This window comes from Onychostoma macrolepis, chromosome 23, assembly GCF_012432095.1.
Source record: "Onychostoma macrolepis isolate SWU-2019 chromosome 23, ASM1243209v1, whole genome shotgun sequence".
In the NCBI taxonomy this organism is placed as follows: Eukaryota; Metazoa; Chordata; class Actinopteri; order Cypriniformes; family Cyprinidae; genus Onychostoma; species Onychostoma macrolepis.
Window position 1 is genome coordinate 234,933 of NC_081177.1, and position 122,568 is coordinate 357,500.

A 122,568-nucleotide genomic window follows, 5' to 3' on the forward strand; every position below is an offset into this window, starting at 1 on the left:
GAAGAGTGCGACTTCCGGCCGCGGGCACGGCAAACATGCGCACGCGCACGAACCGAGGAATAAGCTCTTTTAGTTTTAATTTCTGTTAATACGTGATTAAGAAATTAAAGAAAAATTCCAGGTAAACTGTGAGCGTTGCTGCTGTGTGTACAAGCAACCTCTCAAAGCGATTAGCCTATATCTGAAAATAAATAACATTTCACATACTATCAGTGTTTCCTTGTGAAATTACTTTGACAAAGAGCTGCTTTTAAACTCTTATGGCTATTTTATTGATTTAGTTTGACTTGAATGTGCTCATATATTCAAGTCAAGTCACTTTTATTTGAAGCCTATAGCGCTTTACAATACAGAAAAACAACAGTGATGTAAATTTAAGGAAATACGAGACAAATTCTGCTGTAAAGCATCTGATTCAGTTTAGATTCAGTTCAATAACGGTGTAACTGTGTCTCTAGTTCTGAAAGCTTCTGACAGAGAAGGTTTTAAACTAGAGACACGCATCCAGACTTTAGTTGAGGACAGTAAGAATGTGAGGGCTGTAGATACTGCTTTGGATGCGACTAGCTCAGGGAGTCCTGTACATTGTTTGGTTTCGGTTGAGCCCGTGCAGCAGGGCAGCTGGGTGACTGTGAGGCGGCTAGTCGCGGGTCAAAACACCACTCTTCCGATCCGATCAGAACATCAAACAGGTTCTCCCCACTCAGTGAAGCACCCACTGAGAAACCTGATGAAAGTGCTCTAGTTATTGGCGATTCTATTATGCGGGCGTGAAAATAGAGACACCAGCCACCATAGTCCATTGTTTACCAGGAGCCAGAGCGCCTGACATCTTGGCAAATTTAAAAGTGCTGACTAATGCTAAACGTAAATTCAGTAAGATTGTTATCCACGTCGGCGCTAATGATGTTCGACCGCCAGTCGGAGATCACCAAAATAATGTTAAAGAGGTGTGTGAACTTGCAAGTACGATGTCAGACACTGTAATATGCTCTGGTCCGCTCCCTGCTTACCGGGGTGATGAGATTCATAGCAGACTGTCGTCACTTAATGGCTGGATGTCTAAGTGGTGCCCGCAAAATAACATAGGCTTTATAGACAATTGGACGAGTTTTTGGGGCAGACCTGACCTGTTGAAAAGAGATGGTGTTCATCCCTCCTGGGGTGGTGCCGCTCTTCTCTCTAGAAATATGGCACATAGTCTTAGAGTTTGTACTTGACTAACTGGAGCCCAGGTCAGGAAGCAGACAGACTGGCTAAACCGATCGTCTGCTAGCCGCCTCACGCCACAGAAGTCAGTTAACTCTCAGCACATAGAGACTAGATGTGCTTTGTCTGACAGAAACCTGGCTAAAACAAGATGATTATATTACTTTAAACGAGTCTACACTCCAAGATTACTGTTACAAACATGAACCGCGTCCAAAAGGTAAAGGGGGAGGTGTTGCTGCAATTTATAGAAATATTTTCAGTATCTCTCAGAGGTCGGGTTTCAAGTATAATTCGTTCGAAGTAATGGTGCTTCATATAACGTTATCCAGAGAAACAAGTGTTAATGATAAATCCCCTGTGATGTTTGTACTGGCTACTGTATACAGGCCACCAGGGCACCATACAGACTTTATTAAAGAATTTTCTGATCTTCTATCGGAGTTAGTGCTGACTGCAGATAAAGTCCTAATCGTTGGTGATTTTAATATCCATGTTGATAATGAAAGAGATTCGTTGGGATCAGCATTTATAGACATTCTAAACTCTATTGGTGTTAAACAACACGTGTCAGGACCTACTCATTGTCGAAATCATACTCTAGATTTAATACTGTCACATGGAATTGATGATTAAATCATTACTAGTGCGTTACCGTGATCTTCACTTTAGAATACCGATCCAAATAATTAGTAGATTCTTCAGAAGGATGTAGTAACACTGGAGTCATTACTATCCAAAACCTTACATATATCTCAAAAGCTCACAATGACGTCAGTCAATATTAGGAAGTTATGATGATTTTCAGTTTAGAATACTGATCCAAGTAATTAGTAGTTCATTTAGAAGGATTTGGTAATACTTGAGTCATTACTAGTGGTTTACCATGATCTTCATTTTAGAATTAATTATTCATTATGCATAATTCACATTAATTATGAACCTGTATAGAGTAGTTCTTAGGAGTTCTCAGGATATATGAAAAAAATAGTAGTTATTGGTTAGCTAATAGTGAACTACCAGTTTCAACTTAGCACTATTACTTAATAAATCGTTAATCAGAGTTTCTTGTTAGTTAATAGTAGTTACTACAATGTTAATAGTGCATTAGTCATTTGTTCCTGTGTAGTTATTCATTAACGATGGAACAGTATTCTAAAGTGTTACCAATTCCACTCATTCTCTACTGTAGGAGAGGAAGAATTGTATAAACTTGTTAAATCATCTAAATCTAAATCTAACCATCTAAGCCGGTTTAGCCAGGTAAGTTTCAGTTTAGCTTGTGCCAACTCTGGGTTTTAAGTACCATGAAAGTGGTTTGGCTTTTAGCAGTGTTCATCGCCATAGTAACTTACGCTACATGGCTAACCTGCTCCGGGGCAGGTTATGTTCTGGTTTAGAGATCTCAAACCAAAATTTGACCAATCAGCTTCAAGCATCTCTGACGCAATAAAGCCACTCCTCCAGTTTCTCTTACTCCAAATTAAAGGACGCTACATAGTAAAACATTTTTAAATATAAAATATCCTTAATCCATTACACAAGCCAGTTTAGTTTAATAGTAATTATTAAGCTCTTATTTAAAATCAGTGTAAACATATAGATAATATGCTATATAAATAAGTTGTAGAATCAATAGCTTTAAACATGACTACATATGAGCTTAGATTAAGTGTTTTTATACCTATAAATATTATCAACTCTATAAACTAACTTTACAACATTTACTTGCACTTATATGGTAAGATGTTATCTTTAAGTTTTCCTCTTTCATGGATAGATCGTTTCATGATCGCGTTGTGTAAATGTGTTTAAATTCTTCATATTGTGCAATCTTTTAATCTTTGCACTGACTCATAGTTTTATGTGATTGGCTGCTCGTTACTGATGTCACACTTTCATGTGCACGCGCTCCATTAACTCAGGATCAAGCCCGAGTTGACAGAGAAAGCTGATGATCCGCTTCATGGTACCAACAAAGCCGGATTGGACTGGTTTGGTTTTGTCAACTCAGAACTAATCCTGTAACCCTGAGTTTGTTCAGCCACCATCATGGTACAGGCCCCTGGACACCTAGATGAGCCCCTGAGACATAAATTTAAATTATAATAAACAAAGAAATATATATTATAAAAATAGACCGAGAAACAATAAATGCATTAAACTATACATTACAATTATAGCAAATGAATAAATCATATAAATGAAAAACTTCAAATAATGAATAAAACACAAATATAACAAATACATTAAATTATAAATTAAAATTCTCCATCGGGACAAGACCACGGGAATCAGATAAGCCCTTTACACAATCTGACACGGCTGCGGTTGGAAGTGAACTGTGGGTTTCATCTGGTCAGAGGAGAACTGACCCCCGACTGAGTCTGGTTTCTCCCAAGGTTTTTTTTCTCCATTCTGTCTCGGAGGGAGTTTTGGTTCCTTGCCGCTGTCGCCTCTGGCTTGCTCAGTTGGGGACACTTCATTTCTAGCGATTATCGCCGATTTGATTGCACAGATACTATTTAAACTAAACTGAGCTAGACAATGACATCTCTGAATTCAATAATGAAATGCCTTTAACTGAAAATTGAGTGTTTAATCTTGTCATTATACATTACTGACACTCTATCCTCCAATTTGATACTGTTAAGTGCTTTGACACAATCTGTATTGTAAAAGCGCTATATAAATAAAGGTGACTTGACAGTGCCTCCCATGGTGAGCCTCTTTATTCATGTCCTCAGGTGCTTGTGATATACAGACTGACATGAAGTTGCATGTTTACAGTGTACATACATAAAACATCTCATTATCTCACTTATGACTGTAAGAAGTCAGTTCATCAAACACATACACACACACACCAGCTCATGCTGAAGATCAACAGACATCCTCAACAGTCCTCCCGTTCTCTGAGTTCATGTGTGTGTGTGTGTGTGTGTGTGTGTGTGTTCATGTGTCTGTCTCCTCTTCAGTGATCTGTCTGATGTTCTGCAGTAGCTCAGAAAAAGGCGGTCGTCCGTGAGGTCTCTGAAAACAAGAAACACAGTGCTGTGATGACATCAGTAATGGACACTAGGCATCATGCATTTACTTTGTAAATGGTTGCAGAGAAAAACTGGGCATTGTACACTAAACTAAACACCAAACATGTTTGTTCTCCTCCAACTGGCTGAAATCAGAGTATGCAATACGAGGTATTTAGTATTGCGTGGTGGGAAAATACCTTCTCCTACAGAAAAGCCTTAAAAACTGCTAGATCTGATTACATTTCATCTCTTTTAGAAGAAAACAAACACAACCCCAGGTATTTATTCAATTCAGTGGCTAAATTAACAAAAAGTAAAAGCATCAGCAGGTGTTGACATTCCCCAACAGCACAGCAGTAATGACTTCATGAACTACTTTACTTCCAAGATCGATACTATTAGAGATACAATTGTAACCATGCAGCCATCAGCTACAGTATCGCATCAGACAGTGCACTATAGATTCCCAGAGGAACAATGCCACTCATTCTCACCTATAGGAGAGAAAGAAATGTATAAACTTGTTAAATCGTCTAAATAAACATGCACTGTATGTTAGACCTTATTCCATCTAAACTACTAAAATAGGTGCTTCCAGAAGTCATAAGGTGCGTCCCAAATTGCGTATTTATGCACTATTATATGACGTTATGTAGTATAAATAGTGCGAGTAGTGTGTTCACACTGAAAATTCCAAAAATAAAGTGCACTTTAAATACACAGATGGTGCACTTAAATAACCGAAAAAATGAAGTGTGGAATGTTGAACACTTCATGCACTCAACTGTCACAGCTTTAATTACGTCGCAAAGGGGGAGGGGCTATCAGACTCCGATTATTACAAAATAACCTTATATAATTCATACACTACATGGCTGAGTGCATAGTGTATAAGTGCATAGTGTATAAGTGCATAGTGTATAGTGTGTCATTTGGGATGCAGCTAAAGATCCTCTTCTGACTATTAAAACATTTGTCATTGTCATTAGGAAATGCCCCAAAAAACCTTTAAACTGTTATTAAGCCTCTTATTTAAAAAAAAACACAACTTGACCCCAAAGGTATAGTTAATTACAGACTGATCTCAAATCTCCCCTTTCTATCAAAGATACTAGAAAAGGATAAGTCAGCATGGATCAGGACACCTAGATGAGCCCCAGAGACAGATCTCCAGTGAAGACCTTGTCTCCTAGACGGCCATCGAGACTAGACCTCGGGAACCAGATGAATCCTCTGCACAATCTGACACGGCTGCGGTTGGAAGTGAACTGCGGGTTTCGTCTGGTCAGAGGAGAACTGACCCCGACTGAGCCTGGTTTCTCTCAAGGTTTTTTCTCCATTCTGTCTCGGAGGGAGTTTTGGTTCCTTGCCGCTGTCGCCTCTGGCTTGCTCAGTTGGGGACACTTAATTTCTAGCGATTATCGCTGATTTGATTGCACAGATACTATTTAAACTAAACTGAGCTAGACAATGACATCTCTGAATTTAGTGATGAACTGCCTTTAACTAAAAATCGAGTCTTTACTGTTGTCCTTTTGCATTATTACACACTATTTTCCTATTTAATACTGTAAAGCTGCTTTGACACACTCTGTATTGTTAGAAGCGCTATATAAATAAAGGTGACTTGACTTGAAGATCAGAGAAATCTGTCAACTCAAATCTGCAGACTGAGTGACTTCCAGAAACTACCATTGACTCGTCCAGACAGTAAATCATGGGTTATCTGTGTAGATGTGTGGTGTATGGATTGTGAAGTGTGTGTGTCTCACCTCATGCCAGCAGCGGTACATGATGTTGTAGATGTGCGCAGACGCCCGGTGAGGCCTGTAGAGACGGCCGCCCTGCGTCACCTCTTCCACCACCTCCAGATTGGAGCGGTTCTCAAACGGTGTCTTTCCCTCCGAGAAAACCTCCCACATCAGCACACCTGTTCACACAAACACGCATGCATCAACACACACCCATAACACACAAGCCCTGACCTCTGACCTCTGACCTCCAGTCCTCACCAAATGACCAGACGTCTGACTTGTTGCTGAACTTGTTGAAGTGAAGAACTTCAGGTGGAGACCATTTGACAGGGAACCTGGAGCCCATGGAGCTGGTGTATTGATTGTCCAGAACGTACCTGCGGGAACAGACACCGTCAGCCCAACAGAACAAAACCATCGGCCTGCAGCTCATTCACGTCGCAGTGGAATGTTCAAGAAAACACTTCCAAACAAACCATGATGCTTTTGGATAAACAAAAACCCAACATCTTTGGAAGGAGGAATATCTGTCAATCTGAGGCGTTGCTATGGGTTGCGTGCGTTTTGCTTGACCGACTTGGAAAGCGAGGCTCATATGGTTCTTTCCGTGAATAGATCGACAGAAGGAGAAAAATAAACCAAACAATATTTTAAACTTTTTTCATCAATAATCAAAGTTAGTGTGTCGATTTAATAAAAAATCCATACAGAATATTACATAATTCATCAATGCCCATTTGTCATGTATAATACACCAACCAATCATGATCTGGCACATTTCATTGGACAATAATGTGAGGTGGAGTAATCATTTTCTGTTCTTATTCATAAATCGGTTGAAAATTACATGGGACAGATACACATATTTGTGGATCTGCGGTAAATCAAATTACGACGCTGAGAAAATGGATGCTAAATGACTACAAAAGCACGGCACAAAACCGTGCGGCTCCAAAAGTCGCAATAATGTTAATCAGCATTCAATTCACTTACGTTTATGTATGATGCACCGTTTACTATTTCATGAAACTATCATAGTTAATGAAGCCGAAGTGCCACCTACAGGCCTGTTGTGTGAAGTGCAGGCTGGTGAAATGGTGACATGAAAGGATTTTATTATATTACCATTTTTGATAATTATGCAGCATTATGAACGTGTCTTATTCTCATCAAGCCTGCATTTATTTGATCAAAAATACAGATTTAGTTTTTTTTTAATATTGTAAAATATTATTACAATTTAAAAGAATGTTTATCTATTTTAATACAGGTGCATCTCAATAAATTAGAATGTCGTGGAAAAGTTCATTTATTTCAGTAATTCAACTAAATTAAATAATTCATTAAATAAATTCAGTGCACACAGACTGAAGTAGTTTAAGTCTTAAATCTCAACAAATTAGAATACTTCATAAGACCAATAAAATAAAATACATTTTTAGTGAATTGTTGGCCTTCTGGAAAGTATGTTCATTTACTGTATATGTACTCAATACTTGGTAGGGGCTCCTTTTGCTTTAATTACTGCCTCAATGCGGCGTGGCATGGAGGTGATCAGTCTGTGGCACTGCTGAGGTGGTCTGGAAGCCCAGGGGCCTGTTCCATAAAACAAGTTTACCAAATAAGCCAGGCTTATTTCAGTAATTCTGACTTATTTTCACTTGATTTGGTTTCTGAAAGCAAATTTACCATAGCTCAAGCTCAGTCACTGTGGCAACTAACCTGGTCAGGAGCAGGCTAACTGTCCGGCTAAGCTGAGCTCCTCTAACACTGACCAATAGGAACGCATCGATATTACCACTGACTCTCTCACATACAATTAGTTGACTTTATTATTAGTCCAAAAATAAAAGTATACAGAAAATACACCTTAAATAATTAAATAAATAAAAAATAGGCTACAACCAACTGTATTTAATGTATTGTGCCCAAAATAGTCTAATGACATTTTATCATAGTTGCTACTGGGCGTTTAGTTGATCAGCAGTAGCCATGCAGCCTTTCTCTCTGAATTTATGACAGCTGCACCTTTTATGGTTATTAGAACATTAAAACATTGCAATCTAACATGGCTCTTTAAAGCATTAAAAACACTAAATCAGAAGTTAAAATCACTGAATTAAACATTTAAATAAATAATAGAAATCAGACTACATTTTAACTGATAAGAGGAACACACATTTAACTCATTTGAGCTAGTATGGCTGTATTAGCCATCTTATACTTGATTTACAGTTACTGCTATCATAAAAAAAAATACACTTATAAGTAGGATTAAAATTCTGTGTGTCACATTTAATGTCCAACAACAAATATTTGAGCAGAATGTATATTGTATTCTATTATTCTACTCTGCTCCGTCTGTGTAGCGCGCATGCGCGCAGAAGCGCTCGTTCACTCATGTAAGCCTCGTCCACTCCTGACAGCGAAATGGATATATTTGCATGACTTTCTAACATTTACAGATGAAAAATATACCGGTGACGTGTCAGTTATGCACTGAGGAAAACATAACGTCTCAAATGCATTAAACAACACAAATATTCGCTGTTTGCCATGCTGGATCGATTTGATCCATGATCGACATTAAGAGCTGCTTAAGAATAAGCTGCACATCAAATTATCCTGACTCACTGAACCTGGCTCGCATTAGTGAGATTGCGTGAACTTCAATTGTCGTTTATGAAACTGCTTTAGTCCCGATTGATTTGTTAGGCTATTTCAAGTCAGGTTTTGGACTTTAATCCCCGTTTTTCTTAGCGTCTTTTATGGAACAGGCCCCTGGTTTCTTTGACAGTGGCCTTCAGCTCATCTGCATTGTTGGGTCTGGTGTCTCTCATCTTCCTCTTGACAATACCTCATAGATTCTCTCTGGGGTTCAGGTCTGGTGAGTTTGCTGGCCAGTCAAGCACACCAACACCATGGTCATTTAACCAACTTTTGGTGCTTTTGGCAGTGTGGGCAGGTGCCAAATCCTGCTGGAAAATGAAATCAGCATCTTCAAAAAGCTGGTCAGCAGAAGCAAGCATGAAGTGCTCCAAAATTTCTTGGTAAACGGTTGCAGTGACTTTGGTTTTCAAAAAACACAATGGAGCAACACCAGCAGATGACATTGAACCCCAAATCATCACAGACTGTGGAAACTTAACACTGGACTTCAAGCAACTTGGGCTATGAGCTTCTCCACCCTTCCTCCAGACTCTAGGACCTTGGTTTCCAAATGAAATACAAAACTTGCTCTCATCTGAAAAGAGGACTTTGGACCACTGGGCAACAGTCCAGTTCTTCTTCTTAGCCCAGGTAAGACGCCTCTGATGTTGTCTGTGGTTCAGGAGTGGCTTAACAAGAGGAATACGACAACTGTAGCCAAATTCCTCGACACGTCTGTGTGTGGTGGCTCTTGATGCCTTGACCCCAGCCTCAGTCCATTCCTTGTGAAGTTCACCCAAATTCTTGAATGGATTTTGCTTGACAATCCTCATAAGGCTGCGGTTCTCTCGGTTGGTTGTGCATCTTTTTCTTCCACACTTTTTCCTTCCACTCAACTTTCTGTTAACATGCTTGGATACAGCACTCTGTGAACAGCCAGCTTCTTTGGCAATGAATGTTTGTGGCTTACCCTCCTTGTGAAGGGTGTCAATGATTGTCTTCTGGACAACTGTCAGATCAGCAGTCTTCCCCATGATTGTGTAGCCTAGTGAACCAAACTGAGAGACCATTCTGAAGGCTCAGGAAACCTTTGCAGGTGTTTTGAGTTGATTAGCTGATTGGCATGTCACTATATTCTAATTAGTTGAGAGTGAATTGGTGGGTTTTTGTTAAATGTGAGCCAAAATCATCACAATTAAAAGAACCGAAGACTTAAACTACTTCAGTCTGTGTGCACTGAATTTATTTAATACACGAGTTTCACAATTTGAGTTGAATTACTGAAATGAACTTTTCCACGACATTCTAATTTATTGAGATGCACCTGTATACTTTAAAATGTAATGTATTTCTGTGATGTGCAGCTGTATTTTCAGCATCATTACTCCAGTCTTCAGTGCATGATCCTTCAGAAATCACTCTAATATGCTGATTTATTATCAATGTTGAAACTATTGTGCTGCTTATTTTTATTTTATTTTATTTGGAACCCATTATACTTTTTTGGGGTTCATTGAAAAAATAAAAAGAACAGCATTTATTCAAAATAGAGATGTTTTCTAACAATATCAATCTTTACGATCACAGTTTCTATCAATTTAGCAAATCTTTGCTGAATGAAAACTAATTTCTTTAAAAAATAAAATAAAATACTGACCTCGTTTTTCAACGTATATTGTTACAAAAGTTATATTTTAAATAAATGCTGAGCTTTTGTAACTTTTTATTAAATCAAAGAATCCTGAAAAGTATCACAGGTTTCCAATATTGATAATAAATCAGAATCGCATAAAATGTATTTTAAAGTAAAAATTTGATCAAATAAATGCAAGTTTGATGGCCATATACATGACTTCTTGCAAAAATATAAAATATTAATGTATCCAAACTTTTGGCCTATATATACACATTTTTTTTTTTTTTCTTCTTTTTTTCCATTTCCCCTATTTTCCATTTGAGCCTCTGTCCCTGAGGAACTCTGCACGTCTCTGGTGTCACGGAGAGTCACGAAGAAACATTTGTTGAAAGAAGCAGAACTAGATCTGACTGCAGCTGCATCACAAACCGTAAGGAAATGATTTCATTATGCTTCCTCTGTAAATGACCATTTTATTTTGATCATGTTGTCAAAACACTCTCATGCTATAGCGAGGGTCCTTCATACTGTTTCCTCTGCAGCGACGTTAGCCAATCATAACAGCGGCTGATTACTGACAAGCCTTAAAGGACCCGCCCCTAAAAACAGCTCGATTTAAAGAGAGGTTCAGAATGAGGGTTGAAAATAATCATTTTCCCTCATATTTATTTGTTTTTAAAATATCCATGTCATGACCCCTTTTTTTCCCTAACATCCCTATTATATAATGAAAACGTGATTTCTGAATGTTCTCCGAATGTGCAAGGCTTCAAAATGTTTTAAAAACATTAAAACATGAACATTAAGGGAACATACAATTTTATCATTTATTGATGGTGTCATTATGGGAATGTTGCTTTTGAATGTTTTTTAAATGTTCTGAAACATTTAAAAAGCATTAGATGGGCGTCCAACTGATATGCTTAAAAATAAATGTTGCATGAATGTTCAAAGAATGTTTGTTCATAACTTTAAGAGAACCTTGACAGAACGTTCGGAGAACATTTCCTGTTAGCTGGACAGAGATCAGAAGAACTGAAGGGGTTAGAGTTAAGGTCAGGGTTAGTTAGGCGCTGGTCAGGAGACTGACCTGGTCATGCCAAAGTCGCACACCTTCACCACATTCCTCTCGTTCACCAGGCAGTTCCGCGCAGCCTACGGACACACACACACACACACACACACACACACACACACACACACACACAGTATCAGTCCCTGATATACTGCAGTCATCTGTGACTGCGTGTCATTTCTGGATTCATCTGACTGCTGAGATGTTGTCTGTAATCACAGATCTCTGTCGCTGTTGTACATCAGCACAATACACAGAGCAAAGCACAATAATCTGCTGCAGCGTCAACCAACCGGAAAAACAACATTTGTGCTTCTGCCGCTGTCTGACATGTGAATTGCGCGATCAGTTTGTATGTTGTTTTTTACCTCTGTCTTGAGAAAAACAACATACTCTTCATACTGATGCATGAGGACACTTGGGGACACTTCATTTCTAGCGATTATCGCCGATTTGATTGCACAGATACTATTTAAACTAAACTGAGCTAGACAATGACATCTCTGAATTCAATAATGAAATGCCTTTAACTGAAAATTGAGTGTTTAATCTTATCATTATACATTACTGACACTCTATCCTCCAATTTGATACTGTTAAGTGCTTTGACACAATCTGTATTGTTAAAAGCGCTATATAAATAAAGATGACTTGACTTGACATGAAGCAGCATTCTCTAATGTAGGAAGTGCTATAAAAATAAAGATGACTATCTGTTTATCTATAAATGTTTGTTTCACAGAGAGGCCTTAAAACCATCAAACCTCAAACTTTTAAAATATGGCCAGGCTTTGTCAAGACAAGATTAAAGTTTTCCTTTTTTTTTTAATTCAACTTGTATATTTTGTTTGATAGTTTTAATGTTGGTGTTAATGATTCTTCACAACAAGATTTTCTTCAACATCAGAGAAGAGCTGGGAAGAGCTCCAGATGTGTCTCAAACAGGTCCTGTGTGTGTTTGCGGTGTCTCACCAGGTCTCTGTGGATGAAGCTGCTCTGCTCCAGGTACTCCATGCCCTCGCAGACGTCCTGACACATGAAGAGCAGCTGCACGCGGCCCAGAGTTCTGCTGTGCTGCCGCAAGAAGTGCAGCAAGCAGCCGTTCTCCATGAACTCCGTCACGATGCAGATGGGACGCTGTGTGACACACACTCCGTACAGCTGGACCAGCTTCGGGTGACAGAGACGCCTGCACACACACACACACGGCAGTCTGAGTTCTATAAACTGAAGTTAAGTGAAATTCAGAGCAGCAGAATGAAGGTGTTCAGTGGCTCACACTCAGTGATGCCATAGAAAAAACATTTTTGGTTCCCAAAATAACCTTTCAGTTCATTTAAAAAATCTAAAGAACCTTTTCTGCATTTAATAGAGCCATTGATGCCAATAAAGAACCTTTATTTTTAAGAGTGCAGGTCACTGATGACAGTTTGACATTCAGTAATGAGCTGCCTTCACAGGTTTGTTCAGCTGCTACACACAAAATCTTTCCTTGTCACACAGTTTCTGAAAGCTGACACTCAAACAGCAGAAGCACTCACCAAATCTGCAAAACCAGACACTGATTCTTGGCCTTTGACTTAGTTTTCAATTTCATAAAACACTTTTTGCAAAACATGACACACCGCTGCAAACTTTGCCCATGCTGGCTTTTTGTGGGCACAGTGGACTAGGGTCAGCCCACACCAAACCTAAACCTACACAGGCCAGTGCAGGCTTGCCCAGACGAGGTCCACAGCTTTGGGCTCACCGCAGGCTCTCTGTGAGCGGCCCACACTAGCGGACTGTCCACTTTAATCCAGTGATGGCCTGTTCAGGCCCAGAGCAACTTTTGTACGTGTGGGCTCATGCAGGTTTGATGTAGGCAGCCCTGTAATGCAACCAGGAGAACACTAACATCGACTGACCATTCTTTAGCCACTCAATTGAACTGGAACGGCTCAAACCAAAAGAGATCTTTCCAGAACCTGTTGTTTCATACAGGCCAGGATCCTCAAATCTGGCTCATGAGATCCACTTTCCTGCAGAGTTTAGTGCTAACCTTAATCAAACACACCTGAGCATGACTTCAGGATCATTACAGAATCACAGCCGGGTGAGTTTGATCACGTTGTAACTAAACTCTGTAGGAAAGTGGGTCTCACGAGTCATATTTGAGGTGTAACAGACATGAGCCTGTTAATAATAATTTTGTGGGCAGTTTTCTTCCTTACCACTGGGTACTGCTAGAGTGTTTTAGGTTTCCTTAAGTAAAGCCATGTGTTTGAGGGAGTTAGTGATAAGCAGCAGTAGCCAGCTGAACGCATTGTGCTGTGGTTGGGAAATGTGTCATTTCAAGCCCGGTCTAAAGTAAGGAGTTGATGTTTTTTGCAGAGATGTTACTTGTATGTATGGCCTTTACATTGCTTTGTTTGTGTGTACTTACATTTTTGTCTGTATGTAGCTGTATTAACCTGAATTGAATGTTTTCTATTTTGCATTTAAATAAATTGATTTGAAATCCCTTTGACTGCTGTACATTTTTGACAATACAGACATCAGTTATGTGGTGACTGCATTCATTTCAGATGTATAAGAACTGTTTTCCCCAAAGACTTAAGTTATAGTAGCTGGAAAGTATTGATAGTGAAACAGATGTATTGTTGTAAATCAGGGGTGTTCAGCTCCAACCCTGATCAAACACAACTGAACCGACTAATTAGGATCTGAAGGAGCTCTTGATAATTACAGACAGGTGTGTTTGATCAGGGCTGGAGCTGAACTCTGCAGGAACGTAGATCTCCAGGACCAGGGATGCACAGCCCTGCTGTAGATGAATAGTGTGGGTCTAGTGAGGGCCAGCGTTTTGCCAATGAGCAAATTCTCAGGGGCCCTGCACTGGCAGCCCGCTGGGGGCCCTTAGACCAGCCCTAAGGCCTGTTTGCAGGGACAGTTCTCTCTGTAACACACACAAATCTAACAGGAATTCATATTATGGCAAAAGTGTTTGCAAATGTTTGCTTTTGAGATGTGTTTGTGATATTTTGAATGCAGTGCTTCATTTTGCAAGAGATGCGAGGCATTTTGCATTTTGTGTGCAATTCTTGGATTTGTGTGTAAAGTTTTGAAAAAAAGAGGCAAAGTTTTGAAAATGTGTGAAAGCAGCTGAAAAAAAACGATTAGAGATACGTTTTCATAACATTGAAAGAATACATTCTGAGATCAATATTGTTTGAATGTTCTTATGTTATTTGTACTTGATGAACATTATAAGAAACATTTTGTAACCTTTAAATAATATTTAACATTTAATATTACATTTTAAATGTTTTAATATTTTAATAGAATATTAAAAATAAACTTTCAAATAATGTTATTGAGTGAAAATAAAGTTAGTAGAATGTTCAAGAAACGTTTTTTATAACCTTTAACATTATAAGTAAACTGGAGATTTTAACATTCTTAGAATATTAAAAATAAATATTCAAATAACTATATTTTGGGTAAAAAAAATGCTTAAGAAATGTTTTGGTAACGTTTTAAGAATATTAAAACAAGTAACATATTTTGGGTTAAAAAAACAGTTGGTATAATGTTGTAAGAAACATTTTTTAAAGGTTTTGCAACCTTTAAATAATGCCATAATTAAGACGAGAAAACTGGATTTTTTAATGTTTTAGAAATATTTTGAAACAATGTTCCCACAATGTTTTTATAACCTAATTTTGTGACCCAGGAACAAAGCTAAAGCATAGATCTTTGCGGTCTCATGGGAATCACTGACGGAGAAGAGCGTGAGACTTCGTCTGATCTCTGTTTAACTTCACTGACAGATTACTGAGATCTCACTCGTATTTTCTCTCTCCTGTGACGTGTGTTTCCATCACACACACCTCCAGATTCTTCCAGAAGCGTCTGAGCGACTCGCAGAGCAGGTTGAATGAGAAACAGACGCTGAATGAAGGATTGATAAGAATCTAACGCTCACAGCTCAGGAAGTCACACACACACACACGGAGACATCTACCCACCCACCACACTTTCCAGCTTCTCAGCAACTTTCCACTTGGTGTGTGTGTGTGTGTTTGCATGTCTTACGTCATGATCTTGGCTTCCTCTATGAAATCATCTTCACTCATGGCTCCTTCATTGATGGTTTTAATGGCCACTTTATGTTGCGCTCTCCATTTTCCCAGCCGCACCACTCCAAACTGACCGCTGCCCAGCTCCTTCATGAAGGTCAGCTCTGACGGGTTGATATCCCATTTATCTGCACACAAACATCAGCATGCGATGTAGTCGTCAGCTCCGGGTTATTAATGGGCATTAATGAGTTTTCCTGTAGCTCAGAGAGTATCATCGGAAACACTAAAGGTCAAGGGTCCGATTCCCTGGGAGCGCGAAAACTGAAAACTGCCAAATGCATTCATGTAAATGTCATTAGGTTAGATCCGCCCACTTAGACAGGAAATAAGATGCAAAGAGTTATTTTTAGTCAATGGGATCAACTGAATTCAAAGCAAAGCTGCTTTTCTGACCTCACTGACAGATATTTGTTCTTGACTAATCAAGACTTCTAACCCTAATGAATCTGAACCCTATCTTTCTATTCATTTATTATTTATTTATCCATAGCACCAGTAAATACTCTCCCCTCCTCTGCACTCTGATACACGTACAGCTGTATTCGTTTAGTTTGATTAATCACAGTACAATTAAGATAATTGCTTTGTATTATAAGTTTTCCAAAATGTTAAGTTTTAAAAAGTAAACAAGGCAGTATCTAGTTAAATTTGCATATATTTCCAGAACAGAAATCTGAATATAGAGAGGAATAAAACTGTAAAGTTTGGTGTTTGTAAGAGAAAAAAACTCTTTAAAGATATGGATTGAGATTGAAATCTACAGACGCAAATAGATGAAGTGCAATAAAATAAACAATTAAATGTTTTCTTTCCACTAGTCTGAAAAAAGAGACATGATGTGGAAACAAAATAGTGCAAAATCTGAAAAATTGAGCAGTGCATGAAAACACACTTAGGGCCAGTTTTACTAAACAGGGCAAACTAATTCCAAAACAGCGCCGATGGCGTAGAAATTTCTGCAGGTGATTTACTAACAATGCGCAAATTAAAGAACACAGACGCAACATCTCATTTACATATCGCCCAACGAAATATACCAAGCGCAGTTGCAAATAAAGAATAAAAAAATGGTATTTGTGGTTTATGAGGACATGGGTATGACAGAGGTATTACAATTTGAAGGTGGTTTATGAGGACACTGCCTATGTGCCCGTAATTCAAAAGGCTTAAAAAACATACTGAATGGTGTTTTTTTGAAAATCTAAAAATGCCTGTAGTCTCCTGTAAGGGGTAGGTTTAGGTGTAGGGTTGGTGTAGGACAATAGCACATACAGTAAGTACAGTATAAAAACCATTACGCCTATGGAGAGTCCCCACTTTTCACAAAAACAAACGTGTGTGTGTGTGTGTGTGTGTGTGTGTGTCTGACCTGAGCTGAATCCTGCTGTGGCTGGAAGACATTTGCCCTTGGGGCCCATGGGATATCGCAGTCTGGAAACCATTCCTGATCAAACACAGACAGATCATCAGCAGCTCGTCGCAGCAAAAGCACAAAGCAGAAGTGAACAGAATTACCTGCTGCGTTGTGTCTGTGGTAGTTGATGAGTTCAGGAATAGAGCCGAACGCGTGATTCTCTGCCAAGAAGAACTGAGCCGTGTCTGTCTGCTTGATCTGGTAGTGCCTCACCTCCCCTTTACCTGAACTGATCAATAAATCAATCTATCAATCCATCAATCAGCAGATCAGGCGATCAGTCAGTGAACTGATGGAGAATCTTTACTTGTGTGTGAAAACAGAGACGGTGTAGCTGCTGGGCTGACTGGAGCTCCTGACCACAAACCCTCCGTCCTTCCCCTGAAACACACACGAGGAAGATGATACAGATGATGGTGATGATGATGATGGATCACTTAACTGATGATTGATGCAGGGGCTTCTTTACCTCTTGTCTGAGTAAATGTTCTGCTTCAGCTCTGTTGATGTTCTTGCAGTACCAGCTGATGAAGATCATCATCATCACAACACACACACACACACACACACACACACACACACACATTTGAACAATGTCAGTGACCAGTGAGATCTGAATGAACTGATGCAAATCTGGAGATTATTAAAGAGTGATTCTGGAGTGATTCTGATTGGTTAAAGAGTTCTGGAGTGACTCTAATAGGTTAAAGAGATCTGAAATGATTCTAATTGGTTAAAGAGATCTGGAGTGACTGATTGGTTAAAGAGATCTGGAGTGACTCTGATTGGTTAAAAAGATCTGGAGTGATTCTAATTGGAGTGACTCTGATTGGTTAAAGAGATCTGGAGTGATTCTAATTGGAGTGACTCTGATTGGTTAAAGAGATCTGGAGTGACTCTGATTGGTTAAAAAGATCTGGAGTGATTCTAATTGGAGTGACTCTGATTGGTTAAAGAGATCTGGAATTGGTTAAAGAGATCTGGAGTGACTCCGATTGGTTAAAAAGATCTGGAGTGATTCTAATTGGAGTGAATCTGATTGGTTAAAGAGATCTGGAGTGATTCTAATTGGAGTGAATCTGATTGGTTAAAGAGATCTGGAGTGATTCTAATTGGAGTGACTCTGATTGGTTAAAGAGATCTGGAGTGATTCTAATTGGAGTGAATCTGATTGGTTAAAGAGATCTGGAGTGATTCTAATTGGAGTGACTCTGATTGGTTAAAGAGATCTGGAGTGATTCTAATTGAAGTGACTCTGATTGGTTAAAGAGATCTGAAGTGATTCTAATTGGAGTGACTCTGATTGGTTAAAGAGATATGGAGTGACTCTGATTGGTTAAAGAGATCTGAAGTGATTCTAATTGGAGTGACTCTGATTGGTTAAAGAGATCTGAAGTGATTCTAATTGGAGTGACTCTGATTGGTTAAAGAGATATGGAGTGACTCTGATTGGTTAAAGAGATCTGAAGTGATTCTAATTGGAGTGACTCTGATTGGTTAAAGAGATCTGAAGTGATTCTAATTGGAGTGACTCTGATTGGTTAAAGAGATCTGGAGTGACTGGTTGGTTAAAGCGATCTGGAGTGATTCTAATTGGAGTGAATATGATTGGTTAAAGAGATCTGGAGTGATTCTAATTGGAGTGACTCTGATTGGTTAAAGAGATATGGAGTGACTCTGATTGGTTAAAGAGCTGTGGAGTGACTCTGATTGGATAAAGAGATCTGGAGTGACTCTGATTGGTTAAAGAGATCTGAATGGATTCTAATTAGAGTGACTCTGATTGGTTACAGAGATCTGGAGTGACTCTGATTGGATTAAGAGCTGTGGAGTGACTCTGATTGGTTAAAGAGATCTGAAGTGATTCCGATTGGAGTGACTCTGATTGGTTAAAGAGATCTGCAGTGATTCCGATTGGAGTGACTCTGATTGGTTAAAGAGATCTGCAGTGACTCTGATTGGATAAAGAGATCTGGAGTGATTCTAATTGGAGTGACTCTGGTTTGTTAAAGAGATCTGGAGTGACTCTGATTGGATAAAGAGATCTGGAGTGACTCTGATTGGTTAAAGAGATCTGAAGTGATTCCGATTGGAGTGACTCTGATTGGTTAAAGAGATCTGGAGTGATTCTAATTGGAGTGACTCTGATTGGTTAAAGAGATTTGAAGTGATTCTAACTGGAGTGACTCTGATTGGTAAAAGAGATCTGGAGTGACTCTGATTGGTTAAAGAGATCTGGAGTGATTCTAATTGGAGTGAATCTGATTGGTTAAAGAGATCTGGAGTGACTGATTGGTTAAAGAGCTGTGGAGTGACTCTTATTAGTTAAAGAGATCTGGAGTGATTCTGATTGGATGAAGAGATGTGGAGTGACTCTGATTGGTTAAAGAGATCTGGAGTGATTCTAATTGGAGTGACTCTGATTGGTTAAAGAGATCTGGAGTGACTCTGATTGGTTAAAGATATCTGGAGTGACTGATTGGTTAAAGAGCTGTGGAGTGACTCTTATTAGTTAAAGAGATCTGGAGTGATTCTGATTGGATGAAGAGATGTGGAGTGACTCTGATTGGTTAAAGAGATCTGGAGTAACTGATTGGTTTAAGAAATGTGGAAGTATTCTGATTGGTTGATACTCACTCATTGGCCTCTATAGTTCCAATTTCTGTAACATAGTTACTGGGAATGAAGCCCTTGTTCCTGAGAGAGAGAATCAGCAGAGATCAGCACATCTGAACTCAAGAAACACACACACACACACACACACACACACACACACACCCATGTTTGTCTTTGGCTCTCCACCAGAGCTGGTGTTGTTTGTGGAGGATGATGTACATCTCTCCATGACGAAGTGTCAGGTCCGAACTCTCTCTGGCCGTGAAGTCGTACATGGCCACCACCTTCATCACGCCAATATCATCATCCTCAGGAGGAGACGGAGGGAGCTTCTTCTGAGACAGCTGAGTCTGAGACACGAGGAGAGAACCATTACAGGAGCACAGAATGAACGAACGAATCACTGAACGAAGGAATGGATGACTGCATACCGTATAGACGGATCCTGGATATCTGTTGGGGTTCACATTCACACGAGTGCTGCTTCTGAGAGAGACAGAGATCACGGCGCGTCACTGTCTCACACACTACTCTTTGTTTATGAGTTTTGAGAAAGATGATGATTTAGGTGATGTCACCACCAGCAGCTCTTAATACAAAGGTTATGAGGAACATCATTCATGCTAATCGCCCCACAGATGTGACCTGACATCATTTTATTTCAGACAGGCAGGAAAATAAAGCGTGTGGAGCACATATGAAGGAACAGCAGTATGAATGTCAGCTGAACATCAGCTGTTCCCATTCTAATGGTGTTTTGACCTTTGACCTCTGGTTCCAGGTCTGTGGTAGAAACCTGTGCTTCATACCTGGTCTGTAGAGCACAGCAGCAGCAGCAGAAGATGGAGTGAATGGACTGATCTGGAGGAGAGAAACACAGACGATGAGCTGCGGAAACAAACACAGATGGAGGACGGCGGTCTGCTCACAAAACCACCAACGTTTCAAAGTCAAGTCATCTTTATTTATATATGGCTTTTAACAATACAGATTGTGTCAAAGCACTTAAATAGTATCTGTGCAACCAAATACTATTAATATATAATCGCTAGAAATTAAGTGTCCCCAACTGAGCAAGCCAGAGGTGACAGCGGCAAGGAACCAAAACTCCCTCCGAGACAGAATGGAGAAAAAAAAAAAGAAAAAACAGACCAGACAAACCACCAAAACACCTGCTTCAGAGGATCCTCTAAACCCTTGCTTATCTTTACTGCAGCTTTATTTTGTAGTTTAACATCATCACTTTCATGTAATTCATTACTTCAGGATTCAGAAGCATTAACAGAGCATTAGAGTAGGGTTCACCTTCAAACAACATTCACTCAGAAATTGCTAGCAAGTTTCACAAATAATCTGGCAAGTAGGCCTACACATTGAACTAAAAGTGAAATTTTGAAGTAGAAACATTCATCTGTGTCCCTGCAGCACAGAAGCAGTCATAAGCAGCAGCTATATTTGTAGCAATAGCCAACAATACATTGTATGGGTCAAAATTATACATTTCTCTTTTATGTCAAAAATCATTAGGATATTAAGTAAAGATCATGTTCCATGAAGATATTTTGTAAGTTTCCTACCGTAAATATATCAAAACTTCATTTTTGATTAGTAATATGCATTGCTAAGGACTTCATTTGGACAACTTTAAAGGCGATTTTCTCAATATTTAGATTTTTTTGCACCCTCAGATTCCAGATTTACAAATAGTTGTATCTCAGACAAATATTGTCGATGTACAAATCTCAATTTAAAAGAACTGACCCTTATGACTTATGGTTTTGTGGTCCAGAGTCACATATAGTATTTTCTTGTAAAATGCACTCCAATAATCTTTTAAAAAACCTTTTTATAGTGTATTCTTGTTTTATCAATCATGTAACAGCATCCAAAAATAACTCGACTTTACAGAAAAAGTGACTTTACAGTCAAAGCAGCAACGTCACAAATGTCACATAAAACAAGCAAATTCATCACAGAAACACAAGATCTTGTCAGTTCTGTGTGTAAGAGCAGAGCGTTTCTCAAGAACAAGGGCTTGAAGTGGCTTCAGCTGCAACACAATGACCAGCTGCACAAACCGCACGCTTCCTGTCAACAGAAAGGTGAAGAGCGACCGGTGAGAGATTCATCCGCGAACGCACGCATTTAAGTGTTTCATTTATTGCACTTCATCTATTTGCGTCTGTAGATTTCAATCTCAATCCATATCTTTAAAGAGTTTTTTTGTCTCACAAACACCAAACTTTACAGTTTTATTCCTCTCTATATTCTGAAGACTTGTTCATATTTCATTCACACTGATTTATACAACATTTCACTCCTAAAAACACGGTGAAAAGGTCTGCTTTCTATCTGTTGACAGTATTTATGGAGTGATAAAAAGAGAAATCTCAAATCTCCTCTGGAAAAACCTTTAACTCTAATATGACAACAGAATCAAACAAGAATTATGAACCTGGATTCAGATTTCTGTTCTGGAAATATATGCAAATTTAACTAGATAATGCCTCGTTTACTTTTTTAAACATAACAGTTTGGAAAATTTTTACCACAGGATTGCATCTCTCAAATTGTGCAAGCAATGGTTCTTACTTATTTAGAGTACTGTCCAGCGGTATGGTCGAGTGCATCAAGTAAAGACTTCGAAAAATTACAGTTAGTCCAGAATAGAGCTGCACGACTAATTTTGAACTGTAATAGATGGGTTAATATTATGAAAATACACAAAATTCTAGTTTGGCCTTTGGTGAAAGACAGGGTAATTGTTTCTGTGCTTTGTTTTATAAGAAACATTTCAGTATTGAGCGCTCCAAGTGTATTGTACTGTCAGCTTTTGTACAGTAGTGCTAGTCATAATTTTAACACCAGACATGCATCAAAAGGATATTTTTTGCTTCCTGTTTCAAAAACTAATGCAAAGCAACGGACTGTAATGTATAGAGGAATGAAAATATGGAATGAATTGCCATGAGACATTACATGTTTTTTACTAAGCAAAATGATGTTTAAAAAATCGTTAAAGAAATATTTAATGGTACAGTACTAAGTGAATTGTTGATTTTGATGTTATGAATGAAATTTGGGTTTGTATGTTTTATTGTATTGGTTTTTATTGTTATGGATTCATGTAATTTAGTTTTTTTTACTTGTTGGACCCCAGGAAGAATAGCTAATGGGGATCCAAATAAATAAATTTTAAAAATAAATAAATTTTAAAAAACGAAACGAATACAGCTGTACGAGTATCAAAAAATATAGTTTTTCCGTCTGCTGCTGTCAGAAATGTAGGCGTTACTCTTGATCCTGCACTTTAGTAAATTATCCAGAGCTGCATTTTTCCAGCTTCGTTGCGGAGCCCAACTTCGATCATATGCTGAATCATTACTGCATGCTTTTATTACATCACGCCTTGACTACTGTAATGCTCTTTTTGCATTACATTGCATCTCTCATTTACAATATATTCAAAATTCTGCTGCAAGAATATTAACCCATACTAAGCGATCTGCTCATATCACCCCTATCTTATTTAACTCCATCGGCTCCCTGTATCATCCCGCATTACTCACAAAATTCTTCTGCTTACTTTTAAATCACTCAATGGCCTTGCTCTCCTTATCTCTCTGATCTGTCTCCTTACGTTCCACCTCGATCACTTCAATCGTTAGGATGTGAAGCTCTTACTGTGCCTAGATGTGGTCCATCCTCAATGGGTGGCAGATCATTTTCCATCATCGCACCTGAACTATGGAGCTCTATACCTCTGGCACTGAGGTCAATAACCTCTCTCTCTGTATTTAAATCAGAACTCAAAACCTACTTGTTTACCCAAAACTATCAGTCATATCATGTTCTTTAGACACTCTTCTCGTCCTATACTACCAGCTGTAATTCTCTCTGAGTATTTTCATTCTGTTTTGTTTTTTTGTTGCATTTTCTATTCTTTGTTTGTCACTTATTGACATTACCTTTTTTTTTTTTCTATTGTTACTTATACTATGCCTGTATCTCTATTTTCTGTAATAATTGTACCATGATATGCGACTGTAATCATGTCTATCCCCGGACTGGGCAGCTGTCTACTGTCCACTTAACTGATCAATTGATTGTGAAAGGACTGTTACGATTATGTGAATCGACTGTCTATTGTGTTTCTGCTTTTTTACAGCGTCCTTGAGCTTGGGAAAGGAGCTATATAAATTAAACATATTATTATTATTATTATTATTATCAGAGTGCAAAGGAGGGGAGAGTATTTACTGGTGTTATGGATAAATAAATAATAAATAAATATATGAATAAAGCAAGACTTGGTTCAGATTCGTTAGGGTTAGAAGTCTTGATTAAAAAAAAGAACAAATATCTGTCAATGTGGTCAGAAAAAGCAGCTTTGCTTTGAATTCCAGAAATGTATGATAGTCAGTTCATACTTAATTACACAATGTATGATTTGCACATTTATTGCACATTTCAGAAAAAATGCAGTTCTGAGTATAATCAATGGGTGGTATATATAGCTGTATAGTCTCTCTGTTAGCTCATGTCTAGTCTGGAGCTGATAAGGAGAGAAGGTTCAGGTGAATCTGGGTCACACACCAACGCTTCATCACTCTCACTGCTCTCGGGAAATTTCACTTTCCATCATTCAACACAAAGAACTCAAAAATAACTGCAACGGGGACAAAACTAAAACCGACAAGCAATCGAGTGCTATAATAACCCTAATTAATAAATCAGTCAAACATGAACAGATCAATACATTGAGTTATAAATAATAGTTTCGCATTAGTCAAACACTATATCACAGGTAATAAAGTCAGCTTTAAATGATGACAGGATGAGCGTTTCAGGTGAACGAGCATCAATGTTTCCTAATTCAACATTATATTATATATAATGATGCCACACTGATGTGTGTTCATTAACAGAGCTGCTGGATGAATGGAGATGTGCTCATATATCAGTCCTCCTGATAAAGCAGTGCTATTGTCCCTGACACACACACACACACACACACACACACACACACACGTGTAAAGCTGCCATATGGATTAACATGGCATAAACACACAGGTGTTAAACTGAGAGTATCAGTTATTCTTATGCTCAATAATCTCATTATTATGATGTGAAATATTCTCATACTCACTGGAGTGAATCATTGTACTGCAGTCAATCTGTCAGTCTGTCCTGATACAGCAGACCGTGTGTGTGTGTGTGTGTGTGTGAACATGAGACAGGAGGAAAGGGTGACGTACTTCACACATACACACACACACACACTCTCACACATACACAGTCCTTCCGCTACAGGATGTCACATCATGAAGAAGAGTCAAGACAGTGATACACTCTCTCTCTCTCTCTCTGTCTCTCTCTCTGTCTCTCTCTCTCTCTGTCTCTCTCTCTCTGTGTCTCTCTCTCTCTCTGTCTCTCTCTCTCTCTCTCTCTCTCTCTGTCTCTCTCTGTCTCTCTCTCTCTCTCTCTCTCTCTCTCTGTCTCTCTCTCTCTCTCTCTCTCTCTCTGTCTCTCTCTCTCTGTCTCTCTCTCTGTCTCTCTCTCTGTGTCTCTCTCTCTCTGTCTCTCTCTCTCTCTGTCTCTCTCTCTCTCTGTCTCTCTCTCTCTCTCTCTCTGTCTCTCTCTCTCTCTCTGTCTCTCTCTCTCTCTCTCTCTCTCTCTCTCTCTCTCTCTCTCTCTCTCTCTCTCTCTCTCTCTCTGTCTCTCTCTCTCTCTCTTTCACATTTTGCACTGCCAAAGTACTAAGACAACAAAGAAAATGGTTTATAACATATAAACATTTACATTAGAACTTCTAAACATTTATTTATATAACTAATAAGCAGAGGCGGACAAAGTACACAACTTCCTTACTTGAGTGAAAGTACAGATACTGCTGGACAAATACTACTCCACTACAAGTGAAAGTTGTAAAGACAGATTTTTACTTAAGTAAAAGTACGGAAGTACATGTTTTTAAAAGTACTTAAGTATCAAAAGTAAAAAGTAAATGCATTGTTTTATTGTCGCATTGTTGTATACTCACAATACCTTATGCCACTAATGCAACCTACTGAATACACTGATAAGCTTGTATTATCTTTGGAATTAAGAGCTTTTATGTTACCAAACCTATAGAAACGGAACAACTGAATGAAGATAATCATCTTTATTTTTTTATTTAACACCAGGAGTGTTAACTACATTGAACTCATTTTAATACTTTTTTAAAAGTCACAAAGTTCTTTTTCAAAGAGATATTGAAGTCTATGATATGGTTCATTTTAGGCAAACAAAGCAAACATTGAAAAGAAAACAAACCTTTAGTCTCTTCAGAAAACTGGATCATACTCTCTCAGTAGGCCACGGGTGTGCAGGTTGTGCCAAATAACCATCTTTTTGAATTTTGCCATCAACTGATCAGTGTTCATAAAATACTCAGAAATCAGTGAACTTCACAACATGTGGCTAGGGCTGGGTATTGTTTGAATTTTATCCATTCAGATTCTGATTCTGCTTATTGATTTCAATTCTTATTGATTCCCAGTTTAGATTCCAAAGTTTTCATTTAACGTACTTTTTGATCATTTGTTTGCACAGAAAAATAAAAAAAGCATTTATGTGCAGTGTTTTGACAATAAAATAATGTTCAGATTCGTATACTTCCCTGACCAGTTTTTAGCAGCAATTTACCAGTAGGCCAGAGTTTATATATATATATATATATATATTAGAAAAGTGAGGGCAGCAATTTTTGACAGATATATTAGCCTACCATTTGTATTGCCATAGTTTAACTACAAAAATCAAACTATAGTTAATATAATGAAACTATGGTAAATTTGTGGTTACTGAAGTTTTACTACAAATAGCATATGGTTACTATAGTGAGATAATAGTAAATTTGTGGATACTGTGATTTTACTGCAAATACCATAGTTATGGTTACTATAGTAAAAACATGGTTAATTTTCCAAAGGGCTTTAAAGAGTTAACACATGCCTTTTAGAGCGCTTTTAGCTTGCAGTAGCGCGGACGTTTACATTAGTTTAGCTGGGAAGATCCCGAGGTTGCCAGATTTGCGTAAAACACATCAGCCAAATGTCCATTCAAAGCTAGGCGGAAAACTGCAGGTTAGAAATACTGTAAGACTTGGCAACACAAGAAGGTCCTGGCAGATCGCAGGCCGGATTTTCGCAGAAAAAAGGGTTCAGTGAATCTGAAAATGCAATCATTGTAAAAACTGCTACATATAATGACTTTCTACTTGGGGACCTTGATATAAATGTAGTTGAGTAAAAAGTACGATATTTGTCTTTCAAATGTAGTGAAGTTAAAGTCGCAAGTTTCCAGAAAAAATAATACTCAAGTAAAGTACAGATACTCAAAAAGTGTACTTAAGTACAATACTCAAGTAAATTTACTTCGTTACTGTCCACCTCTGCTAATATGTAATATATAACTAATATGGAAATGTCATCTACACACACAGATAGGTATGGGGGGGGGGGGGGATATAATACAGAAGTCATGTAGCAGCTACTGAACTTATATTTGTAACATTCTGAACGTGTGTGAGACTATTTTAGTGTGAGAGTGTGTTTTGCAGCAATAATTACACATTTGGCTTTTTCCGTCAAGAATGAAACAAAGTTTTTCAGTTGGGCTACAAATCTTAAATCCAGGAAATATATGATTCATTTGGAGTAAAAGTGGTCTCTAATGTTCTGGTATTTGGGCAGTCTGTGGGGAAGTGCAGCTCTGTTTCGATCTCTCTCACACACACACACACACACACACACACACACACTCTCTCTCTCACACACACACACACACACACACACACTCTCTCTCACACACACACACACACACACACACGCTCTCTCTCTCAATTCAATTAAATTCAATTCAGCTTTATTAGCATGACTGTGTAACACAATGTTGCCAAAGCATTAGATAAAGTAAGTCAGTTTAGAGTTAATCATGTTTAACATCTAACATTGTGAATGGTTAACACATATTTAGCAGCGAGTGCAGCTGTGTTATCATCTTCTCCGAGTAAGAAGGGCATGTTCTCAGTATCTCTAAGTTCAGTAAATGATGGAATCAATGCTTCAAATCTGGGGAGAAATGTTTCCCTCACATTGTGATATTTAGGACACATCAGCAGAAAGTGTTTCTCGTTCTCTATCTGCTGTAGATCACAGTGTCTACAGATCCTCTGCTCTCGCTCTGTCCATGTTTGTCTGTGTCTTCTCTCTCTGTTTCTAAATCATGGTGACTTCATCTGTATTTGGAGAGGATTTGTCTTTCTTTGAATGGTTTGATCAATAAATAATTGGCGAATGTAGTGGTTCTGTTTAGGGTTGAGTAGCATTGGAGTTTAAAGTGTATTTTTAGAGATTCATCATGAGTGTCTTTCAGAGTTTTGTCAGTTTCTTTAATAATGTCTTTGGGGTTGTAGCTGTAGTCGGTGAGGAGCTGGGTTTATGGACGAGCTGAAGAGCGGCGTGTTCAGAGGATGAGGTTCTGCTGAGGTTTCATTGGCGAGGAGGGCTTTATATCGGACTGAATCAGGGTCAGATCGATGGAGGTGATGCCAGAACTGAACACATCTCTTCTGGATCTCAATGTTCAGCGGTATAAGCCTAATTCAGCTCTGCAGGCATCACTGGACGGACCTCTCTGGACCCCTACAATGTTTTGATCATTTCTAGTTGTAGTTTTTCTATTGAAGTTTTATCCCAATTTTTAAAATGTATTATTGGTCCCCAAATTTCACTCCCGTACAGTAGAATTTGTTTAATGATTGCATGATATAATTTGATCCATGTTTTAATCGGTAGTTTTAATTGGCCAAACCGTGATTAGATGTATAAAATGCCCTCCGGGCGTCTCATTCAGGGCCTTCACAGCCGGACCGAAGCCCCCTGATGCAGAGATCTCGAGGCCCAGGTAAGTGCAGCTGCTGCTGTGCTCGAGGACTGAACTGAGACCTGGCCTTCTTCTGGAGCACCGTGACTCTGGTTTTGTCCAGGTTGACCGTCAGAGCCCGATCCTCACAGTACTGTTCCAGCAGGGCCCGGCTGTGCTGGAGACCCTCGGCTGCGGGGGACAGCAGAACCAGGTCTTCAGAGTCGTGCGGAGCGAGGCCCGGGATGCTGCCGGAGCGGTCCAGAGCTTCTGCAGCTCGGTGATGTAGATGTTAAACAGGGTCGGGCTCAGACTGCATCCCTGCCTCGCTCCACGACTCTGCTGGGTGAACGCACTTCTGAGATTCACAATGTTCACCGCACATTTACTGTTTTTATACATGGATTGTATAACATCAAATGTTTTTCCCCCAATGCCAGTTTGTAATAATTTGTACAGTAAACCATCATGCCAAATAGAGTCGAAAGCTTTTTTAAAATCAACAAAACATGTAAATGTTACCTCAAAGGGGTAGTCGTGGCCTAATGGTTAGGGAGTCGGGCTTGTAACCTGAAGATTGCTGGTTATCCAGGAGTGACCAGTCCTTCAGACCAGGTCTCAGGGACGTCACCAGAGGATAAGATCAGATTGAATCATTTTGCCAGAGCTTGAATGATGTGAGGGCTGCTGAGTTTGAGATTTCATTACTGATGTTGTCTTCTTTAATTTGAGATTTTTAATGTGTTCTGTTATTTCTGATGTTGTTATAATCATGGTAATTGTTTATTGTTTTCTTTAAATCTTCTAGTTGTCTCTGTGTTGTTGTTTGGGGCTGGTCGAGGTCTGAGTAAAGAGTGTTAAAGTAAGAGCTCCAGACTGTGCCGCTCTGCAGGAATGTGTTTGATTTGGGGCTTTACATTTTTTAAAGAGATTCCAGAAATTGTTTTGGTCTATTGATTCATCGATTTCATCAATTTTAGCTTCACAATATTGATCTCTTTTGTTGCAAATGAGCTTTTTATAATTGTTCAAGCAGTTGCAGTAGGCGAGGCGTAGCGTCTGATTGGCCGGTTCTTTATGCTTTTTGTTAGCAAGTCGTCGAAGGTCTTTTCTGAGACAACTGCATTCATTATCAAACCACATATTCTTTTTACTTGTTGTTTGTTTGGTTGTTTAGTGTTAGATATAGTGGCCAAAGTTTGAAATATATCATTAAGATTGGATGTTGCTGAGCATCAGTATCTGGAGTGAAATCTGTGGACATAAGGTCGTCCAGCATTTTTAGTATAACAGAGCTGCTCATGTTTTCTCTGAATTGTTCAGCGTTAGATTGGTTCCAGCTGAGTTTTGGTTTTAAAGGGAACAGTTTTTCATGTTTGAGGGGAGGAGTACTGACCCGGTCACATGACTGTTTCAGGTAAAGGACTGTTTGGCAGTGGTCAGAAATGGGAAGTTGAGGTCTAACTATAAAGGCATTAATAAGATTTGTGTCAATGTCTGTAACTGAATAATCAACTACACCGGCTCCTAATCTGGAGCAGTAGGTGAATCTGCCTAAACTATCTCCTCTGCTTCTGCCATTAATGATGTATAGCCCTAAACCTTTACAGAGTTTTAACACTTGTTTTCCATCGGTGTTGACTAAACTATCATGCACAACCTGATATTGCCGAGTGCGACGTGTTCCTGGAACAACATTGTGATTAACCAATCAGATTTCAAGAACCAGTTTATAATTTTTGTGAAGTTTAGGATTACAATCAGTGTTTGGTGCCTGTACATCAGTGTAATTCATCTATCAGTTCCTCTGATTTTAGGGATTACTCATGGGTAAGGTTAGGTTTAGGTGTAGGAATATGGTTAAGATTATATTTTTTGGATTAAAATGTTGTTCCAGGGTCAACAAAATATATTGACCCAGGAACAAGTCTAACTCAGCAATATCAGGACGTGCAAACTATCAACAATTCAATTCAATTCAATTCAATATGTGCTTTATTGGCATGAAAATTGTTACAATGTATTGCCAAAGCATAGTGTTTACATTAAATATAGAACAAATATGTATTTAAAGAATAAATAAATAAAAATAAATAAATACATGCATGTATATATAATAAAACAAAACAGAACAAATTAATTCTACGAATTGTAGAATTCTATGAACAATTTAAAATTTAGTGTGGTGTGTGTGTGTGTGTGTGTGCGCATCACTGATTTGTTGACTCCTCCCTCTTTTTGTTACAGGTATCAATGTATCTTGCTGCTAATAGGATACAATCTTGTTTTTCCTTTAGCCACAGGTTCTCATCCACATCATAACAGATGTTTTCATTAGCTAAACATCTTGGAAACAAACTCTTCCTGAATGGCAGATCCAGGCCTGACATCGGTCTCCTGTGATATCATTGCATGCATCATCTATGGCCTGGAGAAGAGAGATTGTTTGTGAGGAGTCTATTGTGAACCCTCCTCCTCCACGTGGAGAAACTGCTCAGTGTGGTTACAGTAAGGAAAGAGGAGTATGGGGTGAATACAAGCTGATAAACTGATGGGCCTGAAACCATGATTGCACTCGGTGCCGTTGATTGTGTACAGATTGTGTACTGTAAGTGTTAAGTGTTTTGAAAAATGCGTTATCATATGACAACACTGATATTTTCTCAATTTACAGTAAAACTACCCCTGCTGAAAAAACCAGTAGAACCCTGCCCAAAACACAATAGAAAATGTAATGGTTTTAATGGTTATAATGGGAATTGTATTGGTTTTAATGGAAACTATAATGGTGTGTACTGGTATGTGATGGATTCTATTGGTGGGATGTTAAATTCTATTGGAAAAATGCCCAAAACACACTACAAAATGTAATTTTGTAATGGTTTTACTGGGAAAAGCTAATGGTTTATAATGGTATTTTAATGGAAACCATTAGAATTTCTGTGATGGTTTCTATTGGGATTCTGTTGTTTGTTTGATTTTAGCAGGGATGTTAGGCAAAAAATCCCCCTTGAGAAGAGATGTTCAGAGCGATTTCTGGAGCAACAGGTGTCCTCCGTGTGAGGTGACGGTGGGGAAAAGTGCTTTGGAGGAACATTCAAATGACATTTTTCAGAATAACAAGGAAATAAGCAGAAATGAATTGTTGCCATATGGCAACTCTGTACCACAGAGGGTGAAGCTTCCCTTTCAAGTTAAAATGACACTTATGAGAATGTTTTAATTTGTTCTGACTCAGTTTAAGTCTTAAAGAGTTTGAGATCTTTTAAATCAAGTCACCAAAATATTCTCTTTAGTATCCTACAAATACATTCAAGAATTGTTCAAAATGATACATCAGTCAGTTTTATATGGGTCCCAGCAAGGGGAAATTAAGAAGTGGATAAATTAGCAAAGCAAGCTTTACAGAGAGAAACAACCGAGATGCAAGTTCCATTAAGTAAATCAGAGATTAAGTTCAAGTTCAAGTTCATTTATTTATCAAGCACATTTAAAAACAGCCACAAGACTGACCAAAGTGCTGTACAATTAAAATCAAACCATAATAAAACAGCGATAATAAAACATATACATTTCGAGCCAAAAGGAATGACAGATAAACAATCTTAAAACAGAGTAATAATCCAGACCGTAATACAGTGTAAGAGAGGGATATTAGTAGGCCAGTGCAAACAAGTGAGTTTTTAAGAGTGACTTAAAAATGGGTAGGGAAGGTGCCACTCTAATCTCCGGCGGCAGATTGTTCCATAACCGAGGCCCAACCACAGAGAAAGCTCGATCCCCCCTACGTTTAAGTCTGGACTGTGGGACTAAAAGGAGAGTCTGATCACTGGATCTTAGACTCCTAGTGCAACAGCTCTGAAAGATAACTAGGGGCTTGGTTATGTAAAGATTTATACACCAATAAAAGAATTTTAAAGTCGATTCTGAATTAAACAGGCAGCCAGTGAAGGGCCCTCAGTATAGGGGTGATGTGGTCACATTTGCGACAATTTTGAATAAATCTAGCAGCAGCATTTTGGACCAATTGTAGGCGAGTGATTTGAGATTTTGAAATACCGCAATATAGTGAGTTGCAGTAATCTAAGCGTGAGGTAATAAAAGCGTGGACAACAATCTCTAGCGTCATAGAATTTAAAAAGTGTTTGATTTTAGACAACAAGCGGAGTTTGTAAAAACTGGAACCAATCACAGAAGAGATATGTTTATCCAATTTTAATGACTCATCGAGGTGGACACCCAGATTTCGCACCCGAGAAGATCTGGAGGCCGATAAGCTGCCCAGATCTAGGGTGGTAGCCTGAGAATGATCAGTAGAACTAAAAACAATCACCTCTGTTTTATCCTCATTTAATGTTAAAAATGTTGACCTCTTCTAAGCACCTTAGTAAAGTATTAAGTGCTGAGGGATCATTTCTCTTAATAGGTAAATAAATCCGGGTGTCATCAGCATAGAAATGAAAAGACACCCCATGCTTTCTTAGAAAGGAACCCAGAGGAAGCATGTACAGGGAAAAAAGGGAGGGCGCCAATATCGAGCCTTGAGGGATGCCACAGGTGAGCTGAGCTACGGAGGAAGAGAAGTTACCTAGTTTGACAAAACAATTTCTGTCGGATAAAAATGACTGAAACCACTTAAGGACTGTACCTTTTAGGTCCACGTCTGACTCTAATCTGGATAACAAAATAGAGTGGTACAGTATCAAATGCTGCTGATAGATCTAAAAGAACCAGGACCACGGAATCACCAGAGTCGGTAGCTACAAGGGTATCATTTAACACTCTGAGAAGGCCGTGTCAGTCCTATGAGCAGATTTAAAACCAGATTGAAAAATTTCAGTAATACAGTTTTGATTTAGAAAGAGCTGCAGTTGGTCAAACACAATTCTTTCTAAAACCTTTGAAATAAATGGTAAGACAGAAATGGGACGGAAGTTATTCAGAATAGAAGGATCTAGTGAAGGCTTCTTGAGAAGCGGAGTGACAGTAGCCACTTTAAGAGTAGCAGGTGCAGAGCAAATCAAAATATAAAGTGTATAGGTAAGTCAAGGAAAGAGGAGGTCATCTTTAACAGAATATTGTTAGGGCACTCAAATTTAAATAGCACACTTAAAATAATAGGGAAACATCCAAATGGGTTATGTGAATACTGTAATGTTGAAGAAACAATACCTCATGTATTTATTGAATGTAGGAAGTATGAACAAGAAAGAGGAAAAATGATAGAAGAATTAAGAAAAATGGAATTCAGGATCTAAATTTTAAGGTTTTAATAAAATGGTCAAGTGAAATAAATAGTAAAGCCTTCTATGATTTTATTAGAGAGACGGGATTGATAAATAGACTATAAAACTCTGTTCCACACTCCGGAGCAGAAGGTGGCGGTAATGCACCTATTTACGTTGGTTGCCAGCCGCCGTTAAAAACCAAGAAGAAGAAGAAGAAGAAGAACTTAATGTGTTGGAAACAGATATTACTGCAGCCTACAGATGCATAGCCAGCATCTACAGAAATGTAGCGAATAAAGAGGAAACACACGGCTCGAGGGATATGACGTCATCCGTCGGTCTGTCAAATTAACCCGTGCATCAGCTGCCAGATTAACTGTTAAACTCCGATGTTCACAAACAACAAAACAGTGTTCATGTGTGTCACATATAAGCACTGAGATGAATAAAAACCGACACCAGTGAGTCTCTGGACTTCCTTGATTCATATTTCCTGATGATCACTGACCGCACACACACACACACACACACACACACACACGTCTATAAGCGGAAAAACTGTACGCGGAGGTAAGAAATCTTATAATGTTTATTGCTTTTCGGACCGAGTTCGAGCCGCGCGTCAAATAAAGCATCGCATTTACTTCTGGATCTCTGCTGAAGTTTGAATGTGAAAATGAAAGTTCAGATGTGTGTGTGAAATGAGTTTATCTGCGGTTATTTGAATTTCTGTGCAATAATCAAGCAAAAACAAACAAACAACAGGCTGAATGAAGCGTGATTCATGTTTATTCATATTAAATCTGAATGTCATAACTGCTGTCAGCGGATCATATCGCCTCAATGTGCGATTTATTCATTTAGTGCTGACTTTTTTTAGTGTTGAAGTGAAGTCATAATAAAACCTGTTTAAATGAGTATAATCAATATAATTTTATAGTCGCTATAAAATGGTCATTACAGATGAACTCAATCAGTTTTTGACAATGTGCTGAAGATTAAATTTAGGACTTGAACTCTTCCTATTGTGACCCTAAAAGTGAACTTTTGAGTGATTTGATCCTGACATTTGGACTGGAGTTCAAAGTCTAATGTGTGAAATGTCTCTATATGTCCATGTACTCTAGAGATCTGTTTTTGGACCATCCTGAGCTCAGATATTGAGGTTTCCATCCGTAGAACCAACAATTGTTGTGCACGGGGAATCAAAGACGGCCACTGTGGTTAAACCAAGCAAAAATAAAATTAAAAACTGGCAGTTTTGCAATACTAATATACATAGAGGTAATCACACAAAGGAAATTTGTACAATTAAAATGATTAAACAACCAATTTTATACATTTTGGACCATTTGAGATGTTTTTAGGGAACATCTAATGTAAATAAATTGTGCATGCACAACAGATTTGTCTTACATTTTTTATATTTTAAGTTCTCTGTGGCACATTCTGCTGTAATAATTATGAGTTTGAGTTTCCACTGCTTTCAGAGATAGAATTAGTAGTAAATCCTATTTTATTTGTGCGCTTTGAGAAATGAACAGATGTAACATAAGCATAACACATAATAAATATCAACAGTATCTTGTCAAACAGTCTCCACTAGAAGGCCTCACAAACTTCATTGAATAGCTCTAGTCTGGATCCACCAGAGATAATTATCCTGAAATTAATTAAATACATATACAATTACATTTGATTTATGATAAATCATGATAAATTTCCACATGGTTAGTATTACTGTTTCATATTTTAATTATCATTAAAACCGTATTTGATTACCTCGATTTGAACAACTCAGAATAAATAAATACTGTCCAGCATAAAGCGCTTGTAAAGTGCAACGCTGCATAATAGCCAGACTAAATTAGCCTGCTGTGACCCGCCTCAGCTCATAATACCAAAGCATACAGTTGTAATTGTAAATGCATCTCTGAGCAGCATTGAAGAGTTTGTGTAAAGACACCCCAATGCTGCATCAGAAGCGCTTCAGTTCTGTTCTGCATTTCTCCTCTGCTCCAGCTTGTTTCCTAATCTAGCTCTCTAATGCCAAATTCACACAGCAAAGCTGGCACAGAGGAGCTTCTGAAGTGGCATTTCTTCACACAGATTGTTTAATGCAGCTCAGAGGTGGTACAAATGCATTTACACAGCAGTGTATGCTTTGATTCCAGGAGTGGGTCTGAGAAGGTAATATCTAGTCTGGCTTTGATGCAGCATTGCTCCTTTACTCAGGATTTTGAGCAGGCACAGCTGTATAAATAAACCTGGCTTTATACAGTATGAATATTGTTTAATTGCTTTAATTTCTCTTCTGTAAGTAACTTTGAATGAAGTATCTGTTAAAAGCGTGAATATAAATGGGTCATTCCATGTCAACTCAACCAGAGGTCCCCGGTTTAAAGTTTTGATTTTGCTGATATTTTTCTGTAGAAAGATAGGCATGCATAGTGATGAAGGCCAAAATATTGTAATTTTTTGTTCAAAATGTTCAATGCAGCTGTTTTGACAGAAGGAAACAAGATACATTTCTAGTTTTAACATTATTTTTCTTCAGACATTCCTCTTTAAAAAAAAAAAAAGCATTTTTTGCAAAGTGACCCACATTTGGTTTTTGATGATTGAAAATGCATACATTTTAACAATTTACTCCTGGAGCCATATTTAAATTCCAATATCTCTGGAACTGGACCATATAGGGCCTTAAAAATGAAGATGCCAAAAGAGAAGTTTGTTAAGACCCAATATCTAAAAGGGCATTAAGATATCTTTAATTCTTCTTGAGTTACAGGCCTGCAAACTTTGGAGAAAAAAACTTGAAAAGTGCTGTTTCCCCATTTTTGATTGGTCACCATTAGCACATAATGCAACAAAGATTGCTAAAGTCAACAGATTTTACTAACAGACCTAACAATCTCTGTGTAAAAATAACATTATGATGCTGCCATCTTTTGCAAGTCATTTTTAACCCCCTGTAATTTGGCTCTGAATCTCAGGTGAAAATTGCCCCTCTCTACAAAACAGTGGATTACTCAGTAAATATTCATCCATGACATTTAATATTTTTGGCTTTCATCACTACATGCTTAACCTTCTTCAGAAAAAATATTAGCAAAATCAAAAATCTGAGCCAGAGAAGTTTCTAAAATTTGGTTGATTTGACACGGAATGACCCAAATGCAAATAATAATTAAGGAAAGTCTTAAAGCTGAAATGTTCTACATGTGCACTATATTTACTTTGATACTCAAATCCTCCGCATTATAAACTTACTGCAAATGTGAAACCTTCAACTCAGGTATATCATTTGTTGTGCATTTTGACACAAAGATTGTGGTTAAATAAAAATAAACCAACTGGTGGTTTTGCAATAACAACACACAGAGGTATAGCGATTAGGAAAATTGAAAGTGTTGAAGAAAGCTGCTCTGGAGCTCTTGAGACGGACGAGCGTCAGCAGAAGATCTCAGCCATCATTCTGTCCATCTCTTCCTAAGGTCCATGGCAGTTCTGGGCGTTCAGAGATGAGTCTGACACCCATTCTTGAGGAAACGTTGATCAAACGTTCTCAGCAGAAGAAACGAACGTCTCCGCTCAACTATAAGGAGAGAGTGTTTGTGCTGACCAAGAGCAAGCTGACGTACTATGAGCTCCGAGCCGAGGTGAGCGAGATATACGTAACAATCTTATGTTGAAGATAACATGCATCTGACACGCTCAGCAGCGTCTTCACATCTTCCTGCGTGTTTTGCAGAAGAGGTTCAAGAAGGGTTCGGTGGATCTGCAGAGGATCAGGTGCGTGGAGATCGTGAAGAACAGCACGACCATCATCCCCTGCCAGAACAAATATCCCTTCCAGGTCAGAATGAAAACTATAAATTATCTGTGAAATTTATTAGCAATTTCCAGGTGAAAACTGTTTCTACACCAGATGAGCGTGTTATGAGGACATCTCTGACCCTGCAGCACAAAAGCAGTCATAAGCAGCACAGGTGTATTTGTAGCAATAGCCAACAAAATTATCCATTTTTCTTTTATGCCAAAAATCATTAGGATATTAAGTAAAGATCATGTTCATGTTCATGTTCATGTTCATGATCATATTTTGTAAATTTCCTACCGTAAATATATCAAAACTTCATTTTTGATTAGTAATATGCATTGCTAAGAACTTCATTTGGACAACTTTAAAGATGATTTTCTCAATATTTTGAGTTTTTTGCACCCTCAGATTCCAGATTTTCAGCTTTCAAAAATGTGCCCTTATGACTGGTTTTGTGCTCCAGGGTCACATATGTGTATAATAGTATGTACTTGCTCAGTACCAATGAGACGTGTGCTTTGAGTGTGTAGAAGTATGAAAACATTAGCAGTCGTGAGGGACTGAACAATCTCTTTGTCTCTCGTCAGGTTGTTCATGATTCCATCATGTTGTATATTTTTGCTCCCAGTAATGAGAGTCGAAGCATTTGGGTCCAGAACCTCAAGGAAGGTCAGTGAGATTCTCATGATTCATATTAAATTTAATTTCTGTTTTCTGGCTGATCACATGACCCTGCTTCATCTTTGCTGAATGAAATCCAATACTTGTTTCTTACTGGGGTGCTGATTAAAAAAAAAAAAAAAATATATATATATATATATATATATTATGCATGTTTTGCTCTTTTATGTCACACTTTCTCACTAAATAGGATACATTTTATAGGAGTTTTGCTTTCGACAAGCATTTTTGTGGTGAAGAAGTCCTGCAGTTTCCCTTATTCAGCAGAAAAACACACAAACACGTGATTCTTGTCTCAATCTGAGCCACATTACAACTATTTTTTCAGTTCTCAGCCCATTATTTAACCCTGATTTCCACTCTTTTGCATAATGTAAGTTTAAAAAATGTGTACATTCTGAAAACTTTTGACATTTGACCGCTTTTGTTATTTTGATAAGTGCATTAAAGCTGATGCATATATATATCATCTGAAAAATCATTCTTATTTTGTGAAGACACTGTATGTGATGGAAAGTTTTTGAACTCGTGTGAATTTGCATACGTGTGTCTTCATTCTCGTCAGTGTGGCAGTAGTTCGCTGTGGAAGTGGTACTGTTTCTTCAGAAGTTTCAGTGGTTTTGAGTGTATAAACTGTCATGTGTATGTGCGAGAGCTTATTGACATACATTACATACTGTACATGTGTGCTCATAAACATCTACATAATATACAGTGGTGGCCAAAATATTTTCAGCAGCTAAAAAATGGTTTTAAGTCCGTTATTTCTATCGTTTGCTGTAGTGTGTCCAGTACCGCTGCTCCCTATACGCAGAGTATGCAGTTTGCTATAATATATATATATATATATATATATATATATATATATATATATATTAATTATTTTTTTTTTTGTGGTTATGAAAACAGACCTAAGCCAACAACAGCCTTTAAAATGACTTAAAATGCATTATATAAAACAATGAAGCAGTAATGATGGTTTATGGTTTCATTGAATAACACTGTTAAAATACATAGGCCTAATGTAATACAAAATAAATTTATGTACATTACATGTTATTACTAATGCCTGCATTGCTGCTGTTATACTTACAGGACGATCGAATCCTTGTTTAATATTGACCAAAAATTTAATTCAAATATACGCTTAAACTTTTTAAGTGCAGCGAGGACAAAACCTGCTTTAAACACAAAGCATGCTCACAACAAATGTGGATTTCATTTAGTTCATAGAAGTTAATTGATCAAGAAAATCTATTTTTGACAGCATCCTCATTTTACAGCATTTTTACACAAGTGCCTCAAACGTTTAACAGCACTGTAGCTTCGCAGGAGGTTTCTTGAAGCGTCTTGAGACGCAGTTCTTCTGGATTTAGTCTCAGTTTGTTTTGTTTCTTCATGTCACTCCAGACACACTGATGATGATCAGATCACATCTCAAATCTCACTGGATTATTACAATTAATGGTTAAATGAATGTAAACTGATATTTCCTCCTGACACACTACAGCAAAAGATAGAAATAACTGACTTAAAACCATTTTTAGCTGCTGAAATACTAGTGTTCTGATGCTTTTTGGCCACCGCTGTAACACACACACACACACACACACACAATCTGCTAACATGCAAAAGGGGCCTAATATTAGCTAATGTGGTGTTGCTGATGTGTGTCACATGATTAAATGACAGATTCTGGTGGTTTGGCAGTGAGCAGACTGACAGTTATGCATTAATACTGAAATCTGCGTGTGTGTGTTGGGTCGAGCTGTAGATGGTGTGACGATGTGACGTGTTTCTGACGTGTTATGTCCTGCAGAGATCAAGAATAACGTTCAGATCGCAGCGAAGTTCCACCCTCAGTTCTGGCAGGAGGGCGAGTGGCTGTGCTGCGGACAGCTGGATAAACTGGCCCCGGGCTGCGAGGGCTACAACCTGTTCGGAGACGGTAACACTCCTCCAGTGTTCCCAGCAGAGCCCACAGTACATCACATATGAACCCATCCATCACAGCTTACAGTCATACACACTGCATCTCTAAATTAATGCAGAAGCAGCATAAATACCAAGTATTTTAATAACAAATAACAATAATCTTATTGTGAATGAATCATCCATATATATATTTACTTTTTTTTTGTTTAATGTTTAATCAGAATGTCATAACTGGATCTTTTTCTCTCTGGTGTCATATGCAGAGTTTCTCCAATCATTTAGTGCTCTTAAACTCCGCCCCTTTATTAAAATCCACTTCAAGCTCACATTTAGATCCACCTCTATTTCTGAGAGCCATACAGTTAACAAAACTAAAAAATAAAATGTTGTTATTGAAATAAAATAAACAGTAACTGAAGTAAAATAAACATTAACTGAAATTAAATAAAAAATATTTAAACAAAATATTATTTTGTCTAATTTTAAACAAAAATATTTAGGGCCAGCTTTACTAACAGCTCGCAGCAGCACAAACCATCTTTTAGCGTTAAAATAGTTCTGTCAGGATTTAATAAAGACGCGCAGTGAAGAATTAACAGTTATTTTTGCGCCTGATCTTATTGAATATTAATTTGTAGGAGTTTCCCTTTCAGACGCTAAAATTACGGGAGAAGAGTCTTCAAATGAATCACGCGACGCGTTTTACTAACGTCTGCACTCCTCAAATTACTGGTATTTGCGCCATTATTTAACGCCCAAAAAAAGCATGTCTTAAAGCAGGCGGTAATTAGCAGATTGCGCTGGTCATTATGCAAATGATCTGTGTTCTTTAATGTGTGCATTGTTAGTAAATCACACGCAGAATTTTCCCTCCCATCGCCGCTTTTGTGGAATTGCGCTCTAACGCTAATTTATCCTGTTTAGTAAATCTGACTCTTAAACTACAAAAACACAACAAAATTACAAAAATTGTACCTAAAATTAAAATAGAAAATATATAAAAATGAAAACTGATTCAAAATATTTCAACGATACTGAAATAACACTGGTCCACATCTCAACATCCAATCAACAAACAGTGCACAGAAACAAGCCCCGCCCTCATTCTTTTGTTTTGGTTAATCTGTTTCATGTTGTAATACAGATTAAAGATTGCTCACTACTTCCTTTTATTTAATCTTTAATCTTTTGAAGGTTTTATTTATTTGTTTGGGTCTGTAGAAGCATTATCAAACTCAAATTCACAGTTCTGCTAGATGCTGCTGGTTACTACGTGATCCTTCACACTTCATTTACATTCGTTTAGCCTCTCATTAAACATTCTCACTATCAACCCAACCTAAATGTGCCTGTGTTGCACACTGATCGTTATGTGGGTCATTACATTTCGGTCCGTGACGGGACGAGGTCACGCAGCTGGTGAGAAACTTTAGCGCTACCCACAGGAAGTGGCTAAAACAATCTTCAGCAAGTTGACATTTTAAGACATTAAACAGCCCTCAGTCAATCACAGAAATGTGTATTTCTCATCTCACAGTTTCACGCAAACCTCTGCCTCCTGTTCCTGGAGACGAGAGCATCACGGTGAGCTCAGACTATTTACTTCATCAAACCATCTGAGCACGATTAATTAGTTGGCAACACTTTATTTCGATAGTCCACTTTAGACATTCTACTAACAGTGAGTAACTTTGCAACTACACGTCAACTAGCAGTCATTAGAGTATTAGTGGACTGTCTGCTTAATATCTTCTAACACTTTATTTTGATGGGTTCACAACATACTGACTATGAGAAACTTTGCAAATGTATGTCACCTTACTCTACTAACCCTAAACCTACCCTACTGAGAGTTAGTAGACATGTAGTTGCAAATGAATGAGAATCAGTTGACATGTAGTTGCCTATAGTTAGTAAAATGTCTAAAGTGGACTATCAAAATAAAGTGTAACTAATTCATCTTTCTACCCCAGATGCGACGGCCACCGCCGCCCCCCCCACCCGCAGGCGAGACGGCACAGGAAGAGGCGGGCCCTGGAGAGAAAGTGGTCATCGCGCTGTATGACTTCGAAGGGCTGGAGCCTCATGATTTGACGCTGAGGAAGGGCGAGGAGTACGTGATCCTGGAGAAGTGTGACATGAACTGGTACAAAGCACAGGACAAACACGGGTGCGTCTGATGCTCTGAATGAACACAGATATTACTTGTGTATCATTACTAGTATACATCTCTATTCTGTTCAAAAGTTTTCACCCCCCGGCTCTTAATGCATGGTTTTCAATCTCAATGAACTCGCATGATTCATGGGTTTACAGAGATCGCCCCAGCGGCAAACCATTGAAATTCTGAAACGTTTCGAAACAGTTATGACGTAATGAAGCCTCGTTTACTGAAATCACATGACTTTGGCAGTTTGATACGCACTCTGAACCACTGTTTCGAAACAGTTGATTCACAAAAGTTTCGAGGCTTAAGCGCCCATCACTAGATATTACTGCTGATTCTGAGAAATGTGTCTCTGCATCAGTGTCTCAGCAATGGATGCTCTGCAGTGAATGGGTGCCGTCAGAATGAGAGTCTGATAAAAACATCACAATAATCCACAGCACTCCAGTCCATCAGTTAACATCTGGAGAAGACAAAAGCTGAAACAAATCCAGCATTAAGACGTTTTGAACTAAAATACATCGAGTCCGTAATCCATAATAACGCTTCCTCCAGTGAAAGTGTTCTGGTCTGAATCAGGAGAGAAATCTGCAGATCAAGCAGCGTTTACAAGCCAGAACAGTTCAAAACAAACTTATATGTGGCTGGATTTTGAATGTGAGAGACAACAGCAGATGCACTTTTTCACTGGAAGAAGCGTTAATATGGATTATGGATTTGAGTTAAAAGCGTCTTAATGCTGGATGTGTTTCAGCTTTTGTCTTCTCCAGATGTTAACTGATGGACTGGAGTGCTGTGGATTACTTGTGGGTTATTGTGATGTTTTTATGAGCTGTTTGGACTTTATGATATTATTGAAGGTTGGCCATACAGGACCTGACAAGTTTTACATAATTTAATAATAATGATAATGGTTATAATCTTCCCATAATTTGTCCTAAAGTCCAGTGCTGTCCTCAAATTTGAATCTGATCTTCTCTAAATAGTCACATGTTCATGTCAGTCAGTTAAACTCGTTGAGTGTGTGTGTGTGTGTGTGTGTGTTGTAGAGATGAGGGCTACATCCCGAGCAACTATGTGACAGAGAAGGAGTCAGACACGCTGGAGCAGTTCATGTGAGTGAATCAGAGACGCGTCTGCTCATTCTTCATTACAGTAACAGTGCAGTGATGAGCTGCTGCTTCATCTGCACTGTAAAAAAAAATATTTTTCAAAATTGAAAATAAATATTATTGTGTTATGGTTTACAAGAAAATACAATTTCTGTTTTTCTACCTTCAACTCTCAGGTTTAATTCATTGTGTTACTTTCAAATTTACTAGTAATTTCTGAGTGAAAGAGGTTTCGATGTGAATCCAGATTTCTTTCGGTGTAGAGTCCATATGAATCATCAACATCAGATGAATGTTTGAGTTACACTTTATTTTAAGGTGTCCTTGTTGCAGTGTAATTATTAGTATTTAAGTACTGAGTAATATTAATTTACTACATGTACTGACTATATGGTTAGGATTAGGGTTTGGTTTAGGGTTACTTGCATGTAATTATGCATAATTAAGTCTTATTATAATAGTAAGTACATGTAACGTGTAACAAAGACACCTTAAAATAAAGTGTTACCAATGTTTTTTCTCATATGTTGCTGTATGTTTTGTTAGGGTTGTATTTTATGGTCAGATTTTAAACTTATTTATTATTATTTTTATTTATTTGTGTGTTTTGTGTTTCAGATGGTTTTGTAAAAATGTGAATCGCAACAAAGCTGAAGAGCAGCTCAGGAAAGAGGTGTGTGTGTGTGTGTGTGTGTGTGTATTAGTGCGACTGTTCAGAACTATATGGGTGTTAAACACTCTTTATTAATATGTGTGTGTGTTTAGGCTAAAGATGGTGGTTTTATGGTTCGAGTGTCCAGCAATACAGGGACGTACACCGTGTCACTATACACCAGGAACACAGGGTGAGACACACACACACACACTTGTTTCATTGTCCTTGTGGGTTCATCCCATAGGCGTAATGGTTTTTATACTGTACTTACTGTATGTGTTATTGTCCTACACCAACCCTACACCTAAACCTACCCCTTACAGGAGACTGTCTGCTATTTCAGATTTTCAATACACTCCATTCTGTGTGATTTATAAGTGTTTTGAAAAGTGGAGACATGGAGTAATGTCCTGAAAAGTCACCTTCTCCTTGTAATACCTGTCATTATACACATTTATGTCCTCATTTGGCACAAAAGCACACACACACACACACACACACACATTTGTGATGGGATGGTCTTTCCTGGTTTTCAGGGACGGAGCAGCTACAGTCAGACATTACCAGATTAAAGAAACAAACAGCTCACCAAAACAGTTTTACCTGGCAGAGAAATACATCTTCAGCAGCATTCCTGAACTCATAGAGTACCACAAACACAACGCCGCAGGTACCACACACACACACACACACACACACACACACGGGTGATTCTACAATCGCAGGTACATTTAGTGTCTGAAATCATTCTTTTTTTCTGCGTTTTTTCAAATGGTTATATTTTTAATTATTTTAATAATTTGTTACTCATTGTTATGAATTACAAGATGTTACAGTCCATAACAATATAATAATTTCTGTAAACCATGATATCTTGTTGTCTGAATTAGTCAGTGTATTTTTCCATCATGAATCATTTTGTAATCAAAATATTTTATTGCACTTTTCTTTTGGTAATATTTCATTCATTTTATTTATAAAAGCTCTAAATAGTCATTCACTTAATTCTACAACATTCAATTGTTTAAACATAACTTTTTTCTTATAAAATTGTGTGTCCATAAATCTTGCATCAACTCTGTTACCGCACCATACTTTGCCTATAAATTAGTGGAATTACCGCCCACAGCTGTGTAAGATACAGGAAGTGATGTCACTTTCCCTCACTGATAAGCTCTGAAGCACTGAAAATTCTGTGAGCTCTCTCTGAGAAAATATTTTAATCTAAAAAGTTCTTACACCAAGAGTTATCTTGCAGAATGTCAACACTGTTACCACAATATCAAAAAGAAAACAGAATTTATTACTGATCACACATTGGGCTATTTAAAAGTCTTTTTAAGCGTGATTTCATTAGTGCCATGTGCTCTTAGCATTTATGCTAGCAAGTGGAGTTTTTGGCAAAAACAACAAAACAAATGGTCAATTCTGTTACCGTCAAACTCTGTTACCAAGGTAGAGTAACAGTGCTGAAAGTAGTCTAACAGATTTGACAGTCCACTAAACAATTCTGTCAATTCTGTTACTTAAAGGGTCAACTCTGTTAATTAACTATTTTCACAAAAAAACAATAAGATTGTTGTTTAAAATCTCATAAATATTATTGAGATATCTTTGCACCCTTATAATATTTCAACAACATTTCATTTTCATATTGGATATAATACATATTCATATGAAAAATATTTGCTCCATGTGGATAGTTCTGTGAAGACATGGGTATTTTTTTTAATTTTTAAAGTATGCATAGGTGAAATATTATCTCAGTTTCAAGTGTTAGAAAGTAACGACTGTTTAATGAAACGAGGGATTTTTGCTGTTATGATTTACTATTATTGCTATAAGTTGCCTAAATTGTCCGTAACAGAGTTGACAAACAATACCATAAAGACATCTGTTTTTTCATTAAAAGTGATAAAAGGAAGTTACTTGTGTTTGGCAAGCACTGAATTATTCAAATTTAATATGAATTCAATAAGATACTGGAAAGAATTTCTGTTAGTGAACAGTTTTTTTTCTTAACTTTCTGAAATGCCAAATATATCTCCAATTATAGAATCAGCCCCCCACACACACTGTTTCCTATTTTTCTCTGCAGTAAGATACGGCAAAGCAGACACATTTTTGTGAAAATGTGTGTGTGTGTGTGTGTGTGTGTGTGTGTGTGTGTGTGCACGTAGGTCTTGTTTCCAGACTCCGTCATCCAGTCGGCGATCAGACGAGAGAAGCTCCTAAAACAGCAGGATTCAGCTACGGTAACACAGTCACACACTAACGGCTGGAAAACACACCATCAACACACTCTTACTGAGTTTGACAGTGGTTACAGAGAGAAACAGAACATCACACACTAAATGACTGAAAATTTGCATTTGTTCACGACAAATGAACACAACATGTGTCTAAAAACAGTTCAAAACATCAAGCATGCTTGATCTGCAGTGAGTTTATGGAAAGCATAGCATTAATTAGATCATTAAAATGTCAAATTAATGTGAATACATCATTTTAAAATAACATTTAAAATCTTTTATCACCTGAGCTCTTAAAATTCTGAGAAGTTTCCAGGAGTTTAGTTCATTAACCCTCTGGTGCTGCTCACAATGGAATAGCTATAATCCACTTATTACATATTAAATGTTATAAAAACAAAAACAAGTTTTACTCTAAAACTGTGAGTAAATCAAAACCATACATCTAAACAAGTTGTGTTCCGAATTTGAGGTTGATATCACAAAACATGATTTTATATGGGTGCAGAACCAAACATGTCCACTAGGTGAAATTTGTTTCCCATTCGTTTCTAATGCCATGATTTCTGACTGTGAACAGTACAAGACCATTTAATATTTTTGAATCATGTCCATGATTTGTTTGTGTTCACATAGCAAGTGCCAAAACCTTTACCAAGTTTCCAACCGTTCTGATGAAGTTAAATTATAATTTTCAGTCAAAAGTTGCCACAGAGCACCAGAGGGTTTATGTGTGTTATAATGTGTTTTTGTATAGTGTTTATTGTTTAAATGCTGTTACCATGTTGCTTTCAGGAAATGAAATATGCTATAAACACTTACTAAAAAGAATATATTTGTTAACCTTCATGCCATGTGATTGTTACCCGACATCAGAGGACTCCGAGCTTGTGAACATGTTGCTAAATTACTGAAGCTTGAAGTGTCAGGGAAAGGGCTTTGACTGTTGTTTTGGTGTGACATGTGAAGAAACCGCATGATGTTTGTGTGCAGATAAATGGGAGATCAATCCGTCAGAGCTGACCTTCATGAAGGAGCTGGGCAGCGGTCAGTTTGGAGTGGTGCGGCTGGGAAAATGGAGAGCGCAACATAAAGTGGCCATTAAAACCATCAGGGAAGGAGCCATGAGTGAAGATGATTTCATAGAGGAAGCCAAGATCATGATGTAGGTGTCTCTCACACACACACATGAACATCACTGTAGAGCAGATGTCTGCAGATGTTCCTCACGTCTGTCCCGTGCTCTCAGGAAACTGTCTCACCGGAACCTGGTGCAGCTGTACGGTGTTTGCACGCAGCAGAAGCCCATTTACCTGGTGACGGAGTTCATGGAGCTGGGCTGCCTGCTCAACTACCTGCGTCAGCGCAGAGGAAAGCTGGGGTCGCAGGACCTGCTGGGAATCTGCCACGACGTCAGCCAGGGCATGCAGCATCTGGAGCAGAACGGCTTCATCCACAGAGACCTGGTCAGAAAACACGCACATTTGACCAAAAACACCGGAAAAACAGGAGGGTTGGGTATCGTTTGAATTTGATCAATTCCAGTTACGGTTCTCATCGAGTACTATATGTAACTATATGTAACCACACTGAACTTTCGATTCCAGTGTGGTTAAAAAAATGAAGTCAAACATTTAGATATCAGACATATTTATCTCTTTTTGCAAAACTTTTTATTGCTGCTGAATACCAAGAACAAAAATCAGTCGGCTACGGAAAAACTGGACTCGATTAAGAGCTTTTAGTGTGTGAAGCGGCACGATTCTGGATAAAATGAGACTTTTTTTTTTTAATGGAGGTTGTAGTTCTCTCACAGTTCTGAAGAAAAAACATTAGGCAACTAAACAAAATCTCATGGAACGTCTGAATGGAACGATTCAACGACTCACTGAAGATTGACTTGTTTCATTACTGGATGAATCAGTGATTTTGAATGAATCTCTTGAATGAATGATTCATAGACAGATACATTTTTAACAGCACCTTTTTGCCAGCTAAAAAAAAAGATGTGCACACAGGAATTGATAGGCGGAATTGAAATTGAAAAGTATCCGATTCTGAAATTGGAATTGATTTTTGATTCCCAACCCTAAAAAAACAGTGAAATATTATTAGAATGTAAATCAGCTGTTTTCTATGTGAATATGTGTTAAACTGTAATTTATTTCTGTGATGCGCAGCTGTATTTTCAGCATCATTACTGCAGTCTTCAGTGTCACATGATCTTCAGAAATCATTCTAATATGCTGATATTTCTGATTATTATCAATGTTGAAAACAGTTGTGCTGCACAATATTTTTGTCAAAACCGTGATGCATTTTATTTTTCAGGATTCACAGATGAACAAAAAGTTCAAAAGAACAGCATTTATTTGAAATAGAAATCTTTTGTAACACTGTGGGCCCTATCATACACCCTATTTTGAGGCAACTGCAATAAACTGCACCATTGTCCAACTAAAACCTGGTCTAAAGTCAATGGCGCAGTATTTTTTTGTTAGTAAGATGCGCCTATAGGCGGGTCCACAACGCTCGTACAATTTGCTTATCACACACAGATAAGATGAGGGAGATGAGATTCTGATTGATTTATTGCACGTTATGCCCAAAACACACCCATTACTCATTAAGAGAATAGGGACAACCCTCTCGAACCATGCGCCGGGCGCGCCGACCGTTTTTCCCGTCATTAAACTAGCAAAAGTGGATTCGGACACGGCCTAAGAGCACCTGCACCGTGCGCTTTAGACCATGCACTTAGATCATTAAAATAGGGCCCTATAAATGTCTTTACTGGCACTTTTGATCAATCTAATGTGTCCTTGATGGATAAAAGTATTAATTTCTTACGGGCCCCAAATATTTGAATAGGTTGTGGTAGCATTTGACATTAAGCAACTTTTCAAGTGTTGAACAATCAAGAGATACCAGTTTCACTCGCTGCAGAAGAAGAAATGATTTCTCCGGAGGGCTTTAAAGTCATAAGCTGAAGAAGAGTCTTGTTTAAGCTCAGGGTTTGATTCAGACCGTTAGATGCTTGTTAAACAACACAATATGCAGCGAATGTCGTCTTGAGTCGGTGTGTGTGATTGTGTCTGGACTGTAACTGTGGTTCCTCTTCGATTATTTCCACTTCTCTGGTGTTTTTCAGGCGGCCAGAAACTGCCTGGTCAACAGTTCGCTGGTGGTGAAGGTCTCTGACTTCGGCATGACCAGGTATCTGAACATCTGCTTTATAATTCATGTTTATCTGTATCACTCTGTCAGTCTCCACTGAGCATCACAGGCAAAATGCGTCATCGATCTCACGTTCACAAAATATGACCCGCTCACAATCACAGAACTGATCAAATTGGATTATGGATTTATATGTCTCCAAAACCCATCTTGAGAACTTGAGATCAATTTTCAAATCATTATTTTATCACATTAGACTTTGTTGACAGATATGCTGATTAAAAAAAAAGTCAGTTTCCAGAGACTGAGAATCAAGGGTTGAAATAATTTAGACACTTCCTGCTCGTTAACCCATTCATGCTAATTGGTCATTTTAGACTGAAAAATTATGTATTGAGTTTTTTTTTTTTTTTTTACTTTACTGGATTAGTACGAAACTTAGTAACTTTTATTGTACTTACTATATCAACACATAAAGTCCTGGACATGATTAGAAAAGACTAAATGGTTTTTAAAAAAAACAGTCATACTTGTGATCTTCATGGTCAAAAACTGACCACCATGGGAAATCAATGGGAAAATATGAAAATACAGAGCAGTTTTTTTTGTTTTTTTTGGTGTACGATATACAAATCAGCCACAATTTATATATCAAAATGCTAAACCTGCATTTTAAATAACTTTGCTATATGTTTAACTTAAACACTGAAAATATTATGAAATATTTGGTAACACTCTGCTTAAAGTAACTTTTCTTATGATGCATTATAAAGGTATTCAAAATGTACATTGTAATGCATTATATCTTTTCATAAATAATTGTAACCAAAGTTAAAATGCCATATAATATTTGAAAGTTTGTTTGTTGTGTGTTTTAATGAATTATACTTTATAAAGTGTAACAATGAATAGATCAGTGTTATAATGTATTATAACTGTGGTTAAAGTTATTCATGAGATCATACAGTGCATAATAAGGAGCATAATTAATGCATGAAAACTACTTTGTGTTACCAAATAGATTTCCTAATATTTGTATTATTTTATATAGATATAAATGCTGCAGTATTTACAGGTGAACTTTGTCTAGTACCATGAAATCCCCTCAAAATACAAAATATGAGAGAATAAATATTATTGAATCAAAATATAGTGCATTAGTCAAAGGCTTGTCTGTGGAATTAGACAGACAGTGCTGTGACTGTAGCTAAAGAAACACTAGCACCACTAGGACTTCATCACGTCTGTGTTCTCCTGCAGGTATGTTCTGGATGATCAGTACTGGAGTTCCTCTGGAGCCAAGTTCCCTGTCAAGTGGTCTGCGCCCGAAGTCTTCAACTTCTGCAAATACAGCAGCAAATCTGATGTCTGGTCATTCGGTCAGTAGCATCTATACATCAGCTTGTGATGGCGATGGTGATGGTGATGATGGTAATGACGGTAATGACGATGGTGATAGTGTTGATGATGGTGATGATGATGATAGTGATGGTGATGGTGATGATGATGGTGATGATGATGATGATGATGATGATGATAGTAATCAAGATGATGATGATGGTGATGATAGTGATGGTAATGACGGTAGTGATGGTGGTGATGGTGATGATGATAATGGTGATGATGATGATGATAGTAATCAAGATGATGATGATGGTGATGATGATGATAGTGATGAAGATGGTGATGATAATAATGGTGATGGTGATGATGATGATAGTAATGAAGATGATGATGATGTAATGACGGTAATGACGATGGTGATAGTGATGATGATGGTGATGATGATGATAGTGATGGTGATGGTGATGATGATGATGGTGGTGATGATGATGATGATGATAGTAATTAAGATGATGATGATGGTGATGATAGTGATGGTAATGACGGTAGTGATGGTGATGATGGTGGTGATGGTGATGATGATAATGGTGATGATGATGATGATGATGATGATGATAGTAATCAAGATGATGATGATGGTGATGATGATGATAGTGATGAAGATGGTGATGATAATAATGGTGATGGTGATGATGATGATAGTAATGAAGATGATGATGATGTAATGACGGTAATGACGATGGTGATAGTGATGATGATGGTGATGATGATGATAGTGATGGTGATGGTGATGATGATGATGGTGATGATGATGATGATGATAGTAATTAAGATGATGATGATGGTGATGATAGTGATGGTAATGACGGTAGTGATGGTGATGATGGTGGTGATGGTGATGATGATAATGGTGATGATGATGATGATGATGATGATAGTAATCAAGATGATGATGATGGTGATGATGATGATAGTGATGAAGATGGTGATGATAATAATGGTGATGGTGATGATGATGATAGTAATGAAGATGATGATGATGGTGATGTGATGATAATGGTGATGATGATGATGATGATGATGATGATAGTAATCAAGATGATGATGATGGTGATGGTGATGATAGTGATGAAGATGGTGATGATAATAATGGTGATGGTGATGATGATGATAGTAATGAAGATGATGATGATGGTAATGTGATGATAATGGTGATGATGATGATGATGATGATAGTGATGAAGATGATGGTGATGGTGATGATAATGTGATGATGATGATAGTGATGAAGATGGTGATGATAATGGTGGTGATGATGATGATAGTGATGAAGATGGTGATGATGATGCTAATGATGGTGGTGATGGTGATGATGATAATGGTGATGGTGATGATGATGATAGTAATGGAGATGATGATAATGGTGATGATGATGATGATAGTGATGAAGATAATGGTGATGGTGATGATAATGGTGATGATGATGATAGTGATGAAGATGGTGATGATGATGATGATGATGGTGGTGATGATGATGATGATGATGATGATGAAGATGATGATGATGGTGATGATGATGATGGTGATGGTGATGATGGTGATAGTAATGAAGATGATGGTGATGGTGATGATGATGATGGTGATGAAGATGATGATGATGGTGATGATGATGATAATGGTGATGGTGATGATGATGATAGTAATGGAGATGATGATAATGGTGATGATGATGATGATGATAGTGATGAAGATGATGGTGATGGTGATGATGATGATAGTGATGAAGATGATGATGATGATGATGATGGTGGTGATGATGATGATGATGATAGTGATGAAGATGATGATGATGGTGATGATGATAATGGTGATGGTGATGATGGTGATAGTAATGAAGATGATGGTGATGGTGATGATGATGATAGTGATGAAGATGATAATGAAGATGATGATGATGGTGATGATGATGATGATGATGATGGTGTGCTCTTCAGGTGTGCTGATGTGGGAGGTGTTCACGGAGGGGAAGATGCCGTTCGAACACAATCAGAACCATGAGGTGGTGATGATGGTCACTCAGGGACACCGGCTCTATCGGCCCCAGAAAGCGGCTCCGCACATCTACAGCATCATGAAGATGTGCTGGATGGAGGTAACGACTGAGTCCTTCACAGCCTCACTGACATTAGGGACCTCAATGTGTGTTCAGGATTTATTTACACTCATGAAACACCAGCAGGATGCATTGTGGGGTGAATCATTTGTTATTTTGTTTCATGAAAGTGTTTGTTTTTTCAAAATGTACACCAGCTCCGAATCACACGCAAGTGGTTCTTAAGAGTTTCGTCTTCTTTTAGGTAAACTGACAACACTGCATTTGATAACACGCATATTGCTTAATTATGCTTTTAATTCCTTAAAAACAGACGTACAGGTGACTTATTCTGAACACCAGTAATATTTAGTTTGCAAGCTTGACTCTTTCATGCAATCATTTATAGTCTTAATTGCATTTGTGTAAATTACTGGAGCCATTCCTGAGGAAATCAAACAGTGGTCCTGTGCATGTAATTCATGAGCGGGGTTATGCTTATTGTGAATAAGCGTGAACATGCACACTATTATGAATGATTGGAATTCACTGACATTTAACTATCAATTCAGAGATTTAAAAAGGGTTTGTGAGGGTAGATTTTACACACAAATTATGTGAATTTATTGATGTATTTTCGATTATTTCATGAATGTGGCCCATTGACTTACAAATGAAGAAGGACATGAGAAATTGTGTCTTTAGCTGATTGTTCTGCATTTCTTTGATTTGATCACTCTTTTAGTTTTTTTAATTTTTATGTTGTAAATTTGCTAAACGTGAACTTCGGAATGCGGCGAAATTCGCATTCACGTGCGTATGAATGAAATTTAACAAAAAGTGTAGTAACTTTGTATCCTGTGTGTGTACGATGTTTTCCCTCTCATCTCATGAAAACGAGGCTGTTGTGTGTTGCTGAAAATGTGTGTGTGTGTGTGTGTGTGTGTGTGTGTGTGTGTATGTGTTTGTCAGAAAGCAGATGAGCGGCCGAGCTTCACTAAGCTCTCACTGATGATCACGGACGAGCTGGAGGAAGCCGACGAGCCCGTGTCCTGAGCTCTGATTGGACGGTCTGACGCTCCAATCCAGTGATGAGCTCATGAAAGCTCTTCTGCTCTGCTTGGGTTCAGGGCCGGCACCTCAGACCCAGATCTTCACCGGCCGCGCCAACGGATCCAGGCCTGAACGAGACGCCTGATTCCTCCTCATATGAGCCTGTATTTATGACTGTGTTCCCTGCAGTGACTGACTGAGTCAGTGTGAATGTGTGTTGATCTGCTGTAAAGCGTCAAATAAACCTCAGACGAGTGTTGATGGAGTCTGTGTCACTGAACTCATTTGCACAATGTTTTCCTCATTCATTTCAATCCTCATCATTAATTCATGAACACTGAGGCTAATCAGCTGTGCCTCCTGATACCTGAGCAAACACACACACCCACACACACACACACACACACACACACACTCTTGTTGCTGCAAGTGTCTGTCAGTGAGGTGATGTCGGGTTCCTCATGAGGAACAAGGAACAATAAGGTAAGACAAACTCACACAAACGCACTCAGAAAGCAGAAGGAAGCTGACCAGAAGGACATGGCTTATGTAGAAACAGCAGTTCTTGTGAAGGCACCTCTGATCTGCACGTGACGCTCGGGGAGATTTGTGCGTGCTTTGTGTCGTGACGTTCCTGTGAGCGGAGCGTTTTATTGGGTTGCTTTACGCTGTTTAAAAAGCGAATTTAAGCGTTTCTTCTATATTTAACTCAGCAGTTTTGAGCCGCTTAAGTACAGTACAATCATACTGATGGTACTTTCTAATTTAAAGGAACAGTTCACCCAAAAATGATCATTCTGCCATCATTTGGCTGATTCTATAATTGGAGAATGGAGATATATTTGGCATTTCAGAAAGTTAAGAAAAAAAACTGTTCACTAACAGAAATTCTTTCAAGTATCTTATTGAAAACATATGACATTTTAATAATTCAGTGCTTGCCAAACACAAGTAACTTCCTTTTATCACTTTTAATGAAAAAACAGATGTCTTTATGGTATTGTTTGTCCACTCTGTTACGGACAAATTAGGCAACTTATAGCAATAATAGTAAATCATAACAGCAAAAATCCCTCGTTTCATTAAACAGTCGTTACTTTCTAACACTTGAAACTGAGATAATATTTCACCTATGCATACTTTAAAAATTAAAAAAAATACCCATGTCTTCACAGAACCATCTACATGGAGCAAATATTTTTCATCTGAAAATGTATTGTATACAATATCCAGTAAAAATTTTTTTAAAAAGTAAAAAAAAGAAAATGAAAGAAAGAAATGTTGAAATATTATAAGGGTGCAAAAATACATCAATAATGTGTATGAAATTTTAAACAACAATTTTATTGTTTTTTTTGTTGTTGTTGTTGTTGTTTTTGTGTGTGTGTGAAAATAGTTAATTAACAGAGTTGACCCTTTAAGTAACAGAATTGACAGAATTGTTTAGTGGACTGTCAAATCTGTTAGACTATTTTCAGCACTGTTACTCTACCTTGGTAACAGAGTTTGACGGTAACAGAATTGACAATTTGTTTTGTTGTTTTTGCCAAAAACTCCACTTGCTAGCATAAATGCTAAGAGCACATGGCACTAATGAAATCACGCTTAAAAAGACTTTTAAATAGCCCAATGTGTGATCAGTAATAAATTCTGTTTTCTTTTTGATATTGTGGTAACAGTGTTGACATTCTGCAAGATAACTCTTGGTGTAAGAACTTTTTAGATTAAAATATTTTCTCAGAGAGAGCTCACAGAATTTTCAGTGCTTCAGAGCTTATCAGTGAGGGAAAGTGACATCACTTCCTGTATCTTACACAGCTGTGGGCGGTAATTCCACTAATTTATAGGCAAAGTATGGTGCGGTAACAGAGTTGATGCAAGATTTATGGACACACAATTTTATAAGAAAAAAGTTATGTTTAAACAATTGAATGTTGTAGAATTAATTGAATGACTATTTAGAGCTTTTATAAATAAAATGAATGAAATATTACCAAAAGAAAAGTGCAATAAAATATTTTGATTACAAAATGATCCATGATGGAAAAATACACTGACTAATTCAGACAACAAGATATCATGGTTTACAGAAATTATTATATTGTTATGGACTGTAACATCTTGTAATTCGCAACAATGAGTAACAAATTATTAAAATAATTAAAAATATAGCCACTTGAAAAAAGTAGAAAAAAATAATGACTTTGGACACCAAATGTACCTGCGATTGTAGAATCACCCATTAACTCGTCCTCATGTTGTTCAAACCAACCCAACCTCGCAGGAAAACTTAACTATTTTACAAGATGAAATTCATACGGTGTGAACTGTACAGAAAAAAGTTAACAAAAGTCATCACTGGGTCGTAAACAGATCGTACGAAAATGTACAAATGGAGATTGTAAGAATTCCAATAAATTAGACATCAATTCTTCAAATTGTAAAATATGACTTTTCTTCTTCAGGCTATTTTGAGAAATGACCTCAGCATGAGTAAATGATTGGGCGAACTTTCCCTTTAAAGCTGATTCTCAGGAAATGTTTAGAGTGTTTCTTCTGAACTTTCCAGAAATCATATTTTCTGACTCAAACTGCGATCAGACAGATACTGAAAAGCCATCAACCCCCAAGCTAATATGATTCTTTAACTATTACCCACAATCCTAAATATGTGCTCACAACCAGTAGTATTTTCACATTAATAACATTAATCCACCATTTCAGTGCAAAAAATGTCTAATAACGGCCTGGTAAAAATGAACACATCACATAATTCACAGTCAGTGTTTGCTTTCTGTAGATTATTGATGAATGTAATGCTTTTCATTTTAATTGTGTGAGAGGCAGCATTATTATCGTTAACTAAGACGATTAAAATGTCTTTATTAATTGCAATAAAACTTAAAATATATATATATATATATTACATGAAAACTTACATTAAATGAAAATGGACATGTTGCCCTAGCAAGAAGCTAAAATAAATTGTATTATTTATTTTAAATAAAAATAAAATTTTCACTAATTGGAAATAAATAAATATGAGTTAAACGAAAGTAATATTTAAAAAGAACAAAATCGAATTAAAATGACAGGCAAAATAAAAATAAAAATTGAAAATATAAAAAAACTTAATTCCAGACATAAATAACAACTATAGTAGTATATACATTATATTAAAATAACACTGGTGACTAATGAGGTCTGAAAGCTGAAAATTGTGCAGCAAAATGGGTTTGAACAAAATTTATGAAACACATGTACACAACTACACTTAAATGGATTCTTTTAGGTAGTAAATTTAAACAAGTAGATTTCTTTGAATTATATCCGATTCATTGAAATGTGCTGTGATGAACGGGGAACTGGTTCAGTGGAGCAGATCATGTGAGATCTGACAGTCGTGATGGAGAAAGTTGTGCGAGCGTGAAAATCGCCGTTCAGGTTAAATGTCAGATGTTCGCAGTTGTAACGGCTTGTTCAGAAACTCCATCTCCCTTCAACATTAAAGATTCATCCCTCAAATTTGTAGGGTGTTTAATGATTCATTTGCTGGAAAATCCTTAACGTGATGCCCATCTTCAGCAAAACTCGTTAGTATTTTGACATGAAGCACACAAGCAAACACACACTCACAGGAACAAACTACAGCCCTAAAACACACACAATGAATATTTAAATATAACATCACTTCCTCAAACACACACACATCCTGTCAGCTGTTATGGACTGATAGCCGTGTGTGTGTGTGTGTGTGTGTGTGTGTGTGTGTTGTGAACCCAATGACAGAGGTATTACAATTTGAAGGTGGTTTATGAGGACACTGTCTATGTCCCCGTAATTCAAAAGGCTTAAAAAACATACTAAATGGTGTTTTTTTGAAACTCTAAAAAGTCTCCTGTAAGTAGGCAGGGATGGGCAGGATTTCAAATACATGCATTTAAAATACGTATTTGAAATACAAGATAATATTTTGAATTTTGTATTTAAATACCTTTGAAAAAAATCAAATGTATTTTGTATTTAAAAACTTTTAGTCTTAGTATTTTTGTATTTTCAAAATACATAAAATACTTTCTGCTAATCAACCTCTTTATTAGACTGCTGATGTCCTGAATCAACTCGTTCAGACATGACGCTTTCAATTCATGTGAGCTGCAGCTGTATGACTCCATCTAGAATTGGGTAATGAAGTTTTCTCGATTCCTGTAAGGAAATGAGGAATAATACCGCCTTCGTGTGCTATCAAAATTTCCTACTTCCAATTTCAGAAGTGCTGATTACAAGCATGTCGCATTCAAGTGCTTTGCTGTTGGAAAGAACAGGAATCGTGGAGGACGCCAGGTTTCCTGGGAAAATCTTATTAAAACCAAGATCATAGAAATTTAAGATATTTAATTTTGAATCAAATGTAGCATCCCATTTGTTGACAACTATATCATCATTCACAGTGCTATCTTTACAGTTAGCTTGTTGATGATTCTGGATTTTCAGTCAAATACATGCTGTTTTGCTGCGTATAAACCATACAAACTGCTTGAAATGGTTATTGCACTACTATGTGCATGACTTTAACATTAAAACAAGGTGATCTTGCTTTTGTGGGAAAAAAAGCATTCCTGTCCCAGCAGCTAAAAAAGAGCACTAGCGAGAGCAACATAGCATTAGCACGGTAACACTTTACAATAAGGTTCATTAGTTAACATTAGTTAACAACATTAGTAAACATGAACTAAGAATGAACAATACTTCTACAGCATTTATTCATCTTAGTTAATATTAAATTCAGCATTTACTAATGCATTATTAAAATCACAAGTTGTGTTCGTTAACATTAGTTAATGCACTGTGAACTAACATGAACAACTGTATTTTCATTAACTAACATTAACAAAGATTAATAAATAGTGTAATAAATGCAGTGTTCATTGTTTGTTCATGTTAGTTAATACATTAACTAATGTTAACATATGACACCTTATTGTAAAGTGTTTCCATTAGCACTAGTCAGTCTTGTTAGGTTTTTGTTTTGTTGTTGTTTTTGGTCAGATTTTGGTTTTATCAACTAGTCAAATGTGTTCATTAAACTTTAATCGTTACTGCTTGCTATGGCGATATGACAATATATATGTCGGGGATGATATAAAGCGTAAATCGATTGAACTTTTTCTATATCATTTCTATATCATCGTGGTATGCAAATATATCTGTGGAGCTTCTAGTGGAGATGCTGACACGTCAGAGCGATAAAGAAACATAGATAAATGAGTAATAAGCAGCTTTCTGTGTGTGTGTACCCCAAGACAAAGATTACTATAATGCTAATAATAAAGATATAAATTTTACAAAAAAATTGTACTCACACTAGGCACAGCTGCCGGTACTAAAGCCCAAGCGTGATTGTCCTTTCGCTAACAGACAGATATCAGAGGATTATTACAGACGCAGCTGAAGTTAATGCTGGAATTTGCAGCTTTACTCACAAACTACACCTGTTCATCAATAAGATGAGAACCAGACCCATTACAAATCTACATGTACTCGAAATTAAGTTAATTGAAAAGTGTGATATCCAAGTAGCAATACAGATTTTTGCTGTCATAATCATAATCAGAATCAGAATCAGAATGAGCTTTATTGCCAGGTATGTTTGCACATACGAGGAATTTGTTTTAGTGACAGTAGCTCCACAGTGCAACAGAATAACAGCGACAAGACACAGATAATAAAAGAATAATGTACAAATATACAAAATGGACAATATGCACACAATATACAAAACAGACAGTTCAGTATGTACAGGTATGTTAGGTGCAAATTTGAAATTTAATAGTATGTGTTAAATAAAAAATAAAAAGTATGATAGTGTTGTATGTTCCACAATTATTGTCAGGTGTTCATGAGATGGATGGCCTGAGGGAAGAAACTGTTCCTGTGCCGGTCGTTCTGGTGCTCAGAGCTCTGTAGCGTCGACCAGACGGCAGCAGTTCAGAGCGAGTGTGCTGGATGTGAGGGTCCGGAGTGATTTCAGCCCTTTCGCTCACTCTGGATGAGTACAGTTCTTGGAGAGTGGGGAGGGCTGTACCAATGATAACAATAGCACATACAAAAATTGTACATTTTCCATGCTCTGGCGCGGTTAGCGATCACACTACATGTGTAACATTTTTTTATTTTATTTTTATTTTTATTTTACCTTTATTTTACCAGGAAATAATCCCATTGAGATTCAGAATCTCTTTTTCAAGGGAGTGCTGGCCAAGACAGCAGAATAAAGTTACATATTAAAAAATATATATATACAGTGAAAACAACAACAACAACATTTAACAGAAAAAGACAGTTTGCAATTCAACATCATCTCAACATAATTACCAGCATCGCTCAGTAACAGCACGTGCATTTTGGTACTCAGATGCAAACTAAAAAAAATTGTGTGTCCTTTATCCTAATTTTAAACTGTGTCATTGTCGGTAAATAGTCCAATTTTAGCTGATTCTGCAATTTATACCAAGATAAAGGTGCAAAAACTTGAAAAGCACTTTCACCAAAGACAGTTCTTGTTCATGGAATGTCATACATGATTTGCTCATATGATCGAAGATTACATTTCCTGGTAGTGACTTTAAGAGTCAGAAGAGAACCTACATAAGGAGGCAGTTTGTACAGTATGGCCTTAAAAAGAAAAATATACCAGTGCTCCAGCCTGCGATTATGCAAATATAGCCAACCAACACTCTCATACAAGCTACAATGATGAGTACGAAAACTAGAATTAGTTACAAATCTTAATGCTGCATGATATACTGAATCCAGCATTTTCAACGAAGATTGATTTGCATGCATGTATAAAATATCACCGTAATCCAGCATTGACAGAAATGTTGCTTGTATAAGTGTTTTTCTCGCACTAAAAGAGAAACAGCCTTTGTTTCTATAATAGAAACCCAACTTTACTCTAAGTTTTTTTGTTAAACACTCTATATGCTGCTTAAAGGACAAACTTTCTTCTAAAAGAAAACCAAGATATTTATAGACTGATACTCGTTCAATTACTTTCTCATCTAATGTAACAATTTGACAAGCATCATCTGTTTTCCTTGATTTAGAAAAGCACATCATTTTGGTTTTGTCTGAGTTTAATACAAGTCTCATTTTATGAATAAAGTTAAAAGCAGACTGCAGATCTTCTAAGGCACTTGTTAAGGATGAGGCAGAACTATACAAAACGGTGTCATCCGCATAAAAATGACACTTTGCTTGTGTTACATTCTGACACAAGTCATTTATATAAATATTAAATAAAATGGGACCCAAAATGGACCCCTGGGGGACATCATTTTGTATAAGTAATGAGTTTGAGGACACACCATCAACCTGAGCACTTTGTGTTCGGCCACTTAAATAGTTGCTAAACCATTTGACAGCTTTTGGAGACATTCTAATATCCACCAATCTCTGAACCAGAACATAGTGGTCAACTGTGTCAAACGCCTTTGAAAGATCTAAAAACAACTCAACACAATATTCCTTAGAATCAATAGCACCTATGAAATCATTTAACACTTTCATAGTGGCAGTGACAGTGCTATGTTTTTTACGAAAACCCGACTGCAAATCATTTAAAATGTTTTTTTGTTTCTAAATAGTCTTTCAACTGGTCACTTATAAGCCCTTCTAAGACCTTGGCTAAAGCAGATAGCTTAGATATTGGCCTATAATTATTTGGATTTGATCGGTCCCCACCCTTTAATAAAGGAGTGACATATGCTGACTTCAATACACTAGATATTAATCCAGTTTCAATGGTCAAACTGAAAATGTGTCTCAAAGGTTCTGCAATATGTTCAGCAGCAATATTTAAAAAGTATGGATCCAACCCATCAGGACCAGAGGATTTCTTGGTATTTAACCTTCTAAGAGCATCATACCTCCTGCATTGCAATAGGAACAAAATCAAAATCGATAGATACATTTTCCCTAGACAAAAAGTAGTCCTCTTGTCTCCTCTGTTGTTGTGTTGTATGCTCAAACAAGAACCCAGAAGATATAAAGTGCTGGTTTAGGGAATCTAGCATACTTTTTCTGTCTGTAATAATTTTGTCATTCAACTTCAATATATTTGGCATGACAGTATCCCCAGAGTAAGAAGACAGTGATTTTATAACTTTCCAAAATTTAGAGGGATTAACTGAACTATCACATATTTCATTTACATAAAAATCTGATTTTTCTTTGCGTATTTGAGAGACACATTTATTTCTCAGGTACCTAAAATGTTGGCAATCTATTTTTGGAATTCTTTGACCAAGCAAGATCACGCTCATGAATTAGATCAGACAATTTCTGTGAAAACCACAGATTATCACGCCCTTTAATCTTATATTTTCTAAAAGGAGCATGCTTGTTTATAATGTCCAAGAATAGTGATTTAAAATATTGCAACGCTATCTCGGGCGCCAGGATCAAATTTACCCTGGTCCAGTCACAAAGATTAAGATCAATTAAAAAAAGCTTGTTCACAAAACGACTGTCACACACACAGACGGAAACCACAGGTGAGTGAATGACAATGAGGTTTATTAACAGAACGGGTGACTGCATATAGATGAGTATGACGTGGGTGAGGATCTTGATAAGAGTGAATGTCCAAAGGCCTTGGCGGAGAGTTAACAGCGTCCTCTGTATACAGGTTGACTGGAGATCGGGAACCAGGAGACTTGGGAGTTCGTCACGGAGAATCATCGGTGGAACTAGGGAGAAACTCAGCGAGACAACAGGTAAGTAGATACTGGTAAGTAGAAATAGAGTCAGGTTACTTTTCAGCTGGTGAACCGTAGACCGGACGATGAGTGTCAGAGAGAGTGGGCCTTTATGGGAGTGCTGATGAGGGTTAGCAGGTGCGGGTGATTAGAACTCAGGTGATTGTGATCTGGTGATTGCTGTTGGCAGCGGTGACTGTGACTCTCTGACACTACCCCCCTCCAGGGGCGGCTCCTGATTCCCTTATATGGCGACAGGGGCGACCTCGGCCTCTGGGTGCGGGACGATCAGGATGGTTACGATGGAACTCCTGTAACAACATGGGATCAAGGATATCGTTCCGGGCCACCCAGGATCTCTCCTCCGGTCCGTAGCCCTCCCAGTCCATGAGGTATTCCAGCCGGCCTCCCCGTTGCCGTGAATCAATGATATCGTGGACCTGATAGATCGAGGGTTGTTCCAGGATTTCTGGAGGAGGAGGCTCGTCCGGCTCGTGTTGATCTGGAGTGACAGAGGAACAGGGTTTAAGTAGGGAAACGTGGAACGTGGGGTGAATTCGATACCTGGGGGGTAGTTGGAACTGGTACGTGACTTTGTTGATCTGCCTCTGGATTTTGAACGGACCAATGTAGCAGGGACTCAGCTTCTTACAGGGCAGGCGGAGTAGCAGATCTCGGGTGGATAACCATATCCGGTTTCCAGGGTGGTATCTGGGGTTGGGAGCGCGCCGGGTGTCCGCGAAGGCCTTGTGTCTCCGCACTGCCCGCTGCAGGTGGATGTGCACTGAGTCCCACACTCTCTCGCTCACTCGGAACCAGTGATCTACAGCTGGAACCTCCAATGGCTCTCCCGTCCACGGGAAGAGCGGTGGTCGGTAGCCGAGTATGCACTGGAATGGTGTAAGGCCTGTGGTGTTCTGACGGAGGGAGTTTTGTGCATACTCGGCCCACGGGAGGAAACGGCTCCAGCTGTATTGATCTTCCTGGCAGTATGCTCGGAGGTACCGTCCGAGTTCTTGGATCTTCCGCTCAGTCTGGCCATTCGTCTGAGGATGATACCCGGAGGACAAGCTCACTGTGACTCCAAGCAGGCGGAAGAAGGCTTTCCATAAGTGGGATATGAATTGTGGACCACGATCCGACACAATGTCCTCGGGTACTCCGAAGTTTCTGAATATATTGTGAAATAGGTGTTCGACTGTTTCTAGGGCCGTTGGCGATCCACGGAGAGGAATTAATTTGCATGCTTTCGAAAAGCGGTCCACTACCACCAGGATGCAGGTGTTTCCTTCGGATTCAGGGAGGTCGGTCACAAAGTCAATCCCAATGTGTGACCAGGGTCTACGAGGAATGGGGAGAGGTATGAGCTTGCCCACAGGTAAGTGACGAGGCGTTGAGGACATGGCACAGACCGAGCAACTACGGACGTATCTGGTGACATCACGGGACATACTGGGCCACCAGTACCGAGCTTGGAGGAGCGAGAGGGTCCGTTGGCTGCCTGGATGTCCAGAGCCCGGTACAGAGTGAACTGAGCCCAGAAGGGATTGTCGTTGGGAGGATGGGACGTACGTTTTCCCTTCTGGGCCTCCCAGCGGAGCAGGTTCTGTGAGGGTGGCTGTTTTGCTCCGCTGGGGTCAGTTTCTTGGAATAATAAACGCAAGGCTGGAGGCATGGAGGCTCACCATACTGCTGGGACAGCACGGCCCCGACCCCAGTGGTGGAGGCGTCTACTTCCACCACGAATGGCACATGGGGGTCAGGATGACGAAGGATGGGGGCCGTCTTGAGGCATTGGAATGCCTCGTGGGTGCTGGAATCGAAGGACAGGGACTTGGGCTTTCCCCGGAGCAGGGTGGTTAGCGGGGCTGTGAGCAAACTGAAATTCTTGATGAACCGGCGATAGAAATTGGCAAATCCCAGGAATCTCTGGAGTTCCTTAATTGACTGAGGGGTTGGCCATTCGGTGACTGCGGTTACCTTCCACTGGTCCATCTGGATTCCTTCCTCTCCTATGATGTAACCGAGGAACTGCACCGTGGGACGATGGAATTCACATTTCTCTAGCTTAAGGTATAGATGGTGTTGACTGAGCTTCTGGAGGAGCTGCGCAACGTGATGGCGATGGTCGGCCAGGTTCCGGGAGTAGATCAGGATGTCGTCGATATAGACTATAACAAAATGATGGAGGAACTCCCGGAACACCTCGTTCATAAATTCTTGGAACACAGAAGCATTACGAGGTATTCGTAGTGACCAGAGGGAGTAATGAATGCCGTTTTCCACTCGTCACCCTTCCGGATGCGAACGAGGTTGTATGCGCTGCGCAGGTCCAGCTTAGAGAAGATGCGGGCCCCACGGAGTTCCTCGAGAGCAGCCGGGACCAGGGGAAGTAGATAGGGGAGATTGACTGTCTGGGAATTCAGAGCTCGAGAATCAATGCATGGCCTCAAGCCCCCGTCCTTCTTACCCACAAAGAAGTAGCTTGACGCCGCTGGAGAACTGGATGGCCGGATGTACTCCTGTTTAAGAGCCTCCTTGATATATTCCTCCATGGCCTTGCACTCCGGGATGGACAGCGGATATACTCTACCCTTGGGGAGTTTAAATCCAGGCAGCAGATCTATGGCACAGTCCCATGGTCGATGAGGTAGTAACTGCGTAGACCGGACGATGAGTGTCAGAGAGAGTGGGTCTTTATGGGAGTGCTGATGAGGGTTAGCAGGTGCAGGTGATTAGAACTCAGGTGATTGTGATCTGGTGATTGCTGTTGGCGGCGGTGACTGTGACTCTCTGACAACGACTTCAAATTTCTCTTAATTATAATTCGCGGTTTACATTTAGATATCTTGGTATCTCTCACACCAGCAATAACGCAGTGATCACTCGTATCATTTGCAAAAACAGCAGTAGCTTTGTATTTCTGCGGCACATTTGTTAAAAACAAGTCAAGGAGTGTAGACTTTTCAGGATGTTTAGGATTAAGCCTAGTAGGCGAGTCTATAATTTAGGTCAAATTCGCTGAATCACAAAAACTTTTAATTAAATGAGATGCAGGAGTTAGCCAGTCCCAATTTAAGTCACCCATTAAAGCCAATTCAGTATATTTTATAGATGACAGGCAATCAGACAATGAGGACAATGTGTCTTTTGGTGCAAAAGGAAGTCTATAGCATCCCGTAACTGTCAAAACACAATTCTGCGATAATTCAATTTTCAACACTAGTAATTCAAATTGTTTAGGCACAGACTTGAATAATTGTACTGTTGCTTGCAAACTATTTTTTACATAGATCGCCACTCCTCCACCTTTAGCACGACGATCAGTATGAAATATACTATACCCCTCCATATAATTATAACTATCAGGAGTGGATCTACCCAGCCATGTCTCAGATAACACCATAATATCAACATTTGTCGATTTGGCCCAAATTCTGACCATATCGATTTTTGGCAATAGACTTCTCACATTTATGTGCACAAAACCAATACCAGACCTATTTAGAAAATCAGCAGCAGTTTGCAGCTATATCATATCGGTCCCAGGACCTGGGTTAGGTTGCTCATTTCCTGACATCAGCAACATAAGTGTAATAATACATTTCAACATACGTGTATTAAGACAGTGCTTTCTGCAACTTTTAGAGTCACCACTCACTGTGATTTTGGAGCAGGAGACCAGGCTGTATTTAGTGGAGACCCAGTCTGTAGCTGGTGCAGGCAGAGTGATGCAGGTTTACACCGAAAGTAGATGAACACTACTAATCCAGGCAAACGCCCCACTCCTAGTCCAAAAAAACAGTAGGCCTGTACTGCTTTTTCAGGCAAGAAACAAACCCCACAGCAGCAGACGGTTAATAGTTGAAGGGCCAGGCTGATTAAGCACAGCACCTGGAATAGTTCTCCAACTCAGATACACAATAGTTCATAAGTTGTGGGGTAAACCACAATTTTTCAATTGGCTTTCACCAAACTTTGTTAAAAGCAAACAATTTTGTTAGAGAGGATGTTAAAATCCATTAAAAAGACAAGTTTAAAACAAGTTAAAACAAACAAACACTAAACAGAACAAAAGATAGGCTGCCATCTTGGAAAGTGGGTAATGTTAAACGAACCACACTGGACACGGTACAGACAGAACGGTCACACTTCTGAAATGAACTGGACTTTGGGGGTCATTCACGCTCAAGCACGGATCAGATCTAGTGTGAGTACATCCTAAATCTAAGTGAATAGCAGATAACACACCACAACTATAACCATAACAGCACAAAACATAATGAATGATAAAAACATTGACAGCCAATCGGAATCATTTCTGCTTTAAAGAGCTTGAGCATTTAAAGTGACAGATGACACAACTGCATTGTATACTTAGAATACACTAATATAGTTATCTTTAGAATTATCGTTCTTGGTGTAAACAGGCCGTTACACTTCACTGGATGGCCAATTTCACATGTATTTTGTGTACTTTCAAAATACAAAATACTGTATTTAAATACATTTTTCCACACAGAATTTTGTATTTTTATTTTAAATACATTTTGATGTATTTGTGCCCATCTCTGGGTGTAGGGTTGGTGTAGGACAATAGCACATACAGTAAGTACAGTATAAAAACCATTATGCCTATGGAGAGTCCCCACTTTTCACAAAAACAAACATGTGTGTGTGTGTGTGTGTGTCTGTGTCTGTCTGTGTGTGTGTGTGTGTGTGTCTGTGTGTGTGTGTGTGTGTGTGTGTGTGTGTGTGTGTGTGTGTGTGTGTGTGTGTGTGTGTGTGTGTGTGTGTTTGTGTCTGTGTGTGTTTGTGTCTGTGTGTGCGTGTGTGTGCGTGTGTGTGTGTTCAGATGTCCCAGCATCACTCCCGTGTGAAGTTTCATCATGTGATCGGGAAGGCGGCGGTGAAGGGGCGGTGCTACCACAGCCTGTCAATCACAGGCAGCGTCCAGGACAACCAGTTCTGTGCCGTCAATCCACGCTTCATCGCCGTGGTGACCGAATGTACAGGAGGCGGAGCCTTCATTGTCATTTCCGTCCGACATGTAAGGCCACGCCCCTTCAAGTACTCCAGAGTGCAATCTGGATGATTGGGGCGGGGCGACACGTGTCGCTCCACCCACCCACAATTCCATTGGTTTATAACACGGCAAATCTTATTGGTGTAGACCCGAGCATGCGCATTCCTTTGTGTATGATTTTGTATTTAATTTGGCCATATTACAGAAATATTATGTGCTAACTCTAGAATCATAGGCCTATCTTAATTATTATCTGTTTAGTAACCATGGTAATTTTAGTCAGATGAAGTCAATATTTACAAATAAACTCTTGACAGCACCTCCGGCTTCTTCAGGCTGAATAGCGCTTCATTCATATTTCCTTGAGGATCGGCAGGCCACAGATCAGCACTAAATTGGGATTTTATACGCAAATTATGATAATTTACTGTAGGCTATTTTAGAGATGGACAAACACGAACATAAGCGGCTGATTTTACATTTTAACGCGCAACCATTTTTTGTTGTTTAAAGAGATGAGTTGTAGCCAAAGTTGCTCAATGAGTCACAAACTTGTAGGTTATAAAGTGCTAATAAAATATTTTCATGGCAAGCTCAATGTTTCCTTGTTTATATCTTAATAAAATATTTGAGCCTATATTGATTCTCTTACAGTTTTTAAAGGTTCCTATCTTATGGTAAATAAGTGTCCGTGACATCAGATATTAAAAATCCAATTATTTATGTATCCACACCCTCATTGTGTGTGTGTGTGTGTGTGTGTGTGTGTGTGTGTGTTCTAATCTGTGTACGGGATGAATTTAGATTCAGTTATTAACAATCGATCATTGTACCCATATAGACCTGCATAACTATCGAATATTAAATCACTCAGAGCTGTAAATCTGTGCAATAGGTACATGAGCACTTTTAATGAGTAAAAGAAACCTTCTCTGTGATTAATATTTTTATTTATTAAAGACTATAATAACTACTAAAAATCTAAAATCAGTATGCCTAATGTAGTACAGTGATTCCTGGTTCTTTTTAAAGGATTGAGCTATAAAACCAGTAATTTAATTTGTGCATAGCCTATAGCCTATATACAAAAGTATAAATAAAAATGTTGCAGAGAAAATTAACATTTATTGCTTAAATACGCACTAAAGCACATTAAAAATAATATTTGCTTGTAGGTCAGATTTAATAACAGCTGTTTTAGTAAGCAAAAACATTTAAAATAGGCCTATATGCAAAAAAAAACAAATATATATATATATATATATATATATATATATTGTTTCAGCAAGGTTTTTATTCCCATTATCCACACATAAAACCCCAGTTCACGCTGATGGACTATTTGGTATAATTGTCTTATTTGTCACCGCAGTTGTTCTTTAAAATAAAACCATTTGCGGGTTTGTCCTGTCTTACTGAACTACAGTGAATTATCATCACATCCTAAGTTTTTATCCACCGATCCTAAAATAAAGAATATAGGCTGCATATAAATATGCATTATACAAAACAGCTAAATCTCAAACAGTGGATCATTTTTATCAACATCGCCCAGCTAAAACTGCTCAATGTTTAAGTAGCCTATGTCTGCTTCGTGTGAAAAGTGCAATAATATCTGACTTCATTTAATGTGCAACCCACCTGTTGAGATTGAGGACCACTATTTACATTCATCACACAGAAACATAATTAATATTTCTCACAGGTGAGGCTATTTATAGCATAGGTAGGACTATATCATTAAGAATTTGTTCCCCAGACTGAATTCGTGAGCCGCTCATATTACACAGTTCTGTTCTGCCCGAAGTACTCGGAGATCCCGCCACCAAGCGTTTGATAGGAACTTAATCTAACTAATTCGTCATAGGATTTAAAAAAAACACATTTCTTAATTGATTCTAACTAAAATCGCTGTTGTTAGCACTTAATATGTCTGTAGTACAGCCGAACAGCGTAGATCATTCATAAAAACGTATATAAAAGAATGCTCATGCGCAAACGTTTACATCAATAAGCTCTGCTGTATTATAAACCAATGAAATGGAGGTGGGCGGAGCGACACGTGTCGCCCCACCTTAATGTGTCGCCCCGCCCCATCGTCCAGGGTGCACTCTGGGGCTACTCCGCCCCTTTGACCCAGCGCCACTCTGATGGAGAGTGTATGTCAGCATGTGTGTGTGTGTGTGTGTGTGTGTTTCAGATGGGCCGTGTGAGTCCTCTGCAGGCACGGGTCTGCGGTCACAGTGCTCCGGTGCTGGACGTCAAGTGGGACCCGTTTAACGACCTGCGAATTGCATCCTGTTCGGAGGACTGTACGGTCAGTGTCCACCTGCTCAGGTGTGCTGTGTGTGTGTGCTCTCCATGACAGCAGCGCTTGTGTGTGTGTGTGCAGGTGAAGGTGTGGGACATTCCTCCGAATGGACTGAAGGACAATCTGACGGCGCCCAGTAAAGATCTGAGCACTCACAGCCGCAGAGTGTCAATCATCGAGTGGCATCCAACCGCCAGAGACCTGCTGCTGAGCTCCGCCTACGACTGCAGCGTACGACACACACACACACTCTCACTCACACACACACACACATACACTCACTCTCTCACACACTCTCACACTCACTTACGCAAGTGTGTGTTTGTATGTGTGCGCTGCAGGTGCTGGTGTGGCGTCTGGACTCAGCCGAGACACCGGTGTGTGTGATAAACACACACTCCGAGCTGGTGCTGTGTTTGAGTTTTAACGCGGATGGAAGTCTGTTGGCCACGGCCTGCAAAGACAAGAAGATCCGAATCATCGAGCCGCGGACTGGAAGAGTCCTGCAGGTGTGTGTGTGTGTGTGTGTGTTTATGAACTCTTATGATATAGGCCTGAGCTTCATGTATGATGTTGCTCTCATGCAGGAGTCTCTCTGTCACTCTCATAAAGTGTCCAGGATCCTGTTCCTGTGGGATCTGAAGATGTTGCTGTCCACAGGAAGCTCCTGCTGGAACCAGAGACAGTTTGTCCTGTGGGATGCGGTAACACACACACACACACACACACACACACAAACGCACACGTGTGTTCAGTGTTACATGCTGTGTGTGTGTGTGTGTGTGTGTGTGTCTGCAGGAAGATCTGTCTGAGCCGTTACTGGAGGAGGATCTGGATGGAGGTTCTGGAGTCATTTTCCCGTTTTATGATGCTGACACACACATGCTGTATCTGGCTGGGAAGGTGTAGAACGGTTCACAAAGTGCCACTTTAATCACACCTACAAACACAACATTTATATGAATATACACTACCAGTCAAAAGTTTTTAAACAGTAAGATTTTTAATGTTTTTTAAAGAAGTCTCTTATGCTCACCAAGCCTGCATTTATTTGATTCAAAGTACAGCAAAAAGAGTAATACTGTGAAATATTTGTACTGCTTTCTATTTGAATATATTTGGTAACACTTTATTTTAAGGTGTCATAATACAGAGTAATTACCTAATTAAGTACTTAGTAGTAGCCGTTCTACTTACATGAAATAAAATGTACTTACCATGTAACTAAGTTATGGAACAGCCTGTACTTACAGTTTGTAATTATGTAGATGTAATAGGCAGCTACTGTTACACACATGTAACAGAATGAGTCTGTTACACAGCTGCTTGTACACTTAAGTACAATCTTGATACTAGGGATGTCACGGTACCAAAATTTTTGTATTCGGTACCGATACCAGTGAAAATCCACGGTTCTCGGTACCAATTTCGGTACCAAAGCAAAACACAAAAACATGCTAATTAAAAACACAATTTTTTTAAATTAATAAAGTCAAACAAAAATAAAATGTATAAAAATCAATGCCATTCTTTATACTTATTTAAAATTGTGTTTCAAGTTTTTCCGCAAGTAATAAAAGTATGAAAAACAGTAAACAAATTTCACCCAAATTTAATTTGTCTTTTAATTAATGAAATTTAAACTTTTTTTTTTTGGTAAATAAAGGGGATTTAGGCTACTATTAAAATTAAAACTAAAACATGGAAGAAATATTGAGTGATTATTTCTTAAAAAATAAAGTTTTATTAATTTTTTCAACAGTAGTAGCAGTAGCCTATCACATACATTCTACTAAATAATAGTAGCCTAATGGTACAAAGTCTTTAGTTAAACCGGACTTTTATTTTGACGGGTTGCCGTGAATACATTTAAATTGACACTGGTTTTACTCAATGAAACGGTAAAGTGCTCGTGAGGTGACTCTCAGAGCAGTTCTGGAGATGTTGTTTATGTATTTATTTCCTCACTGAGACTGCAGATGCTGAAATCACTGCGAGTGTCACTGGCGCTTCAGTGTATAGTAAACAAAACCGCGGGTCTCTGCCGTTCATTCATTCACACAGAGACTCGCAGAACATACAGGATTCACATTTGAATCGACTTTTGCGGCTTAATATTTGCAGATACTGGTCCATATCGCGATTTGATCTAAGTGTAATGACCTACTTTGACAAATTCCGTGACATTCCGCGTTAAACTGTAAATTCCGTTTTTATAACTGGATTCCGAGATTCCGTCCGCGTTTTCTGCATCGCGGAAATCATACGCCAAGAACCGGGTCGAACGGGTACTCGGTACCACCGGTACTTCAAAAAACCTGGTACCGTGACGTTTTCATTTCTTTAGTACCGACTTGGTACCGAAGTACCGGGTCTTTTGACAACACTACTTGATACACTTTATTTTAAGTAGCGTATGCCTGTGTAATATTCTGTAATTTAAATGTAATTAGAAAGCTATTACATGTATTTAAACTGTGTACTGGTGGGTTAAATCAAACTAAGGTGCACTGTAAAAAAAAATCTGTACAATTTACAGTAAAAAAACGGCGGCTGTGGTTGCCGGAATTCTACCGTAAAAATCATTGTCATTCACACAAACACTAAACACCATCACGGTGAGACTCATTAAACTGAAATATGCAATAAACATTATGTCATGATCCGGTCCAGGATCATTCACCCATCAACCACTTGATGTCACCCTTTCATCATTTGGACATGAGCACTACACAGACTGTTGCATCACACGGACTACATTTCCCATCAGTCACTGCATTACACATCACCTGATCTCACAGTCACAGCTGCTTCCCATCAGCAATCACACCTGCACCTCATTTACAGACTTGCATATAAGCCACTCACACCTTCAGTTTGGCGCGAAGTCTTGTTTGGCCCAGTCTGACATTTCCGAGCGGTTTCCTTGTGTTTGTCCCTGCCGTGTATTATCTTGGACTGTTTGTACTCCTTGTGATTCCCTGCCGCCTGCCCCTTTGACCATTGCTCTTGTTTCTCGACCTTGTTTATGCTGATTGCTGCCTGCCCCGACCTCTGCCTGAAATACGTCTATGTCTCTGGATTATCTGTGTTATCGCTGATGCTGGTGATTGATCATTGTTTTGGTGACCTTGAACGAATAAAAACTGTAAATGGATCCGCTCGCCTTTGACTCCTCATTACAGAAGACTTCGCCCTACCAGGATCCAGCAGCCCAGTGTCCCCTCGTCAGTGAGGTATCAGTTCCGGTCTCTATGTCAGCCTTTCACCAATCCAGCCTAACCATAGATCCAGTCGACCAGCTACTAGGTCTACGGCAAGGAGATCGATCTATTGAGGATTATGTTCAGCAGTTCTGTGAGTTAGTATATTAAGTTCCTCTATATGATGAAGCTTTGTTTAAAGATTTATTCCGTTTTGGACTCAATGAACCAATTAAATCACGGTTACCCGGAGGGGAAGTTAATGTCCGATTGAGAGATTTCATGGACTATGCACTAGAGTTGTGTGACTCTCCTTTTACTGTGGGTGTCGCGGAAGAGGAACGCGATGCCGCACTCACTCGTGAGATGACAGCCGCACCAGAGCACACTCACAAAATGGCAGACACAACAGCGCCCCGTTGTGTCACAGCTGTCACTCAGGAGTCAGGTCACGTCATCGCTGATCTTCCTGAGCTAAGTACAGTTCCAGTCGATTGTTCTGAGTCTCTTCACGTCTCTGTTGACCTTCCAGAGTCTATTCGAGTCACCATTGATCTTCATGACCCAGCCAAGTCACAGCTGATTCTCGCGAGTCAAGCCAAGTCACAGCTGATCTTCACGTGTCGAGTCACAGCACGCCTCAGCGGCTCGTCCAGAGTCACAGCACGCCTCAGCGGCTCGTCCAGAGTCACAGCACGCCTCAGCGGCTCGTCCAGAGTCACAGCACGCCTCAGCGGCTCGTCCAGAGTCACAGCACGCCTCAGCGGCTCGTCCAGAGTCACAGCACGCCTCAGCGGCTCGTCAGAGTCACAGCACGCCTCAGCGGCTCGTCCAGAGTCACAGCACGCCTCAGCGGCTCGTCCAGAGTCACAGCACGCCTCAGCGGCTCGTCCAGAGTCACAGCACGCCTCAGCGGCTCGTCCAGAGTCACAGCACGCCTCAGCGGACCGTCCAGAGTCGGATCACGTCCGGGCTGACGCACCCAGATCATCAGGGTTAGTCTTCCATTATCCCGGTTTGATGTCTACTTTGACGGATGTACTGCTGGTGTCTGCACGCAAGGCTGGTATCCCCAAACCAGGCAGAGTGACACAGTAACGGGACAGACATAGAGTGCAGTCTGACATTTCCGAGCGTTTTCCTTGTGTTTGTTCCTGCCGTGTATTATCTTGGACTGTTTGTACTCCTTTTGATTCCCTGCCGCCTGCCCCTTTGGCCATTGCTCTTGTTTCTCGACCTTGTTTATGCTGATTGCTGCCTGCCCCGACCTCTGCCTGAAATCCGTCTATGTCTCTGGATTATCTGTGTTATCGATGACGCTAGCGATTGATCATTGTTTTGGTGACCTTGAACGAATAAAAACTGTAAATGGATCCGCTCGCCTTTGACTCCTCATTACACATTAATTTAACAACATTAGATGTAACGTACAACCCTAATAAACATAACTAATAAGAGAAAACTAAGAAACATAGTTATTTCAAAGAAAAAAAATCAAATTTAAACTAAATTTGAAATGCAACGCAAGGAATTCTGGGAACGTCAGTAAATTTTACAGGAACTTACCGTTAACCATTTAACAGGTTTTTACTGTAGCATTTTCAGTTTTTTACTGTTAAAATCACAGTAATTTTTTACAGTGTGCAGCTGGATAAGGTGTATAGTATAGATACACATGAAGTACACTTAAGTACAATCATGATACACTTTATTTTAAGTAGCTTATGTCTGTGTACTTACATTTAGAATTACGTTGTATAAAGCCTGCGACACATGTAACAATCTTTTGGTTACATAAGTAGCTGTATAACAGACTCGGTCTGTTACATATGTGTAACAGTAGCTGCCTATTACATTTACATAATTACAAACTGTAATTACAGGCTGTTCCATAATTTAGTTACATGGTAAGTACATTTTGTTTCATGTAAGTACAACGGCTACTACTAAGTACTTAATTAGGTAATTACTCTGTATTATGGACACCTTAAAATAAAGTGTTACCAAATATTTTAAACTGTAATTTATTCCTGTGATTTCAAAGCTGTATTTTCAGCATCATTACTCCAGTCTTCAGTGTCACATGATCCTTCAGAAATCATTCTAATATGCTGATTTGGTGCTCAAGGAAAATTTTTTATTATCATTATTATCAATATTTAAAACAGATGAGTAAATTTTTTTCAGGATTCTTTGATGAATAGAAAAATTCAAAGATCAGCATTTATCTGAAATAAAACCCTTTTGTAACTATACACTACACCATTCAAAAGCTTAGAGTCAGTATTTTTGTTTTTGGGAAAGAAATTATAGAAATTAATACTTTTATTTAGCAAAGATGCTTTAAAGCTGCAGTCCGTAACTTTTTTTGGTTAAAAATGATCTGAAATCAATATTTGAGCAAGTACATAACCAGCCAGTGTTCAAAACTATTGCCTTTAGCTCGATTCACAACGGTTAGCTTATAATAATGTTTTCTAATTTGAGTGGTACGGGTAGGTTTTTGTGGGAAATTCGAGCATGGCACTGCGTCATTACGTCACGTCTGTAAACATAAAGAGGTTTTCCCAGCTAGTATGCTATCACATGTGAGGATCCTGCAGGCAGCTGATCGTTTATAGCCTTTTCTCACAGCAGCTGGAATTATTAAATTTATCATTTTGATGGCAGATTGTAATCCAGAAAGTATTATGTGTTTATGAAACACATGTGAATGAAATTAAATTATATTCCAGTTTTAAATGTGCTTCTGATTACAGATAGCCTGGGATTACACAGGATTTGTATTTTAAAGAAAACCAGTTCGAAGGGAGCATAGTTTGCTTTTTGGTTAAAGAATTTCTTAACATGAAATTTGAATGGTATGACAATTAGATTAGACTGGGAGCATAGTTTGCTTTTTGGGTTAAAAGAATTTCTTAACATGAAATTTGAATGGTATGACAATTAGATTAGACTGTACAGAAATTGAAATCTACACACTAATACACACTATACTCATAGTGACGCAATGCTGATGTTGTTGATTTGAGAATAAAGTATAACAATAATAATAATTATTATTATACTCCATATACTCCTCAAAACATTATATTCATCCGCACTGAAGCCGAGCCGGAGCACAACCCACGCAAGCAAGATAATTCCGCAAGTAACTGCAATTCCAGGTTTTCAAACATGGATGGCGACAAAGAGGCAAAATTTACGGACTGCAGCTTTAAATTGATCAAAAGTGATGATAAAGACATTTATTCAGTTCAGGTTTATTTGTATAGCACTTTTCACAATACAAATCGTTGCAAAGCAGCTTTACAGGAAATTAAGTTCCTACAATATATTTAGTAGTAGCTTATCAGTGGTGACTGTCAAGTTGATGTACATATGGCAGAAATGTACGATGTAACACTATTAACAGCAATGATTATATGTTGCAATCAAATTTATAGCAAAATTTGGTAGTTCTGTGTGTTGTTTCAGGGTTGGCATCATCTGAGGTCCTCTGAGGGGTTGGCATCATCTCCTCTCAGGTCTTTGTAAGGGTTGAATCCAGACTGAAGCTTCTGTAATTCCTAGTTACCTCTGGATGTTAATCCCGTGGCAGAAACAGAGAAGCAAATAGAGACATAATTAGCATAGCTGCTGTTCCATCCAAGCATAAATTATTTATTCAACCCAAGCTAAAGAATAATATGTGTGCATTTGATCAGATATAACTGCAGTGCAAGATTATGAGATGCATTATGTGAATGCTTGGCTAAAGAGATGTGTCTTTAATCTAGATTTAAACAGAGAGAGTGTGTCTGAACCCTGAACATTATCAGGAAGGCTATTCCAGAGTTTGGGAGCCAGATGTGAAAAAGCTCTGCCTCCTTTAGTGGACTTTGCTATCCTAGGTACTACCGAAAGTCAAGAGTTTTGCAACCTTAGTGGATTGTAGCGTGGTAGAAGACTAGTTAGGTACGCAGGAGCTAAACCATTAAGGGCCTTATAGGCAAGTAATAATAGTTTGTAACTGGTACGGAACTTAATAGGGAGCCAGTGCAGAGACTGTAAAATTGGGGTAATATGATCATATTTTCTTGACCTGGTAAGGACTCTAGCCGCTGCATTTTGGACTACCTGTAGCTTGTTTATTGAAGATGTTTATGTTACAAAAGATTTCTATTTTAAATAAATGCTATCCTTCTGAACTTTCTATTCATCAAAGAAACCTGAAAAAAAATCTACTCAACTGTTTTCAATAATAATAATAGTAAATGTTTTTTGAGCAGCAAATATTCAAATAGAAAGCAGCTATTTTAAATTGTAAAAATATTTTAAAATGTTGCTGTTTTTGCTGTACTTTGGATCAAATAAATGCAGGCTTGGTGTGCAGAAGAGAATTCTTTAAAAAAACATAAAAAATCTTACTGTTCAAATACGTTTGACTGGTAGTGTATGATCTAGAGACAGACATGCATTTGTTAGCCAAAGATGTTTTATGAAGATGTCTGTTTTCTGTGGGTTGATCCATGAGATGTTCAGATCAGGAAGATCAGTTAAACTCTCTGTCTGCAGGGCGATGGCAACATTCGCTATTACGCGGTCAGTGCGGTGAAACCCTACGTTCAGTTCCTGTCTGAATATCGCTCGGCGTGTCCTCAGAGAGGCTTGGGTACTCACTCATTTAGCGTGATGTTGGCGTGAGCTGCTGTGCTCAGGCTGGAGAGTCACTGCTTCATGTGTTTAGGTGTGATGCCCAAGCGCGGCCTGAACACCAGCGCCTGCGAGATCTTCCGATTCTACCGTCTACTGGCTGTCAGAGACCTGCTGGAGCCGCTGAGCTTCTGTGTGCCGCGCAGGGTGAGAGCATCGGAGGGGGAGGGGCCTGTGTGTGGGAGGAGTCTGTGTGTGTGAGGGACAAGCCCATATGTGGGAGGGGCCTGTTTGGGAGGAGCTTGTGTGTGTGCGTGGGAGGGGCTGTATATGATAGTTGTCTAGGAAGAGCTTATATGTGTAGGAGGAGCCAGTGTGTGGGAGGAGTCTGTGTATGATAGTTGTCTCTGTGTATGGGATGATCTTGTATGTATGGGAGGCGCCTATATGTCCAGGAAGAGTCTGAGTGTATAGGAGAAGAACTGGGATTCCCCTTCTAGGGAACTCAACACTGCGTCCTAGTGGACACTTTGGGGAATGCTGCCAGCATCCTGGTGAGTCGAGCAGTGCTTTTAAGGAATGTGTGGCCCCGTGTTTGGATTCTAACACTTGAGGGCATACTCCGTCTTTGTCTCGGCGTCTATGCGCTCATTGTGATGAGTCACAATGATATCGCTCCGCGCGCGCTTGTTCCTATTCCCGAGGGATGCGGGGCAAAGCGTTTGTGTCTCGGGCTGTTGCTGCGGCACGGTTTTATCTCAAGCTTGCGGCGATTTCTTTGATCTGTGGTGTCCGCATAACCTTTACATCGGGTTGCCTGATGCCGCGGATAATACTTTCGGTAATGCTCGTGTTGCCATAACGATGAAGTGTGAGCACTGAATTGTTTTTAGCTCAGAGCTTGTGAGTTCACGAGATCATGGGCGGAGCTATATTCAGCTCAGGTGTGCCTCTGTAATATGTATGTTATTGTGTGTAGAGAGCCTCGCTGGATGTATTGAATGCTCTGTGGAGAGAGCTTGCAAGCTTCTCTCACAGGGTGTTTCATTGACCTAGAGGGGTTATGGGGAATGTTCCTTCCTGTGTTAAGCCGGATGGGTTTAGGAGTGGCTGCCTCCCCTCTGAATCCCTCTTAGTAGGTTTGGGCTGAGTAGATTGTTACTCTGCTCAGAGTGTAGATGTCGGCGGATGGTTATGTTCCAGCTCAAGCTTGCTATGTTCTAGCCTGGCGTTTATGACTAGGTTGGGTTCCCCTTGACACTATTCGAGGATAGCTGTGTCCAGCCACCTAGTGTTATGGCCATGCTTGCATTAGGCTTTGATCTTGGACTAATGGTATTTTATGTGTTCGCTCTTTAGCGAATCATTTACTATGGTCTGGATCTCCCTCTTGTGAGCCTCTGGTCAATATACAGTGCTCGCTAGCCTACTGTGGGACTGACGCTGATTGGGGACCTTCTTACTATAGCCATCTGAGGATAGTAATATTTCAGCCATTGTTATGGCAGGACAGCTTACTGGAATACAGCTATCTGAGGCTAGCTGTGTGTTACCTTGCCCTTTCCTGGAAACATAGCTATCTGAGGATAACTATGTACTAGCTCCTTGAGCCCTGCCTAGATAATGGTGTCGCCCTTTTTGGGGTCTATAATTAGACAGCCCACTGCTGGTGGTCTTGGCAATTGCAATGGTTCCATTTTTCTTTCAGCCTAGCTATCTGAGGATAGCCATGGGCTAGCTTGGTGATTGCTCCCCTACCTAGGGTTTTTAAGTAGCAGTCTCCTTGAGCCCTTACCTAGACTATGCTGTCTCCCCTGCTAGGGTTTTAAGTAGACAGCCCACTCTCGGTGGTCTGGGTATTTTCAGTTGGTCCCCCTTCTGGTAGCCCTTCCTACACGTATAGCTATCTGAGGATATCTATGTGCTAGCTCAGTGACTGCTCCCATTCTTAGAGCCTTTAAGTAGCGGTCTTCCTGAGCCCTTGCCTAGACAGTGCTTCTCCCCTGCTGGGTTTTAAGGAGATAGCCATTCCCTTTGTCTGGGCCACTCTTAGGAAGGTTCATTTCATAAGACCCTTTGGATATACCTGCGGATAGCTGTGTCCTAGCTGGGATTGTTTGTAGCAATCTTTCAGCTCCTCTAGGCGTCCAGCCTCTTCAGTGGTCTTATGTATACCGGCTACTATTGGTTAGGGCTTGGTTAGGGTCCCCCCCCCCCTTATCTGGAATTGGCCTCCCTCGTTTCTACCAACTTATGTGAGCAGCCTGAGGCATCAGTGGCTTGGCCCTTTCTGAGGAAAGGTTTGGTGTATGTCTGTCTCCTCCTTGGTGCTCTCTCACCAGGTGGACAGGCATGCGCCTCAGGGGATATCGTTCCCCAAAGTATCCACTAGGACGCAGCGTTGAGTTCCCTAGAAGGGGAACATCTCAGGTTACGCATGTAACCATGGTGACGTATTCAGCAGGTGCCCTTTTATACTTTCAGGTACCTGCCTATGACGTCACAGGCCATGTAGACCAATACGGTTGGAGTTGTTTTACACATGCTTCAGACACCGGCCATGCTGGCAGCATTCCCCAAAGTGTCCACTAGGACACAGCGTCTTGTTCCCTCTCGGGGAACCATGGTTACGTGCGTAACCCGAGATGTTCTTACACTGTGTCCTAACTACATGCGAAGCGGCAAGATTCCAGCGACAAGCAATTTGGAATTGCTTGCGCCAAACAGAATCAATCAAATATCACAGCCAGTCAAAAGTGCGTGTGGGTTTGCTCTCTCTGGAAGCGCACTGCACTCGCAACGAAATGGATAAGTTTATGATCTAATTCATAAATATCAAACGTTTTTAACATTATTAAGTGTCACTACTGGGAGCAGAAAGTGTCCGACTTGACGTCTCCGCTTTCAATTCAATTCAATGAAATGTATGGGAGGAGTTTGTGTGTATGAGAAAAGCACTTTGAATTACCACTGTGTATGAAATGTGCTAAATAAATAAACTTGCCTTGCCTTGCCTTACAAGTATGGGAGGAGCCTACTTGTGTGGGAGGAGCTTGTGTGTGTGGGAGTGGCTTCTGTGTAACTGTAGGTTTCCCATGATATCATTGAGGCTGTGATGGCCTTACTTATACTTTATTTGTCCCTCTTAAGGGAAATTTGTTTTGGGCCATACGGACTGCGTAACAAGATACTTGCATTAATAACAATCATGTACTTATGTCTTTCACATTAGAGTTCAACAATCTTGAAGCCAAAGGAACAAAATAATTCTTATAGTGGTTGTTTAATGTGTGGCCTGTGATGCGTGTTTTGTTTCTGACAGCAGTCTGAGGGTTTTCATGAGGATATTTATCCCATGACCGCAGCCAATGAGCCGGCCATGACCGCAGACGAGTGGCTGATGGGACAGAATAAAGGTGAGTCAAACTGGACTCAGATAAACGACTGAGAGCCCAAACAGCCAATCAAATCACTGCGCTCAGAAGCCTTGTTTCCATCTGACATTTTGCCCCTAAAGCTTTAATGAATTGCTGGACACAAACCTCCTTTCCTTCATTATAGTATAACGGTGTTGTTATGGCACATCATTACTGTGGCAAGTTAACACATTTAACCCCAAATTTTTTCCAGACATGAAAATATCCAAATGATGTGTCATTAGAACCCTTTGAAATAATCAATAATTATTTTTGTAAAATCTTTTGGAAAAGTGTGTGAAACATTGTGTTTTATGGTTGTGGGTAGGGTAAAGTGTGTACTGAATTAACATATTTCTGCAGTCATAAAAATGTTATATATCTCAGCCCAGCTGTTTTAAACTGTTTGATCAGGGTTACTTTTATGCATAAAAACCCTTGTACAACACTGACAGTAATACTGAGATAGAATACAAAAAATTCAAAATTGTAACTTTTTTGTAAAATATATCAAATTTTTATATTCGTGCTACCAGTATTAACATCAATATTGTAACTTATTCGGAACATTTGAACTTTTAATTCAGTGCAATATTTTGTCATTGCAACATTTTAGTGTAATTTTCACTAACTGCAATTGGATTTATATTGGATTCCTAAATGCACTGTTACCCCAGTGACCGGTGGGATTAATGCAAGCGTTTGATCAGACTTGACGTTCTTCATGACGTGTCTGTGATTCTGCGATGTATTCGATGGTAAACACAAGCTGTTCCTCCCGCAGGGCCGCTGCTGATGTCTCTGAGACCTGCAGCCGAAGTGCTTGACACCTGCCTGAGTGAACCAGAGACGCCAGCCAATCAGAACGCAGAACGGCCTCCTGACATCATCGCTGACCTGCAGGACTGGACGGAGGACGACACGCAAAGCCACAACTGGACCTCGTCACGCTTCAGCCTGAACCGCAGCGAAGCCCGCGTGCCGGAGACGGAGGTCAGGGGTCAGAGGTCAAAGGTCGTGACGTTCTGCGTGTGACCCCTGCAGGAGCAGCTGAGGCAGAGAGATGGACCTTTCTCACATTTGCGTGTTTCTCAGCAGCGGAAGTTGTCATAGTTGGGTTCACTTGAAGAGCAGTGAATGGGAGAGTACCATAAATATATTTTTTGCATTCCCATTTGCTCAAATAGCAAAACAAAAATTCCACGATAGTGTTTTCATGACTTTCAAGAAAAGGAAAATAACTGAGAGAGACTGATAACGGCAGTCAGAAGAGAGAGCGATGTAAACCTCCCACAGACGCTGCATTAGAAACACGTTAACTCAATTTTACATTTGATGCAAAGCTGATATAATGCAAAGTATATAGTGTTGTTTTAAAAAATCTAAATATAAAAAACTTTCAAGGATTTCCTACATCGTCACAGGGGAGAACGCTGTGACTGTCCTAGTGAAAAATAAATATACTAAAATATATTTGAAATACATTTAATTCATGCTAAGTATACTACAAATACATTTACATATTTACGTACTCAATAAAAATGTCCCGCATTTGTACTCCTGCTATACTAAACCGGTACACTTAAAGTCTGCTGAATTGGAAAAACGAATGCACTTTAATTGTGCGGAAGTAGTGCTGAGGTCCAACTAAAGATATACTGAAGTATAGCTGATTGCGCTAAAGTGGAAGTATTGCAAGTATACTTCAATTATTATTCAAAAATCATACAATCCTCATCAATAGTGTCATCTAAACACATTTTAGTTTTAATATTAAGAAATGTGCATTGTGCACAAGTAGTACTCTTAATAAAGTTGAATTATAATTTTTATATCAGTACATCTTGAGCGATATGTCAGTAAATACGTTAATAGAGTTGAACTATGCTTAGTATGAAATAAATGTATTTTAAATATATTACTTTTTTACGAGGGTGTGAACTGCGTGTGTGTGAAGATGATTCATGCGGATTCATACAGTTCTGTGGCTTTTGTGTTCATACAGGTTTTGAGATATTTATTTTTGTGCTGAATTACTCCTCGTTCAGGATGATAATTATACAGTAAGCACACAGTTTTAATAATGGCTCTAACTCCATGAGAACAGCGAGGTCTGTCTTCTGTGACAATTAAAAAAATTACGCAGAGATTCCTGAAGGGCAAAATGTGTTTGTCTAAAAATGACCAAAAAATATTATTCTTTCATTTTCAGGATTTTAACCCTTTAAATGCCAGTTTACAGAACTCTCACACACACACACACACACACACACAAATCAATCAAGCAGAACTGATTTTGGATTATTACAGTCTTGGATCTGTAAATGATCAGCAGCATTATTTTTATTTATTTATTTTTTTTTGTTTGTTTTTTTTGCGCAGTGTCACAGAATTAACAAAGAATGCATGATTTGACACTTAAATGGCTCTGGGATGATTAAATATTGCTGTTTTAATGTGTGTCACTGGGACATTTTTGTCCTGAAGGTCCCGAGTGTCTATTTAGTTTTTTACCTCATGTAAAATAGATTTATCAAAGGAAATGAAGGTGAAATATTAAAATTCCAATAAAAATACACATTTTTGGAAAAAATTATGCTGATGTTTGCATTAAATAAAAGAGAAAAATGTCCCTAAGGACGCACAAGAGTTAAACAGAAATAAGCAAGCACCCTTAATATTTGAAAAAGTTTATTAAAAGACTCACGGTCCGTAACACTAAACAGTCACTAACAGACACTCCTGATTGGTCCATGATCATGATTACAGTACAGCGATTCTGTCCTACATCTACTGCTCCGCATCAGTGTTATTGCTCGTTCACAAACACAAAACAGATTCATGCGCTTTAAACGACGAAAGGCTTTTCTCCTGACAGCTGAAGATCTGAGGACTGCTGCCAATCACGACACAAGCAAGTCAAACCGATGAACTCGTCACTGATTGGTCGATTGTATGTCGCAGAATTTATTTGAACTGGCTGGTTTCTACAGCTTCTGATTGATTGATTGATTGATTGATTGATTGTAAACTCGCAGAGATTTCGATTGCCGTCTCACAGTGTCACATCAAAAGAAGACAGAAAATAGAATTGCAATAGAATTTCTCTGAACATGCTAACTGTTCTGTCCAGCAATACATAAGCTCTTAGTTGTGTGGAAGACTAGCGGAGGACCAGAGCCGTCAGCTGCAGTGCATTCTGGGTAGTGTCTTTGATATGACCTCTCCTGCTGTTTGGTTTAAAGGTGGCAGTGCCAATCAAAGCTTGACCTTTGACCTTGATACCCTGAGGAGGACTGTAAACTCTGCTGAAGCGACCGCAGACTCTTCACCATTATCATCAGATTAGCTCCCTGTAGGGGTTTCCCATGAGCCTTTGCAGTGTCAGACAGATTCTGAGGAAATCTGTACTGTTCTGGGAACTTCCTGTTGCTTTTTAAAGCGTCTCAGGGTTTGTCACAGTATCAGACGGTGTGTGTGTGTGTGTGTGGTTTCTCGTTAGCGTTCAGTGAAGTTCATTTTCACAGCTGCCCACAGTTTCTTTCCTGTGGTGATGTATTTCCTATTGAAACAGGAAGTTGGGACACATCAAAGCGCTCGTCCTGCTGAAGGTCATGTGACTCTCAAATGGAAGATCTTGTGTTTGACCTCGCTAACAGCTAGCGTGTGTTCATTCACGAGTGCAGAGAAAACAACTTTCACCCCAAAATCAAAACAATCAGATTTAGCATGAACAAAAGGATTTTGTGCACATTTGAACATCTAAAACTCTAACTACTGTATAAATACTACAAAAATAAAAATACAAAACAGTATAAAAAATACTACTGTGGCGTATAAATACTATCTATCATTGTTTTTGTCATGCTACTGTAATGAGAATTTGGACTAGTTGTGTTTTAGGACAGTAATAATGCCACAATGCAAAACATTTAATAATGTTTTTACAGAAAACATAATGTCTGTGTTGCTTGTGATTGTGGGGTGGAATATGAATACAGTTGGTCATAAGTTTACACACCCCCTGTACTGAATCGGATGGATCGTAGAAAAGTCATGTTTTATTTAGTGCTGCCCTGAATAATCGATTTCACACAACACCCTGCTGAAAAGAACAATAGACACCATCACAAAACTAGTAATGGTTTCACTGGATCTAATGGGGCTTGTGTTGGTTTACTGGAGACTGTAACGGAGCCTGTGGGTCTCTGCTGGGAATTGGTCTCCTTCTATTAAAACCAATAAATCCTAATGGAATATGTCCCAAAACACACTACAGAAAACCATTTTTTAACGGTTTTAATGGTTAAAAGTTGATGGTTTGTAATGGTATTTGTAGTGGAAACCATTTAAATTTTCTGTGATGGTTTTATTGGGGGGTTTTTTTCAGTAGATATTAAATGACGGGGGGGGGGGATAATAACTGAATTGACACAAATGACCCTGTTTGCAAGTTTATATGCTTGATTCTTAATACTGTGCCGTTACGATGATGATCGGTGACTGTACTGTTTTGTGAAAGTTCAAAAGTTTTCACCCCCCGCTCTTAATGCATCGGGCATCCTTCTGGAGCATCAGTGAATGTTTGCAGCTTTATAATAGTTGTGCTTTAGTCCCTCTTTCATTCTCAGAAATCATACAGTCACTGCTGGGAAGAGCTCAAATGTGCAGAAGAACTGAAGAACAGCGGACAGCTGAACTGATCAGAGCAAGAGACTCACTGAACATACAAACCAGTGTTAATATTCAAGGCTATGTAAACTTCTGGGTCTTTTGTGTAAATATAGCGCCACCTTTTGGCCATATTTGTTTGGCTATGAGTAATATTTGAAGAATATGCTACCGTTTGACCCAAAGAAGGGGTATAACCGTTTTCAACTTGATCAGTCATACGGGAAAAAAGACTATTTTCTTACAATTTGAGTTTATATCTCACAGTTCTGAGAAAAGAAGTCAGAATTATGAGAAAAATAGTCACATTTGCAAGAAAAAAAGTAAAAATTAAAAAAAAAAATTATTCAGTGGTGGAAACTACCTTCACTGCAAACAATATTTTCTTCCTTAGTATTTTTGTCTTGTTTTCTAGTATAAATATCTAAAAATTTATGTTTTGTCTTGTTTTCTGAAAATAATATCCAAATATTGTTAGTTTTTGCTTAAAACAAGTAACAATATCTGCCAGTGGGGCAAGAAAAATAATCTTAATTCAAATGCTAAACAACACTATTTTTCTTACACCACTGGCAGATATTTTTACTTGTTTTAAGCAAAAACTAACAACATTTGGATAATATTTTCAGAAAACAAGACAAAACATCACTTTCAAGTAGAATTTTTAGATATTTATACTAGAAAACAAGACAAAAATACTAAGGAAGAAAATCTTTTTTGTTTTTTGCAGTGAATTCCATCTGGACCCCTAAAAACAACATGGCATTTTTATGAACTCCTCTGATTTTGCTACAATAATTAACATTTTGCATATTCATTCAAGGGAATGTAAACTTATGACGGCAGCTGTACCTCACAGCGATCTGAGCACACTGGTGTGTGTGTGTGTGTGTGTGTCAGTGCTCGTTGGGCATGTGTCGGATGGTGTGGAAGATCCAGTCCATCTTGGTGGTCCATCCTCCGTGGTGAGCGTCGTTCATCTGCTTGGTGAAGTACTCCAGAGCGTCCTGCTGGTTCTTCTCCAGCGCCAGCGTCTTGCGCAGGTATGCGATGTCGTCGAAGCTCTGCAGCTCAGGCATCCCGCAGCCCAGCAGCAGAGAGAAGAGGTTGATGAAGAGGCTGGCGTGCTGACGGATGGCCAGATACGCTTTATAACACATCTCCTGAAACCTGAGAGACACATCGATCACGCTGAACACACAGGTTCTGTAGAGAGAGTGTGTGTGCAGGGTTCCTACACATCTTCCTTTTAAAAAATTACATACTTTTTCAGACTCAGATTTCCAAACTTCTCAGTAGATTTTCAGACCATATTTAACATATATGGTTCATAGAAGCTTTATATTTGGTATGTAGTACAAGTCCTCTGTGTTTATTCATTGATTTTCTTAAAGTGACAACATACAGAGCCCCTAAAACAGACTTTTGCATGCACACGGAAACTATTCACATGCGTATGGGAATTGTGTTTGCGTGCTTACACATTACAATTTCTAGTTTTATATACTCTATAACCTATTTCCCATGTGTCACTGCCATCTTACTGTGTAGAAAATGAGAGCATGGATGCACATGAATTAATAGAGATCTATTTGCTCAAAATTTGGCTTTTCTTAAGGTAGTACCTCTAATATCAAGGACTAATGTCCCATTTAATGCATCCTCTGTGGCGGCCGAGAAACAATGGCATGAAATGAGCCGATGACACAATACGGCTGTGTTCTACTTGCAAAGTTCAAGGGTCTATAAAAAAGACTGATACTGTAAAAGTGTTCAAAAATGCCTTTATTTAGAGCAGTACGTCATATTTCATAAGTCTGATTTAATGCACACTCTATGGCGGCCAAAAAACCCATCACGAAATGGGCCAATGGCACAATTAAGCTCAGTTTCTCGTGCGCACACCAAAGTCTGTATATTTTTTATTTTTGCAAAGATTCTTTTAGAGGCTCTGTAATACAGTCCTAAGAATATCGTGAGAAGAAACCCAAAACCTGCCTATAACCTGCATTTTTGAATTCATTCAGTCATGTTTGACAATCATCAAAGAATCATTAAACAGCTGCCATGAAAACATGCATCTTGTATGATACATTTATTTTCATTCAATTCTTAATTTTCTATTATAGAAAACTAAATAGGGGCAAAAGTCTTTTTTCCATACTTTTCCAGACCTGGAAATTACTCAAATCAAATTCCATACTTTTGCAAACTGCGTAGGAACCCTGTGTGTGTGTGTGTGTGTGTGTGTGTCACACCTCTCAAACTCTTTGGTCTTTGTGCACTCCTGCACACCCTTACTGATGACGATCAGGAAGTCTTGCGTGAGAACGAAAGGAACTCGCTCTCGCTTGTATCCAAATTTCTTCTTTTTATGATCCAGGAAGTGACCAAAGTCGATGTGGAACAGCTGCAAGAAACACCATCACACGATCAGTTTCTGATGACTCTGAGCACACTTTGGGTTCAAAAGACACTTAATATTCACTAATATCATCGGTTTAATGCACTGACACTGTCAGATGAGAACAAAACCTGATCTGAACTGATCTGAATAATGACTCTATTGTCTTCTGTAGAGCTGCTTTACAGCTGAAATTGAACTAGTTTCATAATTGATGAATTTTATAATATTAAGGGGCTGTTCACACAGAACACATTTTTCATTCTAATGCGCTACTTTTCCATTGTAAAAGCGCTAGACGGACGTGCATGACTGCTGCGCTTGCGTCTCGTGTTTTTGCAGTGCTGTGTTTTTAAGACGCTGTCAGGTTAAAAGAATTTCTACTTTTACACGCAACGCCGCTCATCAATGTCAGCTCCAAAACAGAGGACCAATCAGAAGGCCCTGGAGGCGGGGCAAGCATTGCGAGCTTTCGTTTACAGTAGCGAGTTGACATGTTAACTGCTATTACATCACTTTTCAAAAGTGTGTATCGAGACCCTCGCATTCAGTGCTGTGCTTTTCTAAAAAACATGTTTGAGCACTGTCTCGCGTTTTTAGACACAAAGATGCGTTCTTTGTGAACGGCCCCTTACTGTTATTTTCCTGTTCATTACTGTAAAGCTGCTTTGAATCAGTCTTTATTGTATAATAGAAATAAAGGTGACTTGTTGGTCATTCCAGTAGCATTATGTACAGTTCTGTCATGACAGCTCTTGGAGTGATTTGCATGGTAATATTCATGACAATGTTATTGTGTTTGGTCTTGGCGGAATAGATCTGTTACAGCGGCGTACCCCCCGGGGCATTTAAAAATCTTCTGCATACCCCCTCTCTTCCACTCAGACCGCAGTCACACCTTTTCTATTACAGGACAATATTCACTCCCTTAAATTGATTTACAGTTGCATTTTTTACCTTTATAGAGACAAAGATTTTCTATCCTTATTAATTGTGTCATGTTTTATGTCATATTTTTAACATTCCATTAAGTATATCATTAATATAATAAAATAAAGCAATAAATGATGGCAAATCTTAGTGATACTTGTAGATTTAAAAATAAAACCGCCAGTAGGTGGCAGCAAGTCGCTGTCTTAATGAGCGAGGCGTCCCGTCATTCATACATTCATTCAGAAACGAAGCAAAATGCTGTAGTTATGAATGGGTTAATAATCACTGACTATCCGAATCGTTCAAAGTGGCAGATTCGTTCACTAACGAAACACCGCTGTATGTTGCTTGGAGACACACACCAGATGATAAGGATTTCGTTGGAACTATTATTGTTTCATTGCAAAATAGAACAAACATGACAATATTCTGTTTAAAATGAAGGCTACATTTAAAATGTAAAATGTTCACTTAATATTACCTTTTTTGTTGAACTGTTGTAAAAATTAATGTCACATTTGCCATCATTTGGATATTCAGGGAAATTTGCATTCTCGCTCGTGTCTTAAACATGACAACAATAACTCGCACAGAGTGTGTCTGTATCGAAGAGAGTTTAAATCGATCTCAATGTACAGTCCGTGTCAGTATCTGCTCTTCATGCTATTAAATGAAGATCTACTTTAAAGATACATTAAACAGCAGCGCTGTTTGCTAAAGCAGCTTATTCAGCGGGCGTCCCATCACATGCTCGCTGCTTGTGTGGATGCAGTCAGTTTTGACCACAAAACATGAGGTAAGCTGATTGGATATCATGTATTTGACCGTTTACGGCACTCCCGTTATCCTGTTTTTACATTAGAAACGGCATTTTGCTTGTCAGAAATACGTCTTCATTTTTAATGTTACTTTAAGTTGGGGTAGAATTAAATTAATGCCAAAACTCAGAATTTTGTTCGCGTACCCCCTCCGTCATCTCACGTACCCCAGTTTGAGAACCACTGTGTTACGCTGCTGCCAATACATCCACAACATGCTGCTGTGAGCATGTAAGGAATATTGCTGCTGCACATATAACACATATGAAAGCTGAATAAAAAAGTTTTCCATTGATGTTTGTTAGGATCGGACAATATTTGTCTGAGATACAACTATTTGAAAATCTGGAATCTGAGGGTGCAAATAAATCTAAATATTGAGAAAATCGCCTTTAAAGTTGTTCAAATTAAGTTCTTAGCAATGCATATTACTAATCAAAAATGAAGTTTTGATATATTTACGGTAGGAAATTTACAAAATATCTTCATGGAACATGATCTTTACTTAATATCCTAATCATTTTTGGCATAAAAGAAAAATGTATAATTTTGACCCATACAATGTATTGTTGGCTATTGCTACAAATATAGCTGCTGCTTATGACTGCTTCTGTGCTGCAGGGTCACGTATGGAATAATCCCCATAGCATACATGATCACCCCATAGCAGATCAATACAGGTGGAGCTGGGGAAGGTGGAGGGTTTCTGAAGTGCACTGCTACTGCTACAGCAAACACTGCCAATGCGATGTGTGTGTGTGTGTGTGTGTACCTGTCCGTTCTCCTTCACCATGATGTTGCTGTTGTGTCTGTCGCCGATGCCCAGAATGAACGTGGCCACACAGTATCCGGCACACGAGCGTGTGAATAAATCGATGGCTCTGTCGTACCTGAGAGAGAAACAGGCGGATCATTACCGCAGTTTTCTGTCTTAACAAACGCTTCCCTGAGTCTCACACATTCATTCCACGAAGAGACTGGAGAAAGGGTTTGTCATACGCTGAGCATTTATTTCAACGGCTGGAAAGCAGATGTGTTCCTGCTCAGTTTAGGTTCTGGAAATAAAAACTCCATTCATTTTTCCTTGTTAGGCAACTGTAACTTATAAACCTTTAAAGACAGAGCAACTGTGAGCTCTGAGGCGGTTAATCGGTGGAATATGCTTTTGTTGAAGCCGTATGTTATTTCACACTATTTTAACATATTTTTGTTTAACAGTGGATTTTGTGGCAAGAAACTACATTACAGAAAATTCCACCAATCAGAAACCTAATCAAGTCCAACTACCCTCTCAAAACACTTCAGTATTTATATATATAAACATATTTTGAAATGAACTTACAATATAGTGTTTCCACATACAGTATAATCAACATCTTTACATCTATAGTTTTAGATTTCTCCATCTACAGTTTTATATTTGATCATGGTTTTTAATGTGAAAACGTCATCGGCAGTGCTTCATGGGACTGTAGTTTTTCCCTCATTGAAGTCGTTAAGTTTACAGTCTTGTGTCTTTGTCTTTCTGTCTGATTATCAAACATTTTAGCTGTCCCAGACGAAAGATTGGCATCGTGAAATCAGAAATCGCGCGATTGCTTCACGATGCCAGTCTTTCGTCTGGGACAGCTGAAAATTGTGCAGTGTGTTTCGGGCTTTAAATGAAGACTTTTTTAAAATCCCTGTACCAACGTCGTTGAAAAAGTGAGCAGCACTAATGAACTCTATTGCACCTGAGTAAACTAATTAAAGACAATGGTGTTTAAATGAGTGAATTATGAATTATTCGATAAATGGTAAAATTTGTTAAAGTGTGCAATAAAGTGTTTCTTGCTATTCATGCCATTTTAATGCTATTAATTAATCGTCTTCATTAGTTTTCATTATGATATGTGTGTGTGTGTGTGCGTGTGTATGATGTGTGTATATGATGTGTGTGTGTGTGTGTTCTTACGCCTCTCCCTTGTTCTTCTCTCTGATCCAGTGGTGCAGTGTGTTGCTGTTGAACTGCAGCGCCCCCTTCAGGCCTCCTTTACACTGGATCTGCATGATGGTGTGCGAGTTCTTCACCACCTCGATGAGACCAACACAGTCGCCGATGGACAGACAGCCATACGGCAGCATTCTGCACACACACAGAATTAGCCAGCTGTGATTGGTGGATGTGTGCGAGCGGTGGGCTGTGATTGTCAGATATGTGTGAGCGGTGGGCTGTGATTGGCTGATGTGGTAGGCTGTGATTGGCGGATGTGGACGGCTGTGATTGGCAGATGTGTGTGAGTGGTGGGCTGTGATTGGCGGATGTGGTGGGCTGTGATTGGCGGATGTGGTGGGCTGTGATTGGTGGATGTGGTGGGCTGTGATTGGCAGATGTGTGTGAGTGGTGGGCTGTGATTGGCGGATGTGTGCGAGCGGTGGGCTATGATTGGTGGATGTGTTCGAGCCGTGGGCTGTGATTGGTCGACTCACCGCAGGTCCAGCCCCTGATTCTGCCAGATATTCTCCATGATTTTAATAATCTGCAGCGTCAGCATGTCTTGCCGTAGATCTGCATCACACAGATATTAGATTACACAGATCTGGTCGTGGTGTCTGACGCAGGGTTACAGCTAAAACACACGGCTCACCGTCTCCATTTTTAAAGATGATCTCATTATTGGTGAAGAGCAGCTCGCTCATGATATCCGGATTCTCCCAGTTCAACCACAGCGGCCGCTTGGCTGAAGACATGATACGGCACTCCTCCAACCTCAAACACAGAAACATCAGAGTTAAAGCTTTTATCACTCCATAAATCAGAAAATACTGTCAACAGACAGAAAACAAACACATTTTCACCGTGTTTTTAGGAGTAAAATGTTGTATAAATCAGTGTGAATGAAATATGAACAAACCTTCATAATAAAGAGAGGAGTAAAATTGTAAAGAGTGTGTGTACCTGAGATTGCCCAGCTGGTGTACGGGGTTCAGAGGAGAAACAAACCCCTGCAGCGCCTCCATGTAATCTGGGCGGGACATGTGCTCCACCAGGAACTTCATCTGAGTCTGCAACAGCCAATCAGAATGCAGGATCAGCTTCATGAACCAATCAGAAGTCTCAGTAATGGGTGAGGATGGTAACATCACTGGATCAGGTTAGTGGCTTTGGGGTTGCGTTCCAGTCCATTTTCTCATGCCCTTCACTCGCAAACTTCCCTCCGTCTCGTTTACTCGGACATACGTCATCGATTACGTTGCATGAGAGGCCACTACTGAACCCTTGCAACGGGATGAACTGGATTGTCCTAAGCCCTTGATCACTTAGAATCCGCTATGGAGTTGGTTTATTGTTTACATTTTCCCCTTACGAATTAGTTTGCTGCAGAATTCTATATGTATTTAGGTATGCTTGGGCTGTTATAAATGTTTTTATATATTACAGAGTTGTTTGGGGTGGGGATAAATAACGTGATCTGCGATGACATCATAATCGTGTTGCATTGTGGTCTATGGAGCGGCCTGAAGTGTGCATATGAAGCAGACTCGCTCCCTCGGTCAAAATCTAGGGGTCAAGGGTCTGTCCATATAAACTTCCCTTGTCCACTTCACGAAGTGGAACACACTTCAAAATGGCAGCAGGGATTCCCCCGAGGGGAAGTGCTTAGGGAAGTTCACGGGTGCGTGTCTAAAAGTGGAGTGGAACGCAGCCCAGGACTTTAGAAGACATCATTAGCGATGTTTCCATCACCCTGTTGTTATAATGCACATTTTGAAGTATCGCATCAGAAACGAGTGATGTAAATACCAAATTTCGAATAACAATCACTTGATTCACAAAAAAGCTTTTTTTGCTTTGCTTTTTGTTTTTTGCAAATGTTTTATGCGATATTCCAATTTTGCGCATAAGTTAAATTCGCAAATTTGGATGGAAACCCGGCTACTGACTCGTGCCTGTAAGTTTTAACGAGCATCTTCTGTCTCACCTTCTGCGTTTCGTCTTTCTTCTCCTGTTTGAGTGTGTCTGTGAGATTCACCAGCTTGTCCATGGCCTCCACCTGTCTGTTCAGGTGTTTGAGGTACATACCACACGCCCGACAGAACGCCTCCAGCAGCAGCCCGAAGCGCCGAGACACCGTTTTATTGTGCATCTCAGACCTACACAACCACACGGCAGGGTTATTATCCTTCACTACAACTAAAACCATTAAAAAAAACTTTTCATTACTTCAAATAAAATACACAGTTTATTTCAGCTAGTTGGCAAGATAGCATCTCACATTTCATTTCATTTAAGTTTAAGTACTAAAATAACTAAAACTTAATAAAAACTATATAGACACATTAAAAACAACTCAACAAAATGACCAAAATGTGAACTAAAATTAAAATATAAATCCAAAATAATAAAAATTACAATAGTATATTGAATGTGTCAAACACATGGTAGTTTTTAGGATCATATGCTGTAGGTTTTTATTTTAATGATAAATAAGACTAATTCCCCCTAAATTATCATGACTGTAATGCAAAAAAATTCTCATTCTTCTTATTTCATTGCAAAAAATATGTGAAGTATGTATGTAAAGTAAAGTATGTGTCATATGTGACCCTGGAGCACAAAACCAGTCATAAGTGTCAATTTTGTGAAATTGAGATTTATACATCGTCTGAAAGCAAAATAAATAAGCTTTCCATTGATGTATGGTTTGTTAGGATCGGACAATATTTGTCTGAGATACAACTATTTGAAAATCTGGAATCTGAGGGTGCAAAAAAATCTAAATATTGAGAAAATCACCTTTAAAGTTGTTCAAATGAAGTTCTTAGCAATGCATATTACTAATCAAAAAGTTTTAATATATTTACGGTAGGACATTTACAAAATATCTTTGTAACATGATCTTTACTTAATATCCTAATGATTTTTGGCATAAAAGAAAACTGATAATTTTGACCCATACAATGTATTGTTGGCTATTGCTACAAATATAGCTGCTGCTTATGACTGCTTCTGTGCTGCAGGATCATATATGATTGTGATTCTTGTTACTTTATAGCAACAAAATATATTATGTAAATTATAAGAGTAATGAGAATCACAGACAAACGTCCAGATGCATAGCAGAGATTTAAGAGAATAAAGCCTCTTTCTTTTGATTTCGGGCTGAAATGTGACCTGGATGTGTTTCCACGAGATTCACACAGATTCACGTCTGAACTCACTTCAGATGCCAGAAGAAGAAATGTCCGATCCTCTGATTGGTCAGTGCTTTCTTGATCAGGAACCGAGCTAACGGGTTATCCAGATACATCTCATATTTCAGTACCTGAAAACACACACAGATACAAATAAAACCTGTGGGGAAATAAGAGCGGGAAAATACTCCAGATTCTGACACACACACCTGCACGAGCTGCAGCAGGTACTGGCTGAGCTTGTCATCCGTCAGGCCCTGGATCAGGCAGCGCAGGGCAAACTCTCGCACCATGGGATCGGGGAAGTTACAGTCCAGCAGCTCCAGAGCGGATTCAGGCTGCATGAGCGGCCAGTCCTTCAGCAGACAGTAGATCTACACACACACACAGATGAGTGAGGGGAGCGCTGGATGAACAGATGTGTGTTTAGACCGTATCATAGTACTGAGACTGCTCTCATTAGAGTTACAAATGACCTGCTTCTATCATCTGATCGTGGTTGTATCTCTTTATTAGTTCTACTGGATCTTAGCGCTGCGTTCGACACTATCGACCACAACATTCTTTTGAATAGACTAGAAAACTTTGTTGGCATTAGTGGAAGCGCCTTAGCATGGTTCAAATCGTGCTTATCTGACCGCCATCAGTTCGTAGCAGTGAATGAAGAGGTATCATATCGATCACAAGTGCAGTATGGAGTACCTCAAGGCTCAGTACTAGGGCCGTTACTTTTCACGCTCTATATGTTACCCTTGGGAGATATTATCAGGAGACACGGTGTTAGCTTTCACTGATGATGATACTCAGCTCTATATTTCTTCGCGGCCCGGTGAAACACACCAAATTGAGAAACTAACAGAATGCATATTTGATATAAAAAACTGTATGATGAGTAATTTCTTACTGCTAAATTCAGAAAAAACAGAGGTGTTAATTATCGGACCTAAAAACCCCACATGTAATAACCTAGAACACTATCTAACACTTGATGGCTGCTCTGTCAATTCTTCTTCATCAGTCAGGAACCTAGGTGTGCTGTTCGATAGCAATATTTCATTTGAAAACCATGTTTCTAGCATTTGTAAAACTGCATTTTTCCATCTCAAAAATATATCTAAATTACGACCTATGGCCAGACGAAACCAGCATGGCGTGGTTTAATTCCAGGCTGCAACGCATCCCAAGGTTTTTTCTCCATTTCTGTCACAGATGGAGTTTTGGTTCCTTGCCACTGTTGCCTTTGGCTTGCTTAGTTGGGGACACTTAATTTCTGGCAATATTGTCAGATTGACTGATTGCACACACACACTATTGGAAGAGAGCTGAGCTGGATGATGACATCACTGAATCAATGATGAACTGACTTTAGCTGGAAAACTGACTGCTTTCTATTGTCCTCTTGCATTATCTTCACACGTTTTTCTTGTTTGACACTGTGAAGCTGCTTTGACACAATCTGTGTTGTATAAAGTGCTATATAAATAAAGATGACTTGACTGTCGTACCTGTGACACCTCGTCTCGTGAGTTCCACTTGACGGACAGCAGGAGTTTGGGAAGACTTTCTGGAATATTCACACAGTAATGCCTGCAACACAAACACAACTGTCGTCATATTTGTGTGAGAAACAGAATAATGTCCAGTGTATCACAGCTGGAACGGGCCGTCATTCTCAATGCAGACTGTTTACCGATGTCTCCATAGGAAGTCTTTCTCTTGTTCGGAGAGCTCATACAGTGGGTCTCGACTGCACAGTGTGCGCAGCTGCTCGGCGTCCGCCTGCGATATGGAGCTGTCACACGCCAGACGACTGCTCTGATTGGCCAGAAAGAATTAGCATGAGTCCTGGATTCACTCTGATAGTGTGTGTGTGTGTGTGTTTGTGTGTGTGTGTGTTTGTGTGTGTGTGTACTGGTTTTTGTGGTTTACAGGGACAAAATTTGTATAATAACATGGGTATGACAGAGGTATTACAATTTGAAGGTGGTTTATGAGGACACTGCCTATGTCCCCGTAAAACAAAAGGCTTAAAAAACATACTGAATGGTGTTTTTTTGAAAATCTAAAAATGCCTGTAGTCTCCTGTAAGGGGTAGGTTTAGGTGTAGGGTTGGTGTAGGACAATAGCACATACAGTAAGTACAGTATAAAAACCATTACGCCTATGGAGAGTCCCCACGTTTCACAAAAACGAACATATGTGTGTGTGTGTGTGTGTGTGTGTGTGTGTACCAGCCCCAGACAGTAGCTGTATCCCAGCTCACGGGAGATGCTCCAGTTGGCGTGCTCCTCTATCTGCTGCTCATCAGGAAACACCACGGTCTGGTTAAACCAGGGGAACTCCAGCTCCACACACGGCGTCTCCTGCACACAACACACAACGAGGCACTGAGGTGAGTGACGGGACTCATTTTACTTCATTATATTTCACCATATTTCTCACAGTATATGTGCAATATATGAATTATTTTATCACTTCGACACAAACACCACTGAAACTTTATGTTCTATACAAGCCAATTTGCACATGTTTACATACTGTTTTCAAAACCTAGCACAAGACAAAAATGAATAAGACAGAAATTTGCTACATTTCTACAGTAAGAAAAATATACTGAATGTAAAAAAAACTATCAACTATCAAAACTATCAAAGCAGCTGCATGTAGCTGAACATCTTCACAAGTGTTAGTCCTTCACTTTCATTACTATCTGTACAAAAGGGGAAAACTTAGGAATAAATGTGTATTGTAATATAAACATGGAGCATGTAACATATACTGCGGTGTTTGTTTGGTAAAAACCTTTGCTAGTGTTATGGAAGAATGACTTGATTTGAGGCATTCATGAAGTGTTTTGGTAGTTTTAGTGCATTCTGAACGTGAAATGAACTGCTGTGTCAAGTTAAAGATGGTTAGGAGAACTGTGTTTTAGCGACTGTAAAAAACTGTAAGTTGTTAGCAGAATTGTTTCATTAGTTTCCGTTAGCAATAGTAAAGGTGCCTCACACACCTTGTTTGGGTTGGATCCGGACACTCCGATGGGGTTGAGCAGATCCTCCAGGCCATGAGGAACCGGCCACAAACCCAGAGCCACTTTCCCGCTGACCAGCGTGTCTTTATAGTCGAAGAGGTTGATGTTTCCCCAGGCCAGAGGACAGTGTTCCTGCACACACACACACACACACACACACAGATCAGCAGCGAGGAACTCACGGTCACTAGCAGCAGCAGGAAAGGTCAAAGTTCACCTCTTTGGCTCCCTTGCGGCCCTTGACGGAGCAGATGGACAGACAGAGACGAGCAGAGCGAGGAACATCGGTCAGGTAGATGTCATACGACAGCCACTCGTTCCATCTGTGTGTGACACCAGAGACTCTCTTTTTTCAAGCACAAATGTCTCAAGATTCTTAAATCAAGACACATTCACTGAAGTCACAAAATGGCAGGAGAATGAAGTCTTATTTCCTGAGAAACTGATGAAGTGAGTTTATGATTCAAACAAGAACAAATATCCACCAGAAAAAATCGACTTAATTCAAAGGAAAAACAAGTTTACTGTTGTGACTCCACTGACAGATATTTTTATTTTAATTCTGATCAATTTCTCAGAAACCAAGACTTAATATCTTCTGTTATTGTGCATCTCCAGTAAATGCATCTTGATTTAACAATGTTTAGATATTTGTGCTGGAAAACAAGACAGAGATTCATTTATCTGCAGTGTACTCGCTCATATGTGACTGTTGTGTGACCAAGATTCTATTCTATTCTATTCTATTCTATTCTGATAGTGTGTGTGTGTGTGTTTGTGTGTGTGTGTTGTGTGTGTGTGTACTGGTTTTGTGGTTTACAGGGACAAAATTTGTATAATAACATGGGTATGACAGAGGTATTACAATTTGAAGGTGGTTTATGAGGACACTGCCTATGTCCCCGTAAAACAAAAGGCTTAAAAACATACTGAATGGTGTTTTTGAAAATCTAAAATGCCTGTAGTCTCCTGTAAGGGGTAGGTTTAGGTGTAGGGTTGGTGTAGGACAATATATGTGTGTGTGTGTGTGTGTGTGTGTGTGTGTGTGTGTGTGTGTGTGTGTACCAGCCCCAGACAGTAGCTGTATCCCAGCTCACGGGAGATGCTCCAGTTGGCGTGCTCCTCTATCTGCTGCTCATCAGGAAACACCACGGTCTGGTTAAACCAGGGGAACTCCAGCTCCACACACGGCGTCTCCTGCACACAACACACAACGAGGCACTGAGGTGAGTGACGGGACTCATTTTACTTCATTATATTTCACCATATTTCTCACAGTATATGTGCAATATATGAATTATTTTATCACTTCGACACAAACACCACTGAAACTTTATGTTCTATACAAGCCAATTTGCACATGTTTACATACTGTTTTCAAAACCTAGCACAAGACAAAAATGAATAAGACAGAAATTTGCTACATTTCTACAGTAAGAAAAATATACTGAATGTAAAAAAAACTATCAACTATCAAAACTATCAAAGCAGCTGCATGTAGCTGAACATCTTCACAAGTGTTAGTCCTTCACTTTCATTACTATCTGTACAAAAGGGGAAAACTTAGGAATAAATGTGTATTGTAATATAAACATGGAGCATGTAACATATACTGCGGTGTTTGTTTGGTAAAAACCTTTGCTAGTGTTATGGAAGAATGACTTGATTTGAGGCATTCATGAAGTGTTTTGGTAGTTTTAGTGCATTCTGAACGTGAAATGAACTGCTGTGTCAAGTTAAAGATGGTTAGGAGAACTGTGTTTTAGCGACTGTAAAAAACTGTAAGTTGTTAGCAGAATTGTTTCATTAGTTTCCGTTAGCAATAGTAAAGGTGCCTCACACACCTTGTTTGGGTTGGATCCGGACACTCCGATGGGGTTGAGCAGATCCTCCAGGCCATGAGGAACCGGCCACAAACCCAGAGCCACTTTCCCGCTGACCAGCGTGTCTTTATAGTCGAAGAGGTTGATGTTTCCCCAGGCCAGAGGACAGTGTTCCTGCACACACACACACACACACAGATCAGCAGCGAGGAACTCACGGTCACTAGCAGCAGCAGGAAAGGTCAAAGTTCACCTCTTTGGCTCCCTTGCGGCCCTTGACGGAGCAGATGGACAGACAGAGACGAGCAGAGCGAGGAACATCGGTCAGGTAGATGTCATACGACAGCCACTCGTTCCATCTGTGTGTGACACCAGAGACTCTCTTTTTTCAAGCACAAATGTCTCAAGATTCTTAAATCAAGACACATTCACTGAAGTCACAAAATGGCAGGAGAATGAAGTCTTATTTCCTGAGAAACTGATGAAGTGAGTTTATGATTCAAACAAGAACAAATATCCACCAGAAAAAATCGACTTAATTCAAAGGAAAAACAAGTTTACTGTTGTGACTCCACTGACAGATATTTTTTATTTTAATTCTGATCAATTTCTCAGAAACCAAGACTTAATATCTTCTGTTATTGTGCATCTCCAGTAAATGCATCTTGATTTAACAATGTTTAGATATTTGTGCTGGAAAACAAGACAGAGATTCATTTATCTGCAGTGTACTCGCTCATATGTGACTGTTGTGTGACCAAGATTCTATTCTATTCTATTCTATTCTATTCTTAATCAACAAAATCAAATCAGTTTTGCTTCCACTTTGATTGATAATCTAATAAAAAAGGCCAAATTTGAAATATTTCATATATATTAATTCATATACACAATATTTAATTTTACATCATGTTTTCTTTGTGTGTGTGTGTGTGTGTGTGTGTGTTACCTCGGGTTGGAGCAGGGCACTCTCTGTGTGTTGACGTTGTCACACAGTGGTTCTCCTCCGTGATATATTCCTGTCCTGACGTAGATCTGTCACACACACACACACACACACACACACACACACACACACACAGATGAATGACTGACACGTCTCTCTCTCTCTGTCTCTGTCTGTCTCAGTGTGTGTGTGTGTGTGTGTGTGTCTCACCTTGTCGATGTCTCTGATGTTGACGTTGACGTAGGTGGCACACAGCAGCCGGACTCTCAGGTGTGTGTTGAAGGCCCAGAGTGAGCGCGGGGCCCCGGGGTCGGCTCCGCCGGGGCAGGGGCTGGGCTGAGGCGTGCGCCGGCTGTACGACGGAGCCATGAAGCCGCTGGAGGGCAGCTGACTGTACAGACTGTCCTTACTGACCAGCATGAGGTGAGGCAGCCGGCCCAGCGTGATGCAGCTCCTGATGTACTGCACACACACACACACACACACAACCTCAGCCTGTGCTCCACTCACCGGACCTTCATCACTGATTTTTCAAAATGCTTACACCGTTTTTGAAACTATGGCTCCATTTCTCAAAACTCTACACACAAAATCACAAAACGTCACACACACATCTTGCAAAAGCAAACTCTTCTTTGAAAACTATTTTAACTCTCTTTTAAAAATGGTATTTTTGCATAGTAACTCTACACACAAACATAAAATAATTATCCACACACACGCCAAACTAAACACAGATGTGAATAATGTAAAACACTACTAAATTCACATTCTGCTGTAAAGCGGCTCTATCAAGTTAATAATGTCATTCTACAGCTCAAGTCAGTTCAGCATTGATTCAGTTCAGTTGCATAACGGTGTAAAATTCATCATTCATACGCACTGTATATACAGTGTATAAGTGCGTATGCATGTATTTGTTAGTGCTGTGACAAACTCCTGCTCCACTGCTCTCTGAACAAGCAGAAGACATGAGAGTAGTGTTTTACATTATTCACATCTGTGTGTAGTTTGGCGTGTGTGTGGATAATTATTTTATAAACTCTGTTTATAGCCAGAAATCTTGCTTGTTTGTAGGTGACCAAATACTTATTTTACCGAGGAATTTACCAATTAATTCTTTAAAAATCCTACAATGTGATTTTTCTGTATATTTTTCTCATTTTGTCTCTCATAGTTGAGGAATACCTATGATGAAAATTACAGGCCTCTCTCATCTTTTTAAGTGGGAGAACTTGCACAATTGGTGGTTGACTAAATACTTTTTGCCCCACTGTATACATACATACACACACACAACCTCAGCCTGTGCTCCACTCACGGACCTTCATCACTGATTTTTCAAAATGCTTACACCGTTTTGAAACTATGGCTCCATTTCTCAAAACTCTACACACAAACATAAAATAATTATCCACACACCGCCAAACTAAACACAGATGTGAATAATGTAAAACACTACTAAATTCACATTCTGCTGTAAAGCGGCTCTATCAAGTTAATAATGTCATTCTACAGCTCAAGTCAGTTCAGCATTGATTCAGTTCAGTTGCATAACGGTGTAAAATTCATCATTCATACGCACTGTATATACAGTGTATAAGTGCGTATGCATGTATTTGTTAGTGCTGTGACAAACTCCTGCTCCACTGCTCTCTGAACAAGCAGAAGACATGAGAGTAGTGTTTTACATTATTCACATCTGTGTGTAGTTTGGCGTGTGTGTGGATAATTATTTTATAAACTCTGTTTATAGCCAGAAATCTTGCTTGTTTGTAGGTGACCAAATACTTATTTTACCGAGGAATTTACCAATTAATTCTTTAAAAATCCTACAATGTGATTTTTCTGTATATTTTTTCTCATTTTGTCTCTCATAGTTGAGGAATACCTATGATGAAAATTACAGGCCTCTCTCATCTTTTTAAGTGGGAGAACTTGCACAATTGGTGGCTGACTAAATACTTTTTTGCCCCACTGTATACATACATACACACACACAACTGAATATGCATCTGTGTTGTGCATATTCAGTGTATATGCATATATAAATACAAGCAAGTGGGGTAAAAAAAAAAATTGTGTGTAATGTAGAGAACTGTGTTTAGAGTTTTGCAAAAAGTTTGTTTTTCAGTATCAAACAGAGTTTAAAGCATGTAATGTGCTTGTAGTTTTGCAGACTTTGTCTAAAGGTTAGGAATATGAGTGAATGAGTTTCACTAAGTGGGCTTCAAGTATCACTTTTAGTGCCTAAGCAATTTTAAAAAACTGTAATGACCACAGACCAGGAAGAATCTCTCTCGGGTTTGGATCAACATGAGGGTGAGTAAATATTTGAGTCAAGTGTTCCTTTAAGACAAGAAGCCCACTACGCTACAAGTGCACTAGAAATTCTCTTGGAACCACCTTGTAAACATTGACTGTGAATGAATGTCTCAGATCAGTGTCGCCACCTTGTGGACAAAATAATTAGCACTAAAAATCAACTTGTCGTGTTTGGAGGAGAAAGAATGCTGAGTTGCATCCAAAGAACACCATACCTACTGTGAAGCATGGGGTGGAAACATCATGCTTTGGGGCTGTTTTCTGCAAAGGGACCAGGACGACTGATCCGTGTAAACGAAAGAATGAATGGGGCCATGTATCGTGAGATTTTGAGTGAAAACCTCCTTCCATCAGCAAGGGCATTGAAGATGAAACGTGGCTGGGTCTTTCAGCATGACAATGATCCCAAACACACCGCCCGAACGAAGGAGTGGCTTCGCAAGAAGCATTTCAAGGTCCTGGAGTGGCCTAGCCAGTCTCCAGATCTCAACCCGCTGTTACCCAGCGACAGCCCCAAAACATTACTGCTCTAGAGGAGATCTGCATGGAGGAATGGGCCAAAATACCAGCAACAGTGTGTGAAAACCTTGTGAAGACTTACAGAACACGTTTGACCTCTGTCATTGCCAACAAAGGGCATATAACAAAGTATTGAGATGAAATTTTGTTATTGACCAAATACTTATTTTCCACCATAATTTGCAAATAAATTCTTTAAAAATCCTACAATGTGATTTTCTGTATATTTTTTCTCATTTTGTCTCTCATAGTTGAGGTACCTCTACAAGCCTCTCTCATCTTTTTAAGTGGGAGAACTTGCACAATTGGTGGCTGACTAAATACTTTTTTGCCCCACTGTATACATACATACACACACACAACTGAATATGCATCTGTGTTGTGCATATTCAGTGTATATGCATATATAAATACAAGCAAGTGGGGTAAAAAAAAAAATTGTGTGTAATGTAGAGAACTGTGTTTAGAGTTTTGCAAAAAGTTTGTTTTTCAGTATCAAACAGAGTTTAAAGCATGTAATGTGCTTGTAGTTTTGCAGACTTTGTCTAAAGGTTAGGAATATGAGTGAATGAGTTTCACTAAGTGGGCTTCAAGTATCACTTTTAGTGCCTAAGCAATTTTAAAAAACTGTAATGACCACAGACCAGGAAGAATCTCTCTCGGGTTTGGATCAACATGAGGGTGAGTAAATATTTGAGTCAAGTGTTCCTTTAAGACAAGAAGCCCACTACGCTACAAGTGCACTAGAAATTCTCTTGGAACCACCTTGTAAACATTGACTGTGAATGAATGTCTCAGATCAGTGTCGCCACCTTGTGGACAAAATAATTAGCACTAAAAAATCAAGGTGCATGCATGAGCTGAGAGTATGCATGTTCAGAAATACTAATACTACAGACATACTAAGATTATGATGAAATGCATAAAAACTGCATACTGTGAGCTTAAAGGGTAGTGCACCCAAAAATGAAAATGCTGTCATCATTTACTCACCCGACCTGTATGAGTTTCTTTCTTCTGCTAAACACAAAAGAAGATATTATTAAGAATGTTGGTAAGCAAACAGTTGACGGTAGCCATTGACTTCCATAGTATGGAAAAAAATATGATGGAAGTCAATGGCTACCAGCAACTGTTTGCTTACCAACATTCTTAATAATATCTTCTTTTGTGTTTAGCAGAAGAAAGAAACTCATACAGGTTTGCAACGACATGAGGGAGAGTAAATCATGACAGAATTTTCATTTTTGGGTGAACTATCACTTTAAGGGTCAGAGAAGGCAGAAAATGGTTCAGAAACATGACATGTCATGGCAGGTCACATTAGAATAACACGGAGGACGACTACGGCTGCACAATAAATTGTATTTTAAATGTGATCGCAATTATTGCTTCTCTCAGTTGTTTAAGCATAATTGTCTCCAATATTGGCCCACTGGTGGTTTACCCTGAGTTTGTTTTTGTTTTTTTGACATTTGCATTATCTTGCATTGGTAACAAGCCTCCACATGCATGTGTTTGTTTGCCAGATATTAACACTTTAGTCCCCCAAGTAGTGTGGAAGCCCATTATCTGCTGCTGAATAAAAAAATTGTGATTTTTTTTTTCTCACAATCCAGACTTTTTTTCTCAAAATTGTGAGATATAAACTTTCAATTGTGAGAAAAAATGTGAGAATTGCTAGATGTAAACTCACAATTGCAAGATAAAAGTCAGAATTCTGAGATAAAAAGTTGCAATGACCTTGTTTTATTTTTTATTCAGTGGCAGAAACGGGCTTCCACAAATTAGAGCTTTTCATTTAAATGGATGCATTTTCTGCCCAGTTTTTAACTCAATCCTCCCAATCTGGCAACCATTCGCATGTGTTTTCTGTACACTGAGAGAAAAGCACTGATGATCTGAAAACTCCAGAAAACACTGGATTTTCTCCATTGACATGAGCGCTTTTTTAAACGCTACCGCCGGCGTCTTTTTCTGCAGCTCAGAGCATCTTTTCAAGTTGAAATAAGTTTAAAAAACACCCTACGTCAAGCACCTTTTTGACAGCTGACCAATGACAAGCAAGCAGCGAGTCGTTTCCATAACAACAAAAACAACAAGAAAAATGGAGAAGATAGCCGGTAGACAGATCGTACTAGTTTCAGAGCACAAGGAGTTGTATGATATGAGCACAAAACTCTATCTAGTCTAAAATATGCAGCAAACCATGCATCATCCAACCGGAGCTCCTGGACTAAATTGTTGGAAGCACTAAGCACCATACTGTTCCCCTTCAGGAACGCTAGGGGGAAGCCTTCAGCGATACCATGCTCTGAATCATATGTGTAATCAGTCCAATCAGAACTTAGGAGAACCGCTGATCTAGCTCTCCGCGCCACCAAGGAGACCACCCGTGCCCTTGGGCCGCGTACCAGCTCCTCATACAGGGAGGTTCAAAAACAGAGCATTGCCTCTCACGCTCCCCCGCAACGGGACCGAGGTCGGCGGCGCTCTAAGTTGGGGGCTTCTAAGGCGAGGCCCAATCTGAGGGTCATGCTTCAGTCTAGGAAGCCCTCGACGAAGCGGTCCTGAGAGACTGGTCCTGAGAGATTTAGAAGCATGGAAACTACCGCCAAATGAATCTCGTTGGGTCCTGTAAACTGTAGAAAGAGGCTATCGCATTCAGTTCAGCGCTCCGCCGCCACCTTTCAAAGGGTTTTTTTCTCACATTAGTGGGCCCCGAGCAGGCTCTGGTATTAGAACAAGAAGTGAACACTCTCTTGAGGAAGGAGGCCATCGAGGTGGTCCCTCCTCTCGACAGACTCAGGTGGAAAGAGTTGGGGTTAAGACTAAACGCCAAGAAAAGTGTGCTTTCTCCATTACAGAGGACCACTTATTTGAGCGTGGTGTGGGATTCGACCATGATGCAGGCACGTCTGTCTCCTGCTTGGATCAAGTCGATCCTCACTGCAGTCGCGAGAGTCAGAGAAGGCCGGTCACTTACTGTCAAACAGTTTCAGAGACTGCTGGGTCTGATGGCAGCTGCGTCCAACATGATACCTCTTGGCCTGCTGTACATGAGACCCCAGTGGTGGCTCAAGACCAAGGGGTTCTCCCCAAGGGGAAACCCGCTTCGCATGATCAAGGTCACGCGGCGATGCCTACTTGCCTTAGACATATGGAGGAAACCTTGGTTCTTGGGTCTTCTTGGTGCTAGGAGCTCCTTGTCGCCACGTAAAGCTAGCGATGGATGCGTCTCTCACCGGTTGGGGAGCGGTCATGAGTGGCCACCCTGCCCGCAGTCTGTGGAGTGGTCGCCACTCCACACAGGTCGCTCACATGGCACATCAGCTGCCTGGAGATGCTGGCCGTGTTTTGAGCACTGAAATACTTCCTCCCAGACCTAAGAGATCACCATGTGTTGGTGCGCACCGACAGCACAGCAGTGGTCTTTTATATCAACCACCAGGGAGGTCTGCATTCGTGCCCCTTGTACAAGCTGGCGCACCGGATCCTTGTGTGGTCCCAGAACAAGCTCCTCTCGCTGAGAGCAGTTCAGATTCCTGGGCATCTCAATATGGGAGCAGACATCCTGTCGAGGCAGGGGCCGAGGCCCGGGGGATGGATGCTTCACCCCGAGGTGGTGAAGCAGATATGGAGAGTTTTTGGCCAGGCTCAGGTGGATCTGTTTGCGACTCGTCAGGCATCGCACTGTCCCCTCTGGTCCTCTCTGACTCATCCAGCTCCACTGGGGCTGGATGCTATGGTACAGACTTGGCTGAGGCTTCGTCTGTACGCCTTTCCCCCGATCGCTTTGCTCCCGGGAGTTCTAGAGAGAGTACGCCGGGACGGGGTCCGTCTATTGCTAGTAGCCCCGTTCTGGCCGGGCCGATTGTGGTTCTCGGACCTGGTTTCTCTCCTCGCCGGCTCTCCATGGGAGATTCCCATCAGGAGGGATCTCCTCTCACAGGCGGAGGGTATGATCCTTCACCCCCGCCCGGAGCTGTGGAAGCTGTGGACCATCCTCCAATCTAGAGCTCCTTCAACGAGGAAACTGTACGCCCTGAAGTGGAGACTCTTCACTTCACTGCCAGCTTGACCCAGTTAACTGGATACATTGGTATAGTGCTGGAGATCTTGCAGGCCTGTTTCTCCGCAGGGTTAACCCACTCCACCCTGAAGGTCTACGTGTCGGCTATAGTGGCCTACCACGCCCCTCTTGGTGGCTTTTCAGTAGGCAAGAACCCTCTAGTTACACGTTTCCTCTGCGGTGTGATTAGGCTGAGGCCTCCTTGGGACCTCGCTGTGGTGCTAGAAGCTCTCTGTAGGCCTCCCTTTGAGCCTATCGAGGAGATATCCGATCGTCCTCTTACATTAAAGACTGTTTTTCTTCTGGTGATTTCTTCTCTTAAGAGAGTTGGGGATCTGCAGGTCCTCTCAGTGGCCCCTTCCTATCTCGACTTTGCGCCTGGTCTGGTCTGTACCCTCGAGCGGGTTATGTCCCTAAGGTCCCCTCCTCTACACCATGGCCTGTCATACTCCAGGCTTTCTTTCCTCCTCCCTTCAGGGAGCCCGACCAGCAGAGCTGCCCTGTGGAGAAGGGCGGACCAACTGCTAGTATGCTATGGTCCCCCTAAGAGAGGTCATCCTTCTTCCAAGCAGACCCTCAGCCGGTGGATAGTTGATGCCATTTCTGTTGCCTATGAGTCCTCTGATCTCCCCTCACCATTGGGGGTCAAGGCTCACTCCACGAGAAGTGTGGCGGCCTCAAAGTCCTTTTTGGCAGGTGTGTCTATGCAGGACATCTGCAACGCTGGAGGATGGTCCACACCCCTCACGTTCATCAGGTTCCATGATCTAGATTTGAGAGCCACTCCTGGCTTTTCTGTTCTCTTGCCATAGCTGTGCTCTTCCTCACTAGACAGGGATTTGCAAGTCTGGCAGCGTGGACATCTTGTTCCCCTAGCGTTTTCCGACGAAGCTTGAGTTCCTGAAGGGGAACGTCCCAGGTTACGTATGTAACCATGGTTCCCCGAGGGAATGAGACGCTGATAAGATCTCCCTTATCAAACAATATCGTTATTATCTTTCAAATTCTAATAAACTAAAAAAACTAATTGGTACAAATAAAGTGCAGCACAAAAGCATGCAATGGCTGTGGAAACTTTTACATTTGAAAGGATACTATGGCAAAGTTATCGCTTCCTTATTCAAACTGTTTTTTTAATGAATAGATGATTGACCTGAAGAATGAAAACTATATCATACACTTGGAAAATTATGAGCTATATCACCGCTTATCAACAATAGGGGTGTGACAACACACTTGGCTCATGAGATGAGACAAAGTACAGATACTTGGTTCACCAGAACGAGACAATATTTCAATACTATTTTTATCAATTTTTATAAAAATATTTGTCTTTTAATCACACAAAGAAAAACAAGGCAGTAATATTTTGTAACTAATCTAGGGCTGTAACTAATGAATATTTTGGTAATCAAGTAATCTACTGATTATTTTGACAATTGAGTAATCTGATATTTTTTAATATCAGCCTTCTAAAAATTCAAGTACTTTTCAAGTACCTTCTCAAAAATATGGCTGTTTTCAAGGGTTTTCCAGGATTTCAATTTCAAAAAGTAAAATTCAAGTACTTCAAGCACTTACGAACTAATAACTTACTAACTAACAAATACGAACCCTGTATTTGTAACCAAAATGCTGCCAGCTTTTTATTTGACTAAAAAAGCAAACTCAAAAAAGACGGCAAGTGTGAACACAGCCTAATGGTGTCAGTGCAGAGCCCAGACTGGCACCTTGTACTGGCTGAGGGGGTATTTCTCCAGGAGGTACTCGTCGCAGCCGCACACTTTGAGCATGTACTGGCCCTGGTACTCCTGCACACAGAGCCGTAGCTGCTGCGCTGACAGATGCATGCTGCGCGTCTTCTTGCGGATGGCCTCTGCGATCAGCTGCTCCGGCAGAGAGTCATGCGCGATCTTCAGCGTGTATTTCTGCTTGGAGTTGGACGGGGACACGATCACCCAGATGGTGACGATCAGACGGCCTGTGGAGAGACAGACGGACGCAGACAGGTGAGGCAGGAGCATGACGCAGACGCAGACTAGACCTGCACCAATCTGGATAAACTGAGAATCACAAGATCACGACTCTGCCACGATTCCGAACTAAACAAAATAATGCGTGACAAAATATTATTGCTGCAGTCTCTGCAGTTTTTTTCAGCTGCTTGCACACATTTTCAAAACTTTGCCTCTTTTTTTCCAAACTTTACACACAAATCCAAGAATTGCACACAAAATGCAAAATGCCTCACATCTCTTGCAAAATGAAGCACTGCATTCAAAATATCACAAACACATCTCAAAAGCAAACATTTGCAAACACCTTTGCCATAATATTAATTCCTGTTAGATTTGTGTGTGTTACATAGAGAATTGTGTGTTGTGTTTTGCAAAAAGTGTTTTATGAAATTGAAAACTGAGTCAAAGGCTGAGAATGAGTGTCTGGTTTTGCAGATCTGGTGTGTGCTTCTGCTGTTTGAGTGACAGCTTTCAGAAACTGTGTGACAAGGAAAGATTCTGTGTGTAAGCAGCTGAAAAAAACTGTAAACACTGCAAAAAATATTTTCTTCCTTAGTATTTTTGTCTTGTTTTCTAGTATAAATATCTAAAAATTCTTGAATCAGGATGCATTTACTTGAAAGTAAAATGACTTAAGATATTTTGTCTTGTTTTCTGAAAATATCATCCAAATTTTGTTAGTTTTTGCTAAAAAAAAGAAAAAATGTCTGTCAATGGGGCAAGAAAAATAATCTTAATTCAAAGGCTAAACAACACTATTTTTCTTACACCATTGGCAGATATTTCTGCTTGTTTTAAGCAAAAACTATAAAATTTGGATAATATTTTCAGAAAACAAGACAAAATATCTTAAGTCATTTTACTTGTCAAGTAAATGCATCTTAAATTCAGAATTTGTAGATATTTATACTAGAAAACAAGACAAAAATACTAAGAAAGAAAATCATTTTGCAAGTGTTTAATTAATTATTGAACATTTTAATATATTTTATTATTTTAATAAATTTTAATATATATGTATTTAAAATATAATATATTTAATACACCAGTTTTTAATACTGAAATTATGAAAAAGTGGTTTGAATAAATAAGTCAATGACTCACTCATAAATACTTTACTTGTTTCATTAATGGATGAATCAGTGTTTTTGAATGAATCTGTTGAATGAATGATTCATAGACAAACACATTTTTTAACAGTCACTTGTCTCCACCTACTGGAGAAACAATGCAATCAACACAAACGTTATTTGAAGTGCCAGTTACTTTCAGAAGATAACTTGCTCTACTTTGATCGCTACCATAGACATCAATGTTTATATCCGAACGATAAACTTTCATCCCAGTAGTTCTGTGATAATATGAATGACTGTAAGACAGAAATAATACTGAGTTTGAAAAGGCTGTTTGTGAAGCTGTTTCTTACCTAAACATGGTAAGAACGCAGATTTGACTTTAATAGAATGGGATCGCGTGGGTGTTTGAATCGAGATTGCGATCTTTTCACGATGAGTCGGTCAGACGCACCTTTGTCGAGTTTGCTGTAGATGTGCTGCGGCAGGTCAGCGGACGACTCCACGTTGGGAGGATAGACGTAGAGCGCCTGGGTGTGTGCGCCTCCTCCCTCGCGCTCCTCCACCGCCTCCCTGCACACGCTCAGAATGTTCCTGCGGAAGTCCTGCACCTCCGGGTCCTTCACCAGCTCGAACTCACAGATCGGCATGCCTATGGCGAAACCTGAGAACACACACACACACACACACACAGACACACACACACACACACACACACACACACACACACATCACCAGCATTTACACAAAACTAGCTGTCTCTGATTAAAATCGAGTGCTTTATTTGACAAGCCCCTCGATAAGCTTCTGTTATCCCCAGAGTTTGTATGTGAAGTTTTAGCTAACAGATCATTTTTATAGCTTGTTAAAATTGCCACTTTTAGGGTATGAGCCAAAAAAAGCTGTTTTTGTGTTTGTCCCTTTAAATGCAAATGAGCTGGTGCTCCTGCCTCCTTTCAGAAGAGGGCGGAGCTTCAAGAGCTCAAGCTCCGGCAAACAAATAAACATTCCACTATTAGTACAAGCCTGTTATCTTTACAGAAAACATACTCGGTTTACAAGTCAGTCATCTGGCTGTACTGTGCATAATTAATGATTGTTTATGAATTACACAGACGCGATAAAAATAACGACAACTGGTCTCATTGTGCCTTCACAAACTTTATAAGATCCGCTTGTGATAATGAGCTAAACAAACTCAAGCGGTCGACTTCACGTTGCTTTAATGTGCAATTTTAACTAGCACATTCCTATTTACCCTATTTGTCTTTTTTTCCAGTTTTTTTGTGCCAATGACCGACGAGTCACTGAATATCTGCCGATACTGAGACCGAGTCCGATACTTGTATGTTCCTAGTGTATGATGCACAATTCAAGTACATTAAAGTTACTAAAATCAATTATTAAAACAGAAATTTGTTCTTGTTTTAATAATAAAATCACTTCATTTTGATAGGTTTCTTGAAAAACAAGACATAATGTAATTTTACATCTCCAGTAAATGTGTCTTTATCTTTAGATATTTGCTCTGGAAAACAAGACAGCAATCATTTTTTGTAAAATGATTTAAAAAGTAATGGAGATCTGTTGGAAGTTATATTTTCAAAGACAAGGTCTTTGCATACTGAGTCCGAAATGTCTGCACATTAAAAAATAAATACGACCTCACGTTGTGTCAATCACGTTTACACACCGCCTCCGAAACTGTCATCTGCCATAAAACTATTTGGATCGGGTTTCTATGCATCCGTAGAAAGCAACACGATCTTACTGTAGTTCTAGACTAAATATGAACTTGTATTTACTCATCTCACCTGCTCAAAAACACATTCAGTGTTCCTCAAAATCAATAAAAACAGTAAAAATGCAAACTCAAAATATGACACAAACCTGCAATAATTAATTATGTTAAATAACACAAATATGCTTTATGTATTTAATCCCATTTTATTAACCAGAATATTTGCTACTGACAAATTCAACAAATAAGCAAAAATTACTTTAGATAAACATAACATTTGTGGGGTTTTTTGTCTTGTTTTTTTATTGCTGATCGAAGAGTGTTGAGCTTTCTTCATTTCAGCCTGAGGCTTATTCATTTCACTTTTGGTGTTAAGGGGCTTTTATTTTTGCCAAAAATATAACTTTTTTATATTAAAAACATACAATCAAGCCCAGTCCAGATTTAAAAAGTAACGCAAAAGTAACGTAATGCATTACTTTACATCAGGGGTCACCAAGTTCGGTCCAGCAGAGTTTAGCTCCAACCCTAATCAAACACACCTGAAGCAGCTAATCAAGGTCTTACTAAGTCAAGTCAAGTCACCTTCATTTATATAGCGCTTGTAACAATACAGATTGTGTCAAAGCACTTAACTAGGTATACTAGAAATACTAGAGCTAAACTCTGCAGGACACCGGCCCTCCAGGATCAAGTTTGATGACCCCTGCTTTACATAAAAAGTAACTAAGTAACGTAACAATGCATTACTTTTAAAAGTAACTTTCCCCATCATTAGTCTTGACTTCCATTCGATTAATTCATTACATTGTCTAATCACGACACACACTGACCGATCTCCCTGTTGAGGATCTTCTCCTCTCTGTTCCCCAGCGGCTCGATGACTTTGAGGATGGGATGAAAGAGCCGCAGGTCACACAGACGCCGCGTCTCATCGTAGAACTCCTCACGCTCGGCCTCCTGCGTCACTCCCACAAAGATGTAGCAGGACTCCTCCTGCGGCACAAGAGTATGAAAGTTAGTAACATTTTATTTATATGTGACCCTGGAGCACAAAGTCATAAGGGTCAATATTTGGAAATTGAGATTTATACATCATCTGAAAGCCGAATACATAAGCATTGATGTATGGTTTGTTATGATTGGACAATATTTGTCTGAGATACAACTATTTGAAAATCTGGAATCTGAGGGAGCAAAAAAATCTAAATATTGAGAAAATCACCTTTAAAGTTGTTCAAATGAAGTTCTTAGCAATGCATATTACTAATCAAAAATGAAGTTTTGATATATTTACGGTAGGAAATTTACAAAATATCTTCATGGAACATGATCTTTACTTAATATCTTAATGATTTTTGACATAAAAGAAAAATGTATAATTTTGACCCATACAATGTATTGTTGGCTATTGCTACAAATATAGCTGCTGCTTATGACTGCTTCTGTGCTGCAGGGTCACAGATGTCAAGAAAAAAAACTGTAAAATCAATCCTAAAATAAAGAGGTAAGCAATGTGCAGAAGCTAGAACAGGTGCAGTATGATGAAGTACGGTGTGTGTGTGTGTGCGTGTGCGTGTGTGTGTGTGTGTGCGTGTGCGTGTGCGTGTGCGTGTGCGTGTGTGCGTGTGTGCGTGTGTGTGTGTGTGCGTGCGTGTGTGTGTGTGTGTACCTGCAGCAGGTGGTAGAGCGGGTATTTGCGGGCCTCGCTGAAGAGCTGCTGCTTGATGCTGGTCAGCGGAGCTTCTCTCAGACACTCCAGACTCACCAGGATCCCGTTCGGCAGACAGCAGTCCACCAGGATCCGAGGAGGCATCAGGTGAAGCCCCCATAACTCTCCTGAGGACGGCCGAGGAGCCATGCTGTCCCCAACACACACTCAACACCTGCACACACACACACACACACACAGAGAGTTCAGGCTGGAACGTTTCATCATGTTTTTGAGCTATATCAGTCTGGGTTTCGGAAACTGCACAGTACTGAGACAGCTTTGGTCAAAGTTACTAACGACTTGTTATTAGCATCTGACTCTGGATCTGTGTCAGTCCTTATCCTTCTGGACTGAAGTGCAGCTTTTGATCCCGTCGACCGTACGGTGTTACTTAGCCGACTTGAATCGGTCTTTGGGGTGACGGAGACTGCTCTGGACTGGTTCAGATCCTATTTAACTGACCGTAGTCACTTTGTTTTTATGGATGGTCACAGATCAGAGGTCGGTCCTGTTAGTACTGGTGTTCCTCAGGGCTCATTACTTGGTCCCTTGCTTTTTTTCAGCATCTATATTTTTCCTCTTGACCAATTGTTAAGATCTCTTGAACTTAACTACCATTTTTACTCTGACGATACGCAGAATCCGGGTCGATGTGAATATTTCCCATCTCTCACGCTGCCTTTCTGAGATTAAGTTGTGGATGTCTGACCATTTCTTGTGTTTGAATAGCTCCAAAACTGAAGTTATGCTTCTCGGCTCTCCCCATAAATTGCGTAACGCAGGATCTTAAGCTTTGTCTGTTGACGGTGTTGCTCTTTAAGTAAATTTTAAAATCTGGGCGTTATTTTTGATCCCAGTTTATTGTTTGAGCCTTTCGTGCTGAACACTGTTAAGACCTCGTTCTTTCATCTCAGAAATATTGCACAGTTACGACCTATGCTGTTACCGAAGGGTTAATTGGTAACACTTTACAATACGGGTGCTTTACTTGTTGAGGCACAGAACTATTAACTAACTGTTAAGTAATATGTCATTGTGGTTATAGATGTTGATTCAGTTAGTTAGTCATGTGCCTCAACAAGTAAAGTCACACCATAATGATACCCGTGCAAATCATTAGCTAATGATTAATTAAAGCAGACAACCGGAAGCTGGAAAGCATGCTTGAATCCAGTGTGGTAATTAACATATGAATTTACACTATTATGTTATGCAGAGACTACATAGTTAATATAATATGTCATTAGGGAATTAATACTTTATGACACATTTAACTAATAACAATCTATTGATTACTTCATCTATGAATCATATAGAATGTTAATTAGTTGCTGATGCAGTAATTGTTAATAAATGTTTAGTTCTTCATGAGTTATACATTAACTCATGATTATCTGTGCATTAGTTAAGCATGAATTAATGCATATTAGTGTCACCGTATTGTAAAGTGTTACCGGTTAATTAAATATTTTGTCTTTTCTCGTCTAGACTATTGTAACGTCCTTCTTATTGGAGTCTCGTAATCTTGTATTAAGAAACGTCATTATTAGAGTTTAGGAAGATTTATGGAAAAAGTCCAAAACCCATGCATTAAAGCCCAACGAAAAATCTGGAATACAGTAAAGGAAGAATATAAATTAGATCGTAAATTACAAATAATTCAATGGTGTCTCTTACGGAAAAGGGAGAGTTGAAAGACTTTGGAAGTTTGAAGAAAGAATACTGCCTTGAGAAACCTGATTTTTATAGATATCTCCAGCTTCGAAATCATTTTGAAAACAACATCAAAAATAAAACAGACTTTGATGACCCAATATTGAAGATAAGAGGTGATTTAAATAAGGGTGTCATCTCTAAATTCTATAAAGCTCTTAGGATAAAAAAAACTCACCACAGAATATATTAAAGAAAAATGGGAAAAAGAAGGTAATTTTTCAATATCAAGTGAGGAATGGCTTGATATATGTACATTTACGTGGAAATGTACCAATTCTCACATATGGCGGGAATTTGGGTGGAAATGTCTTATCAGATTTTTTATTACACCAAAACAGAAAGCACGTATTGAAGGAGGGGACACCAAATGTTGGGTTTCGGGAAGACAATCACTGGCATATATTCTGGGAATGCCCAGTGATAAAGCTTCATAAAGCAGTGGAAGGCATTTTTAACACTACACTGCCTTTGCACTTTTCCACATTATATTTAGGAAATACGACTCTCCAGACAAGATGGCCTGAAAGATACCTATTTGGCATTTTAACAATTGCTGGTAAAAAAGCACTTCCTGAACCCCCCACAATACAAGAATGGATGGATATTGTAAATGATATTTATGTTATGGAAAGGATCACTTTTTGCCTTCGTCTTCAGAAGAATGTATTCAGAAAAGTTTGGTCCAAGTGGATCGAATATGTAAGGCCATTACGGCCAGACTTTGTGGAGGTGTAAAACAAATGACCCTTCCCTTCTGAGTGAGAAATGTTATTGTGATCTCCTTTCCACGTCAGAAACTAACGGACTTTCTCCCACAGTCTCTACCACAGACCAAAACAAACATTTAACATTATTTAATATGGAATTTGATTATTAAATATATATTTGACCTCCCCCGAACCATTAAAATGATTACTGTTATCAATTTATTTTATTTTGTTTGTTAATTTGTTTATATTATGTAAAAAAAAAAAGAAATTGAATGGCAGAGAAAATTGTAACTACATTTGTTTGAAGTAATGTACTGTTCTTTATGCTGCTATATCAAAATAAAAAAATAAAAAAAAAAGAAACGTCAGTATTTAGTTCAGCAGCCAGAACTGTGTCGTGGAACTGTTGCTCTGGCTTCTGATTTTAAAGTTCTGATGTTAACACACAAGGACCGCACGGTCCGGCTCTATACAGCTTCTCAGAGCGGTCGTTCCTAAAACCTTGTCTTAAAACGTTTTATTTCAGGCTTGCTTTTAACTGATTGTTATTCTGTATTTTTTGTTTTACTTTGGATTGTTGTGTTTGCTTGTGTTGTAAAGCGCTTTGAGAAAGAACCCTTTTAAAGGCGCTATACTAAATAAAATGTGTTATTATTATTATTATTATCACACTGCTAAAAAATATTTTAAATATTGCAAAAAATATTTCAAATAAAATAGTATCTTAATTCAAAGGCTAAACAAGATTATTTTTCTTGCAACACTGGCAGATATTTTTGCTTGTTTTAAGCAAAAACTAACAAAATTTGGATAATATTTTCAGAAAACGAGACAAAACTTCTTAAGTCATTTTACTTTCAAGTAAATGCATCCTGATTCAAGAATTTGTAGATATTTATACTAGAAAACAAGACAAAAATACTAAGAAAATCATTTTTTTTTGCATTGCAGCAACACTCTGTAATTTTTCATATTATTGTAAGATGAGCTTAAAGGTGCACGACTATGAAAATCACAGCTTCAGTGTGACATCAGCAAGAAGAAGTATAATTTCATAGATATTGTTAATAATAATACAAGGTAATACATGACCTAGACTATATATTTAGCACAAATCCTGTCATTTTAATAAATATTACATGAAATGTATTAAGAATAGTTGCTGCTCCTCTTTAAGCTCTTCACATTCAACGTCTGTAAATACTTCATAAACACACTTTACATATTAAAAGTTAATATTAAAGTGAATTGATTTTCTCTGGATTCTGACTCAGATCTGCAGACCGGCTCTGATCTCTGGCTTCTCCAGACTGTAAATCTGAGGAAAATCATGCAGTGTTCTCCAGTCACAAGAGAATATAGATAAACTGACATGCATTTAATAAGAGGTTCATCTCCATGAATTACATGTTTTATTGCTTTGTTTTATCTGATTTTTGAATGTTATTTAGCTGAACGTGGACTATAGATGCTGCAATGTGCTTGAATCACACTTCACTATGAATATATAACTGTTCTGCTTTTTGTGATTGACTTTGTGCCTTCAAAACAATATATTTTTACAATTATTCTTTAAAAACTTTCCTTAAAATAAACAATAATTTCTAATAAAGCATGATGTGAGTTTAATGGGAACAGGGGTGTAAAGAACACAGAAATGTACCCATTAAGCACAGCCAGACTTTTTAATTGAAATTAAATATTTTTGGGTGAGAGATTAATATTTTATTTTAACATAACTTTTTGTACTGAAACCAGTATCTTGTGCACTAAAAATGTCTCACTGTAGATTTTGGTGAGATTAATGTACGTTTACTGTATATGTTTGGATCATTTCAGTCTCATGTTACTGAGACATATTACTGGAGATATAGAGCGAAGACTGATATTTACATCATTTTATGTCAGTATCAATTATAAACATCTCATTGATTTGCATTACAAGCATCAGAATCTCATCATAGAAATATCAGCAGCTGCAGCAAATTCATATTTTTGCTCTGAATAAAAAGTCTCTGAATAAAATTGAGCTGTTTTTCCTCCGTATTCTCAATCAATCAGACTATTTGAGCCATAAAAGCCCAATGAATCAAATATGATACAAAACAAAACACACACAACACATAATTTGTAATTTTCTAAAAATATTTTCCCTAAAGGTTCAATAAATATCTGACTTATTTGATATGTCAGGCAAACGCATCTTTAAACGGAGGACATGATTTTACAGCTTTGTTTTCGTCGATGTTTTGATCATATCTTATATGATGATGTGATATTATTGCAGCTCTTTTGTCCTGATCAGAGCGGGGGCGCGCGCACGGGCACGCGCAGCTGTGAGCGGCACAAAAGAGCATCTGAGGCGAGTTACTGTAAATACTGTACATATCCATCATCACAGAAATATGAAGCGAGAAGAGCGACGCCGATAAAAGCTTGTTCTGCATGAGATGTAAATATAAATCGAGAATATAATATCAGATCGCTCGTGACAGAAGTATGCAGCGTTACAGTGAAATCAGCGCTGACGGGAATATAAAGCACTGTTACTGTTTCACCGGCGCCGGTGTACACCGACCACAACAAACACAACCGTGATGTTTGACACACAGACACCGACAGACACCGACAGACAGCGACACAAACCCACCGTCACACCCGCATCCCGGTCACCGGAGCCTTCATCATCATCATCATCATCATCAGTGTTGCCCACCGGTCTCTCTCTCTCTCTCTCTCTCTCTCTCTCTCTCTCTCTCTCTCTGTCTCTCTCTCTCTCTCTCTGTCTCTCTCTCTCTCTCTCTCTCTCTGTCTCTCTCTCTCTCTCTCTCTCTCTCTCTCTCTCTCTCTGTCTCTCTCTCTCTGTCTCTCTCTCTGTCTCTCTCTCTGTCTCTCTCTCTCTCTCTCTCTCTGCATCCGGCGGCGCGAGTGATGTCATAAGAATCACATTTGGTGAAATTGAGATTTATTCATCATCTGAAAGCTTCATAAATAATCTTTCCACTGATGTTTTGATATATTTACGGTAGGACATTTGCAAAATATCTTCATGGAACATGATCTCCGACTTTACTTAATATCCTAATGATTTTTGGCATAAAAAAAATAAATAATTTTGATTTATATAATTTATACATATATATATAACACTTAAATTAATCTCATACGAATGATGTTATTTCTGAAATTATTACACAAATTCTTCTTTGATTGGGCATAAATATGCTTTTTTTTATCTCTGTAATTTTTATTATTCAAATGAGTGTTAAAATTATAATTAAAAATATAATAATAAAACTATACACACACTACAAATTGTTCTTTGAGAGGAGATTCAGTTACACTTTATTTTAAGGTGTCCTTGTTACAGTGTAATTATACATTTAAGTAATATTAATTAACTACATGCACTATATGGTTAGGGTTTGCTTTAGTGTTACTTGCATGTAATTATGCATAAATTATTGTTATTATAATAGTAAGTGCATGTAACGTGACAAAGACACCTTAAAATAAAGTGTTAGTGCACATTCTTATGAGATAAATATTTAAAGATATATAACACACAAACTTAAACAATAACACATAAACACATAAACAATATTTAAAATATCCTCAAAAGTCAGGACATAGATGTGTATAATGACGAGGGTATGGCAGGTATTACAAGCTGAAGGTGGCATCTCAGGACATTGACCCATGTCCCCACTTTTCAAAACGCTTATAAATCACTCAGAGTGAGGTTTTTTTGGGGAAAGTTGAAATGCACAGTCTCCTGTAAGGGGTAGGTTTAGGTGTAGGGTTGGTGTAGGACAATAGCACATACAGTAAGTACAGTATTACAACCATTACGCCTATGGAGAGTCCCCACTTTTCACAAAAACAAACATGTGTGTGTGTGTGTGTGTTGTTCAGCAGATGTGATCTAACAGATGACTGTTTTTCTGTCATCTATATGAAGATTAAAATCTGTTGACCTCTTTTCCTCTAATCCCTTTCTCTCATTGTCTCCTTCACTAACGGACTGCTGTGTAATTAACCGAGCGTCTCATTAAAGACTGTGTGTGTGTGTGTGTGTGTGTGTGTCACTCACCAGCCGTCTGTCTGTGTGTATGTGCAGATCCTCCTCATCGTCAGGCGTCTGTCCGTCAGGATCATGTGAGATTCACACTCAAACTCTTCTGGATTTTCTCAGGATCTGCGTTTCCCTCCTCATTCTGTCTGTGCAGGAACAATGATCACTTCCTCTCACACACACACACACACACACACACACACATCAATACAATCTGACAGCAAACATTCTGAATGTGTGAACGCACCATTTACAACTTAAATCCAGTGAAAACTTCACACAAGCACAAAACACTAACTCAGACACATGCTGTCACACACACACACATACGCACACACACACACACGTTTGCAACCCTACACCTAAACCTACCCTTTACAGGAAACTTTGTGCATTTTTACTTTCTCAAAAAAACTAATTCTGTATGATTTATAAGCGTTTTGAAAAGTGGGGACATGGGTCAATGTCCTGAGATGCCACCTTCAGCTTGTAATACCTGCCATACCCTCGTCATTATACACATCTATGTCCTCATATGTCACAAACACACACACACACACACACAGGTTTGGCTTTGCCGGTCTATTGTTCATATTTCCTGTTTTCTAACCTCATATCTGAGAGTATGGGGGCGGTGTGTGTGTGTGTGTGTGTTTATTATTATTATTGTGTGTGTCCTGTACTCTCTCTCTCTCTGTCCTAGTGCAACAACAGGAAGCAGCTCTGACTTACTGCTCAAACACACACACACACACACACACACACACACACACACACACACACACACACACACACACACACACACACACACACACATACATACACACACACACACACACACACACACACACACACACGCACACACACACACATCAATACAATCTGACAGCAAACATTCTGAATGTGTGAACGCACCATTTACAACTTAAATCCAGTGAAAACTTCACACAAGCACAAAACACTAACAACTCAGACACATGCTGTCACACACACACACACATACGCACACACACACACACGTTTGCAACCCTACACCTAAACCTACCCTTTACAGGAAACTTTGTGCATTTTTACTTTCTCAAAAAAACTAATTCTGTATGATTTATAAGCGTTTTGAAAAGTGGGGACATGGGTCAATGTCCTGAGATGCCACCTTCAGCTTGTAATACCTGCCATACCCTCGTCATTATACACATCTATGTCCTCATATGTCACAAACACACACACACACACACAGGTTTGGCTTTGCCGGTCTATTGTTCATATTTCCTGTTTTCTAACCTCATATCTGAGAGTATGGGGGCGGTGTGTGTGTGTGTGTGTGTTATTATTATTGTGTGTGTCCTGTACTCTCTCTCTGTCCTAGTGCAACAACAGGAAGCAGCTCTGACTTACTGCTCAAACACACACACACACACACACACACACACACACACACACACACACACACACACACACACACACACACACACACATACATACACACACACACACACACACACACACACACACA

General features: G+C 39.2%; 4 protein-coding genes across 6 annotated transcripts; 2 read left to right on the forward strand and 2 right to left on the reverse strand.

Annotated features, from left to right (window-relative positions):
- Positions 1 to 3,925: 3,925 nt before the first annotated feature.
- txk (TXK tyrosine kinase) lies at positions 3,926 to 24,759 on the reverse strand. 2 transcript variants are annotated; one of them, XM_058762529.1, is made up of 15 exons: positions 24,659 to 24,759; positions 20,319 to 20,370; positions 19,941 to 19,995; positions 19,672 to 19,859; positions 19,531 to 19,590; positions 17,363 to 17,417; positions 17,201 to 17,274; positions 16,995 to 17,122; positions 16,849 to 16,923; positions 15,433 to 15,604; positions 12,328 to 12,544; positions 11,371 to 11,435; positions 6,254 to 6,372; positions 6,014 to 6,171; positions 3,926 to 4,242 (listed from the first exon to the last, which is right to left on the reverse strand). In XM_058762529.1, the coding sequence occupies exons 1-15, from the start codon at positions 24,669 to 24,671 to the stop codon at positions 4,165 to 4,167; spliced, it is 1,509 nt and encodes a 502-aa protein (XP_058618512.1). In that variant the 5' UTR covers positions 24,672 to 24,759; the 3' UTR covers positions 3,926 to 4,164. The 2 variants fall into 2 exon arrangements, with proteins under 2 accessions (XP_058618512.1, XP_058618513.1); XM_058762530.1 differs by having other exon boundaries at positions 20,319 to 21,597; positions 24,659 to 24,713.
- Positions 24,760 to 33,928: 9,169 nt separating this feature from the next.
- On the forward strand, positions 33,929 to 54,203 carry tec (tec protein tyrosine kinase). Of its 2 annotated transcripts, XM_058762527.1 has the most exons (18): positions 33,929 to 34,217; positions 37,145 to 37,309; positions 37,402 to 37,506; positions 38,058 to 38,139; positions 39,971 to 40,099; positions 41,624 to 41,670; positions 42,060 to 42,256; positions 43,303 to 43,368; positions 43,984 to 44,038; positions 44,131 to 44,210; positions 44,557 to 44,690; positions 46,201 to 46,275; positions 47,266 to 47,437; positions 47,522 to 47,738; positions 49,424 to 49,488; positions 50,710 to 50,828; positions 52,788 to 52,945; positions 53,858 to 54,203. In XM_058762527.1, the coding sequence occupies exons 2-18, from the start codon at positions 37,172 to 37,174 to the stop codon at positions 53,939 to 53,941; spliced, it is 1,923 nt and encodes a 640-aa protein (XP_058618510.1). In that variant the 5' UTR covers positions 33,929 to 34,217; positions 37,145 to 37,171; the 3' UTR covers positions 53,942 to 54,203. The 2 variants fall into 2 exon arrangements, with proteins under 2 accessions (XP_058618510.1, XP_058618511.1); XM_058762528.1 differs by lacking the exon at positions 33,929 to 34,217 and having other exon boundaries at positions 36,782 to 37,309.
- A 12,602-nt stretch (positions 54,204 to 66,805) lies between these two features.
- On the forward strand, positions 66,806 to 86,407 carry coro2ab (coronin 2Ab). Its single transcript, XM_058763698.1, has 11 exons — positions 66,806 to 66,910; positions 67,556 to 67,750; positions 69,927 to 70,043; positions 70,119 to 70,268; positions 70,379 to 70,546; positions 70,625 to 70,741; positions 70,836 to 70,940; positions 77,798 to 77,894; positions 77,970 to 78,082; positions 81,201 to 81,291; positions 82,076 to 86,407. The coding sequence occupies exons 1-11, from the start codon at positions 66,806 to 66,808 to the stop codon at positions 82,324 to 82,326; spliced, it is 1,509 nt and encodes a 502-aa protein (XP_058619681.1). The 3' UTR covers positions 82,327 to 86,407.
- Positions 86,408 to 86,582: 175 nt separating this feature from the next.
- zgc:158659 (uncharacterized protein LOC791141 homolog) lies at positions 86,583 to 121,532 on the reverse strand. Its single transcript, XM_058763660.1, has 22 exons — positions 121,074 to 121,532; positions 114,513 to 114,726; positions 113,674 to 113,836; positions 111,554 to 111,763; positions 109,739 to 109,989; positions 101,303 to 101,554; positions 101,096 to 101,181; positions 100,400 to 100,505; positions 100,168 to 100,320; positions 99,389 to 99,520; positions 96,983 to 97,107; positions 96,798 to 96,879; positions 95,502 to 95,666; positions 95,320 to 95,423; positions 94,080 to 94,251; positions 93,056 to 93,162; positions 92,745 to 92,866; positions 92,587 to 92,665; positions 92,072 to 92,242; positions 90,890 to 91,007; positions 88,221 to 88,372; positions 86,583 to 87,132 (listed from the first exon to the last, which is right to left on the reverse strand). The coding sequence occupies exons 2-22, from the start codon at positions 114,699 to 114,701 to the stop codon at positions 86,859 to 86,861; spliced, it is 3,213 nt and encodes a 1,070-aa protein (XP_058619643.1). The 5' UTR covers positions 114,702 to 114,726; positions 121,074 to 121,532; the 3' UTR covers positions 86,583 to 86,858.
- Between the last annotated feature and the right edge of the window lie 1,036 nt (positions 121,533 to 122,568).

Coding starts and splice junctions, on each gene's coding strand:
- txk (XM_058762529.1), bottom strand. Junction 11,436..12,327: donor GCTTCATCCACAGAGACCTG/GTGAGACACCGC, acceptor GTGTGTCCGTAG/GCTGCGCGGAACTGCCTGGT. Junction 6,373..11,370: donor TGCGACTTTGGCATGACCAG/GTCAGTCTCCTG, acceptor CTGTTCCCGCAG/GTACGTTCTGGACAATCAAT.
- tec (XM_058762527.1), top strand. CDS start 37,172: ATGAGTCTGACACCCATTCTTGAGGAAACGTTGATCAAACGTTCTCAG. Junction 42,257..43,302: donor AAAGCACAGGACAAACACGG/GTGCGTCTGATG, acceptor TGTGTGTTGTAG/AGATGAGGGCTACATCCCGA. Junction 49,489..50,709: donor TCTGACTTCGGCATGACCAG/GTATCTGAACAT, acceptor GTTCTCCTGCAG/GTATGTTCTGGATGATCAGT.
- coro2ab (XM_058763698.1), top strand. CDS start 66,806: ATGTTAAACGAACCACACTGGACACGGTACAGACAGAACGGTCACACT. Junction 70,547..70,624: donor GGACTGGAAGAGTCCTGCAG/GTGTGTGTGTGT, acceptor GCTCTCATGCAG/GAGTCTCTCTGTCACTCTCA. Junction 77,895..77,969: donor GTGTCCTCAGAGAGGCTTGG/GTACTCACTCAT, acceptor TCATGTGTTTAG/GTGTGATGCCCAAGCGCGGC.
- zgc:158659 (XM_058763660.1), bottom strand. CDS start 114,701: ATGGCTCCTCGGCCGTCCTCAGGAGAGTTATGGGGGCTTCACCTGATG. Junction 93,163..94,079: donor AGAAAGACGAAACGCAGAAG/GTGAGACAGAAG, acceptor TGGCTGTTGCAG/ACTCAGATGAAGTTCCTGGT. Junction 92,666..92,744: donor CATCTTTAAAAATGGAGACG/GTGAGCCGTGTG, acceptor TGTGTGATGCAG/ATCTACGGCAAGACATGCTG.